Below are 144,179 nucleotides of genomic sequence, written 5' to 3'. Positions count from 1 at the left end.
CACCATCAGTGATTAGATCCAAGAAACAACCATCCTCGACAATAGCATCTGGATTACTGGTAGAATCTTTCGAACTCGGTCCACCAAGGTTGGAGTCCTCTTTCGTGAACAACTGCTTATTAAACTTTTGCAACGATTCTTGATATTGAAGTGCTCTAATGTCCTTCAGAGTATAACCTGGGTCATTTACTCGAACTTTCTTAATATTACTGTTATTTAACTGGGAAAAACGCATACGACGCTTATTGTTTCGTGAAGCATCTACGTGACACAATATTTCAAGTTCAAAACTTGCATCTGCTATAGGACGAGCAGCAACGTACACACTACGTGTAGGTTTCTTAGATCCGTTCGACATTTTTTCAAAGCTTTTAGACTACAAACAACGATGTTTACAGTAAACGACGAGACGAGAAACTGTGATCTTGGCCAGGCTTGTTCCCTAAACTAGCTAAATTTCTCTAAGAAAGAAAAAATAACAGCACAAAGAATCTTTTTTTTTTAAAAAAAAAAAAAGATTAAATTACTACGTCTGTGGGATGTTTTATTTTCCCCCCAACTTTACTTTCTCTTTCGTCTGGAAATAGTGTTTTGGCAAACTCTGGCTGTAGTTCACGGACCTTCTTACAAAATTCTGGGGCCATAAAAACAGGTTTGATCATATCAGCGTTTGTCTTGACTGTTCTACCACTGTCTTGATTCCGAATTATATAAGTATTTGCAGCTAACTGCTTTTCGATCTTCCAAGGACCGCTGTATCTCGGTAAGAGGCCTGCACTCACTTTATTAGTGGGGGAAGAAAGCCGTATTATCCTCCACCATACCATCTGACCGGGTTTGAATGGATTCGGTCGTCGACCTCTATTGTAAATTTGTTTTCTGTCAGCATGTTTTCGTCTCTGTACCTCATTCGCGCGTTTGTAAGCAGTCTCCATTCTCAGTTTGGATTTCCCGAACATATTTACAATAATCTGGCTCCTCTTGAACTTCTTCTTTCTCTTCTTGGGTTTCATATAACGGGTGTTTAAAAGACCTTCCAAAGAATAGAAATGCTGGGCTGTATCCCGTAGCCGAACAAACTCTGGAATTTATTGCAAATTCAATAAGTTTAATATCTCTCGCCCAATTTTCATGCTTGTTAGCATACATGCCGAGTATTGTCTTTACATCTTTTATCATTTTTTCGCTTTTATTTCCCTTTGGCCTATAAGCGCTAATAAAATGACGTCTTAAGCAGACTCATTGTTTCTCTCCACAATTTTCCTGAAAATATTGAGTGATTGTCACTAGATATCTGAGAATAATGTCCAAACTCGGAGAAAAAAGTTAAAAGACAGTCTACCATTGTCTTTGCAGTAAGTCTTCTGACAGGATAAATCTTTACCAATCTTGAAAATCCATTAACAAGGACTAATCCATATCTATATCCTCCTATTTTACTCGGCACTAAGGATCCAAAATTATCGACATATAATATCTGGTTAGGCCTAACAGCTAATGAAGATTCCATAAACCCATACTTAGTATTAGTATTTTCCTTGTATAAACTACAGGGAACACAAGCTTTGCAGAATTTTCGTACATCGTCACGCATACTTGGCCAGAAGTAAGCTTCCCGCAACTTTCTTAGCGTTTCTATCCACGAAGGATGACCTGATTCTTTAATTATATGAGCCATCACACAGAGAGTTGCCCTCAATGAGTTTGGGATCCAAACCACATCCCTAACTTCATCATTTACTCTCAATCTTCTTTTCAGAATTCCATTCTCGTCTATAAAACAATTTCTCTTCAGTCTCTTAAATTTTTGTCTCAGCTTACTAGAAACTGACACCTTATCTCCTTTTAAGAAAGCAATGAATTTCGAAATAAAAGAATCTCCATTTTGATTTTCTCTAAGTTTATCTAAATCTCTGATTTGCGAGAAGTCTGCATAATTATTTTCTTCCTCTTCTTCTACTAACATGCAGTAAGGTAATTCTGATAGCATTTCTCTCTTTTCTTCTAGAGAAAATTTTCTAACTGCTCACGATTAAGTTCTTTCTTCTCTTCTTTTCCTTCATTTGTTTCTTTAATAGTTTTACTTCCCTAAAACTATTATAATCAATGAGTAAAACCTCAGACGTTGGTAGCTCCTGAACGTCTACTACTTTTCCTTCGCTTGTCTCTATCTTTAGAAAACCAGAATCGTTTTCAGCTTCTAACGGTAATAATTCATTAGCCTCGTTGCTCCCCTCAAACTCTGGACCTTCAGTGTGCGAGTTTTCGAGACGAGACAGAAAATCTACGGGATTTGTCTTCCCTTGCTGAAATCTCAGCACAACTGGAAATCTCATTATTCTTGTTAACCACCTCTGAACAAGCGCTGGTACTTTCATAGATTTTATCAGTGATAAAATCGGTCTATGATCTGTATATACATAAATGACAGGAGCATGAATCAAATATAACTCGAACTTCTCAAGTGCAATAACAATGGATAAAAGCTCTAGATACGTAGAACTATATTTACTCTGAGTAGGAGATAACTTTCTAGATCCATACGCTACTACTGCTAAACGGCCCTTATCATCCTTTTGGCAGAGGGTGTACCCAGTAGCCACCGAGCTTCCGTCCACATATAAGTAGAACGGATCATCTAACTTTGGTAGAAGTAATTCAGGATCTTTGGCTAATTCCTCCTTTAGTTTCAATAACGCTTTCTCGTTTTTTTCTTCCCATTTAAATTTTGCATCTCGCTTCAACAAATCTAAGCGGTGAAGCTATCATAGCCATATTTGGTATCCGAAAGTGAAAAAACTGGAAAAATCCCAAGATCGCTTGAAGCTGTTTTACATTCTTCGGCCTAGTAATTTGCTGCGCCATCTTTAATTTCTCCGGAGTGCATGTTATTCTACCGGGAGTAATAGTATATCCCAGAAATTCTATTTTCTGCGTAAAAAGAACTGCTTTATCCGGGTTAAGGGTAAGTCCTGCATCGCTAATTCTCTTCAACGTTTCTTCAAGAGTTTCAATTAACTCATCAGGTGTTTGACCGCCCACCACTATATCATCATAGAATGAGATGACCTTAGTATAATATAGTTCCTTTAAAACCATTTGCATTAACCTGGCTAAAGCAAATGGGTAATTACATAATCCATAAACTCCTCTGATGAACTGATACGTGCCCAAATGAGTTATAAAACCTGTATACGGTTGACTTTCTTCATCTAATTCAATCTGAGCGAAAGCATATGATAAATCAAAACATAGAAATTCATCTTTCCTAAGTGAGTTAGGGCTTCCATTATACTTGGCAAACCTACTTTTTCCTTCTCTGTTAGTTTGTTAACTTTTCGACTGTCTAATATGACCTTGAAACTACCATCCTTTTTCTTATGCAAAATCGGACAGCTTACGTACGGAGTACTCGCCTTTTTTATAATTTTATCTTTTTCCATTTGATCTAACACTTTCTCCATAATCTGCCTTTTCTCTATAGACATAGGTCTAAGCCGACAGGAAAAGGGTTTGGGGTTTTTAATATTTATATGATGTTTCATTAAATGTGTAACTCCTGGTTTGTCTGAAAAAACGTTCTTATATTTTTCCAAAATATTTCTCATTTTATTTTTTCTCTGTGGGTCTAAACTAACATTGTTTAACATCTTTTCTGTAAGTTGGCTGGGAGCATTCTCAATGGCCGCACAAGGGACATTTCCCTCCCCTCTACTTTTATGAGGTTTGTCATACTCGCATACCGCCATCCCTCCGTTGTCAATACACCATCCTCGGAGCGATGTACACAAAACAATCTTTGCCCTCGCCAGGCAGTCTCTTCCTGCAATCAAGGGTTTTAGAAGAGAAGATACCACGTGGAACCGTTGCCTAATTTTATCGCCGTAAAATTCAACTTCTACGAGCACACTCTCTAAGGAAGTCGTTGACCCATTCGCGCCCCTCTCTCTCTCCACAAATTTGCTTCGTTTTCGTCAACAAAGCTCAGTAGGCTGCCAGAGTCGCAAAACAAGAATACCTCTCTATTTAATATTGTCGCTTTTATTAGTGGCTCTGTTCTCCACCCTTGAGATTCCTTTTTTGCTTTCGATGCAATAAAAAAGAATTCTTTCTTTTTCCTGACGCACCATCGTTTCCCCCTTTACAAAGAGTACCGTTATCCCTCATTGATGTTGACAAACTTTTTGGAGTTCTCTCTCGATCCTCTGGAATTACGAATCGTAAGAAACGACTCATCGCTAAAGCACCATGAATTTTTCGCAAGGTAAAGATCTATCTTTGCTTCTGATAGAAAATCAGCACCAAGCACTAATTCAATAGAAGCGTGAGAAAGAGCATAGAATTTATGCGTAAATTTCCTCCTTTTTATGAAAAAAGTTGGCATAACCACAAGACTGCAGTTAGCTTCACCTGTAGCTAACAAAATCTTTTCATTTACTTTTTCCGACTTCGCTCCATTCTCAATCCATTTTTTCGCGGTCTTAACATCAATTAATGAAATAAATGATCCACTGTCCAAGTAACAGTCTTTAATCTGTCCGTAAAATTTCCCAAAAAGATAAGGAGGTGCATTTTTCCCTCTAGCAAGTTTTCTAGGAAATCTAGTGACCGTAGCTGCAATATTTTCCCTTTTCCCGTGGTTCTCAACCTTTTTCTTGCTGGGGCAAACATAGCTTTTGTGCCCAAAACCTCTACACGCATGACATTTAATTTCAGCCTTACTTGGTCCCTCTTTTTTACTTTCTCTCTTTTCATTTGTTTGCCTGCTAAAATATGCTGGATTTAATGCTTGCGGCCTAATCGGGGGGACTGACTCAGTGCCTATCTCTCTACTACTCACTGCAGCCAATTGGATACTTTCATCCTTCCCTGCGCTATGCTGCTTAGCATAGTTATAATCTTCTAATAAATACGCTTGAATTTTCAAGGCGTATTCTTCCAACTCCCTTAAGTTAGCAAATTTCCTATCATGAAGAAATTGTTTATATTTAGGGTGTGCTTTACTTACAATCTTGGCTATCTGTTCTATCTCCTCGACTGGATTTTTCATAGGAGAGAAAAGCAATGCCATTTCTCTAATAAATCTTGAGAACGATTCGTCCGGTCTCTGAATTCGTGTCGCCAATTGTGCTTCTATTTCGCTTTCATAATTAAAGCTAAAATATTCCTGCAGTAGACTATGCCTAAATGCAGTAAAATCTGTAAATTTCGACTTGAAATTAAACCATTTACGGGCGTCAGAAACTAAGGCATTTGGAATAACTTTCTCTAGCAATTCATTCATTGTCATATTTTTGCTCTTGGCAAAATCTGTCAATTCATCGAGGAAATCGAATGGATTCTCCGATACTTGTCCTGAGAACTTCGGTAACGGTAGTTTTATTTCATCCAAATTACTACATTTACAATTTCTGTGCTCATTATTTTCTTGATTCCCCTCTCTAAGCTTACGTATTTCCTCTACTATTTGGTCCATTCCTAGATCAACATCCGAATCTATCCCTAAAGCGGATTTTAACAAGTCTAATTCAATTACGTTCTCCATTTTCCTCCTACGTCTGTTTCTCGGTTTCATTTAATTTCTATGCCGGACGAGAATTCCCCACTTTTGGAAGAAAAAAAAATCCTATCCTCTTATCTCTTAAGCTAATAATCTTCCAAGTATGAATATCAATTCCGTATAATTAGCGATAACAACTAACAACTCTCTAAATATTGATAACTTACTATCTACGTCCTTACAAATTACTTGCTCGTAATGTCTAGGGTATTTGGTTCATATCAAAGAATATTAAATGAAATTTCGAGAAATTAAATAGGAGATTATTCGTTTATTTACAAATAGAATACTCTAATTTAAAGGTAGGTTACTAACTTTAACTCAGGACGCCACTCCGCCCTATATGCACTCTATCTTCCTTCTTACCCTTCCCCAATAACTAATGGAGAAAGGAAGTATTTTAATCTAAACTCTAGAAATCCTAATTTCCTTATTAATCAAATTACTCTCTATTATAGCAGGGACCTGTGGAAATACGGTTTACAGAATTCAGTTACTCCTGGACCGTACTCCTTGCTTTTAAAGACGGGACCTTGAGTCATAGGTCACTGTCTGGCCTAAACCTGTCTCTGGGACTTCAAGTTAAGTCCACAAAAGGATTCTATCTAGCTTAAGCAAATAATTATATAGGATAGGTTGGTATTAGGGATAGGATGTCAGCCTCTACTCACGGCTCTATCTAAATTTCCTTACACTCAAGGAAATAAAGGAATTTGGTTAAATACTCATTCTAACACTCTCTTAAATGAAAGTTGCAGTGAGAAATCTCTAATCTCTTACAGCACCTAAATATGCTATAATTACATAAGCAGGGATCGAACCCAAACGCATTTGGATTTCAAAATAAATGTTCCTCCACCACTAGGACGGAACCAAAACCTCGAGTCTATACGTGCGTCACTCACCTCCGCCATAGACCCTTAGGAAGCTTATATACTCCCATTCTAAACAAGCAATAGTAATCCAATAGCCTCTGTTATAGGCGTAGGATTAAGCATCTAAAAATAACAACTTATTTCCTAAATCCCTATCATTTGAATATCCTATCTAACGGCCAAAGCTCAATTGCTTAAGCGGGCATCTGTAATGTAGTAGAATCACTATTCTGTCTACATACAGTAACTAAACTAGAGGGGACTCTCTCCAAACTGCACTATTCACTTCCAGTGCAGCGGAATGGCTGGCCAAGATCCTACATTCAGGAATCCTCAAAACGCACAGCGACGAAGATAGGGGAGGCAGCCTTTTTATACGTTTTGACCTGCTAAAAAAAATAGCAACAAAAATTCTTTAGAAAGTTTTTTAGCGCCAACTTCTAGAATAGAAAATTCTCAGTAAGGGAGACTGAAATACAATGGATTTAGAAGCTAGCCTCATCGACAGGCTTCTAAGAGAAAAAGTCAGCATGGAAAAAAAGCAACGATAGAACTAGCTAAACTGTAAATAATAATATGGTTAATTCTTAAATAATAGGGGATGATGCTCTAATATATATATATATATATATATATATATATATATATATATATATATATATATATATATACAACGTAAATTGATTAAATATTTCCTTACACTAATAATAATAAAATAAATGAATAGATATATATACCAATAAATTAATATACTCCAGGCCTGGATTTCTAACTTGTAAATAAACACAATTATTAAATAGAGCAATATTTAAATTATATCATTTATATTTGAATATAATATCAGCAAGGTCGCAAGACGTACCTTGCATATAACCCCATCACAAAAAACAAAAAAAGAAAGAAAAAAAGAATATTATTCTCACTTGTTATTTTGAGTATTCAGTTTATAGTCCGGATCAGTCTTATATTTCAAAAAATTTTCATCACAACACTATCACAATCACAAAAACAAAAACAAACAAATTTTTCATTTAATTTCGTAACGACTTAAAATTTTTAGGGAGAATTTCCCTTCAGTACTTAGTCTCGTGACCGTCTTTAAAAAACATAAAAAAATTGTTAATTTCAAATTTAATTCAATATTTATTCACTTCACTTGTTCACTCACTTCCACTGTTTTTTTTTTTTATCTGCACTACCGACTTGCAGATTTCTGTTCACTAGAAGTCCAACTTCCTTTTTGCCGTCTCGACTCCGCTCACAGTACCTGATAAATCTAAGTCCTTACCTGGTGTTAAGGGAAGGTTATCTAATCCCTCACCATCAGTGATTAGATCCAAGAAACAACCATCCTCGACAATAGCATCTGGATTACTGGTAGAATCTTTCGAACTCGGTCCACCAAGGTTGGAGTCCTCTTTCGTGAACAACTGCTTATTAAACTTTTGCAACGATTCTTGATATTGAAGTGCTCTAATGTCCTTCAGAGTATAACCTGGGTCATTTACTCGAACTTTCTTAATATTACTGTTATTTAACTGGGAAAAACGCATACGACGCTTATTGTTTCGTGAAGCATCTACGTGACACAATATTTCAAGTTCAAAACTTGCATCTGCTATAGGACGAGCAGCAACGTACACACTACGTGTAGGTTTCTTAGATCCGTTCGACATTTTTTCAAAGCTTTTAGACTACAAACAACGATGTTTACAGTAAACGACGAGACGAGAAACTGTGATCTTGGCCAGGCTTGTTCCCTAAACTAGCTAAATTTCTCTAAGAAAGAAAAAATAACAGCACAAAGAATCTTTTTTTTTTAAAAAAAAAAAAGATTAAATTACTACGTCTGTGGGATGTTTTATTTTCCCCCCAACTTTACTTTCTCTTTCGTCTGGAAATAGTGTTTTGGCAAACTCTGGCTGTAGTTCACGGACCTTCTTACAAAATTCTGGGGCCATAAAAACAGGTTTGATCATATCAGCGTTTGTCTTGACTGTTCTACCACTGTCTTGATTCCGAATTATATAAGTATTTGCAGCTAACTGCTTTTCGATCTTCCAAGGACCGCTGTATCTCGGTAAGAGGCCTGCACTCACTTTATTAGTGGGGGAAGAAAGCCGTATTATCCTCCACCATACCATCTGACCGGGTTTGAATGGATTCGGTCGTCGACCTCTATTGTAAATTTGTTTTCTGTCAGCATGTTTTCGTCTCTGTACCTCATTCGCGCGTTTGTAAGCAGTCTCCATTCTCAGTTTGGATTTCCCGAACATATTTACAATAATCTGGCTCCTCTTGAACTTCTTCTTTCTCTTCTTGGGTTTCATATAACGGGTGTTTAAAAGACCTTCCAAAGAATAGAAATGCTGGGCTGTATCCCGTAGCCGAACAAACTCTGGAATTTATTGCAAATTCAATAAGTTTAATATCTCTCGCCCAATTTTCATGCTTGTTAGCATACATGCCGAGTATTGTCTTTACATCTTTTATCATTTTTTCGCTTTTATTTCCCTTTGGCCTATAAGCGCTAATAAAATGACGTCTTAAGCAGACTCATTGTTTCTCTCCACAATTTTCCTGAAAATATTGAGTGATTGTCACTAGATATCTGAGAATAATGTCCAAACTCGGAGAAAAAAGTTAAAAGACAGTCTACCATTGTCTTTGCAGTAAGTCTTCTGACAGGATAAATCTTTACCAATCTTGAAAATCCATTAACAAGGACTAATCCATATCTATATCCTCCTATTTTACTCGGCACTAAGGATCCAAAATTATCGACATATAATATCTGGTTAGGCCTAACAGCTAATGAAGATTCCATAAACCCATACTTAGTATTAGTATTTTCCTTGTATAAACTACAGGGAACACAAGCTTTGCAGAATTTTCGTACATCGTCACGCATACTTGGCCAGAAGTAAGCTTCCCGCAACTTTCTTAGCGTTTCTATCCACGAAGGATGACCTGATTCTTTAATTATATGAGCCATCACACAGAGAGTTGCCCTCAATGAGTTTGGGATCCAAACCACATCCCTAACTTCATCATTTACTCTCAATCTTCTTTTCAGAATTCCATTCTCGTCTATAAAACAATTTCTCTTCAGTCTCTTAAATTTTTGTCTCAGCTTACTAGAAACTGACACCTTATCTCCTTTTAAGAAAGCAATGAATTTCGAAATAAAAGAATCTCCATTTTGATTTTCTCTAAGTTTATCTAAATCTCTGATTTGCGAGAAGTCTGCATAATTATTTTCTTCCTCTTCTTCTACTAACATGCAGTAAGGTAATTCTGATAGCATTTCTCTCTTTTCTAACTGCTAAGAAATGCTATCAGAATAGCTGAACAGATAGAAAATTTTCTAACTGCTCACGATTAAGTTCTTTCTTCTCTTCTTTTCCTTCATTTGTTTCTTTAATAGTTTTACTTCCCTAAAACTATTATAATCAATGAGTAAAACCTCAGACGTTGGTAGCTCCTGAACGTCTACTACTTTTCCTTCGCTTGTCTCTATCTTTAGAAAACCAGAATCGTTTTCAGCTTCTAACGGTAATAATTCATTAGCCTCGTTGCTCCCCTCAAACTCTGGACCTTCAGTGTGCGAGTTTTCGAGACGAGACAGAAAATCTACGGGATTTGTCTTCCCTTGCTGAAATCTCAGCACAACTGGAAATCTCATTATTCTTGTTAACCACCTCTGAACAAGCGCTGGTACTTTCATAGATTTTATCAGTGATAAAATCGGTCTATGATCTGTATATACATAAATGACAGGAGCATGAATCAAATATAACTCGAACTTCTCAAGTGCAATAACAATGGATAAAAGCTCTAGATACGTAGAACTATATTTACTCTGAGTGGGAGATAACTTTCTAGATCCATACGCTACTACTGCTAAACGGCCCTTATCATCCTTTTGGCAGAGGGTGTACCCAGTAGCCACCGAGCTTCCGTCCACATATAAGTAGAACGGATCATCTAACTTTGGTAGAAGTAATTCAGGATCTTTGGCTAATTCCTCCTTTAGTTTCAATAACGCTTTCTCGTTTTTTTCTTCCCATTTAAATTTTGCATCTCGCTTCAACAAATCTAAGCGGTGAAGCTATCATAGCCATATTTGGTATCCGAAAGTGAAAAAACTGGAAAAATCCCAAGATCGCTTGAAGCTGTTTTACATTCTTCGGCCTAGTAATTTGCTGCGCCATCTTTAATTTCTCCGGAGTGCATGTTATTCTACCGGGAGTAATAGTATATCCCAGAAATTCTATTTTCTGCGTAAAAAGAACTGCTTTATCCGGGTTAAGGGTAAGTCCTGCATCGCTAATTCTCTTCAACGTTTCTTCAAGAGTTTCAATTAACTCATCAGGTGTTTGACCGCCCACCACTATATCATCATAGAATGAGATGACCTTAGTATAATATAGTTCCTTTAAAACCATTTGCATTAACCTGGCTAAAGCAAATGGGTAATTACATAATCCATAAACTCCTCTGATGAACTGATACGTGCCCAAATGAGTTATAAAACCTGTATACGGTTGACTTTCTTCATCTAATTCAATCTGAGCGAAAGCATATGATAAATCAAAACATAGAAATTCATCTTTCCTAAGTGAGTTAGGGCTTCCATTATACTTGGCAAACCTACTTTTTCCTTCTCTGTTAGTTTGTTAACTTTTCGACTGTCTAATATGACCTTGAAACTACCATCCTTTTTCTTATGCAAAATCGGACAGCTTACGTACGGAGTACTCGCCTTTTTTATAATTTTATCTTTTTCCATTTGATCTAACACTTTCTCCATAATCTGCCTTTTCTCTATAGACATAGGTCTAAGCCGACAGGAAAAGGGTTTGGGGTTTTTAATATTTATATGATGTTTCATTAAATGTGTAACTCCTGGTTTGTCTGAAAAAACGTTCTTATATTTTTCCAAAATATTTCTCATTTTATTTTTTCTCTGTGGGTCTAAACTAACATTGTTTAACATCTTTTCTGTAAGTTGGCTGGCAGCATTCTCAATGGCCGCACAAGGGACATTTCCCTCCCCTCTACTTTTATGAGGTTTGTCATACTCGCATACCGCCATCCCTCCGTTGTCAATACACCATCCTCGGAGCGATGTACACAAAACAATCTTTGCCCTCGCCAGGCAGTCTCTTCCTGCAATCAAGGGTTTTAGAAGAGAAGATACCACGTGGAACCGTTGCCTAATTTTATCGCCGTAAAATTCAACTTCTACGAGCACACTCTCTAAGGAAGTCGTTGACCCATTCGCTAGACTTAAATACAATGGATCTTTCTTAAACTTCGCCCCTCTCTCTCTCCACAAATTTGCTTCGTTTTCGTCAACAAAGCTCAGTAGGCTGCCAGAGTCGCAAAACAAGAATACCTCTCTATTTAATATTGTCGCTTTTATTAGTGGCTCTGTTCTCCACCCTTGAGATTCCTTTTTTGCTTTCGATGCAATAAAAAAGAATTCTTTCTTTTTCCTGACGCACCATCGTTTCCCCCTTTACAAAGAGTACCGTTATCCCTCATTGATGTTGACAAACTTTTTGGAGTTCTCTCTCGATCCTCTGGAATTACGAATCTCGTAAGAAACGACTCATCGCTAAAGCACCATGAATTTTTCGCAAGGTAAAGATCTATCTTTGCTTCTGATAGAAAATCAGCACCAAGCACTAATTCAATAGAAGCGTGAGAAAGAGCATAGAATTTATGCGTAAATTTCCTCCTTTTTATGAAAAAAGTTGGCATAACCACAAGACTGCAGTTAGCTTCACCTGTAGCTAACAAAATCTTTTCATTTACTTTTTCCGACTTCGCTCCATTCTCAATCCATTTTTTCGCGGTCTTAACATCAATTAATGAAATAAATGATCCACTGTCCAAGTAACAGTCTTTAATCTGTCCGTAAAATTTCCCAAAAAGATAAGGAGGTGCATTTTTCCCTCTAGCAAGTTTTCTAGGAAATCTAGTGACCGTAGCTGCAATATTTTCCCTTTTCCCGTGGTTCTCAACCTTTTTCTTGCTGGGGCAAACATAGCTTTTGTGCCCAAAACCTCTACACGCATGACATTTAATTTCAGCCTTACTTGGTCCCTCTTTTTTACTTTCTCTCTTTTCATTTGTTTGCCTGCTAAAATATGCTGGATTTAATGCTTGCGGCCTAATCGGGGGGACTGACTCAGTGCCTATCTCTCTACTACTCACTGCAGCCAATTGGATACTTTCATCCTTCCCTGCGCTATGCTGCTTAGCATAGTTATAATCTTCTAATAAATACGCTTGAATTTTCAAGGCGTATTCTTCCAACTCCCTTAAGTTAGCAAATTTCTTATCATGAAGAAATTGTTTATATTTAGTGTGTGCTTTACTTACAATCTTGGCTATCTGTTCTATCTCCTCGACTGGATTTTTCATACGAGAGAAAAGCAATGCCATTTCTCTAATAAATCTTGAGAACGATTCGTCCGGTCTCTGAATTCGTGTCGCCAATTGTGCTTCTATTTCGCTTTCATAATTAAAGCTAAAATATTCCTGCAGTAGACTATGCCTAAATGCAGTAAAATCTGTAAATTTCGACTTGAAATTAAACCATTTACGGGCGTCAGAAACTAAGGCATTTGGAATAACTTTCTCTAGCAATTCATTCATTGTCATATTTTTGCTCTTGGCAAAATCTGTCAATTCATCGAGGAAATCGAATGGATTCTCCGATACTTGTCCTGAGAACTTCGGTAACGGTAGTTTTATTTCATCCAAATTACTACATTTACAATTTCTGTGCTCATTATTTTCTTGATTCCCCTCTCTAAGCTTACGTATTTCCTCTACTATTTGGTCCATTCCTAGATCAACATCCGAATCTATCCCTAAAGCGGATTTTAACAAGTCTAATTCAATTACGTTCTCCATTTTCCTCCTACGTCTGTTTCTCGGTTTCATTTAATTTCTATGCCGGACGAGAATTCCCCACTTTTGGAAGAAAAAAAAATCCTATCCTCTTATCTCTTAAGCTAATAATCTTCCAAGTATGAATATCAATTCCGTATAATTAGCGATAACAACTAACAACTCTCTAAATATTGATAACTTACTATCTACGTCCTTACAAATTACTTGCTCGTAATGTCTAGGGTATTTGGTTCATATCAAAGAATATTAAATGAAATTTCGAGAAATTAAATAGGAGATTATTCGTTTATTTACAAATAGAATACTCTAATTTAAAGGTAGGTTACTAACTTTAACTCAGGACGCCACTCCGCCCTATATGCACTCTATCTTCCTTCTTACCCTTCCCCAATAACTAATGGAGAAAGGAAGTATTTTAATCTAAACTCTAGAAATCCTAATTTCCTTATTAATCAAATTACTCTCTATTATAGCAGGGACCTGTGGAAATACGGTTTACAGAATTCAGTTACTCCTGGACCGTACTCCTTGCTTTTAAAGACGGGACCTTGAGTCATAGGTCACTGTCTGGCCTAAACCTGTCTCTGGGACTTCAAGTTAAGTCCACAAAAGGATTCTATCTAGCTTAAGCAAATAATTATATAGGATAGGTTGGTATTAGGGATAGGATGTCAGCCTCTACTCACGGCTCTATCTAAATTTCCTTACACTCAAGGAAATAAAGGAATTTGGTTAAATACTCATTCTAACACTCTCTTAAATGAAAGTTGCAGTGAGAAATCTCTAATCTCTTACAGCACCTAAATATGCTATAATTACATAAGCAGGGATCGAACCCAAACGCATTTGGATTTCAAAATAAATGTTCCTCCACCACTAGGACGGAACCAAAACCTCGAGTCTATACGTGCGTCACTCACCTAGTAGTAATCGCATGACTTGGCCTCACTTTTTGGCCCCTGGGTCCCTGCCTCAGGACCCATGGTCCCTGGCCCAGGATCAATGACCTAGGGGTACCTAGGACCACCCCTAAAATTTGGCAGGGGTACATAGGACCACCCCCAGGACCCATGGTCCCTGGCCCGTGTCAATGACCTAGGGGTACTTAGGACCACCCCTCTAGATTTTGGCAGGGGTACATAGGACCACCCCTTAAATTTTGGAAATTGCCAAATCTAAAAATTGGGTGTGGTAGCCTAGGACCACAGTATGTACCTCTATCAGTATTGGGTGTCTATGTCGTTCCCTTTCATGAGTAAAAAATTGCCAAAAATTCAAATTTCGGAGGTTTTTGACCTAATTTATCCCCTTGGATGAGGTATTATTACCCTATATGGTTATATGGGCGTATACAGGGATTCATTCCCTTTCATAAGACATGGGTATATTGCTGCACCCCTTGAAATTTTTGGGAGGGGTACTTTGGCCCACCCCTTCAATTTTGGAAATTGCCCAATTTAAACATTGGGTATTATAGTACAGGACCCTAATATGTATTATGATAAATTTGAGTGGTCCACCTCGTTCCCTTCTAGGGGTACAAAATTGCCAAAATATAAACGTAAGCAATACGTAGTACCACGTGTTTGGTTTTTGGTCGATTTTATCCCCTTTGATGAGGTGTTATTATCCTATATATATAGTTATATGGTCATGTATAGGGGTCCATTACCTTTCATAAGATATGGGTATATTTGTGCACTCCTTTAAAAATTTGGGAGGGGTACTTTTGGCCCACCCCTTAAATTTTGGAAATTGCTCATTTTATATATTTGGTATTATAGTACGGGACCCTAACATGTATTATAATAAATTTGGGTGGTCCACTTCGTTCCCTTTTAGGGGTACAAAATTGCCAAATTTTAGTACAACCACGTGTTTGGTTTTTGGTTATTTTATTCCCTTGGATGAGGTCGTATTACCTTATATGGGTGTATACAGGTGTTTATTTCCTATTGTAAGACGTAGGTACATTTGTGCACCCCGGCAGGAGTGCCTTGGCCCACCCCTTAAATTTTGGAAATTGCCCAATTTAAACATTTGGTATAATAGTATAGAACCCTAATATAGATCACTATAAATTTCGGTGGTCTATCTCGTTCCCTTTTAGGGGTACAAAATTGCCAAAATATAAACGTAAGCATTACGTTGTACCACGTGTTTGGTTTTTGACCTAATTCATTTCCTTGGATGAGATCCTATTACCTTATATGGTTATATGACCATGTATAGGAGTCCATTCCCTATTATGAAACATAAGTACATATGTGCACCCCCGGGAATGGTACCTTGGCCCGCCCCTTAAGTTTTTAGAAATTGCCAAATTTAAACATTTGGTATCATAGTACTGGACCCTAATATATATTACTACAAAATTTGGGTGGTCCACCTCGTTCCCTTTTAGGGTGCATTTTGTTCCGCTTTAGGAGTGAACCTTGCAATCGTCCCGAGTTCGATTCTTGGAAATGTTGAATTTAATGTCCCCTTGAAACGATGATGAGAAATGAGAAAACATCATAAACTTACTTGCTTGCGGATTGAAGCAGAGACCTCACACATCAGAAAAAAAACGCTGAGCCATCATGCCAACTTCAGTGCGAGCAGTTTTGCGTATGAAAAAGAACATGATCAGATTATGTTACATTACACATTTCTGCTCGTTGTTAAGCATAGAAGTTTGTTATTGTGAAATTGCAGCATGTGCTTTTACTACATCAGCATTTTTCTCAGCTGACGGACTTTTAAAGCTCAACTTTACATTTATGTCAAAGACAGTTTCGTAACATATCGATGAGTGTTACATTTTTTCAATCAAGTTTAAGGAAAATGAATCACATTTTAGATGTGGTAATTTGAATGTCGTAAGAAACTAACGAGTCAACGGTATGATGTCATTATCAAATTGCGATACTAGATGTCGTAACGATTGATGTGTAAGGAGAAAAAACGTGAATAATGTCACAACCAATCAGATTGCTTCTTACATCACGTTTCGGCTCATGATGAAAGCTGTGTTTTCATTGGTTCTCCGTGATGTCATTGATTCATTTCCTCGTTTCTGATTGGCTGATAGTGTTGTCACTTTATAGTTGAACCGTTTCAGATCTAAATAAAATTCTTAATTTTCATTTTCAAGTCCTACTTCCACGAAGATCTTGAATGAACGTAGGTGTACCTCTTGTGTCAGCGTGACTTTACTCCGTTCCTTGAATTTGAGGTAAGTATCAACCGCGTTTCTTAATATCAATGGAGTGTTTTTGCATGAGGATAACATTGTTATCACTGTTTTTTATTTAACATGAATTATTTTAGCAAATGGAAGAATAACCCTCACTTACTTGACCGGGGATCGAATTAGGAATCCCACACATTAGAAGTAAGCACGAGAAAATTGTTGATTTTGGTTTAGCGTCCCTTCAGTAGTGGGGTGCTAGGAATACAGCTTAATGTTGAATTTGAGCGCATACTGGATGTTGAACCCGGGCCAGAGTTGCGTAACGCTAACCACTTAGCTCAGTTTCTGAAAGTAAACAAAGAAACTACGCACGAATTTGTTCCCTACAACGTGAGACGTGGACCTACAGTTTAATGTGGGATCTGATCTCCCGCCGAGAAACGAATTCGAGTCTTTCTTGTCTTAGCTTGAAAAAAAAAAGCAAGCGCATGAGATTTTGTTTTCGTTTCATGTTCGTCATACGTTTTAAAGTTCAGTGTCAGAGGAAAAATGCTTACTACAATGATTCTTTCAGCACAGTTAGAAAAAACAATTTCATTCATTCTTTTTATCACTACAGAAACTTAGGTCATTTACATGTTGATGTTGGTCCGGGTTTGACGACAATAAAACGTTTCAGTAGTAGAACTATTTGAGATATGATCATTCTTTTAGGATTGATCGTGTAGTCATTTTGATAATGTAGTGATCTCTGAATTCAATTTTAATTCGTGCTTTTTTTCTCTCTCGTTTTAGATATTTGTTTTCTTTGCCTATTCCTTTTTTGCTTACCTTACCTTTTTCCCTATTTGAATATGGCTACTTCTGGCTTTACTGTCTTGCGAGAAATCAATAGACATTATCGGCGTTTTAATCTTGAAGGACGAATGCTGGAAATTCAAATTAATGCTCCGACCAGTGGCACCGATATTGTGGAGTGGGTTCAGGCCTCCTTTCAACAGATGTTGGATTACTTATTGGAAAACGTCGACGAATCATCGATGGTTGGATTGTCGATTTTATCCCACGATGAGAAGAACAAGCCATTTTATTTATCTTTCCGGCATGCAAGTAATTTGACACTGGAGACTTTATGGGCTTCCTTTGATCGCATCCTTCAAAGTAACGATAGTTTTCTCATGAACGAACCGTTCATTGTCCATTTTCATCATGTGGATGTGCCCCGTGGATTTGGATTGGTGCGTCGAGGTCTTTTATCAAACGACGAATTATTAAAACGCAAGAAAGGCATCCTACGAGTAAAAAACACCGACAAGAAATGTTTAGCGTATGCGATTGTGATTGCTATTGGCCTAAAGAAATATAAGGATACAAATAAGAAACTGTACAGACAATATCACAACCAGAGAAAGTGTGTTGTTCTCCCTGACGTACATGAACTTTTGTCCAGATCATCAGTGAATTTAGAGCATGGGGGATCCGTGGAAGAATTACGACAATTGCAACGTTACTTGACAAATTATAAACTTACCGTATACACTAGCTTTTCCGGAGAAGATATTCTGTATGAAGGGCCGGGTGGCGAAGACAAGATTCCAATCAATTTAATGTGCATCAATTCTCATTATGACATCATCACGTCATTAACGTCTGTTTTTTCTACCAACTATTACTGTGCTGCATGCCACAAAAAATATGATCATCGTAATGCACACGTCAAGAACTGTTCGGCCATGTGCGAGAAATGTTTGCAGAAACCGCCATGCAGTAAGACCAATACGGAGAAGCAGTGCCTAGAATGCAATCGTGAATTTTATGGTGAAACATGTTATACAAATCATCTGACTGTACCATACCATAAAGGCCAACCAATATGCAAGATGGTGAAACAGTGTGCCAAATGTCTACGCATTTATTCGTTTGTCCATACAGGGGAAAGAAAACATGATTGTACAGATTATTTTTGTAATGTGTGCCATAAACACGTTACGTCTACCCACCAATGCTACATGAAGCCTGATACGACTCAATTAAAGCCTGGAGTTCCATCAGTGTTACATGCCAAGAAAGCTATGATTGTCTTCTATGATATCGAAGCCACACAGGATACTTTCTTCGATGAAGACACGTTCATTCATAAGCCCAATTTACTGGTGGCCCAACAAGTATGTTACAACTGTGTTCAAGATGAAGATATACATCATCCGTGTGAAGTTTGTGGACAGCGAGAACATATTTTTCAAGATGATCCGATCAATGCCTTTCTTGCATATTTACGTCAACCACGACCCAACATCAAACTTATTGTATCTTTGGCACATAACTGTAAGGGATATGATGGTCATTTTATTCTTAAATCTTTAGTGGAAGAACATGAATTGAAACCTACTTTGATCTTGAACGGAGCAAAAATTTTAAGCATGAAAGTGAATCACTTATCGTTTATTGACTCCTTAAATTTCATGCCAATGGCTTTAAGTAAATTATCCAAGGCATTTCATTTACCAGCGACCAAAGGATATTTTCCACACTTTTTTAATACTGCTGCAAATCAAACGTATGTGGGAAAATTACCGGACATCCATTATTATGGTGCAGATGAAATGAAAGTGGATGAACGAGAAAAATTCATGACATGGTACAACGAACACCAGAACGATACGTTTATTTTCCAAGAAGAATTGGTAAACTATTGTATCCAGGACGTCAACGTACTTCGATTGGCTTGTATATCTTTCATGACCACTTTTGAACAAGAAACTCACGTCAATCCTTTCCTGGAGGCTATCACTTTGGCGAGTGCGTGCAATTTAGTATTTCGACGAAATTTCTTAAAACCCAATACTATTAGCATTCTTCCTGCACGTGGATACCGTCACAGAAACAATCAGTCACGGATTGCTTTGCAGTGGCTTGCCTACATGGAGGAAAAAGAGGGTCATTCAATTCAACATGCTGCGAGAGGAAAAGAAGTTTATGTTGCTGGTTTTCATCTGGACGGTTACTACAAAGATCCTGACACTAAAGAGAAACACGTGTATGAATTTGAAGGGTGCAGATTCCACGGCTGTCCTCTATGTGTCCCTACAGGCCGTGATCAACCCATTTATGAGAACTCCGAAGAAACGATGAACTATCGCTACGAGAGAACACAGCGTAAAATGAAATTATTACGATCCATGGGATATAAAATACATGAAATGTGGGAATGTGAATTTCGTCAAGTGTTAAAATCCAATCCAGCATTGGCCTCTTCTTTAAGCACACATCCTTATACTAATAAGACACCATTAAATCCAAGAGACAGCTTCTATGGTGGCCGTGTTAATGCCATTAAATTTTACCACGTCGCAAATGAAAATGAAGGCGAAGAAATAAAATTCTTGGATATCGTCTCCCTGTATCCTTATGTTAATAAATGTGGACGGTATCCAATAGGGCATCCACGAATATATCTACAGGGAGATCCAGAAATGCCCGACATTCAAGATGTCAACGGATTAGTCAAGTTGAAGATTTTGCCTAGCAGAAATGTGTTTCATCCAGTGCTGCCATTTCGCTCAAATAAGAAGTTGTTGTTTCCACTTTGTGCTGCCTGTGCCACAGCATTAAATCAAGATTCTGAATGTACACATTCGGACAGTGAACGAAGCCTAACGGGAACATGGGTGTCCTATGAAATTCAAAAAGCCATTGAACTTGGGTATCAAGTCATTGAAATTTACGAAATTTGGGATTACGACATCACCGTATATGATCCAGAAACCAAGACTGGCGGATTATTCAGCGAATACATTAACACATTTTTGAAATCTAAGCTGGAAGCTTCTGGTTGGCCTGCCAATTGCGTCACCGAAGAAGAAAAGCAGCAGTATATCCAAGTGGTACAACAACGGGAAGGCATAACTTTAGATGCAGCAAATATAATGACAAATTCAGCACGTCGTAGTCTTGCAAAACTCTGTTTGAATGCCTTCTGGGGACGACTCGCTATAAGAGACAATTTCAGCCAAACGACCATCATTAACGACCCCAAAGAACTGTATCAAAAATTAACTGCTCCAGACATAAAAGTCAACCAAATTTTACCTGTTAACGATTCGATGTTATACCTTTATTGGCAGTATGAAGATGATGTTCCAGTACAAAATCACAATGCTAATGTTGTCCTTGGAGCATTTACAACGTGTCAAGCTCGTCTGGAACTCTACAAATATTTAGAACTTCTGCAAGAAAGAGTACTATATTTCGATACAGATTCCGTAATATTCACGCAGCGACCATCACAGCCCACAATAGAACCAGAAGTATTTCTTGGTTCAATGTCAAATGAACTTGAATCAATTGGACCAAAAGCATACATTAAAAAATTCGTGTCTGGTGGCCCAAAACAGTACGCCTTGGAAATCTACAACCCCGACACGAAATCAACCAGTTATGTATGCAAAATTCGTGGATTCACACTCAATTATACTGCAAGTCAAAAGCTAAATTTTAACAGTCTGGAGCAAATGATCATAAATCAATCGAGTGAAAAAATCTCCATTAGCACGCCGCACAAAATTTACAGAACCCACGATCATCATCTTGTCACAAAACCTGAAGAAAAGAAGTACAGTTTCAACTATAAAAAACGCCGATTAATACCAGACACATACGAGACATTGCCCTATGGGTATAAAAAAGCCAGAATAGAATAACAGCCATATTTTCCCCTAATCCCACCAACATCACCTCCCAAAAACGGGGCAAAGAATCAACGCAACACGGGACATGCTTCAACGAGGCCACAGCGGAAACAAAACTCAGATGACATCACCTTGCAGAAACCCGTGGAGAAAAAAAAGGAATTCAGGTACGTCACATTTGCGTTTCTTTTCTCACCTCACTCTCTCTTGATCAGTTAGTTCGATGTTAATAATCTGTTTTTCTTCTTTCACAGGAAACAAAATAAATATTACCATGTATATTCATATGTTTTATTTTCTCTTTACAGAATTTGTACCCGTCACGGACACGTCTTCCTTTGAAGAAAAAAGAAATTCTGTATTCTATTTCACATGCTAAAATAAATGTACAAAAACATGATTCTGTGTTTTTATTTCACATCCTAAAATCAAATTCTTTTTCCTGTACTGCGATTTCAATTTCTTTTTTCTGAATCAGTTTACCGATAAAATAAATCAATGTTTTGCGAAAAAAAAATCAAACTAAATTTTTGTTTCAGAAAATTTTTTGTGTACGAAAAAAAACTGATTCAGAAAATTTTTGTGTACGAAAAAAAAAATGTTTTCAGAAAAATTTTTTGTGTACGAAAACAAAATTCTGTTTCAGAAATTTTTTTTGTGTGTACAAAACAAAAACTGTTTCAGAAAATTTTTATGTACAAACAAAATTCTGTTTCAGAAAAAAATTTTTATGTACAAACAAAATTCTGTTTCAGAAAAATTTTTTGTGTGCAAAACAAAATTCTGTTTTCGTCACGAAACTGCTCCGACTAAATGAATCGATTCATTCTGATAGTGTTGGCAACACTGGAAAAATTTCGGTAAGTATCGCTCAGACCCTGAGTTACAGCGAACACAACTAGATTCGAACCAGCAACCTTACATGTCTGATTCATCTCTAAATACAGCCAACTAAACAATAAGATTGTGTGTATACGTCAATGCTAGCACTGAGTCAACAAGGTTTTCTTCAAGGTCAAAGTTGCACACGAAGTAAAAAGATGACAACGCAGATCTTCTATCTTTCTATATGAAACATAAACCTAGTGTAAACTGCTCGCACTGAAATGTGTAATGTAACATAATCTGCTCGTCTTCTTTTCATACGCGAAACTGTTCGCACTGAATGGAGTACGACGGCTCAGCGCTTCAATCCACAACGAAGTAAGTTCATGTTTCCTCCTATCATTTTTCATCATCGTTTCAAGGGGACGTTAAACTCAACATTTCTTAAACTAACAAAAAATCGAACTCGGGACCATGACATAGTAATCAAAAAACTGAACTTCTCAATGGGCCATAGTGGCTCAAATATGTGAGATCTCTGCTTCAATCCGCAAGCAAGTAAGTTTATGATGTTTTCTCATTTCTCATCATCGTTTCAAGTGGGACGTTAACATTTCCTGAAACTAGCACCAAGAATCAAACTCGGGACCATTGCATAGTAATCAACACACGTGTACGATGGCTCAGTGCTTGTCTCTCTACTGTATGAGGTCACTGCTTCAATCCTCAGTCAAGTAAGTTCATGTTTCGGTCTATCACCGTTTTCGCGGGGACATTAAATTCAACATTTCCAAGAATCAAACTCGGGACGATTGCAAGGTTCACTCCTAAAGCGGTACAAAATGCCCCCTAAAAGGGAACGAGGTGGACCACCCAAATTTTGTAGTAATATATATTAGGGTCCAGTACTATGATACCAAATGTTTAAATTTGGCAATTTCTAAAAACTTAAGGGGCGGGCCAAGGTACCATTCCCGGGGGTGCACATATGTACTTATGTTTCATAATAGGGAATGGACTCCTATACATGGTCATATAACCATATAAGGTAATAGGATCTCATCCAAGGAAATGAATTAGGTCAAAAAAACCAAACACGTGGTACAACGTAATGCTTACGTTTATATTTTGGCAATTTTGTACCCCTAAAAGGGAACGAGATAGACCACCGAAATTTATAGTGATCTATATTAGGGTTCTATACTATTATACCAAATGTTTAAATTGGGCAATTTCCAAAATTTAAGGGGTGGGCCAAGGCACTCCTGCCGGGGTGCACAAATGTACCTACGTCTTACAATAGGAAATAAACACCTGTATACACCCATATAAGGTAATACGACCTCATCCAAGGGAATAAAATAACCAAAAACCAAACACGTGGTTGTACTAAAATTTGGCAATTTTGTACCCCTAAAAGGGAACGAAGTGGACCACCCAAATTTATTATAATACATGTTAGGGTCCCGTACTATAATACCAAATATATAAAATGAGCAATTTCCAAAATTTAAGGGGTGGGCCAAAAGTACCCCTCCCAAATTTTTAAAGGAGTGCACAAATATACCCATATCTTATGAAAGGTAATGGACCCCTATACATGACCATATAACTATATATATAGGATAATAACCTCATCAAAGGGGATAAAATCGACCAAAAACCAAACACGTGGTACTACGTATTGCTTACGTTTATATTTTGGCAATTTTGTACCCCTAGAAGGGAACGAGGTGGACCACCCAAATTTATCATAATACATATTAGGGTCCTGTACTATAATACCCAATGTTTAAATTGGGCAATTTCCAAAATTGAAGGGGTGGGCCAAAGTACCCCTCCCAAAAATTTCAAGGGGTGCAGCAATATACCCATGTCTTATGAAAGGGAATGAATCCCTGTATACGCCCATATAACCATATAGGGTAATAATACCTCATCCAAGGGGATAAATTAGGTCAAAAAACACCCCGAAATTTGAATTTTTGGCAATTTTTTACTCATGAAAGGGAACGACATAGACACCCAATACTGATAGAGGTACATACTGTGGTCCTAGGCTACCACACCCAATTTTTAGATTTGGCAATTTCCAAAATTTAAGGGGTGGTCCTATGTACCCCTGCCAAAATCTAGAGGGGAGGTCCTAAGTACCCCTAGGTCATTGACACGGGCCAGGGACCATGGGTCCTGGGGGTGGTCCTATGTACCCCTGCCAAATTTTAGGGGGTGGGCCATGGTACCCCTAGGTCATTGACCCTGGGCCAGGGACCATGGGTCCTGAGGCAGGGACCCAGGGGCCAAAAAGTGAGGCCAAGTCATGCGATTACTACTCACCTCCGCCATAGACCCTTAGAAAGCTTATATACTCCCATTCTAAACAAGCAATAGTAATCCAATAGCCTCTGTTATAGGCGTAGGATTAAGCATCTAAAAATAACAACTTATTTCCTAAATCCCTATCATTTGAATATCCTATCTAACGGCCAAAGCTCAATTGCTTAAGCGGGCATCTGTAATGTAGTAGAATCACTATTCTGTCTACATACAGTAACTAAACTAGAGGGGACTCTCTCCAAACTGCACTATTCACTTCCAGTGCAGCGGAATGGCTGGCCAAGATCCTACATTGAGGAATCCTCAAAACGCACAGCGACGAAGATAGGGGAGGCAGCCTTTTTATACGTTTTGACCTGCTAAAAAAAATAGCAACAAAAATTCTTTAGAAAGTTTTTTAGCGCCAACTTCTAGAATGGAAAATTCTCAGTAAGGAAGACTGAAATACAATGGATTTAGAAGCTAGCCTCATCGACAGGCTTCTAAGAGAAAAAGTTAGCATGGAAAAAAAGCAACGATAGAACTAGCTAAACTGTAAATAATAATATGGTTAATTCTTAAATAATAGGGGATGATGCTCTAATATATATATATATATATATATATATATATATATATATATATATATATATATATATATATATATATATATATATATATATATATACAACGTAAATTGATTAAATATTTCCTTACACTAATAATAATAAAATAAATGAATAGATATATATACCAATAAATTAATATACTCCAGGCCTGGATTTCTAACTTATAAATAAACACAATTATTAAATAGAGCAATATTTAAATTATATCATTTATATTTGAATATAATATCAGCAAGGTCGCAAGACGTACCTTGCAGTAGTGAAGTTCAACCGGTAACTCGCGTCTTCCGCGTATGTAATAAGAACAATTGGACCAAGTGTTAAATCGCATTATCATATCAATTATTTAAATCGAAGTGCCAAAATGTAATGTAATATGTGTTTGTGCAGTTTCAGTGTTGTTTATTAAAGTAAAAAGTTAAATTTCGCATATCCTTTATCAAAATAATTATGGTGATATAAATTTATATTTTCTAGTTTAAGATATTTTAATCTACTTTTTCTTTCCAGCATAAATAACTAATGCCTATACAACATAATAACTTTCGCATTATTAAAGTGTATCGGCATTGAGAATACGATTAGAATCAGTTTATGTCAGTTTCCAGAAGTTCTGACCCGAACTCTGAACCGTACTGTCCAGTGGTTATATGGTCGGGTTTGGTAGAAAGTCCGAACTGCTATTGAAGTCTAAAGGATACGTCCAAAACATAGGGCATCGAATCCCGGACTGTTATAAATCCCTAAGCCCTCCTAGAGAGCTGCAGGACACGAACCACATACAGTAATATATGTCTTCCCGAACAGGGACGTACAAGGATTAAACCCTGATACAGTAATAAACGCAGACTGAAATTATTTGAGAATAAAATTCTGAAACGAATATTTGGACCCAAGAGGAACGGGAATGGGGAATGGCGAGAACTTCATAAGGAGGAAATGCATAATTTATACGGTTTACCAAACATCGTTAGAGTCATCAAGTCTAGGAGGCTCAGATGGGCAGGTCGTGTAGCCAGAAAGGAAGAAAGTAGGAACGCTTTCAAAGTTTTAACTGGAAATCCAATCGGGAAACGTCCGTTAGGAAAACCTAGGCCCAGATGGGAGGACAATATTAAGATGGATCTAGGAGAAATAGAATACAGAAGTCAAGGAAGACTAGGAATTGGATAAGGACAGAAGTCAATGGAGAGCTTTTGTGGCCATAGAGAAAGAGAGAGAGAGAATACATTTAAGTTAAATGCACAAAAAACGTAAGTGAGTGGTCAGCTTTCGCGCTTCTATCGTGAAGTCCGGGATTCAACCCCGCATTCGACCATTTTGACAAGTTTTTCTTAATTCCATCTGTGAATGTAGAGATAGTGCGTGTACTGAGAGTCCTGGGCGACTTCCTTTCTAATCGTTTTTAAATCTTTGTTATTACTAATTACCAGCAGTGATGGATTTGCGAAGAGAGGGGATGTCTTTCGGATTGAAGCCTCTACCCTGAAATTACGGAATCTCTAAAACAAACTAAATATTAATTTTGCCTTTACTCATAAACTTCAAGTTTTTTTTTTTTTTTTAACTAAGCACTATAGCGGTTTTCAAAGCTAAATCAACTTGTCTTATCAGCAGTAAAATTGTCATATGGTTTTTAGCGGCCACGTGCGGTTTGTCAACCAGTTGCATGTTACCGGTATTACAAAAGCTTAGCCGCTGTTTCTGTCGCCAGGGTAAACAATGAAGTCTTGAACTATTCTTTCTGAGTGTTGCAAACCAACAAGCAGATAAATAAAACAAGAATAACCATTTAAAATAGGAATAAAGTACATACAGGTCATTCAACAAGTAATTTTCTCTTCTTTTAATAATAATAATAATATGATAGTTTTTACGTCCGAGACGTTTCGGGCTACTGTGCATTTTCGATAATGTTCGGAAAATAGAATCGATCCTTGACCGCCTGTTGGACCGATATTGTATTTTTACCCCTATGAATCAGGTTTGCCCGATTGAACCATATGAATAGGGTTGACCTGATAACCCCGTTTTTATGAAAACAAACTTTGTCATAATTGTAAATAGTATGTTGTTTCACTTATTATCGTAACACAAATTGTTCTAATTATCATATACGAACTTCTAACGAGTCTATCGGATCCAACGGTCCAAACAGGCTAAACGGGTTTATCTGGTATAAGGATCGAGTAAACCAAACGCAATGGGTATCGGGGGGATACTGTTTACCTGAAAAGTTCAAGCACTAATTATAGGTTAAAATCATACTTAAGAGCTCTAATTGTTTGCATTCACTTTTTTTTTAGTTAGCCGATCAACGAACTTGCGGATACATAAATATAAATGCTCAAATCTAAATTATTGCATTATATTATTGCAATGAGCATGAACGTGATTTAGGCCTACTATTAGGAGTTAACGTAATGTTAGTCTTTAATAATAATAATAATAATAATAATAATAATAATTATTATTATTATTATTATTATTATTATTATTATTATTATTATTATTATTATTATTATTATTATTATTATTATTATTATTATTAATACCCTTCATGCAACTTAGAATCAATCTAACATAAAGCAATATATCAGACCTGATTGAATATCATTTTGAAAATTCTCACATAAATAGATAAAATCTCTGACCTAATATATTAAATTGAACATAAATTGTTGTCTAATGTAGATGCATGAAAATGTTTTCTCCTGTGAGAGTTGTCTTTTCTGGTAGAGTGGTTCATCTTGGAGAGCGGATTTGATGCAAGGGTGTTGATTGTGTTTTGAAGACAGTTTTAGTGAAAACCGTTTTGAAATCAGTTCAGTGCAGTGAAGCCATATCTAGCATCTTGGTGCTAGATCTAGCATAATTCACATGCATTTAGCATCTAGCATCTTAACGTTAGCACCTTAGCCAAATCTAGCATAATTTCATTCTTCCCTCTGATGAACAGAAAAAGAACGAAAATTTAGATGGTTCATGGACCGTCGGGAATTACTCTTCTTAGCTGAAGCGATGGTTGGAACAATGAGACCAGACAGTATTTCCGCTGTTGTAATTTATTGTTGAATTCAGAGAAATGTTCAAAAATAGCAAAACGTGACTCTACAAAACATATTTATTTAACCATAGTTTTATTACTGTCAACTGAAACCTGAATGTTTGGTTATCTGGGATGTTTCTGTCCCTTTCAATTTACAACTTGAGAGGGGAGGGATATGAGCGTCAGGGGACAGCTAGTAATATACTAAAAGAAATGCTTCAGGCCTGTGTCGGAAGCGGCATGTTGTGTATATATTTCTTAAAATGTTATCCACTCATAAAACATAAATTCGACCATCCTCCCCTATAATGTGCCATTTACCAATTTATTTCATTATCATTCCTGACAGCGTCATATTAGCTTTGTACATAAATACAGTTGAAACACTTCATTAAAATAATGAAGATAAGTAGGGGGCGGGTCTTTAAAATTAGTTAGGAAAGATAATTTGAAAATCTGGCATACTTTATAAAAATCTAGCATAATTCAGACCCGTGTTTGGCATCATCGCGAGTCTCGAGTGTGGCAACCCTGGTTCAGTGGTAACAGTACTACAAGTAAAACTCAGAAATAACGGTTGGTGTTGTTTATAATTTCGAGATCTTCCAACAATGAGTGCTAGTTCAACGGAAACTTTCCAGTTATTTTTCAAATCCGAATAAATACAAGTTGAATGGTCACCAATTCATTGAAGAAATTTAAAATGGAACCTTGAAATCTGCCAAATTGCATAAACAGACTACGAGTTCCTTATCCCTTAACTCAATTTCGAAATATATCCATTCAGCAAAGATTTCAACAATGAATTCCATTTAAGTAAACGAATATTACTAGCCAAAATAATATGGACAAGTTTAACAAGTGACAACCCACTAATGAGGCTATGCGATGCAGCATTATATAATGAAAATCCGACCAATATTACAAATTTTGACTACCAACGCTACACAGCACAAAGCTTTCACGCTAATTCAAAGTACAAATACAGGCGATAGTTCAGATGTTCCAAATAGTATATCATGCTCTCACTGCAACAGACATTTTTTCAGCCAGAGAGGTTTAGCTATTTACAAAGGCAGATGCCATCATAAACTTTCTAATAACACACTATCATCCAGTAAAATAGTTCTTGATGGCATAGATTTCAATTCTGAAGACTATATCTCACTTTTGTGGTGTACTCGCTCATCTCAAAGCCAACATTCCAGTTCTTCGCCGAGTCCCTCGAGGAGCTAGATTGGCCGTAGCAGAATCTCTTCAAGACATAATATAAAAGGTAATTAGAACTGAGTCTTGGACAGAGCTTTTCCTATACCCATATGCAGTACTCTGTATTCCACCACATTCCGAAAAAGTCACCAATCTCATATCGTGGGTAAAGCACAGAGTCAGGACTTGGTCAGAATTGCATAGGGATGCTCTATCAGCACCCTTTATGCATACGTACAAACCTCGTCAATCGCCAACATCCAACTCATTTAATATCAAGACCATCGAACAGAAATTGGCAGAGGGAGACATACGAGGAGCAGTGAGATTATTATCTTCCGAAGATATTTTAACTACTCCGGATAAATCAGTGCTGGAGTCCCTTAGAGAAAAACATCCTGCTCACTCTCATTCATTGAACTTTCCTGAACCTCCCGAGACATCCTTTACTCTTACTAAAGTATCAGCATTAGAATTCACCAAAGCTCTTAAATCGTTCTTGGCGGGTTCAGCAGGTGGAATGGATAATCTAAGTCCAGCGATTCTAAAAGACCTTATTATGATTCAAGATTCCGAGACGAAAGAGCGCTTAATCAACTCAATCTGCGAATCATTAAATCTGGTAATTTCAGGAAAATTACCAGCCGTAATAAATCCGATTTTTTTGGACCTTCACTCATTGCGCTAAAGAAGAAAAGTGGTGGCATTCAACCAGTAGCAGTGGGAAATGTGTGGAGGCGACTCACAGCTAAAATTATATGATCCAGAATGCGAGAATCATTAATTGATATATTATCCCCACACCAGCTAGGAGTCTGCGTGCCCTACGGAGCTGAAACTGCAGTTCATGCTGCACGAATGTATTATTCCTCTCAACATCCTCAACCTAAAGCTCTACTTAAATAGATTTCAAAAACGCTTTCAACGAAATTAACCGAGATTCAATGCTGTCTTCAGTTAAAAGCCACTTCCCTTCTTTCTTTCCATATATATACCAGGGATACTCACAACCTAGCTATCTTTTTATAGGAGATAATATTATCCTTTCACAACGTGGAGTTCAACAGGGAGATCCACTAGGTCCTGCTCTATTTGCATTAACTCTTCACCCTATAATTAGAGATATTAATACTGAGCTCAACATTTGGTATTTAGATGATGGCACTATAGCCGGAAACACTGAGTCAGTATTACATACTTTAGATCATATACGCACACAAGCAACATCGATCGGATTGTCTCTCAATTACTCGAAATGCGAAATTGGCTTTCTAGGAGTAACAAATGCTGAAACTCAAAATCTATATGACAGATTCTACGAGGCGGCGCCTGGAATTAAATTATTAACATCTAACGCCGAACTGCTAGGAGCGGCTCTTACACCAGACACAAGGAGTATGATATTACTAGAAAAGATTTCATCTTTAGATCATCTACTTTCACGCCTTTCCAAACTTTCTGCACATTCAGCATTTTATCTCCTCAGAGCATCTTTCTCGATTCCAAGATTGTTTATATTTTCTACGTTGTTCCCCCTCCTGGAGGGACGATAATCTACTTGAGAAATTCGACTATGCTCTTAAAACAGGATTGGAGAATATTCTTAATTGTACCCTCTGTGATGAAGCATGGCTACAAGCATCACTACCAGTCAGAAATGGAGGTCTTGGAATACGTCGCGCCACGGATCTGGCTATCCCGTCTTTTCTGGCCTCTTTCTATAGTTCAAGACAACCGATTGGAACCCTCCTTCAGAGAGAAGATGAAGTCACTAACCCGGATGTACAGGACTGCATAGCCAGATGGTCAAATTTAGTTGAGTCAGACACCCCGGCTCCCGAAAGTCGAAATAATCAGTCGGTCTGGGACGAGCATATCGTGAATTACCGTTTGGATTCATTATTGCAGACTTCTAATAACATCGAAGATAAGGCCAGATTACTTGCTGTCATGTCCCCTGAAAACGGAGCATGGCTTCAAGCTCTACCTTCACCTTCTCTCGGCCTACACCTAGACAACGAAAGCTTCCGTGTGTCCGTCGCCCTTCGACTAGGAGCAAATATATGCAAACAACACCACTGCCCAAGATGCAACGCTCTCGTAGATAAAAGAGGTTTACACGGTCTGTCATGCAAAAGCAGTGCCGGCAGACATTCACGCCATTCGAATGTGAATGACATCATTTTGAGAGCCTTAACATCCGCAGGGGTGCTACCAGTGAGAGAACCAATTGGGTGCAGCCGTTCAGACGGAAAAAGGCCGGATGGTATGACTTTATTGCCCTGGAAGCAAGGAAAGTCGTTGATTTGGGATTTCACTTGCTCAGATACTTATGCACCCTCCAATCTGCAATTTTCATCGACCAAAGCAGGACTTATCGCAGCACGAAGAGCAAAAGAAAAAAGAAATAAATACGTTAATCTCCTAGATAAGTATTGGTTTATTGCAATAGCAACTGAATCTAGTGAATCCTGGGGTCAAGAGGGCGCAAAATTTATTAACGAAATTGGCAAGCGTATATCCATTAAATCAGGAGACACTCGAGCTAAATCTTTTCTAATTCAACGCATAAGCATTGCCATTCAACGAGGGAACGTAGCCGCTATTATGGGCACGTTACCCACTGGTAAAGAATTAGAAGAGATTTTTCTTTTATAATTTCTGACGGCGCTTAGTACACTAAGAGCATTGAAATTTGGAAATAAAGTTAGAGATATCTAGAATACATTTGAACCCCAAATCTTCTGGGAGTTAAAGCGTCAGGCAATACATTATACAGAACTATGTTAACCCGAAGAAAACTAATTCTATTTTTCCCTTTCTCAGCAGAGAGCACAGTAGGTCAAATGCATCGACCTCCGTTTGAATCAATATTATTATTTTAAATATTTGTAAACAATCATATATTCAGCCGAGGTTTTCATCTAAGAATGTCGGAAAATTAATTGTTGTAGAAACGTTATATTCAAATTTCTATTTGTTTCTGTAATTTTAAATTTTTAAATAATAATAATAATAATAAAAATTTAAAAAAAATAGATAAAATAAAAAATTGGAACTTGACACTTCAAGAGTTTAAAACATATCCTCGTTTTCGTTATACTCACTTTCTGAGGACGATTGATCTATCTCGATGACAACATGATCCTTATCTCCATCAAAAACATTTTGCAAGACACGATAACTTTGTTCAATGTTCTGGGAAAACATTATTATTATTATTATTATTATTCGACAGGCCATCTGTCTATAATGACAATTTAAAACTTTTTTCTTTAAAAAAGAAATGATTAAAAAACATTCTATTAAGTACCTAGATCATCATATTTATTAATGTGTGCAGGTTAATATCTGAGTAATAAAGCTATCATTATTAATTTCCTGTGTATAGTATCCTATTTCATAGTTTATCCAGTTTTTATCGTCCAGTAACGTGACGAATCACATTAGAAAGAAACTGATCAATTATTGGCCTGTCTAACTATATCATAAAGTTAGAAATAATGTACTTACGAGCAGAGCAGACAAATAGGCAGAATCTTATTAATCCTATTACTAATATTATTATTATTATTAGCAATAATAATAGGCCCAATGATAACTAAATTCCTGGCGCAACAGCCCTTAGAAGGCCTGGACTTATGGCACTCATTCCTGTGGGGTGATGTGTTGTCAGCAGATCGGCTACCCTCGCCATTAATGCCTGCTTCTTGGACTGCAGTTCGCTACTTTTTTCTTTCAAGTAGCTTCCAATTGTCCTCACGACACTGGGTGGACGCCGCAGCGCCAACACCGTCTGGTGAGTACGAATAGTCACACCTATCTTTTTTCTGACAAGACCCAGGACTGTTCGCTGATCTTATGGGGAGTGATATTCCAGTGTGACTAGGACTTTGGTAATAAAATAATAAATAATGCTTATTGAAATAGTAAGAAAATTAGCTAGAACATATAGATAAGTACTAAACTGACTCCCTGGAGCTACGGTCCATGAGGAGCTGTGCCTACCCAATGTCGCAATGCAACAAGCATCAGCTACGCACTGAAAATATTCAAGACAGGAAGATCTCGGTTTTTAAACTCTGTTGCTATTCTTTTATGAAGTGCTCGAAGTGGAAGATCTAAGAAAGTATACCCCGCATACTCCCCCTCTTCTATTTAGAGCGTTGCCTTTACGTCATTTATGGAAAAAAACATAATGCAAAGGCTTGGATCGGGAGTGAAGATTTGCTGTATTCAATAACATTTACATACTTCCCGACATAATAAACATCAAAGTAATTTGTGTTTTAAGCTGAACAAAGTAGAATAAAATCGCTTTCATATATTGTCACGTGATGTGGGCTGATTGCAAAGCCTAGCTACCGAAATATACGTTCTTCAATCACGCTGTAAAAGCTGCAGATGCCAGACGGAACAAACGCTGTACGATGCTACTATGATAACCCTAATGGGTTTAGTCATACTGAGAGCTTTAAACAGTTCTGAATTAGAGCGGCAACGCCGAAATCTAGTTACAATGAAGAATTTATGGTAGGGACAAGTAAACCCTTAGATCTTGACCTTCGAGGAAAAAAATGGTTATGATTTGTCGCGTACTATAATAAGAAAAGCCCCTCTCAAAATACTTTTCTAAATCCGCCACTGATTATCAGTATAAAATGGTCTTCAAGGTTGTATCTGGAAGATTATAGCTGAATATACAAACGAAATGAAATATTTGTTATGCATGTACTTATAAACTTAAGCTCCTCTTAAATAAAAGTTAGGAATTTTTAGAAAAACCAAACATTATTTAAAAAAAAAACTTCCCAAATATTTTTCTAAATCCGATACTGATTATTTTTATCAAATGGTATTCAAGCCTGTGTCCGGAAGATTATTCTTAAATCATTGCACAGCTACAGTATAACGGAAATGTGGAAGTACGCTCTGACAGATATATTGAAAAAGTACGCTCTGATGGATATATTGAAAAACATAAGTTTAATTATGTGCTACAAGCTAGAGTACTAAGCTCTAAGAAGTGAAACACGGATGGCTAAAAAGAAATGATCTAGAGAAGAAAAAAATGTCGATAATTCAGAAGTTAAAATCAAGTTAAATAGCTTCTAAAATTGCCCTCAAATACTACGTACTTTATGTTTAATTCATAAACCATGTGCTCCATCCATCATGATGGTGAATTCCAGAGCGAAATATGGCATTTAGGTCATGGAATCTTATTTAACTTTAGAGTATACTGTAAGAAAGCTATTTGAACAGAAAAATGAAAATGAAAAAAGCCAAAATTTCCAAAATTCTCGTTTTTGTTTTTTAAAAAAAGCCATCTTTTTATGTGCAATAAACCATCGATTCAAAAAAAGCCGGCTTTTTTGCATATATATGCATAGATACTATCCGCCTTATGCAGTCTTTTTGATAAATGATTATCGTCATACTAAAGGCCTGACTACTGCAGGAAGCATATGTTAGTCGAACTCTTTAGTGCGGCACTAATCACGTGTCAGAACGACTCTGCATAAGGCCCTATGTGTTTACACAGTCGTGTTATTTGGATCGAGGATATCCAAGAAGAAATGAAGGAAGCTTTATATAGTTAACAACTGGGAATAAAATGGTATAAAATAATAATAATAATTATAATAACAATGGCAGTGATCTTTAGCGTGTTATAAGATATTTAGATACGTATATTGTATTTGAGTCACTACTGTACAGTTTCTTCCCTGATAAATCACAAAAGACATACGAAGGAATACTTACGACTGTTTTGGAACGATATCAGTAAATTCAATTGTATCCAAGCCCAGAAGTTCCATACCACTTTCGAATGGTTGACAGAGTAGTTTCCTTCTGATGAATAGATTCGAATAATGGATAAAGTACCTTAGAGAGGTTGTTCGAGAGGGACTTCAAAGTCCATTGATTACAGTATTTCGATAGAACTTACATTTATAATTTACTAAGACTTAATTTAGATGCAGCCTGTATAAGTGGTTCAAGATTCGGTATATTTTATCAAGCAGGAAGGTTTATAATGCTGTATAAGGACACAACTAATCACTAAAAGCTGAAATTGACGAACACTGTTAATTGAATTAACGAGATGTAGGCTTCTAGTTTGATTTTTTCTTAATACAGTACACTGTGAGATTTTATTGATTAGTTGGAGTTAGACATCATGATATTTGCTGCTGAAACTAGATGGTGGTAAAAACTGGCACTGAGCGATAAGGAGCGAAGAGGAAATTACTTTAGAAACTTTTTGTTTCAGTGTAAATGTGAAGCTTTGATGTTAATTTCTTTTGGTAGGCTTAGAATAATATCTAAAATAGGTAACCGGCTGTAATGCAATGTATAGAAATTCTAATAATTTGATTTTCGCTTAACAAAATAACTTTTTGAATCCAGGTTTTAAAGTGCTACTTGATTCCTAGTCATTTTGTGACAGCACGTCTGACGAAGTTCTCGTTGATTTTTTCCCTGTCATCAAAGTAATTTAAATTTGATTTCTAGAATCATATCGCAGTGTATACGAAAAAAAAATCATTGTAGATTGATTACAAAACAGAAGCATGTCAGGCGAATTGCGAGTGGCGATTTCTTTTATGCAGAACACTCAGTTATATTGTCCTGAATGCGTAAAATTGCCAAAGCATTGCTGAAATGATAAAGGTACCACAAATTTTATTTAACTCTAGTTGCTCGAAATTCTAGTTCACGCATTTTACAGCACAATTAACGTATGAATTGGAGCACAATGTTCATGTATTGAATTGAAACTCAAGCGGCTTAGCTCTTCAAGCTGACTGCATCTAGGCTACCAATAGTTGCATTCAAAAATGCAAAGGCAACGGTCAACGACGAGTTCCATGGTGATCCGCAGAATTCGTAAATCTATCCTCGATCGTCGACGTGCTTTTGTCACTTTTAGTCAGCACCCAACTGCCGAAAATCTCCAACGATTTCAGTCTACGAGCTAATGATAGATATCTTATTAAATCCTGCATGCGCCAAAATTGGAAAGCTTATACCGCCTGTTAGTAGTTAATCCTATGATTACTGTGTGGAGTCGGGTTTATTGAACTCAGTTACGGCTCCAAAGTTTTATAAGAGGGAAATCACGTCGCCGTTGGCAGTGGAACAGGCTTGCCCTTCCCTCCCCGCGACTTTAGTGGTTACCACTTTCAAGACACCAGTAATTTTTCACTTTCAAGACATTCTTTATATGAGGTATAAACAGTGACGACGCCAGAGGGGGGCAAGGGGGCGAGCGATTCTTTAGTGGTTACTGCCGTCCCCGGTCTGCCCCCCAGACTCCTACGATCTTAAACTATTCTACATAAGAGTATTTTATACGTCAGTATCATAACCAATCTCATTGTGAAATTATATTATCTATACATTTACTACGTGGCAGATTAGTGTTCAAGCTTTCTTGACGCTGCCGGTGTTGAGCGTCTGGGTATGCACGCATGTTTATGTTCTCTAATTTAGCGTCTTTCCCGGTAAATTTTAGTTATAGTTCTTTCTTATGATTTTTAGTTTCCAACAGAGAGAATAGGTAACATTATAGGTCCGATTCAACCGAAAAGAGAACTTTCCATTGTGCCTAGCAAATAACAATAATAGAGTTGGTCGTCTTGTTTTCTATGCATTGGATGAACTTCTGTTAGAAACAGAAGGAAGGTCTAGTTAGTTATTGTTTTCGCAAATACCTACTAGAAAATATTAACACATATCATTATTTCATACTAATTAAAACATTCACTGTATGACTTTACGTATTATACATTCATGGAATGCTTGGCCATAGTATGCTTTAGACATTTTTAAATAATTCGACATAAAAAGAAATAAAATCATAGCTTCAACGCTGGCGTTACTTTCTTAACTAACATTACACAATTAATATTACAAAGAGTATCTGGAGTTTTTAGCAATTACATTTGGGTAGTTTCTCTCTATGAACAAATTTTAAGCTACATCTTGTAGAAGCAATTTACTAAAAGATTTCTTTAAGTCAAAAAAGTAGATTTTTAAAGATTATTCAGAATCGCTATATAGTCTCTCTGGAGCTAAGAGAAAAATACTTTTAAAACCGAAGATATTGCTTATTTATGTTCAATGTCCAAAATATAATACTAATTTTGAAGTAATGAAAGCAAAGTTAACGTCTTTCCAAATATCAGTTATTCTGGCACTAGTATTTACGCAACAACGTCTTGCATTTTTATTTAAGAATGAAAATTTGTCTTTCAACACCAGTAAGTAAAATAGATTGGTCCTACCTTTCGCAGCCGGTGCTGTTCTCACCACACACACACACACACACACACACACACACACAGAGGTCTTTGCGGTTCCTGGGTTGATGACGCTTTGACGACGCTTCCGGATGCTGGATTGCCGCTAAGGAGAATTGCTGGGCCTTCATTTCTATCTGCATGAGGCGAGGAACCCTGGACCTTTATTCTTCACTGTCGGGATCCACTGGGCACTTTCTTTCCTCGCTATGCGTGTGCGAACTATAGCACTCCTTGTCACTACACTTCACTATAGAGACCTGCACGGGCCGAATTTTTCGGCCCGAGCCCAATCCAGCCCGAACGTACCTAGGCTCGGCCCAGCCCGGGCCTGAAAAGTTTTGGAGATTTTCGGCCCGAGCCCGGCCCGGCCTGGCCCGATAAGTTTTTCAAAATTCTTGGCCCAAGCCCGGCCCGGGCCCGATAAATTTTAAAAGTTTTTGTCCCGACCCCGGCCCGATAATTTTTTAAAAAAAAATTAGCTCGAGCCCGAATCTTTCTCAAAATTTAGTACTAAATTTGACCTAACCCTCAGAAACATTTTCTAAACTTTGGTTCACAACCTGACGCTTGCCCCCCGAATGGTACCATTGCCTCCTAGAACTTTGCCTGTCATCGAGAGAACAAAAACTCCATTCCCTGTAACAAAAATCTAACTTAATTGATTTTTAGCATAAAGTGAAGATATCAATATTGTTTAGCGACAGGCAAAACATTCCCACCCCTTCTTTTTATATTTTGAGTTCAGTGAAGGTCAAGGGCAGAGCTCAATTTACCGCATAATGCCTGCAATCTATAGTGAAAGTGGAGCCGCTAAGCAACACAAACTGTAAATAGCTATTGCATTCTTTGTAATATTTTTCACGGACACACTTCTTCAACGTTTGGCTTTATTTCAATTATCGTTTAATGAAAATCAATAATTATTAAAGAATTGCAATTGATCGGCCCCAGCCTGGCCCGACCTGAAGAGAAATCAGTGTCGGCCCGGCTCTAAGAAATAACAGTGTCGGATGGAACGAGAGAGTCAAATAACTTTAGTTTTTCTTAACTCCAAATGTAATATGCAATGTACAAAAATATATAAATAAATTGATTCTTGATACAAGTTTGTGGCTCGCTAAAGAAAGTGATGAGTAAATAGCGTTTACGTCAGTCCGTGTTGTAGAATTTGGACACTGCGGCTATGTGTTAACTTAGCCTGCCATGATTGTTACGATCAACTTAAGTGTGTGTGTAATTCTATGTGGTGTTGTATTATGAATGAAGCCGAAATGTTGTGTTCTACACCATTGATGAGTTCAGACTGGCTCGAGTTTTTTTTTTTAAGTTACCAATTTTCCCGATGATTTGGATCCGCCTATAACCTATTTTCTGAATTTTTCTTCTTTGTGATTCACCCAGTAGTGTTTGCTTGCTTTTAGGATTTTTAATTAAGGTATATGCTCCTTAACGATGCTGGAGCGTCTGTTTTCCGAAAAACGATTTTTTTTTTTTTTTTACATTTCACAATATGCTTCTAAAATTTTCTTGAATTTAAAATCGGCAACGTTCTGTCCTGTGTGTGACTTTATTAAAGTCTCAGAGATTTGTAAAATGTTTATCTCATTTTGGTTTGGAGACGAACGGTCTAAAATGTGCTCTTCGCAAATTTTCAGGAATTATCTTCCATTCCGATTCCATTCAATTTGGGTAGGTTTGCCGTTTCCTTATTCTTTCACAAGATGATGCTGAAAGTTTTCCGAGTTCCTTGTCCCTTTCTTTAGTGGGTCGACGGTTCTCTGTGTGCGTATGTGTGGTCGGATGAGAAACAACGATGGACAGTATTGTTAACCCTTTCTATTGAAACTGTTGCACAGGGGAAAAAAAGAAAGAAAAGATAAGAAAAGGCACCTTGTGCTTGAACTAGGAGGAAAACTAAAGAAAATTGTGATCCTGTTTGCATTGATTTTTTTTTAAAAATACATACTCAAAATTTTAAATGATATTCACTTCTAATAAGATGTATATGAAATTAAATGAAATTAAAATTAAATAACAATGGACATAGATAGCAATTGTTACACATCCCTCCAAGTAAAAATTTGTAGTGTTTAATATTTTGTAAAGATCAGTTGAATTATTTTGTATGCATAAAAAAGGGAAAAGAATTGAATTAGTGGTATTATATTGTAGTTGGATACACTGAGTGTAAAAAGTTAGTTCAATAAGTTAGTTGGAGAGGTACGATCCTAGTGTTGAGATGTCCGTGCGACATTGTAGCATTTGTAATAGCTAACGTCAAAATATAATTATTCAATATATTAATGAACAGTAATTTAACATGCAAACTTATTAACCCGTCCATGCGAGCTTTTATTATAGTGTGCTATCGAAAGAGATTTATATAAAAGAAGTTTAGTGGAGTCAGATTACAGAAGACATTATCCTTTCGATAAAAAAGAAGAGAAAAGGAACATTGCAAATTTCTGTCCTACTTACTGCCTTCATCTTCCAGCTTCACAACAAATACACAGTGCTATTTAGATTTACGTAAAGCACTTGTGTCTGGTGACATACCCTTGTATAATGTAAACAATACCGAGCTCAGAAATTTTCTTACCAAATATACGAACTTAAGTCCTCCAGATGGGTCAACCCTTCGATAAAAGTATCCACCTATGTGCTATGAAGAAACATTAACACACATTAGGTCCGTATGTGAAAAAAATGGTGAGCATTGATGAAACTAGTGATTCTGTTAGTGTTAGAAAAGTGGGAAATGTTATAGTAGGTGTACTGAAAAATGATGAAATAATTTCTAAACATTTCTTGCTAGCCTCTAAAGAACTTTCACGTGACAATTGCCAGACTGCTCAATGAATCTTTGCACATTTTTGGCCGAATGGTGTGAATTATGACAATGTTTTACTTTTTCTGACTGATAGTACTCCTTGTATGAGGAAAGCTGGTTAAGATCTTTCTGTATGCTACCCTAATATGATTCACGAGACATGTGTCGTATACGACCTACATCGATTGTGTGAAAAAAATTTGAACCCTTTATCCCAAAGTGGACAAGTTAGTGTCAAATGGGAAAAAATCATAAAATCGCCAACTAGAATTGGACTTTTCAAAGAAACAAATCCCGGTATTTCACTTTCTCGAACACCGTAATCACGTGGTGGGCTTAATGCAGTAGGGCCTAATACATTATGCGGAGCGTTTTGAAGCATTTGTATCTGTAGTATCTTAACTAAAGCCAGACGATGCTTCATGCGTTGAAATTGTTCAAAATTTAGTAATTAACACTGGCTTGAAATGTGACTTGACTTTGATATCTGTCAATTTCGGTTTCTTGACTCACTCTATAAAGAAACTAGATACTACGGTAGACTTATTGAGTACTTCGAGTAAAGAAGTACAGTGCGTTGAAAGAAAACTGAATGTTCTTTCTGTTTCGAAAGCTAAAATCGTAAGAAAAAGAATTTAAGGATTTGTTTGAGAAAAACATTGGCTATAAGACCCTATGTATAATATCTGAAATATTGGAAGGATAAAACACAAGTGAAGTTGATGGTGTGATTCGTGACATGCCCCTTTTCAAATACGCTAGGTTGACATCGTGTCATGTAGAACGTTCCTTTTCTTAATGAGGCATTATTCCGTGACAATAACATGACAGTAGAATAGAGGCTGGATAGAAGGTCGAGGCAGCGAAATTTGATCTTGTTTTCCTAGAAATCGATATCATTTCCTGGAATTGGGAGGCAAGTTTCGACAAGCCTTTAGTTGTTATGTTCATAGCCTTTTACGGCTACCACAGGAGCGCGTGGGAAAATGTTTTTTTGTGAGAGTCTGCTGTTGCTATGCTTATAGTCTTGGATGCCTTCATAGTCTTGGATGCTCTTGGACGGATCAGAGTCCTATCAGTTATCACGATCGAAGCTTCCCAATTGATCAATTGATTTTTGTCTTTTCGTTATATATTGAATAGCTAAATGCTCTTGGACGGATCAGAGTCCTATCAGTTATCACGATCGAAGCTTCCCAATTGATTGATTGATTTTTGTCTTTTCGTTATGTATTGAATAGCTAAATGCTCTTGGACGGATCAGAGTCCTATCAGTTATCACGATCGAAGCTTCCCAATTGATTGATTGATTTTCGTCTTTTCGTTATGTATTGAATAGCTAATTTTGTATAGCATTGGTCTTTCCCCGCCCCGTTCCTTCTGGGAAGTCGAAGAGCATAAGTGATTTAGCCCCCCTTGGATGGGGCATACTCTTGGACGGCTATCGGATCTTCATCAGAGTCCTTTCAGTTATCACAATCGAAGCTTTCCAATTGATTGATTGATTTTCGTCTTTTCGTTATGTATTGAATAGCTATTTTGCATAGCATAGGTTAGACCTTTATCCCCCAATCCTTTGATATTCAGTGATCGAAGCCGAGAATCGAACCTGGATTCTATTATTATTATTATTATTATTATTATTATTATTATTATTATTATTATTATTATTATTATTATTATTATTATTATTATTATTATGGAGGTGAAAGTGAAAGAGATAACTAACCTTGATTGTAGCTTCGTTAACTTATGATATAAATGTTTTGTACACAAAAATCCACTTTGGTAGGGAATTGGGATCGAATTTTGTACTTCATGATTTTAGAGTAGAACTAGTCCTTACATAAAAAAAAAGTTTTTCACATTTATAGCACATCGTTTCACGACAGAAAGGAGCGAATTAACTTAATGTCTTAAAATATTCAATGCTCAAACATCCACTTTGGTAGGGAGCTGGGATCGAATTTGGTACTTCATGATTTTCGAGTTGAACTAGCCCTTGGACAAACACCGTATGAATGGATTTCCTTGGGACCGGTCGTTCTTATTAAAATAGGTAAGTAAAAATATATATATGTTCTTTCTTCATTTAGTTATAAAGGCAGTTGAAAGAACAAGTGTATTTATTCATAGTTCCGTTCAGTTCCGTTTCGGACATTTAAAAAAAACACAGACACATACATACATATATGTGAATGTCTGTTTTGCTAGTCTCTTTCTTTCTCTGTTTGCTAGCACATTGAACTCCATCTTAAAATGGTTTAGTTTCAAGAGCAACAGATAAGATAACATTATCAAATGTTTTGATGATTCGTATTGCAACTAGTTAACAGACTGACCTACAGCCCTGCTAAACGAATGATAAAAGATAGAGTACATTTAATTGTATGTTAAATCATATTGTGTCTTAAATGTTATATTTGTCTGTAGTATGTGTTTGGGGGAGCCCCCCTGGAACATCGAACCACTTCACCTTTAAGTAATGATAATAGAATAAAAATGTGGAACGAGAGAAAAAAAGAAATGAAATCTATGAGCTTTAGTCCTATAGTTATGATTACTAGACTAGTGGAGGGGAAAGTGATGATGAGAAATGATGAAGTGAATAAAGTGGGAGGAAACGGGAGAACTCCCAAGGAAATCCATTCATACTGTGTTTGTCCACCATAAAGTTCATTTGTGTGGAGCAGATTTTGAACACGGTGCCTCACCATCACAGGTGAACGCTCCGGGAGAACCCAGAGGAAATCCACGGACACTGTGTTTGTCATCATAAAGTTCATCTGGTGGGAACAGGGTATTGAACCTGGGACCCCCCATGCACCAGAAGTGAACGCTTTATCAGTGAGCCACCGAGGACCCTGATGAAAAAAAGTATAAAAATATGGTAAGAAACACGTCCACCGAGCTAAGATGCACTCCAGACAGTGTATTTACTCTGCGTTTCCGTGTTTCATAGAGATGAAATTCTAACGTTAAAAACACATACATATAAGCGAGTTTGTATGATGTATGATTCTTCTGTTCCTTCCAGGTTGATTTCTGTGAAAATGATAAGATGGAATTCTTGAATGTTTTCTGACTCGCATTGCAATTAGATATCAGCTGCCGCAAGAAATGTCTGTAGACTTGGTGTTTTAATTTTGATATAATACATACCTGTCTGTCTGTCTGTAAATGAAATCTTTGAACAATGAAATGAAATCTTTGAGTTTTACGTCCCACAATAAAGTCAACAAGGTTAATGGGAAATCTTTGAGTTTTACCCACTGGAATGAAAGATTAAACTATATTACTCATGCAATGATTGTTTGACACCCCATAAACATTTGTCCCTATACTTGTTAAATATAAATGTAAATATGTCTAAGTGTATATCTTTCTGTCTGTCTATCTGTATGTCTGTATGTATGTGGTCTTGCGGAATCAGAGAAGTGAACAGAAAAGATAAAAAAATAATATAAAATGTCCGAAATCAATAAATATCATCTAAGGAGTTGAAGTAAAGGCCCCCAGGGATGCTCAAGTAACGTTTTCTTTGTCAAACGGTGTGCCAACCGTTGTCTATTTGTAGACATCAATGGCAAAGCCACTATCAAAATGCCAACGGCAAAATCGATAATCCAACAATCATCGATGCCAACAAGCGAAAACAAAACAGTGGTTCAACGTAGCAACTGTTGTCTATTACTTGATTGGACCACTGTACACAATCTACTGTTGACCCCACGTTGCAATTTAAAATGTTTGATATCTTCCAATACCATACTCAACTTGATAAGGGCTCCAACATAAACGTGAAAATGGAACATAAAGGTTTTTCATTTGATACGACGCTAATAAAATAAAGAGATTGTTTATGGTCTTTCTTCGTTCTTTTCGAACTTTAAGTTTTTCTATGACTTCATTAAAATCTGAAATGCTACTCGTCAAGTTTTTCTGAATAGAAAGCATCGCTACTGCAAATATTTTACGCTTTATTTTCTTTAAGGTGCAGAAACACCTCCCTCTTCCGATGCGTGACAGGTAAAATTAGGAATTTGAAATGCCTGTAACTTTTGTGGATCCCAAAGTAAATTCCGGGTAGGAAAATTTTTGTCCATTTACGCAATTTAAAACTATCAAAAAACACTTCTAGTCACCATCCTTCGTAGAAAGGCCAATTGATTTGGAAACGTCTTGCGAAAAAAAATGTCTTCTTCACAGCCATAGAAGGAAAGATGGAAATGAAGCGAGGATTAGAAAGAAGAAGAACACAGCTGATCGTTGATTTCAAAGATAGAAGAAAATATTGGGAGTTAAAAGAGGAAGCTGAAGGTCGAAAAAAGTGGAAGAAACATTTCCAGTCCCAAATCTAAAATTAAAAAAAGCCTCATTAGTCCCAGGACCTACCTAAAGGCAGAAAACTTAATAATAATAATAATAATAATAATAATAATAATAATAATAATAATAATAATAATAATAATAATAATAATAATAAAGGCATGATGCTTACATAAATAATTTTAGAACATTGGTCAGATAAGGTTTTTAACGTGAATCTCGCTACGCACTTGTTCTTTTCATAAGTGAGAAAATTTCTTCACAATGATACGAACTACCGAACATGGAAATAATGAACGATTCATTTTTTAGTTTTAGTTACTCCTATTGTTTTTCAGTTACTCCTATTTTTTAGTTTGTAAAATTCTGGTAAATCCTCTTCATGGAATTTTTGTTTCGAGTTATATCGAGCTGAATTTATGTTAGTTTCATGTGGAAACGAGTCGCTCATTACTTAATGTCAGTTCAGAAAGAAGCAGAATACAGGGAGAACTAATCTTTGATAGGTCTGAAATCGCGGAATCTTTCTTTGAATTCCTTTTTCAAATACTGAAGCTTCTTGGTATGCACCATCAGGTTCCATTGTACTTCTCGATCTTCTTTACGGATGATGCAGGTATCCAGGAATCGAAAGAAGAAGGATATCCTTTCCAATGAACAAGATATTCTTTTCTGCTGCCTTTTCTTGTACGTATGATTTTATCTATGTAAAATGTCTTTGATAACGTCACAGGTTGTAATTCCTCTCTGTAAAATAATCCATCCAGTGGTTCCTTGTTTAAATCTTGAATTTCATAAACAGGTGGATCTCTTGGTATTATCTTCTTCACTTTAAATATTTCCCAAGTCCAATTTTGCATATATCCTTTATCAAATGTACGTTTAGTTTTACTAATTCGTACTGTATCACCAATCTTAAGATGTTTTGAGAAATTTGGATTCTTCTTCTTTATTTTATTATCATATTGATTATGCCATACTTGTAATAGGTTATTTTGAGAAACATTTGAAGGTGACATCTTTATGCTTGAATGATAACCTTCATTGTATGATTTCACAAGAAGAGGTAATACATTTAAATAATTATACGTTTGATATTTTGTAAAATACTTCCACATTTTTTCTTTTAGAGTTCTGTTAAAACGTTCTGCAATACTAGCTTTTATATCAGGATTTTTAGTTGTAATATGCTTTATTTTGTTGTCCTCTAAGTACTTCTGTATTGTTTTATTAGTAAACTCACTTCCTTTATCTGTTCGGAATATAATTGGTTTTCTGTCTTCGAACACAATTTGCAATGCTTTTAAGACATCATTTGTACTTTTAGATTTTAATATGGCACAGCCCATGCATATCGACTGAATACATCCATCACTGTAAGAATATAACGATATCCATCATTAAATTTATCAAGAGATTGAAGATCATTAATATCACTTTCCCACTCATCATCAATGTTATTCACTACATAGAAATCTCTTTTAAAACGAGGACGTACAGGTTTGTGTAACGTATATGTTGTTTTTTGCAGTAACCATCTTCTTATACAATGTATAGGAATTTTCTTTGTAGCTATCCACAATTTTTTAACAGTTGAAAACGAGGCAGGATGTGAAGGGTTGTAGTAAATCTTGCTTAACTGATTGTTTACGGTTTCCACCTTGACCATACTGGACGTTTACAGGCACGTTTCCTTTTCCTTATAGGATATACTACTTTTTCCTTTTCTTCTTCTTCTGCTTCTTCTTCGTCGTCTTCTGGAAACGATTTCAGAGGTATTTTTTCCCTTAACGATGATGCTGTTTGTGATGCTTTAGTTCGTCGTAAAATATATGACAAACGTTTTGGATTTCCAATAAGTTCTTGAGGTGTGTTATTAGAAGATAAATAATTACAAAATTTCTCCCATCCCGGTGGATTTGTGTGTTTCCGGGGTCGCGACACATCAGAAATTAAATCTACAATGTGAGATCCTTCTAGTTTATCACCTCTGATGTAAACAGTTCCTTTATTATCCCACGTGATATTATCATCATGTTTCATTCTATGTAGTAGTAATTCAGCTCTTTTACGAAACATTTTGGGTATAGATAATAATATTTCTTCTTCTACTTCAGGCTTCTCTGATTTAGTTGACGTAATTGAAATTGCCACAGGTTCTTCTTATTTTCGTATTAAATGTAAATATTTTTGAAGAATATTATTATATTGATTGCACTTTTCTTCATCACTGAGCGATGATAACTGTAAAATCTCTTGCATTTCTTGATCCAAATTAGATTCACGTTTCTCCAGGGCTGATGATGATGGTGTTTGTATACGATTAAGAACTTCAGGTGGAACTAAAATCATCTTCTTTGCGTGTTCCATTGCACTAACGGAATAGTAAGCTTGATAATGCACCAGTTAAAATAGGAGCTAATAATGCCGGTAGGAATCCACCCAGCTGTTGCACTAATAAATGCTTCTTCTTTTGGATGGAATTTCCTTTCTTCACAAGATATCGAAGAGTCCTCTTGTATCGCTTTAATCTTGCTTTCTGTGTCTTTGTAAGAGGTACATTCCCTTTTAATACATTATAACAACATTCGCAAATACTTCGAATTACTGAAGAGTCTGCATTGGCCAGTATAGCTTTACGTAATTTAGGATTTGCTTTGCTTAGCGTACGAAGAAGATCTCCGTGTTTTACTCTTGGAGACATATTGTCAGAATGAAGAAACACAGTTTAAAACAAACATTATAAACACATCTATTTCGATGGAACATAAACGTAATGATAAATATCATCAGGAAAGATATTTGTTTGAAAACGAAGTTCATCTGGTGTATCCTGTTTTAAATCAATAAATATCCACATGGTAGCTTTGTTGCGTCGTTGAAACTTTCTTGAAAATTTGGATTCTCAGGAGTTAGTTGATAACTCAAATGTTTAATTTGTGACTTATCTCTTGGATTTTTAAATAATACGAGATAAGAACAATTCAAGCTCATATCTCTGCTTCCTTTTCCCTGATGAAATATGTTTTGTGTAATAAATAGTACACTAAGATTTCTATGATGAGAACCCTTTGTAAAGAAATCAACTATATTGCGGTTCACTTCACACATTTGATCATCAATAATAATAAGATGTGGTCCAGTTTCAGGTAAAAAGTCTTTTGTTCGAGGTAATCCTTCAATAAATTGTACTTTTGTCCAAATTTCTCTGTATGCATTTTGCCATTCTGCATAGTACCAATAAATATGACGAAACGATGTATTAACCATACGTGATAAATTGGACAGGAATCGTATTACAAAGGAAGTTTTTCCACATCCACTTGGTCCGGCAAAATACATGAAAAGGGATGTTTCCACGTCGTGTCCATGTTAAAGAGTATGATCATTCTTTCTCCATACGTATATTTATAAAGGGCCTTATTACATTTCTCTTCTTCTTTTGTTGAAAGTAGTGTAGCCATATGGAAGAGTATCATATGAATTTGGTATTCTACGTCGTTTTATATAATTTATCTTATAAATTTTTGTTTCGGGCATGCTGACAATAGTATGGTCTTTCCTGCGGCAAATTTTTTTCTTATTGGTAATTTTGACTTCCGTGGGACGAGATTCTTCTTCTTCCGCATCCTCTTCATTAGCTACTATCATTTTCTTCATTACATCAAAATTTAGGTGTTTTGAAGATTCATAGTTTAATGAAAAGCCCCGTATCTTGCATACTTGAAACTCCTTCTTCGTACTGGGATCAAAAATACGTAATCCATAGTTCTTGGGTCCAGCCGAGACGTATTCTGAAATATAGGACTCTTTACTATACTCGAGTACTTCATTTGTTAAATCGCCTAAAAAGTCACCAGTTGGAATTGTAGTTTCACCAGGTTTTTGCGTATAAATGACTAAATCTGTATCAAAATACAATACTCTTTCTTGCAGTTGATCTAAATACTTGTACAATTCTAATCTTGCTTGTGCTGTTGTGTATGCGGCTATGACGACGTTTACTGTTGGTAGTGAAACAGGAATTTCATCTGTGTATTGCCAATATACATATATCATATCATTTACTGGAAATATTTGATGAACATCTATATCATGAGATCTTAATTTCTCATATAATTCCTTTGGATCATTAATAATGTTTACATGACCCATGTTCTCACGTTGTCCAAATTTTCCCCAAAATGAATTTAGCATTAATTTAGCTAAACTCCTAAGTGCTGGATTATGTTGAATTTTATTTTCATCGAGACGTATTCCTTCCTTTTCATAAAATTGCTGAATGTACTTCTGCTTTAGCTCATCTGTTTCACACCATGCTGGCCATCCACTAGCTTCCGTTTTTGCTTTCAGGAAGGTGTTTATGTACTCTGCAAATAAGCCGCCACTTTTTGTGTCTTCATCATATTGAACAACATCATATGCCCAAATTTCATGAATATCTATTATTTTGTATCCCTTTTCTAATGCTTTTCTTACTTCATCTGCTACCCATGTACCATGTAGAACTCGGTCTTCATAGCTGTGATTACAAGATGACTAGTTTAATTCATCACAACATGCACGACAAAGTAGAAACATCAATCTATCATTTGACTTGTAAGGAAGAACTGGGTGTAAGAGATTTTTTGGAGGTAGAATACTTAGTTTAACTAATCCTTCAACTTCTTCAATGGTGGGAATATTTGAATCTCCAGGCAGATAGATAGTAGGATGACGAATTGGAAACTTCTTAGTCTTACAAATATGGGGGTACAACGAAATAACATCTTTGTATTGGATGGTTTCTCCTTCAGATTCTTGTGCTTTATGATACAAACGTATGGCATTCACACGTCCTCCATAAAAAGTGTCACGAGGATTTAATGGTGTTTTCTTTGTATACGGATGATTACTAACATACTTCTTCATCTCTTCATTTCCTGCCAATTGTTTTTTAAATTCACAGCCCCATATTTCATGCACTTCACAGCCAAAATCTTTTAATTTTTGGATTTTCTTCTTTGTTGCTTCATATCGAAATTCCATGGTATCTGTAGCATTGTTATAGATGGGTTTATCTCTGTCGTTAGGGTAAAAATAGATACAGCCATGTGTGAAATCGCCTTCATACTCCCACACGTGTATTCTTCCTGTATTGGGAACTGTCCATACACCATCTACTTTCATTGATGCAATTCGTTTTTCCTCACTACGTGCAGCATTGGTAATTTGTATGTTTCTTGTTGGTAATTTCTTGTTTTTTCTTCCCAAGCTATCCATTGTACTGCTTCAATTGACTGGACATCTCTCCATCGATACCCGTTCTTTGGTATGATACCAATCGTATTTTCCTTTAAGAAATTTCTACGATACACCAAATTACATGCACTGGCGATTGTAATGCATTCAAGTAAGAGATTTACATTTGTTTCAGATTCAAATGTATTCATAAAGGAAATACATGCTTGACGTAATACTTCAACTTCCTGTACACAATATTTGATGAGTTCTTCTTTCATTTTAAAGGTATCGCTTCGATGTTCAGTATACTATTGGAGAAACTTGCGTCTTTCTTCTACTTTCATGGTATGTGCTCCATAATATCTAATGTCTGGAAGTGTACCTTCGTATGTTTGGTTCACACGTCGATTGAAAAAGTGTGGGAAATATCCTTTGCACGATTGAAGACCGAATGCATCACTTAATTTACTTAAGGGCATAGGAAGAAAGCTTAGTGAATCAATGAATGTTACGTTCCCTATTTTAAGAGATAGAATTTTCGCTCCATTCATGATTACTTCTGGAGTCCAATTCATCTCCTCAACCATGGTCTTAATGATGAAATGTGCATCATAGCCCTTAGAATTATGGGCTACACATGTTATTGATTTAATGTTTGGACGACGTGTCTGAAGATGTTTTAGAAAGTCTTCTATTACATTTTCTCCGTCAAATATATTTTCTCGTTTTCCACAAACAATACAATTATTTTTGATGTCGTTGTCTTCATAACATCTGTAACATGTATGCTGACTAACCAAGATATTAGGTATATGCTCATATATGTTTGCATCCTCCTCTTCTATTTTCGTGTCTTGTGTGCATTCAATATCATAAAACACAATCATAGCTTTCTTCTCCATGATAATTTTTTCATTGGCTTTTTTTGATTTTCTTCTTTCATTCACTTTCATGTAACATTCATGATTGGGTGGTACTATATCATAGCAAATGTTGCAATAAGTTTCTCCACATACGTGAGAACCATTTTCTTTCACTACATAAATTTTCAAACACTGGGCACAACATTTCACAATGGAACATAAAGGCTTTCCATTTTGATACGGCGCTGACTTGTGATAGTCATAGCATGACTGGCCATAAAATTCTCGATTACAATCATTGCAAGTAATATGGGTTTCTTTAAAGTCACATGGTGGTTTTTGATGACATCGGTAACATACAGCTGTACAATGTTTCAAATGTGCATGCTTGTTTTCATATTTCTTATGACAGCTTTCGCAATAATAACTACAGCTAAAACATGCTGTCAAGCTTTCAATGACGTTGTAAGGTTATCTATGAATAGTAAATTTAAAGCAGTTCTCTCAGTATCACTCGGTGGTGCTTCAAACATAACATCACTTCCTGAAAAGCCCCTATACACTGTAATTTTATAATCCTTTAAATATTCCTGAAATTTACGAATTTCAGGAATTCCACCACCATGACTAAGATGTACACCGGCAGCTTCACACAGATCTTCTGCTTCTTTTTCTATGATATATTTACTTTGAGTTTTTACATATCTATTGTATTCATTTTGATTTCTTCCCTTGTATTTTTTCAGTCCTATGGCAACGTCAATTGCATGTGCTAAACATCTTGTGCCTTTATTCTTAATTGTGATAATACCACGTTTTGCCTTTACATATTCTTCAGTATTCATAACATGTTGTTTTAATCCCCCTTGTCCTCTCGGCATACGTACATGATGAAAATTCACGATGCAATCTTTATTTATAAGAAAAGCCGCATTACTTTGCAGTACTTTCTCATAACTTGTCCATAGAACTTTTGAGAGATTTCTTGCTTCTCTGAATGATAACCAAAAAGGGCGGTGTCCTTCTCTCTCATTTGTGATTGTTATTCCTACGTAATCATGCTGGTCCACATCACGTAGCAAATAATCTATTAAAGCACGTAGACTTGTTTCAATTGCAGTAAAAGAATTTTCACCTGCACGCACAGGGGTTAGGCGAAATCTTAACATTGTACCCTCCATATTATATCTTCTGTATTGTCTTCTGCGTTCTTCTATTATATGAAATCTATTGTTTTCATCATTACGGCTGTTATTTCCAAATCCTACTTGCACATCTGAGTTTCATTCTGCTGCAAATACGGATAGCAACTCGTCCATTCTTTTTTCTATTTCGTCTAAATCGATTTCTATTTCTGTATGTTCTGTATTAGCCTCTGCTAATATTTCCATAATTGATGGATATATTACTTCTTGCTGATCTTCTTTTTTTTCAGGATTGGGAAATAAATTGGTAATCCATTTTTCTAGCTCAGTTTCGTAGAACTCATCTTCTTCTGTCTTCTTCTTCTCTTCCTCATTGTAAGTCTCTCCTATTATTTGGGATAACGTTAGATTGAGCAATTCTTCTTCTTCTTCTTTTGTTCTTTCTTCGACTTTTTCTTTTTCTTTTGCTCCTTCTTGTAACCATTTTTTAATTTGGGCAATACGTTTGGAAGCTTCCTCTTCTTCTTCTTCTGTTATCATTCTATTACCTGCACTTTCCAATATTTCTAATAGTTGTTCTTCATATTCTTCTTTTTCTTCTGCAATTTGAATTTCACTAGCTGCATCTCTTTCTTCTTCTTTTTCTTCGGTATTGATGATAATCTCTTCTTTTTTCTTCTTCTTCTTCTATGAGTTCTTCCTCGTTTTGTGTACCATTCTTCATTTCATCATCTTCTTCCTTCCTTTCATGATGATCTTCTTCCTCTCCTATTCCGATTACGGTATCTATTTCTTTTAGAAGAACTTGCGTCTCTTTATTTACTACAAACTCCTCCTCTTCTTCTTCTATGTCGTTAATAAATGCTGTAATCTCTTTTAATAACTCTTGCGTATACTTGGTTTCCATTTTTCTCCCCGGATGTATATACGTAATGCAAAACAAAAATTTTCCAATATGTATATGTAAATAGTGGATATATAAGTATTATTTCAAATAGAATATAAATAAAATCGTTTTAAAGAATATATGAATAAATAAAAGAGGGCTATATATAAGTTATTAACAATGGAATAATAATATCGGTAAGGATAAGGAAAGTCTGATACACTTATCTTTATTTGTATTCAACCTAAAATAAAAAAAAGAAATGAACCGGTTACTTATAACCATATTCCAAATAAATATAAACAGTATATATACACATAAATTTCAATTTATTATACGGAAAAAGCAGAAATTTCAAGGGAAAAAATAGCATACCTTTTAAGTAGTTAAAATGAATTGTAACTTTTTTTTGTATTCCATGGGAGTGAAACAAATGTATGTTCACAGTTTGCTTCAAGAGTATTGTCTAATGTATAAACGTTCTGTACGTGAATTTTATACTTACTCCCCTGGAGACTCCCCCAACTTTAACCCCCTTAGATGATGTGTTATTGAGTTCAGAGTATCATCATTGAACACAGCGACCCCGGAAACTATGGGGACAAACATCGTGTACGTGAATTTCCTCCCACTATCTCCTTTCCAACATTTCATCCATTTCTCATTATCACCGTCTCCATTAGCATAGCCGACATAACTGTGGGACGTAAAACTTAAAGATTTCCCATTAGCCTAATAGTCGTAAGAGTGGGACGTAAAACTTAGATTTCATTTCATTGTTTCTCTCGTTAGATCTTAGCTCGGGGGGTTTGGGGGTGACGGTGGTTCACTGGTACAGCGTTCACCTTTGGTGTATGGGGTCACAGGTTCAAAATCCTGTTCCCATCAAGTGAACTTTGTGGTGGACAAACACCGTATACATGAAAGGTCGCAGGTTCAAAATCCTGTTCCAATCAAATGAACTTTCTGGTGGACAAACACCGTGTACGTGAATTTCCTTCCATTTTCTCCGTTCCAACATTTCATTCATTCATTTCTCATCATCACCGTCTCCATTAGCATAGCCGACATAACTGTGGGACGTAAAACTTAAAGATTTCCCATTAGCCTAATCGTCGTAAGAGTGGGACGTAAAACAGATTTCATTTCATTGTTTCTCTCGTTAGATCTTAGCTCAGGGGGTTTGGGGGTGACGGTGGTTCACTGGTACAGCGTTCACCTCTGGTGTATGGGGTCACAGGTTCAAAATCCTGTTCCCATCAAGTGAACTTTGTGGTGGACAAACACCGCATACATGAAAGGTCGCAGGTTCAAAATCCTGTTCCAATCAAATGAACTTTCTGGTGGACAAACACCGTGTACGTGAATTTCCTTCCATTTTCTCCGTTCCAACATTTCATTCATTCATTTCTCATCATCACCGTGCATAGCCGACATAACTGTGGGACGTAAAACTTAAAGATTTCCCATTAGCCTAATCGTCATAAGAGTGGGACGTAAAACTCAGATTTCACTACATTGTTTCTCTCGTTAGATCTTAGCTCGGGGGGGTTGGGGGTGACGGTGGTTCACTGGTACAGCGTCCACCTCTGGTGTATGGAGCCACAGGTTCAAAATCCTGTTCCTATCAAGTGAACTTTGTGGTGGACAAACACCGTATACATGAAAGGTCGCAGGTTCAAAATCCTGTTCCAATCAAATGAACTTTCTGGTGGACAAACACCGTGTACGTGAATTTCCTTCCATTTTCTCCGTTCCAACATTTCATTCATTCATTTCTCATCATCACCGTCTCCATTAGCATAGCCGACATAACTGTGGGACGTAAAACTCAGATTTCCAACCGTGGAACGTAAAACTCAAAGATTTCCCATTAACCTTGTTGGCATAATTGTAGGACGTAAAACTCAAAGATTTCATTTCAATGTTCAAATATTTCATTTACAGACAGAAAGACAGACAGACCTTGTTGGCTTTATTGTGGGACGTAAAACTCTTCATTGTTCAAAGATTTCATTTACAGACAGAAAGACAGACAGGTATGCATCATATTATCAAAATTAAAACACCAAGTCTACAGACATTTCTTGCGGCAGCTGATATCTAATTGCAATGCGAGTCAGAAAACATTCAAGAATTCCATCTTATCATTTTCACAGAAATCAACCTGGAAGGATCAGAAGAATCATACATCATACAAACTCGCTTATATGTATGTGTTTTTAACGTTAGAATTTCATCTCTATGAAACACGGAAACACAGAGTAAATACACTGTCTGGAGTGCATCTTAGCTCGGTGGACGTGTTTCTTACCATATTTTTATACTTTTTTTCATCAGGGTCCTCGGTGGCTCACTGATAAAGCGTTCACTTCTGGTGCATGGTGGGTCCCAGGTTCAATACCCTGTTCCCACCAGATGAACTTTATGATGACAAACACAGTGTCCGTGGATTTCCTCTGGATTCTCCCGGAGCGTTCACCTGTGATGCGTGAGGCACCGTGTTCAAAATCTGCTCCACACAAATGAACGTTATGGTGGACAAACACCGTATGAATGGATTTCCTTGGGAGTTCTCCCGTTTCCTCCCACTTTCTTCACTTCATCATTTCTCATCATCACTTTCCCTCTCCACTAGTCTAGTAGTCAACTATAGGACTGAAACTCATAGATTTCATTTCTTTTTTTCTCTCGTTCCACATTTTTTATTCTATTATTATTACTTAAAGGTGAAGTGAATCGATGTTCCAGGGGGGCTCCTCCAAGCACATACTACAGACAAATATAACATTTAAGACATAATATGATTTAACATACAATTAAATGTACTGTACCTTTTATCATTTGTTTAGCAGGGCTGTAGGTCAGTCTGTTAACTAGTTGCAGTACGAATCATCAAAACATTTGATAATGTTATCTTATCTGTTGCTCTTGAAACTAAACCATTTTAAGATGGAGTTCAATGTGCTAGCAAACAGGGAAAGAAAGAGACTAGCAAAACAGACATTCACATATATGTATGTATGTGTCTGTGTTTTTTTTTAATGTTAGAACCTGAACGGAACTATGAATAAATACACTTGTTCTTTCAACTGCCTTTATAACTAAATGAAGAAAGAACATATATTTTTACTTACCTATTTTAATAAGAACGACCGCTATCACAAAACACACACTACAGTTTTAGGCTGAAAACACATTCAATTGGTAGGCTTCAATCGTGATAACTGAAAGCACAAAACACACACTACAGTTTTAGGCTGAAAACACAATCAATTGGTAGGCTTCAATCGTGATAACTGAAAGGACTCTGATGAAGATCCGGTAGCCGTCCAAGAGTCTTTGCGGGAGGGGACGGGGCTTGGGAATCCAAATTAGCTATCCAATACAAGACGAGCAACAAACATTTTCCCACGGATCCTGTGGTAGCCGTAAAAGGCTATGAACATAACAACTAAAGGCTTGTCGAAACTTGCCTCCCAATTCCAGGAAATGATATCGATTTCTAGGAAAACAAGATAATTTTTTGCTGGGCATAATCTGATCTTTAATTTCTCTATATAAGTGATTTTAATTACTTGCCATAACAGACATCATCATGTGAATATCCATATAACACATTTCACATCCTACGTTTTTAAACAATATGATATGCTATGAGAAGCTTCCGCTATTAGAATATGCTCAATCATTGGAATACATTCGCAGGAGGTCTGGGGGGAGGAGTGTATAGGTATGTGTTTCGTTATGAGACTCATATATTGTTTCTTGTTCCACGTTTTAAAAAAAATCGTGAAATACAGTATTTACCTTAGCAACTAAGTCAATTTCATGAGAAGCTTTGATCATTTGAATATCACGTCTTCGGTTCATAATCTACAGACACTTTGTGGGAATAGGACCAAGGGGCTAAGCAACACGATTTTGCATGGGTAAGTGTTTCGTTATGAGAGTCATATATTGTTTCTAATCACACGTTTTTTTTAAAAAAAAAATCATGAAATATAATATTTACCTTAGCAACTAAGACCAATTTCATACAATCTGCTGAGAAGTCTCGATCATTTGAATATCATGCTTTCAGTTCATAACCTACAGACATTTCGTGGAAATAGGATCAAGCGGTTAAATCGCTTATGCTCTTTGGCTTTCCAGGAGGAGTAGGGGGTGACGGGGGGTTCAAATAAACCAAAATTTTCCCACGGACTTCTGTGCTAGCCGTTAAAGGCTATGAACATAGCAACTAAAGGCTTGTCGAAACTTGCCTCCCAATTCCAGGAAATGATATCGATTTCTAGGAAAACAAGATCAAATTTCGCTGACTCGACCTTCTATCCAGCCTCTATTCTACTATGACTTTACGATGGACAATTTAGAAAAAGACGTTAGTTATGCACTGCAATTCCCACATAATTTCAATATCTGATGAATAGGAGCTTGTAATGAGTACCAGTATTTTTCTTATGTTCGGCGTTTTCCAATACTTTTCCTTGTTATTTTTTGTTAAATATTTTTTTTTTAATTTTTAGCAAATATTTTCCAGTTCTTTAGCATATAAAAATAAATATTTTACAGTTTTTTAGCGCATAAAAATCCGGGCCCTATTTATGACTCACAAGATGGACAGTGTTGCAAATCAGTCGCAAGTCACTAAATCTACCGGAAATTGAAAAGCAGATATCGACACAATTTTTCGAAAAGCGACTAACGACTTTTTTTTAGCGACTTATAGAATGTATTGGCGACAAAACTTGCAAATTTGTCCAGTGTTTTCTTTTCTAAAACTGTCGCTATTATTTACTGAGCGATTCTCAGAAGATTGATGGCGTCATCACCTGAACTCACCATGTAAGAAATATTTGGCACTTATCTTATGGTTTGTTACAGCTTACTTTCTAATCTTTTGGCAATGGGAATGGTGCATCATTTCAATTGACACTTGACGGTTCGTGACTGGGCTAGGCAAGAAAATTGATTGCGAGTGATTTTCGCACTTTCGTTTTCCAAACAGAAGAAGGCAGTCATGATTGAACTTTCTTTAGAGAAGGCCAAAGAAAAAAGAAAAAAGCTTAAGCCGACCTATACATTAAAAAATACGAATGGCACATTTGACAATTCTTATAATACTAAGGCCTATTACCAAGTAATGTTTTTTTTTTTTCAATCCTGTTCGTACTTTGGTGTGGCGATTCTCTGAAGTGCAGTAAAATTTTCATGTACTGGTCTATTTCTAATACAATGATTTCAAAGAAACCACAGTTTTCTCTTAATCCATAAGATTAAGGATCATATCGTGGACTGAAGAGACCTTTCGGGGGGCCACATCTCACCCACAAGCCATATTTTGCCCATCACTGAATTAGGGCATTTCGAATCAAGTTTTGATTTTGTCTATTTCCATTGTGTATTGTGTAGCGCATAGTGTTGAGTAGTTAATAAATTCAAGTCACTGAAGTGTGCCGTTGTGCTTTTTATTCCCCCAAAAGTGACATGTTTCTAAATTAACATGGGTAAACTCCAAAGACGTGAAGTGTATGGAGCAGACATTCGGGCACATTTCATAACGGTTTACGTAAAAGGAATTAAAAATTTGCGGTTTAATATGCGATAATTGACATGGAAGATATAATGATATCTTACCTTATTGTTGAGTTATTGTACGTAGCATTTTCCGAAGGCTGACCGGAATGAGCTCCTGTTTCTTTACGAATAGGCAAGGGCGCCCATGTTGTGGTTTTTAGGAGGAGGTCAGAATAAGCGACATTTCAAATATAGTATCAAATTTTGCGGCAAATATTTTTAAAAATCTATTGTGTTTTCGATATTCCGAAGGACAATTTCCTCTAGAGGGGCGAAACCCCACTTGTCCCCCTGATGGGCGCCTTGCGAATAGGTAAGTTGTTTCACATGTTCCCTGTTTTAATGAATAATATTTACATATACCAGTTAAATTTATGTTGTTTCTCAAAACTTAAAAAAAAAAAAAAAAAAAAACTTTTTTGGACTTAAATTTGGCAAATACCAGTTTTAGCGACTCTCTAAGCTGAATGTAGCGAGATTTTGTCGATAGCAATTGGCAACATTGAATATGCAATTTAATAATTTCCAGGTTGGCAGTACTGCATACAGTAAAACTCGTCTGCTTGTCGTAAGGTAAGTTGATTGTAATTTGATTTTCATTAATGACTTACATTCATATAACATCCATTAGATTCGGATTTGAAGTCTTGCCCGGAAACATTGCGTATTCATCAAAGCGTAGAAATTTCGGTAAGATCTATCCACATTCCTTGCAAATGTGGCATTATTAATTGTTTTGTGTTTGTTTTTTAGGAATTATTTGGGCCTGTTTCTATATTAACATAAACTTATACGTTTATGAGCAATTGTCTTCACCTGTTAGAACGTATTACAAGTACAGTGGCATCCAGCCATTATCTATAGTGTTAAATACGGCATTACTCAAGCAGGCGGTTCTACCAAATAATCACACATTTATTGCATCTTAATGTTTCTTTTGCAGAACATACACTAGATGAGGAGCTAGTGCATAAACCACGAACCAACTTATGCTAGGTGGCCACTAAAAAGCACGAATGCTATCTAACCGAGTCAGCGCAGCAGGGGGCCCGAGTGGAGGAAGGGGGTACATCCGTAGAGAGCAGGCGCGTCAGCGACGGGGGCATACGCATAAACTAGGATAGTGGAAAAATACATTAAAAATCCGCAATAATTTCCACCTTGAAAAACCGTAATAATTCTTTCCTTCGTAATAATCGTAATAATCGTAATAATTCTTTCCTTCAAAATGGCTTCACTTGTTTCTCGGGTACAAATTGCCCGCTGCGGGGAGAAATTCATCTGTTTTGAATTTTTACTTCTTTTCCACACACCGCACAGTTGATTATAGGTTTCAACATACCATGACGCTGTAAAAACTTTACAATATGCGCAAGATTAGTACTTTCGAACTATTAAGTGTTGTAAACTACACACTACCGCACTACTCATTAATGACTAAAACAATGCTGCCGATTAAATATCATGTCTTCCCCGAAGGGTGAGGTTAAGTTTACCGTTCAGTTCTTCTATACCGATCCATAGTTATAGTAGTAGTAGTAGTATTAGTAGGATCGTGTTACAAGCTCCGGAGGGATTGTTGGGTTCTGTTCTCGACATAAAATGGGCAAATTAAAATCAGTTTTTCCGTACATGTTACAATCTGTGGATCCGCATATTAAATCTGCAGTAAAATTAATGTTTTAAGTTGCACCACCCGAGCGTGACGTATTGTCACATGGTATTTAGTCCATTTAACACACACAACTTTATTGATGAAAATGTTTAATTACGTTACGACACAGCTGGGCGAACGAAGGGGGTTAGAAGCACCGCGTGGCTCGTTTTGTTCCACCTTCACACCCATAATAGGACAGCAGTATACATATTCTAAGTTAGTTAATACCACAGTGGGGTTGAAACACTGTCAGATGATGCTCTACTGCCACCTTACCTCATATCACATCAATCAGCGTACACATTCAATCCAAAATTTGACTTACGTTTTCTCCTTTACTAATCACCCTACAATAACCACCTCTCTAACCTTTGTTACTCTCATTATCACATTTAGTCTGATTCTGTTTACTTCTAATTAAATTTTATATTTCGGAGTCGCCATCTACAGCAGTTAACCCCTAGATACTGATAAATACTATCGAAAGTTCGCGGCATAGAAATTGTTACACAAATTCTAAGTCCAAATTAATAACACTCTTGCTCCGTTTTCTTATGCATCCAGAAATACATGTCTCAATCGATTACTTGCTTCTAGTATTCAGTCCAACTCCTCCACCTCTCCTTATCTAAAGCAAAGTGTGTGACGTAGTACACTCTTTCCATTCTGCTGAAAAAAAACAGGAATCAAGCTTACATCGTTATAGCTTTAGAACAGTCTTTTCCATTCGTTTGTTCTGAAATATTCTAAAATACGAAGAGTCTAGATTAAAAAAAAAAAAAAAGTTACACAATGTTCCCAGAGCTTCTTAAGGACCTTCAGTTTCATTCTTTCCCTTCTTTAAAGACTGCAAGCTAGTACGATGCTCCCTAAGAAATCTATGGAAATTGTCAATAACGGTAGTAGGTTTTGTGCTTCCTAAAGTCTGTAATGTACGCACAGACCTCTAAAATATCTACTGACAGAAGTAAGTGTTATTCAATGATTCATTTTATTTCTTTTCAGTAATTGCAAGCAAATGTTCAAGGAGGGTCATTTGAGCAGGACAGGAGGGTGTAATTCCCCCTCCCCTGAGCTTCATAAATACGTATTGTTTTATCAAATGTATAGTAATACACTAATGAAAAAGTGAAAATCTTATGTCGGCGGAGAGTCTCCCCCCCACTCCGAGTAAAATTTAAAAGACACTGCTTTTAGCAAAAAACCTATAGAGTTACGATAGCTCATTGCTAGAGAGCTTACATTTGGTTTCAAGTGTCGGAGGTTTGATCTCAAGCCATATAACTTCTTGGGCGACAAGAGAAGGTTTCGAATTGCGAGGATCACATTAGGCAGTAGTCGAATTAAGGTGGAGAACTCTTTTTAGAGCTTCAGATGATTACGAAGGCAGAGAAAGATCTTAAGAACTGAGGAATCAAGAATTTAAAAATCTGAAGCGTCCGAGACGGATTTCGAACCACAAACCTTGTAGTTATCAAACCATGACTTTATCCATTGTGCTACGGAGAACTCTATGTACTCGTTTACATACGTTTCCTTTAGCTACGTTGAAAGCTAACTTAATGGAATATTCCAAAAGTTGACTCGGCGGATGCGCCGTTCAGATAGGAAACTCTTGTAACTTAGTTGCAATGTATTGTGGCGGATATAAATCATTGTTCAGGTAATGGTGATTGCTTTAAAACAAATGCAGAGTATTAGAATTAAATCAGTTATATCTGCGGTTTCTTGTGGAGAACAAACAAACTTCTGAAGCAAAGGTTTAAGAACAACTCAAATTATTAATATAAACTTTGTCGAAGATTATTCTCTAACATCATTATAAACGAAATACGAAAGACGTTCCGAAACGAAGAAATATAACTTTGCAAGCGGAGGCAAAGAAACCATAAGTAACTTGACTAAAGTCGGGTCATTTACCGCGTAGTGATCGTGGTTCAGTGGTCAAGGCGCTGCATCAGTAACCTGGATGTTCGTGGTTCGAATCCGCGTCGGACATTTTTTTTTTTTTACTTTATGATTTTTTGATTTAAATTGATCGACGATGACACACATTTTATTATATTCAGATATTGGAATACTCGGATGTTTCAATACTTGAACTATCAAATCTTCATAAATAATAATAGTAGTAAACTAATAATAATTATTATTATCTCATAGGAGATTAAAAGCTACGAGCTAATTATCGCGCAGGTCTTACCATTACAAGCAGAAACGTGACATTTGGCAAGAATATTTTGGTTTTGTTTAATGTTGCCCACAAGAAGAGAAATTTTTCACCTCGTTTCTAAAACAAACAAACGAAAAAAAGAATTAATATTTTACATTCGAGACGGGACAAGGCTAATTCAAATTATCGTCTCGCTTTGGAGATGAGAATCGAGACGAGACGAAAAGTATTGTAAATATTTCTCGTCTTGTCTCCATTCTCGAAATAGTGTATGTCTATTCTTTAAGTAATAATTGCACTGTAGACTGAATTTTATAGGCTTTTTGTTACTTTGTATTTCAGAGCTCATTGAGTTATGGTCTGTGTAAGTATTTTTTGTAGCAAAGCTTTTATAATTACCTCTCAATATCCTAAAAATTAGTTTATTATATGCCATACTTTTGAGTGATATTCAGTTATTTATATTACAGTTTTTTTTCCTTAAAACATACAGTAGAATACTTTCTACATAAAACGTTAGTAGAATGCTTTTGTTTAAAATGTGGGTAGTTGTAAAGATGTGTCTTGAAGGTACGGAACCCCTTCTTCAAATCCCTACGTTTAAGTAAGTTTTGCCAAATTTTAGGGTAACTAAAAAAATTTTAATGCCATTATTTATTATTATTATTATTATTATTACTGAAGTGTTGTTAATTTAATGGTTCACCTTCTTCCACCGAGCTCCTGCCTAGTGGTCATTGTGCTGAAAAACATCCTGTGTGTAGGTTTTCTCCAGGTTCCGCTTCCTCCCACTTTCTTTATTCCAATATTTCTTTCATCATCGACGTCTTCTGTAGCTTAGCCGACATAACCATTACTTAAAAACAAGTTTTCTTATGGCTCTTGTGAGTTCAGTATCCCTACATTCTACATGAAATTCACCTCGAAACTTTCCGTTTTAACATTTAGCTAGTTGTAGGGATGTATGCAGAGGGTATGTCCTGAAGATCCTGACACTTCTCTCCAATCCCGGCTATTTTGTAACTTCTTCCTAACGCCACGGGCGATTGTACAGATTTTAATATAATGTATCCTCATACAGAATTTGTCTTCTATATTATTATTATTATTATTACTGTATATTTGAGACCTCAATATTACGTCCTATTCCAATGCAAATAAGCATACTCAACTTAAGGAAAATAAAAAGAAATGTTTTGGATCCTCTATAAGGATGTATTGCCTTATAAGATATAATTTGAAAAGAAAATAAGGGGGAAAAGGTGTCAGCTACTTGACAATACGAAAATCTAACTTTCGGATGCCTTGACAGAAACTAAGTAGGATTTGTCTTCATCACGATACCTAGTAACACCGTTTCCGTGGGTAAAAGACATTGGATTATGTATGCGTTATTTTAATATTTGAACAAAATATATATAAAAAGAATAGTTCCTATTTACCAATTTTTGTTCAACGAATATATGGAACGTATTGAAAATGACGAACGAAAATATTATTTCTAGTAAGAGTGGAAGAACTTAATAACAATTCTACAATGACGTTTCAGACAAATTTATAATTCATACTAGGCCTGAAAGATGACCCGTTTGTAATCATGAATTGTTTGCGAAACACGCAAAATTTTCAGACATTAGGAATCGAGATTGTAGACTGTGACATGTTGTTAGTTTTTCCCCTGTGGAGGAAGTCTTTTCAACTCTAACTTGTAAGAACGAGAGAAATTGACTATTTTTCATATTATTATACTTCAGAAATTTCTACATTCTAAATTATAGATTCCTTTTGAATATCCTCGGAGGGTTTCGAATTGCGAACCCCTAACTCACGAAACGAATGCTCAAGCCACTACCCTAGACCTCTCTTTTAAATAAGAGTCAAGAAACACTCGTCTATGTAGCAAATTGTAATTGTTTACGATTCTAATATTTTAGTAACGATGAAACACTGATTTCGGTCATGATAAAATACTAGTCCAGAGAATTCAAGCTTAAATTTAAAAAGAAACCGAAAGTATCTCCGTAACTTATCTCTATTATATTCGGTTATTCTCATTTTACAGTTAGTTTTTTCCAGTAACCTTAAACCTTTTTTCCAGACAGGGACACGAACACAGATACATCGAGGACGTGTAATATTTCAAAGGCTGGTTACTTTAGGTTTCTTTGCCTTCGCTTGCAAAGTTGTATTTCTTTGTTTCAGAACGTCTTTCATATTTCTTTTATGATGATATAAGTGAATAATCTTTGGCAAAGTTTATATTAATAACTTGAGTTGTTCTTAAAACTTTGCTTCACAAGTTTGTTTCAAAGCAGTCGCCATTACCTGATCAATGATTCATATTCGCCACGATACATTGTAACTAAGTTACAAGAGGTTTACGTCCTATCTGAACGGAGCATCCACCGAGTCAACTTTTGGAATATTCCATTAAGTTAGCTTTCGACGTAGCTAAAGGAACCGTATGTAACGAGTACATCGAGTTCTCCGTAGCAGAATGGATAGTCATGGTTCGATAACTACAAGATTCGTAGTTCGAAACCCGTCTCGGAAGCTTCAGATTTTTAAATTCTTAATTCCATAGTTCTCAAGATCTTTCTCTACCTTCGTAGTCATCTGAAGCTCTGAAAAGAGTTCTTCAACTTAATTCGACAACTGCCTAATGTGATCCTCGCAGTTCGAAACCTTCTCTTCTGTTTCACAAAATCACAATTTTCGTCATAATACGCATGCTGTCCGATCATTTTTTTTTCCAACTTTAAATCTGTGTATATAAATCATCCCTCCGTGTCTCCATATTTGAATCTCTCTCTCTCCGTATCTCTCAATGTCGCCCAGGAACTCATATGGCTTGAGATCAAACCTTCGACTCTTGAAACCAAATGTAAGCTCTCTAGCAATGCACTATCGTAACTCTATAGGTTTTTTTTTTTTTTTTGCTAAAAACAGTGTCTTTTAGATTTTATTCGGAGAGGGGAAGGGGGGTAGATTCTCCGCCGACATAAGATTTTCACTTTTTTTATTCGTGTATTACTATACATTTGATCAAACAATACGTATTTATGAAGTTCAAGGGAGGGGAAATTACACCCTCCTATCCTGCCCAAATGACGCCCCTGGAACATTTGCTTGCAATTACTGAAAAGAAATGAAATGAATCATTGAATAACACTCATTTCTGTCAGTAGATATTTTAGAGCTCTGTGCTTGCATTACAGACTTTAGAAAGCACAAAGCTACTACCTTTATTGGCAATTTCCATAGATTTTTAGGGAGCATCGTACTAGCTTGTAGTCTATAAAGAAGGGAAAGAATGAAACTAAATTTATTTATAAAGCTTTGGGAACATTGTGTGACTTTTTTTTTTTTTTTTTTTTTTTAAGTTTAGGCTCTTAAAAATATTTCAGAACAAGCGAATGGAAAAGACTGTTTTAAAGCTATAACGTTGTAAACTTGATTCCTGTTTCTTTTTCAGCAGAATGGAAAGAGTGTACTACGTCACACACACTGCTTTAGACAAGGAGAGGTGGAGGACGGGGAGGAGTTGGATTGAATACTAGAAGCAACTAATCAATTGAGACCTGTATTTCTGGATGCATAAGAAAAGGGGGCAAGAATTTGTTATTAATTTGGACTTAGAATTTGTGTAACAATTTCTATGCCGCGAACTGTGCACAGGACTATTACTAGAAATCTCTTCGATAAATTTTGTAGTGAGTCAGCTCACCTAAAGGCCATCACAAACCCTTTTCATTGAGACATGACTCACCTCTATCTTCGAAGCGCAACAACTCCGAAATGAAGGAACTATGTGCTACATAAAGCAAATAGAAGCAAATGGAGAGTCCAACATATTACTATTACTAGAAATCTCTTTGATACATTTTGTTGTGAGTCAGCTCACATAAAGAACATCACAAACCTTTCTGAATGAGACATGACTCACTTCTATCTTCGAAGCGCATCGATCCAAAAATGAGGCAATTATGTGCTGTGTAAAGCTAATTTAGAATCCAGCATATTACTAGAAATCTCTCCGATAAATTTTGTTGTGAATCAGTCAAGAAGACCATCACAAATCCTTTTCAACGAGATATGACTCACCTTTATCTTCGAAGCGCATCGATTCCAAAACGAGGCAGTTCTGTGCTACGTAAAGTAAATGGACAGTCCAATATATTACTATTACTAGAAATCTCTTCGAAAAATTTTGTTGTGTGTCAGCTTACATAAAGATCATCCCAAACACTTTTCAATGAGACATGACTCACCTCTATCTTCGAAGCGCATCGACTCCAAAATGAGGCAATTATGTGCTACGTAAAGCAAATGGAGAGTCCAACATATCACAATTGCTAGAAATCTCTCGGACCTTACTTTGGACCCCTTTTTTGGGTTACACAGTTTCTTCTTTTGTTTAGACCCTGAGTCACCATGTAGCATATCATTGGAAAGGGTGTATCTTGCACTTCCCAAAACTGTGACGGTGCTTACATTATCTTAATTAGTAAACTTAGTAAACTCCGTATACTTTATTTCGCGCACTTTTTTTTTCTTTTGAAAAAACAATTGGTACGCGGGAAACGGTAGGTAGTACGGACAAATGTTTCGTTCGGCAATCTTATTTTTTCCTTTTCGATTTGTACCTTTTCGATTGTACATTCGAAACATCGTTCCCATTTGAAAATCGCAAGAACGGGGCATGTGCCTCCCCCCCCTATTACACCACGAAGGGGGCTTTCGGGATTTTGTAAATAATTTCTACGGATTCTTTGGACCCACATTTGTGATGCAATTTTTTATTCCAACTTGATAGCATGTACCGTCCTCGAGTAAAAGGTAGTGTCTGAGTCGCTCTGGAACACCCTGTATGGCTACCGAAATACATTTTAGTGATGTAAACAAACTTATTTTGTCAGTAACTTTCTATTTTAATATGTATTCTGGTGCATGCAGGTAAATTTTTGGCACAACACTCGAAATAAATGTTGAAAAATTATTATTCTTTCATTGATTTCCTTCTTATTGGCTTCTAAATGATTTGCGCTGGGCATCATGAAAATATTTCAGTTGTCAGATAAAATTCAAGATGCCTTCAGAAGCGATTGTTGAAAAATTACTATACGATTTGCGTTTAAATATGACATCCGGATGTATGGCATGAAAACTACAGTGCAAAGAACACAAACCCACTTGTGCCAGATGGCCACTGAAAAGCACAATGTTACAATGTAACCAAGCTCTGTTTATTATGGAAAGATTATTAGGAAGAATGTGATGAATGAAATTGTGACTACGTTTCTAAAAGTTTCTTGCAACTGGGATGCATTGATTCTCAGGAACGAAGTTAAATGCTTATCTGTCAGTCTCTATTTCAGACATTAATTTTCATAATTCTATTTCCAAACATTAGAAATCGTGTCCCGACCGTATATAATATTTGACAGGACCACACCGTACTTTGGGCTATTGTTTGATTATCACTAGTCTAGACCTTGCACATACCTCTTCACATTTGGATCATTTACCTTCAAAATTGAAGTATCAGAAGTTCCTTGAACATCCTACTTTTATTCTTGTCATTTTAATGACTAATGCATATCACTATTATTTATTTCAAACAGTAAAGACTAGGATGTGTGCTAGTAAAATTTGTTGCTTATTTGTATCCCTGGACTAATATATACTGAGAACAACAAGACAAGGAAATATCATATATCGAAAAATTGATCTGTAATGGAACAAATAGCAAGAGACTCATAGTAGTGAAAGAATAGTAACGTTGATGTGAACACGTGTTGTAAGAGCAATCTTTCCAGTTTAACACTCCTGTAATACGCAGTTCGCGAACAGCATACTCGTCCTAGCAACTTAGACGTAGGAAAAGATGCACCCACATGCCATTCCAAGAGTATAGAATGCTTGTGGACCTAACCAAATTTACTTCAAAGTCATGAAACGGTTTGAGAGTCACTTGCAAGAGCTAGCGAGTATGGTATCTTCTACCCTATCCATCAGAATGTAACTTTTTCAATGTTCCTTACCCTCTTAACTATTTCTAGTTACATTCTGTATTCTCATAGTATTGTCAATACCCCTTAGTGGTTTTCCTTTTCATGCAGCTATTTTCATTGTTCTCAATATACAATTTTCGGAGATTTGTAGTTTTTCATTACTACTTCTTAACCTAATGCTTGTGCTTCGTACAGTGCAACGCTCAGCATTTAATGAATTTTTGTATACCTTCACTCAGCGCAAAAACAGGTATATCTGGCACGTCTTTTAACAAGTAATGCACTCACCTTTCTTGCCCCGAAAAGTACTAGTTTCTTAATTTCTTTGGAAATGTACAACTTGGTTTAGTTGTCAAATGCCTAAGAACGAAAGTAAGTATCGAAAAGTTCCTGTCAACCACATTCGTTTCCTTCATTACTCTTTACCGGAGGAGGACGTACATACGTACGTGTGCATGTGCGAGTGTGAGTGAGTGGTGTGAATTGCGTGATACCTACTTTGATGTGTAAACATTTGACAAGTGAAGGGAGTCATGGATTAATATTTTTACACAACATAATCTTAGTGAGTAATAAAACAATGTACAGTATAACTGCACCTAATACAAAACTCTTAACACGCTTAATATGTAGTAGAAGTACTTTTATAAAGTGAGGAAGAGTTAAAACTGAACGGGCAGACTTAAACACTTCGAAATTATATTGAGAAGATTAATGCTTAGACATTCTTTGCATTATCTGGAGTATGAACAAAACGTAATGCATAGGGTTTCCAACAACAATCAACACTAATTGTTGAAGACTTTCAACTAGTTACATACTACATCACTTGTTGCCTCTTTTCATTTTCGATCTATTTTATAGCATAGACTTTAGGTGCGATAGGAAACAGCGCGGATGAGACGAGAAGAGAAAGATTTCGTAACGGAATTCAAGACGAAACAGGTTTTCTAATAGAAACAGATACTTTTCGAGACGAAACATCACTTTCACAACAAATTTTCGTAACAAGATAGCTTCAGCTTTTTTTTCGTCCTCATCCCGAGACAAACAATAGGGGGCAGTTAAATCGTATATCGATAACTAGTTCGTATACGTTGATATCAATTAAATTTTACTAGTGCTGTAAATATTACATCATGTCAATCTACGTCTCCCATTTGTGTTCAGTAGGGTAATGGACAGGGTTGGCTGGTTTGAACTAAGGTCGTTTAAACCTTGGTTTAAACCAGCTGTTTTTTTTTTTTTTCAAAAAAAAAAACAACTGGTTTAAACCAAAAAACGAAAAATGTCTATAAAAGTGTAACTATTTGTAAAATCTTGATGAACACACATTTGTGGGTTATCACGTTTCACTCCCATATATTATTCGTACTATATTCAGACCTAAATTCCCCATTCTTTACTCAGAGATTATATTACTAACTTTTTTTATGTAACTTTATGGATGTTTCTTTTGTGATTTTTTATAGTTTATTATTATTGTTATGCAACCAAAGGAAAATTATAAACATTGTTTCGTTTTAATAATATTTACTATTGATAAAATACATCAAAATGCCTTACTTTTTTGGGGAGGGGGTCATACAAACCCCACGAGAGGCAATTATTGAAATAACAAGTATCTTTGGTAACTATTTATGTATAAATGAGTCAGAGCCAAAGTGGATTCAAATAATTCGTATCTTTAGTTTTCCTACTGATATGCAAAGTAAGTCGTTATATTTCTTTAACTTGGACTAATAAAAGTCGTAGTGAACTGACTTGGACTAAATTAGTTCTTCTGTACTCTGTAGTACTTTGAAATTGTCCATATATAATTCTGTATAATGGATCCACTTGTGCAGTTGTTTATCTTTTTGTCCTTCTGTACTAATGACTCTTATATTAACAAATATGTAAAGATCAGTCAACGTATTTTTACCAGGAGTCCTTCGTGAGTGAGTCGGTAGACGTATCGTATTTGTGGCCAATTAGTCTCGGTTTCGAGTTCAAATGGCGGACAAGTTCTCTTGGATGTAAGCCGAGAAGCGGTTTGGATTCCGTTCAATATATAGGTAGAATTCAGTATATAAATTGAGTAATTCATGGTTAAATCTTATAAATGAAAAATTATTTTTAAAAATATTCTGTCACTATTACAGTTGATTGATTAGTTGATTTATATTTATGTCATTTGTCACCAGCAAAGCATAGAACGAGTAATACAACTTAAAATAGGTTCTCCCGCCGGGAACTCAGGGCTTTGTTTATCAAAGGCACTTGCTCCAGCTATTAGACTACTAAAGGGACACTGCTGCACATTCAACAGCTTCCATGCCCTATGATCTTTCGTTCTCTCTTTGCTTTAATGTAGGAATTACTCACTTCGTTTGTTCTTCTTATTTCTTTTCTGTTTCTACTTTTGCTCTTCCCGAACTTTCGCTTACATGTTCGTATTGGTTTTCTGTTTCATACGGTATTTTTTCCATTCTTCATACCCACATTTCGAACGCTTTCAATTGTTGTGCATCTCTCGTACTTTCTATGTTTCGGGCACTCCCTCTGAAAAATTGGGACACTGCACTGTATATGATATTATCAAATTTCAATTTTAACGTGTTTTGTTAGATCCCCTAAACATTACTATAGTAGAGGGGTCCATACCTATCAGTTTTAACTGATCAGTCCAACTCAGCTAGAAACTGACTTAACCGACCGATCATATGATGAACTGAACTGATAGTATATGGAGTACCGTCAGTTAATCGACTTCACTCCTTCAGTTCACTTACTTCAGTTTCATCAGATGTTCTATGGAGTTCACCTCTACAAGCATTACGGACTTGTGTACGTATTCGCAGCAAGTAGAATTATTGTAAGTTCATTGTAATACCAAAGCTTTGGAGCGTACACTTCTTCACCTCCAGTCTCCGATTTCTTGGATTCGTTCATTTTCCTCAATTCCTCCCTAAATGCCGGCCGTAGGATTTTTTTTTTTTTTTTTTTTTTTAAATAACAGTATCACGTGTCGCTTCAGGTTCCAAATCTTTTAACTTTGTAAGTAACACATCATACACCTCCCTTCTTTTATACCTATTCGCATAATCCACGTGTTGCGTGTTCCAAAGTTCGGGATGAGAAGGTAGGCTTCGATAAAAGCCAACAAACAATATCTCATTTTTACTAGCTGCCATGATGACAGAACCTGAACTGAGACAACTGTGCGTTCCCTTCAGTTAATAACATAGTTATCCTTGCAAAAGACGGTTCGTTTGTTCAGTCCAAATAATCTCCTGAAGAACTGACTGAACTGAACGAATTCCTTCATTTCTGACACCACTATCAGGTTTTCTTTCAGTTAAACTTGTAGTGTATCGGCCTCATAATAATTACACATGCGTTAAAAAATTGATTATTTAAATCATAACATCTAGTAAGTTTAATAGACCGATTCCATTTCAAATCGTCCAGGCAAAACAAAACTGGTCCCCATCATAGTCTCAGATTTCATTCATTCTTTTAAATATGGGATCTACATGCAATATTATTAGACCCGTATTTTTTCTTTTTGGTGAAAAAAACTTTTCCTTCGATATACAGCCTTCCAAAATGGCTGCCCTCCTCTAGGATTGCTCGAAAAACTGGAAAACATGTCAAATTAAGTTTTATTGTAGAGAAACAAGTGTACCTAGTAACATAATTGCAATAGTAGGAAGAATCTAAAGTAGTGTGTTTCGGTGGAAGGGCAAAATTCGTCTGTAGGTCCAATAGGAATCGCGCAATTCACTCGCAATATTGCCAACTTTAAAATTCTGCTAACGTCAAACATTTTTGTTTCTGTCCTCACGAGTTGTATCAACCATCTGCTTCTAGAATCGAAATCCACTCGATAATATCTCTTGAAAATGTAAGGACTTACGTTTCTGATTATTACATCGTACGTTATAGTATGATGGAAAGCTAAAACTTCCATTAAGACGCCATGTTTGGCCGCCGTTTTCTCAAAAACTCCGCCTATTAAAAATCTGAATTTCTACAACTATTGGAGAAGTACTTAAGTATTTAATATCCGTTAATTGTTCATGCGGCTACGACCCGTAATACCGGCCATACATTGACGTATTTTTCGATCGTAGCCATAAAATTTCATGCGCTAGTCTTGTTAGCAGCTGTCAATACGTTAGTGTATGGGACCTGGCGTACGTTTACGTACCGAATTTTTATACGCTGGAAAAGTCTGGCTGCTTTTAACTTCGAGCGTAAATACGGCGCGTAAAAACGGCTCAGATGAAAGGGTTCTCGAGCAGCAGGTGGTTTCTTGCCCTTTCCACGGCCTTCTCCCTGGTCTGGTCTTATTGTTTTCAGAAGAGAAAACCTGTTCTTGTGTTGTCCTCGCGAATCGTTGCTGAGGTTTGCTGGTAGACTCACCAGAAATCGTCATTCCAATCTAGTTTCAGTCTTTCCATACAAGATACGATTTCGGATAAACTAATATTTCCTATTGCACAAAACGAGACTATTTCCTAATTAAAATTCATAATTAATTTTGAGTGCACAGAGAAAACTGTATTTAAATCCAATACTTCCTAATCTGAATTCGCAAATTATGAGAGCTCCTCCGTGGCTATATAGTCAGCGTACGCGTCCTCTGTGCGGGGCGCCCTGTTCGATTCTAGGCGGGAGCTCATGCGGTTCGGGTTCTACTTCTCATATAGGCTCGCTAAACTTATCGAACCTGATGCCTTTCGACTAGGAATTTAAGATTTAATTTAATATTTGGACATTAGTTTTTTGTAATTATGACTGTCAATAGCATTTGACAATTCTTGTCGAATTGAAAATTATCTATAAATCATATATTGCTCCCACTATTGAGTATTGTTCTCCTGTCTGGTCTATGGCCTGCCCTACTCATTTAAAAAATTAAATTCCGTAATTAATTTCTTTTTAGCCATTGTATCCTACCGAGTACCTCACCTCCGAACACTTCCAAAAAATAAAGTTTTAAAATCCCTCAATATATAACCTCTCTTAGTGAAAAACAAAATTTCTGACCTAATATTTTTGCAAAAAATTGTAAATTGCCACATATCATATGAACAGTTGTTAAGTCAGATCAATTTTCGCGTACCCGCTAGAACAACACGGTCTAGTGATCACTTTTACACTCGAGCGGTGAGAGTTAATATTGTCCAAAGGTCCCTTCTAAACAAAATTATCAGTATCTATAATCAGTTACCAGAAACTGTAGATGTTTTTTCAAGTGAGTACACTTTCAGATAATCTATAAATAAGCTATTTTTGAAATGTCGCGGTTGTCTTGTACCATCTTGACCTCAAATTGTTATCAAATTGTTGAAATGTTTCAGAGTAAAATGGCCTAGTGCTGTATCTGAAACCTGTTATAAATAAATAAATAAATAAATAAATAAATAAATGATGCCATGCTATTTACAAAAACGAAAAAAGAAAAAGAAAGAAAAGTGAAAGATAAGGTTAGCGCAACCAGCAACAATGTTTCTTCCAGGCATACTTCCAGGAACTTGGTTCCCTCCGGCCGAACACAAATAAACCTGATCCCAATAACAAAGATAAATTACATTTCACTCTTGTGCAGGACACTCCTTCACCAACTAATGCAAATATTTTTTTTTTTTTTTATCCGACGCTTCCCTGAAAAAAATATTCGAAGAAATCATCACCAGCATTAAAGCTATAGCTACCTACGAAGTATGTTTAAATAGTAGTAATCCTGACCTTGAACAAGATACTATCCGATATTTCCCTGATAACACGGAGCAAATAATTGAGTTTGAATATCGAAATTCGATGACGATTCTTGCCATTTTGACAATGTGCTGCTTATTTTAAGTACTTTCTCAACTTTACAAGAATTTATAGCGAAATAGGTTCAGAAAGTAGCTATTTTTTCACGTGATCTTGACATTACTTGTAAAAAAAGAATTAATAAACCACGAGATATAATGTTTCTTTCTTCGTATATTATTCCAAACCTCAGTTTGTGCAAATATTTAAATCTAATAATAATCCTATTTCACCATTAATGCTTACATACTAAGTCAAATATCAAATCGTTGTACAGCTTTGTTTTGTGTGTGTGTGTGTGTGTGTGTGTGTGTGTGTGTGTGTCTGTGTGTGTGTGTGTGTGTGTGCGTGCGCGCTTGCTTGCTTGCTTGCTTGCTTGCTTGCTTGCTTGCTTCCCAGCCGTAAAAGTTCTGGTTCAATTCGAGGTACCGGCCATGTTGAATATTTTTCAACATTGTATTATATCTCATCATGACGGGGATATGTTTACGAACACTTACCTGAAAAGTACAATAGATGTAAGCCCAAAAGAGATCATAACTAAGACCAGAATTGAAAATTACACCCATTTACAGGAAATACACTCATAAATTTATATTAACTTATTAAAGCATTTCTCAATCTCAGTGTTGGGAGTACTATCAAACCTTCCTAGATAAGTGTCAACTTAAGGTATATTGCCATAAAATATTATGTAACACTCAATACTTGTCATTTAAATAATTTATTTCACTAAAAACTCAATCGTTTTACTATGTTTGTAAGTAGTATATGCATCATTATTAGGAGAATTGACATAATTGACGCAATCTGCTGCTTAATAGTGTATATTTTTCATAGACATTACATATTGAACATAGTAGAAACTCATTTTCAAAACTGCTTCGTGTGGATGTTTCCATATTGCAGGCTATTAATTAAACATTTATTTATGAAATATGAACTATCACCTAAGGCGTTTTTCAGAAATTCGAAAAAATTTCTGCGTCAAGAGTAAACGACCCGTTATGGATCTTTTCAGGAAAAATTAGTTATGTCATATTGTCCGGTTATTAATAAACCATTTATTTATCAATTACGAACAAAATTAACTGACTCATGTTTGAGAAAATATCACGAAAAAACTCATAGGCAAGAGTAAACTAACCTTTTTGTATTTTTACCACAGAAATAACCTATACCAGATAATAAAAGTGGTAATGAAATATTGATGTACGAGCAGAATCGTTAGTCATTTTCGATAAAATCGCGTTTTTTTTTTTTTTTTTTATTATTTATTTTATTTTCATATATCAGTGAACTTCCTGTATTTTGGGGGATAGGAAGAATATTCGAAAACCTTCCCTTGGAAATCTGATAAAAGTATTAAGTTTAGAAACTTATCACTCGAATTTAAAGAAAATTATCCGATGTTGAGTTCGCCCTTACTACTACTCAGTTGATTTGTATGTATATGTGGAAACCCTCAAGTTCGGGTGGATTTTACCCTCATGTCACATACCCGACAGCAAGAACGAAGAAAAAAGTCATTAAGTGTTTTAAACATTTTTTTAATACAGTAAATTACTAAAGGCTACATTTAAAGAAAACATGAAAATAAACAGTGATAAACTGGCAATAAACGAAAACCAGAGTAGAACTGAATTTAACCTGACCCCGCATGCTAACACCGGGCGGCGGTAATTTTGTCACCGGAAAATTCGTCACGGTAATTTCGTCACCGGTAATTTTGTCACCAAAATATTACCACAAAGGTAATTTCGTCACCGAAAATAATGTCACGATAATTTCATCACCAATGTCTTTTAGAGCATAATACAAGTACAATGAATGAACTCGAAAAAGTTTTTGAAATTGTTTTCTTTAATCTTCAACTGAAGCAAAACTATGCAGCATAATCAAAATAGATTATTATTATTAAATAAAGAATTACATATTTTAGATATCGTATTTGAGACAAGAGATAAAAGTTTCCAGTAATTCTATCACAGAAATATTGTCATATAGGAAATTTTGTCACTGTTATTTCTTCACCTTTGTTGAATTAAATAGAGACAAAACAAACGATCAAGCAGCTTACGTTATTTTAATAAAACTTAGAAAATAATTCAGTTGGTGTTGAACTCTTCAAAATTGAAGTTTCTGGTACTCGACGCAAGAACAAGCACCAATAGAAGAAAATAATGTCTGCTTGAGCAGTCCGTGTTGTCACCTTAGAAATTATTTCTACAAAAGAAATAAAATCTTCGACGTGGAAAGCTATTCGTCAATTACTGAGTATAAAAAGGATTTATTGAAGTTATTTAGCATCTACTCTCCAGTGATGGTATGTCTTGATTACTGAGAAACCAGAGGCGGTATGGCATACCACTGCATACCATCTCACTTCGATCACTGATTTTGATAGTCTACCACTGAAATACTAGTTCACTTTAATAAGTTGCTCAAACTTATAAGGCGGGATCCACGATACAATTATGGGACGCCACCATGGACATCGAGTTTATCTGCCTGATGAAGGTTAAAAATCAAAAACATATTACCTTGATAATGAGGCTACTTAAAAACCAACTCCAAGATTCTGTCCCCAACGGTGCACATGTTTTCCTTTCGTGTTAGGTGAAAATCCGCCCTGAAGGCGACAAAATCTTGCATTTGATTAAATGCTCCCGGCCATGGAATAGCGGAATAAATATTGCACACAGAGATTGCCAGAAACGTTAATTATATAATTTTTCCGGAGCTTGTTACATACCTAACATGCTTCGAAATTAGGTTTGTTCGAATAGTAAATTTTTTTACACTGTTTATCCTCCCTGGGCAATTCGCCACTTAAATAATTTCAGTTATCACAAGCTCCTATCCCTGTTTTGGTGTGCTTCAAAAGAACTTTTCTCTTCTTAAAACAAAACTTCCTTCCAGTGTTCCAAATCAAGATACATATGTATCCACATTCTATAAATAAATATAATGTTATGAGAAAAGTTAACGGATATACCTATTTTTCATTATTAAAAATCTCATAACTATTTATAGTGACGAATAGAGCACTTTATAAAGTATACATTTCCTGATTTAAAACTATACGAAACAGAAAGCGTCACTTCCGGTAATAGAACAAAATCGGAGAACAAACGACTCAAACTCAAGAGTAATCGTGTTACAGCATAATTTTCAAGATACGAGTGTATACAGTAAGTGTTTAATAATTCGATTTACCGCTCTCAGATATTCATGACCAAATAATAATTAGTTAAAATACGTATTGGTTACGTATAATATAGACCATTTTTGTGATGATGTACGTGATTACTTTCTAATTCTTTATGCTCAAAAGCTGCCGACGAGCACATGGGAAAAGGAACGAGAACCCAATATAAACCCTAGATAACAGCAGAAATATTGGAAATGATGGAGCAAAGAAGACAGTTCAAGATAACGAAGAAAGAAGAGGAATACAGAAGGTGCAGAAATCACATCAACAGAGAAGTAAAGAATTCCAGAGAAAACTCGATAAACAATTTATGCAAAGAAATTGAGGAAAATGTAGTCAAATGCAATACAGAAACTGCATATAGAAAGTTTAGAAAACAGTTTGGTGAGAAGAAACGCACAGACATTATCATAGACAAGGACGGGACAACACTAGTAGAAGAGGAGCAGATAACAAGAAGATGGAAGTAATACATGAAGAACTCTACAAAGGGGACAGAGTGAACGAAGAAGAGATAGAGAAGTAAGAAGACGTCGATGAAAATGAATTAGGACCATAAATTATACAGTGCGAATTTGACAATGCTTTGGAGAGAATGCAACACGGTAAAGCCCCAGGAATAGATCAAATACCAACGAAAGTGATTAAGAATCTCGGAATAGCAACAAAGAAGAAACCATTTAATCTTATTAATGAAATGTACATCTCGGGGGGAAATACCAAGAGACTTCGAGAAAAGCATATTGGTACCTATCCCAAAGAGGAAAGGCGCGCGGAAATACGAAGAACACAGAACGTTAAGTATGCTTTCTCATGCATCAAAAATACTGTGCAAAATTATCGCACAACGAATAGAGAGAAGATCGAAGAACAGTTATTGAAGGACCAGTTTGGATTCAGGAGGAAAAGAGGAACAAGAGAAGCAATATTGAGTATACTGTTGATCATGGAACAGCACATCAGAACAACAATTGCGATAGCATTTGTAGATATAGAGAAAGCTTTTGACAACGTAGGTTGGAATATCATGTTCAGAGCGTTGAAGAAGCTGAGGGTAGGCTACAGAGACAGAACAATATACCAACTTTACAGGAACCAGACAGCTGTTATAGGAAGAGATCAGAAGGAAGCAAGAATAAGTAAAGGAGTGAGGCAAGGATGTGGACTTTCACCTCTCCTGTTCAACGTCTGTATAGAAGAGACTATGAAAGAATTCTTTGAGGAAAACGAAAAAGGCGTAAAAGTAAACGGTCAGGTTTTCAGCACAATAAGGTTTGCTTATGACAGCATTGATAGCGGAGAACGATGAGGACTTGCAGGAAGCACTTTCAGACTTGAACGACCAACTGGAAAAAGCATGCAAAATGAAGATAAATAAGAAGAAAACGAAAGTGATAAAGTGCATGAGAGCAGGACAGGAAGAGGCAAACGTATGGCTAGATGGAGAGAAAATCGAAGACGTTAAGACGTTCCCCTATTTAGGAAGTCTAATATCTTCAGACGGAAGAAGTAAACAAGACGTAAGTTTCAGAATAGCACAGGCTAAACAGGCATTCAAGAGGAAAAGAGGACTACTAACATCAAGAAATATGTCGCTGAACATTCGTAAACAATTTATTATTAAGACACTGGTATGTAGCGTGGTGCTGTACGGATCAGAGACGTGGACATTGAGAAAAAGTGAAATATCCAAGCTGATAGCATTTAAATGTGGTGGTGGTGCAGAATGCTGCGCATATCATGGACCGAAAGGAAAAGGAATGAAGAGATACTGAAGGAAGCTAATGAAGGACGACAGATCATGAAGATAATAGGAAAAAGAAGAAACAGCATGCTTGGCCATCTTATTCGACACTCCGATTGGGTCACTGTGCTGATAGAGGGAAAGGCAGAAGGAAAACCAGAAAGAGGAAGACCAAGGATAGAGTATCTAGATGCAGTTACAAAGAAGAGTCCTTATCAAAGTATGAAACAGCTCTTCCAAGCGAGAGAAAAGTTTTAAAATTTCCATGTTGCCCACCAACCTATGGTTGAGGTGAACAAGAACACTTTTACGTTCGTAAGAAAGCTTATATTTGATTGTTAAAACATTGTAACAGTGGCAATAGTAAATATTAAAATGATATCGGTTCAGATTAAGAAAACAGGTGTTTCTTATCCGGGTACTCATACTATTCACTCACACGAAGGAATAAATTGTACATTTTGATGCACACGCTATTAACTTTTATGAAAACAAAACATGGTGTACAGGTAAAAAAATAAGGATACCATCACGCCCTAAAAAATAATTAGTTAATTAATTCGAAAACAAACATATTAACGTACAATCACGCAATAACAAACGAACAGATATGGGCACAGATTGATTATATATGGTGCATCATACCACAATGTAATATTACCAAAAGGGTACGGTACATATTGGCGCATTCAGCTGTTTTGGAAATCAGTTCCGTTCGCACGCCACTGATACAATCACTTGATCACACACTGCAACTTTTTGTTAATTCTTTATGGGCCTTTTCACTTTTTGCAATTCAGTAATCAACTGCTGTTTACAATCTTATATTTTCGTTTTCAGATTGAAATTTAGCTCAACACTCATCTGCTTAAATTTTTAATTCGCTACGCACTTAGCTCAAATCACTTTGAAGTTTTTTTCACTACCTGCCATCAATTTTTCACTAATACCTCGATTTAATTATTCAGATAATTTCGAAGGTTTTCACTATTTACCGTCAATTTTTCACGAAGCTTTTAATTATCTGCCTTACATCGCTTTGCATAGCCAAGAGCAAAGCTCTCACATCGTTTTCATTGCTCACTATATGTATTACACACGTAAAGATATTTCCCAAGGAACACTAAACATTTTGCTAGAACAAGAGGGGAAATAGAAAAATTCATTTTTCTAAAATTAAACTAAAAAGATCGGCAGAATTTTAAAAAATAAATTCACAAATTAAAATCCGCTAAACAAGATATACCTGTAACACCTTTAAATATGGCGGACAGGATTACCGCTATAATAAGTATTCGTGCACTCCCCGTTACAATAGGAAAGATCATTGATTTGAGACATATCCCGACAGCTGTGTGTAGAGATTTTCTTAATGTTCGATTATTTTTCAAGTTTGGGAATCGAACCTGGGGCCATCCAATCCATTTGTAATAATAGACTTGTTCCGTGAGCACATGTGCATTCACATAAGCTACCATCACAAAGAGACTGTTGTAACGTTCAATATAAAGAGATGAAAGAAATACCATAATTTTCCTTTTATTTCGCCACAAAGAATACCAATAAAACACTAATCAAGATGATTATCTTGAACGAATATATCAGAGAAAGAGTATAAGAACATAGAAATGCTATGAGTTACAAAAAAAAAGAAAGAAAATTTTTTGCATGTGTCGTCTATATGGGAAAGTTGGGATATAAATCACGATCTAAATTGACTTTGAGCGATATTACATACTTAACGTTACTGCGAGATCAAAATAGTATTGAAAAGTAATAAACACAAAAAGAATTATATATAGAAAAGGTACACGTCAATTGCTATACACCTCAAAAAGGATTGCTATACACCACAATCCATTAGTAGTTAGCTGCAGCAGTCGTTTCCCGTTGTCTTGAGCGGGCAATTTTGTCTCAAATCTGGGACGATTTTCGGTAAAAATCACACTTTCAAAATCCTCAAACGTTATTTTCCACTCGTGTTGTCTGCAAGAGAGCTCCCATTTGCTAATACAGTTCTGCCACTCTCAACTCGATTGCGTGTGAAGCCCGTTATCAAGAAGTTCTCACAACTTGAAGAACAATTGTGAACAATAAGTTATTATATTCTGGGACTAAAGAAATGAATAAACTTTTCATTACACAGCAGCAAACTGGTTCAATAATTCTACTTCACAGAGATAAAAGTAATGTTCAAATTAACTTAAGATAAAGACTATTACAACTTTTGTAAATTGTTGCTAAAAAACTTGAACATTGTTATAGATGGAAATTGAAATTATTTACAATACGAATCTATGTACACAAACTTTAACATTTAAAACTTGTAATCATCTAATGAGATCACAAATCATCCCAAGTTAACACATCGGAGGCGCGTGAACAGGTGAGTGAGCGGTTAATTTTAACAAAACTGTGTCGTACATAGTCATCATTACATACTATTTGACTACTGATGATTTTGACCAGTATGTTATCTTCCTTCATAAAATTTATTTTTTTCAGAAATCCCTGTCAACATTACTTCGAGAAAATGTTATCATTAGTCAGCTATCGAGATAGTAAATTTGAAAGTAATTAAAGGGAATAACAGGAATAGCAGATCTTCCGTAATTCGCACAAAATACTTCAGTATCTTCTCTTGTTATAACCCTTCTTCAAATTACTAATATATGCATGTGTCAGGTTAACCTAAGACAAGTCAAGCGTAAAACTGTAAGAATAAAAGTGTAGTCCCTTAAGTTTACTACGTGATTAACTTGTATTATTTTATATATATTTAAAGAAAGTGTATAGTCACAAATAGTAAAATATTTTTTGAATAATTAGAACGAATGGGTATCTCCGAAACAAACAAGAAAAGGGGGAAAGGGAGCTATTTTTTTTTTTTTTTTTTTTTATTCCAGTCGAAGAAAGTTAAGGAATACTTATCGAATGTATTCAGAAATAAATTTGAAATTCATAACCAGTTAGGTCTAATAAAAGGATCCTTCTGTGTTAACTGTGTGTGGTTTAATATCAATCTACCTCTTGGCCTTTTATAACATATTATGCTTTCTCCATGATTAAATTATATTTTTGCATATAAGATTCAATGAATTAGTAACAAATTTTTGTTTCCACAGGTAAAGAAGGCAGATTCCGATTTGGACCAAATTTCCTGGAAGATAGATAGGTACGAGAAAGAAGTGTTGCAGACGGAGCCAAGTGAATTAAATGAGGTAATTATGGTATGTTAAGAACAATTCATAAACTCAAGAATATGCACAAGGGAAGGATGATCCAAAGGTATCATTGAAATTTTAGGAATGGGACCGAAATGATGAGATTTGTAAGCCAGTTAAAAATATTAGTAATTTGTATAAAAAGTGTATAATTTATACACTTTTAATCAAGGGCACATTATGAAAGGGATTGTTGAAGATCAGAAACATTGAGAAAATTTTAAAGCAAATATTTCTTTTAGGGAGACATATGTTAGAAGAATTTATGAAGGAGGTCTTCGTCATGGACCTTTAGAGATGATAGAATTCCTGAGTAGTTCATTGATCGCATACAATAATTTAAGATGTGTAGGTACACACATTCAACAAAACGTTCCCTAAGCTGGCATGGAAAACGAATTACTTACCAGAATCTAATTAAACCATAATCACACAAACCAGGACCGCTAGTGTGGTCCCGGTATCCATGGATGAAGATAATTTGATTCAATCACTTCATTAGTGGAAATAAAGTAACCAACATCGTAATTATAGAAATCTTACTAATGCACTTTTAAAAAATGTATTCAATCACCTCATAAGAATACATTTTAATTTAAAAACTTAACCACCTCCTGCGCGCGAACACACACACACACACACACACATATATATATATATATATATATATATATATATATATCAGTGTTGGGCAAAATCAATTGAAATCAATTGCAATTGATCAATCAATTGAAAGTAATTGCTCTGAAAATCAATTGCAATTGATTTCAATTTGTAATTGACAATTAATTTCAATTGCAATTGAATTCAATCATAAAATTTGCAATTAAATTTTCGTCAATTGTTAATTGTTAATTGGTCACCAGGCAATTGAAACTTTTAATTGTTAATTGTCAATTGCAAAGGGTGCAATTGAAACATTTAATTGTTAATTGCAATTGACAATTGAAACTTGTAATTGTTAATTGTAATTGTTAATTGCAATTGAAATCAGCAATTAAAACTGAAGATAAGAAGATGTGTGTGTATTGTGTTGTCCACTTGTTACTGTTTTACATATTTCAAATAAGGTACTTATAAGAAATGCTGGATACCTACCATCCCTTTCCCCCCCATGGGAAGAAAGCCGGGAAACTAAGTATTTTTTAAAATATATTATGTTTATGGTTCTATCCCCCTCGAAAGAACTCTATATGCCCGTCATGCATACAATAGGAATGGGCACCAACGAGTTCGAGCGAGTTTTCTTTAAAACTCGACTCGACTCGAAGCAGACATCTTTGAGCTCGACTTGAGATCTCGGCTCGAAAAATTTCCCCCAACTCGACTCGAATTCGGATCGAGTTTCCAGTCGAGTCGAGCCAATTCGAGCTAAATTCTTTGTGTAGTTCCAAGTACTACTATCTTCAAGTATCTTACATAGACAATATAATTATCAATGATACTACTACTACTACTATAATTAATTATCATTATAACACCGTGTACCTGTATAAACATGGAATATAGGTGGTTTGTATCGGAATACTAAAAATTAGTTGACTGTCGATCTCGGTCGTCAAGAAATCTTCAGGAAGCAAGGACATCGGTCACGAAGTTCGTGGTTTGAGTTCAGGAGGAGCAAGTATTCGGGCTCGAGCCAAAAATTATTAAAAGTTATGGGACTCCAGCCAAACATGTTCAAAACTGCTCGACCCGGGTTTAGGGTTGTCAACAGCTCAAGCGGCTCGCTCACAGCTTATTCACTTATCGAGCCGAACCGAGAAGTGAGCCGAGCCAACAGCTCATCCAACCGAGCCAGCTCGAGCCGATGGTTCACACGAGCCGAGCCGAACCGAGCTGATTGCTTACCCCAACCGAGCCGGTTCGAGCCATCGGCTCAGTTAAGCTGACTCGAACCCAGCCTATGGACTCGTTTCAACGGAGCCGGTTCAAGCCATTGGCTCAATTGAGCCCAGTCGATGGGTAATCCCAACCAAGCCAGTTCAAGCTGTACGCTCAGTTGAACCGATCCGAGTCGGTTGACATCACTATTCCGGTTGGGCTTCTACTTTGGCTAAAAAATTGGACCGTGCAGTTCTCAGCCTTGATGGTAAGAATTACAAAAAATGATATGAAATCTTTAGTTTTACGTCCCACGATTATGCCGGTTAGGCTAAAGGAGACGGTGATGATAGGAAATGAATGAAATGAAGAAAGTGGGAGGAAACGGGAGAACCCCGAGAAAATCCACGAGCACGGTGTTTGTCCACCAGAAAGTACAAACTGCGCGAGCTGGGATCGAACCAGGGACCTCAAGCACCGGAGGTGAACGCTCTACCACTGACCCACCGCGCCAACTGGTAAGAACTACAGTATATAATTATATTGGTGCTCACGGCGTCATTAACTTGTTCCGCCACCAACGAATTTCAAGGTACTTTGTTTTGCATCTTTTGTGCGTGTTTTGTGTCGCTTTATGCGCCTATTCCCACATTTTGTGCATCACCAGAAGTGGGTCAAAATGGGCCTACAAATATGGCGGAACACATTATTGCTCTTCCGCCACCAATGAATTTCGAGATCGTTTCCTTCACATCGTTTTGTGCCGTTTTGTGCGTCTACTTCCGTTTTGTACGTCGTGGGATGTGGGTTAAAATGAGTACCCAAAGTGGGACGAAAACGATCAAGAGTTCCGCCACTATTAAATCTCGAGGTCGTTAATTTCACATCGCGTACCCTTTTGTACGTCTATTTCGACGTTTCGTGCGTCACTGGAAGATGGTCAAAATGGGCCTCGAAGGTGGGACGAAAATGACCCACTGCTCCGCCACTACCGAATTTCGAGGTCCTTCCTTTCGTATCGACTACTGAATTTTCGTGTTGTTTCGTGCCCCCATTTCCACGTTTCGTGCGTCACCAGAAGTGGGTCAAAATGGGCTTCCAAGATAGGACGAAAATGGCTCACTGTTCCGCCACTATCGAATTTCGAGGTCGTTAATTTCACATCGCGTACCCTTTTGTGCGCCTATTTCGACGTTTTGTGCGTCACTGGAAGACGGTCAAAATGGGCCTCGAAAGTGGGATGAAAATGACCAAGAGTTCCGCCACTACTGAATTTCGATATCCTTCCTTTTGCATCGACTAGTGGATTTTCGTGCCGTTTCGTGCCCTTATTTCCAAGTTTTATGCGTCACCTAAAGTGGGTCAAAATGGGCTTCCAAGATGGGACGAAAATGACCAAGAGTTCCGCTACTATCGAATTTCGAGGTCGTTAATTTCACATTGCATACCCTTTTGTGCGCGTATTTCGACGTTTTGTGCGTCACTGGAAGACGGTCAAAATGGGCCTCGAAGGTGGGACGAAAATGACCCACTGCTCCGCCACTATACCTACCGAATTTCGTGGTCCTTCCTTTCGCGTCGACTAGTGAATGTTTCGTGCCCTTATTTTCACGTTTTGCGCGTCACCAGAAGTGTGTGAAAATGGACCTCCAAAGTGTGACCAAAATGACCCATTGTTCCGACACTGTCGAATTTCTAGGTCGTTTCTTTCGCATCTTTAGTGATTATTTTTTTAAAAGTTTTCTGTGCCTACTTCCTCGTCTTGTGCGTCACCGGAAGTGAGTTAAACGGGCCTTTAAAGTGGGAGTTAAATGGCTCACTATTCCGCCACCACTATTCGGGGTTGGTTCTTTCGCATCATTTAGTGTGTATTTTGTACCGTTCTGTTCGTCTACTTCCACGTTTTGAGCATCACCAGAAATGCTTCAAAATGGTCCATCAATGTGTGAGCAAATAGAGCCATTGTTCCGCCACTATCGAATTTGGGGGGTCATTTCTTTCGCATCGTACAGTGCCTGCTTTGTACCGTTTTGTGCTCCTATTTCCACTTTAGTGCTTCTATTTCCACTTTAGTGCGACAACAAAAATGGGTCAAAATGGCCTACAAGTATAGCGGAATAACTTAATGCTGTTCCGTCACCATCAAATGAGGTCGTTTCCTTCACATTTTTTATACATGATTTGTGTCGCTTTGTGCATCAGTGGGAGAGGGTCAAAATGGACCTTGAAAGTGGAATGAATATGTCTTTCTCTGCCATATTTGTAGGTGGCCTTTGACCCACTTTCGTTGGCCTACAAAACGTGAAAGTATGCGCAGAAACGGTATAAATATGCACTAAACAATGCGAAAAAAGCGACCTTGAAATTCGATACTGGTGGGAGAGTGGATCAGTTTTCTTCCCACATTGAATGCCCATTTTGACCCACTACCATTGAATCACAAAACGTGGAAATAGGCTTACAAAACGGTAGAAAACACGCAGAAGACGATGTGAAGGGAACGACCTCGAAATCGTTCCTGACGGAACAGCATTAACTTGTTTCGCCATATTTGTAGGATAACATTGACCCATTTCCGGTGACGCAGAAAACGAGGAAATAGGCGCACAAAACGACACAAAAATGGAAATTTAGCTTAATTACATGGAAATTTTAAGTTTGTAAGCTTAATTATATGGAAAATTTTATACATTTTTCCTTTACGTTGGTCTACTTTACGTTGATTTGGGACTTTTAAATTTTATTCATTTTTCCACTGAAAAGTATGTATAATTCAACAAGTTGATTTGATTTTGATTTTGGGGTTTAATGTCCCGGTCAGCAGCGAGGCTATATGAGACATGGACCTACTGATTAACGTGGAATCCGAACCACATGAGCTCCCGCCGGGAACCGAACCCGGGTCTTCCACGCCAAAGGCGCGTACGCTAACCGCTTAGCCACGGAGGAGCTCTATAATTCAACAACGAAATAATTATTAGTTATAATTATAATAATTATCTATATAATTGAATTCATTGTAATTTGGTCCATAACAAACACTTTACCATTTCGTACTAGCTGTTATGCCCGTTCTTCGAACGGATCAGATAAAATATCAATGTAAACAAACTGAACAACGGGAGAACAATTAAGAAACATTTCTAACATTGGATATATTTTGTGTGAATATATATCCAACAACGTATATGTGTTTTCATTGGGAAGGCCGATGGGGGCTGAATTTGAACGTAAACACTATCGGGGGTTTCACTATAGGTCTGAGCAACCCCGATAAATATAGATTCGACACAAATTCTAGTACTTTTACATGTCCCGGTGAACGCCCCCTCAGACCCCCTTGGTTCGTATTGTGAAAAAATCTCCTCTGGCCCCCACCAACCCCCAACTAATACCGCGAAAACTATGAATGTGACACTAACATCTGCCATTTTCTACTACTTTTTACATATGCCGGTAAAAGTTCCTATAATCCTCTGGTTCCAATTTTGAAAAAAAAAAAAAAAAAAAAAACAATGCCTCTGGCCCGCAGCCGATGGGGGTTGTATTTGGAAGTCAACGCCTTTGGAAGTATCACCATTCATCTCAGCGACAGCGAAAACTATGGATTTGACACTAATATCGGTAACTTTCCATTATTTTTACATGTCTCGCAATTCCCCAGTGACTCCCGGCCCGCATACAATGGTGGCTAAATTTGAAAATCATCGCTAATGAAACTATCACCATTGATCTCAACCTCCACGAAAACTACGGATTTGACATTGGTCATTGTGGATTATTTTTACATGTCTCGTGATCCCCGTTATAATGACCCCGTTTCTTATCTGATGGGGGCTAAATGTGAAAGTAAACGCGGTCTTGAGTTTCACCAATGAGCTCGGAATTCCCCCCACCAATGAGCTCCATGTCTCGGAATTCCCCCCTCTGGTGACCCAAGGCCCGCATACAACGGTGGATGAATTTGAAAGTCATCGCTAATGGTAGTGTCGCCATTGATATCAGCAACCGCGAAAACTATGGATTTGACACTAATATCGGCCATTTTGGATTACTTGTACGTTTCGGCATTCCCCATTCCCCCGTTGACCCACGGCCCGTAGCCGAATACGGTGAATTTGGAAGTTAATGCGATCGGAGTTTCACCATTGATCTCAGCGACCGCGAAAACTATGAAATCGACACTGATATCGGTCATTTTCTACTACTTTTACATGTCCCGGTAAACGCCCGCCTGAGACCCCCTGGTTCGAATTTTTTCGAAAAAGCTTTGCCTTGGTGTGGGACCTGGACCAAGGTATCTTTGACCAAAATTTGGTAACTCTCGGTCGACTTGTCTGGTCCCCAGGCCGGTCCCGGTAAACGTCCCCTGGAGACCCCCTAGTAAGGAATTAAAAAAAAAAAAAACTCTTCGTCTTGGTCTGGGGCCTGGACCAAGCTACCCGTGATCAAATTTTGAAAAGTTTCGGTCCACTCGTCTCGTCCACAGGTCGCACAAAGATAGACAGATAGACACACGAACAAACTCTATTTTATTTATATTAGAAAGGTCAGATCCGCCGTTATTGTATTAGTGCGGTGCTTGAGCTATTGATCGTAAAAATTCAAACTCCGATGAGTGATAATTTTATAGGCTTGTTTTATTACAAGTTTAAACTCTTTAGACAGTAGAGAAGAGGGCGTGAATCATGGGTCAGAGTTGATGACAATGGGTTTTGGTGGGTCTGTGGGTCACAGAGGGTAAGAGTGGTTTATGGTGGGTGGTGGGTCAGAGTGGGTCACGGTGGGTCGTGGGTCACGACGGGTGGTGAGTCAATTGGTCGTGGCTAAAGTTTTCATTGCCCCACGCCCTCTCTGAACTACAGTGTTGAAAATTAATCAGTAAAAATCAATTGAAAGTAATTGCTGTAGAAATCAATTGCAATTGAATCAATTGCCAATTAATTTCAATTGCAATTGAATTACAGAATTCAATTGCAATTACTTTCCACTGCAATTACTTTCAATCAATTGATCAATTGCAATTGATTCTCCTTTTTTAATGGCCAACTGCAATTAACAATTAACCATTACTTATTTCAATTGTTAATTGCAATTAACAATTAAATTTACAGATTAATTGTTAATTGTTAATTCAATTGAAATTTGCCCAACACTGATATATATATATATCATTATTGGAAGGTGATTCCTGACACCAAGATAGGACAAAAAGTATAGACCATCCTGGGTGTACGAATGCTTCCTTTCGGGGTTATAAGCTCCCTAAAACATGAAGAAATGAACTTTAAAAGTCCGTAGCTCCAAAACTATGGGACCTACCGTAGTCGGTTCAAGACTTCACTTAGAAACTAGTATATGCCCTATCTAAATATCCATGTTTCACAAACCAGTGGTACTTTTACAACAGTTTTTAAAGAGGGGGGGGGGTTGCTATGGGCATATAATTTGAAGTACTCTCCAACTACCTCTATAAAAATTGTTGCGGAAGTACCACAGGGTTGTGAAACATGGATATTTGGATAGGGCGCATACTAGTTCCTAAGTGAAGACTTGAACCAACTACGGTAGGTTCCATAGTTTTGGAGCTATGGACTTTTAAAGTTCACTTTTTCATGTTTTTGGGAGCCTATAATTCCGAATGGAAGTATTTGTGCACCCAGGATAGTTTATACGTTTTGTCTTATTTTGGTATCAGGAATCATCTCCCAAACGTTGTTGGTGTTGTTTTGGAACACCATACATATATATATATATATATAATATGAAAATCACTGTTTGTGACTCTAAATCTCCTGAACGCCCCACCGATCTCGATCAAATTTGTAACATGGATGAGGTTCGAGGCTGGGCTGGTTTTAGGCTATTCACTTTGATGGTAGAACTGAGGATAGGGGGAGGGGGTATATAAAAATAAATAAAACTTAATAACTCCTGAACCACTCGACCGATCTTGATCAAATTTTCAACATAGATGAGATTCAGGCCTGGGATCGCTTTTATGATTTAAACCGTTTATGATCGTTTTTATGACGGAGAAACGTAGGGGAGAAGAAGGGGATATATATATATATATATATATATATATATATATATATATATATATATATATATATATATATATATATATACAGGGTGCGGCACTTAAAACCGGCCCGTAAAGTGAACACATATAATGAAATGTAATGTATTGAATATGACTACTCACCTTCACAGCAGGTGCTGAAAGTGTCCTCCGCCCACTTCAACACACATGTGAGCACGATTGAGGAGATTCATGTATACCCTTGTCAGTTCTTGTGTTGTAATGCTATTGGTGACATCCTGGATCCTGATCTTGAGTTCTTCAATTGTGTGTGGATTGGTCCAATAGGAATCGCGCAATTCACTCGCAATGTTGCCAACTTTGATAAAATTTTTGCTAACTTCAAACCTTTTTTTTTTCTGTCCTCACGAGCAATATCAACCATCTGCTTCTAGCATCGAAATCTACTCCATAAGGTCTCTTGAAAATGTAAAGGACTTACGTTTCTGATTATTACATCCCACGTTATAGCATGATGAAAAGCTGAAAATTGCATTAAGACGCCATGTTTGGACGCCATTTTCTCAAAAACCCCACCTTTTAAAAATCTGAAATTTTTACATGTATTGGAGAAGTACCTAAGTATTTAAAATCCGTTAACCGTTCATGCGGCTGCAGCCCCTAACATTCGCAATTAATTATTGAAATTTCGATTTTTGTACTTGCAATGTAAATATTTCCTATGGACATTTAGGTCCTATACACAAAGCGATTTGAAAGGGAGTGTGAAAATTTTGAGAGTAGAATCCTAACATCAAATCCAGTAGAAAAGTTCCTATAAACATGAGTCGAATTTCGCTTCGTTTTCGAGTTACAGGGTTTCCAACTCGGGATCCAAAATCGGTTCGGGACAGTAGAAAATGAAATATATATTTCGCGTTAAATCAGAAACTGTGTGTTAAAGCTTTGATAAAGTTCAGAAAGTTGATTTGTATCAATATGATAATTTTTACGTGCGTTGCAATTCAGTTGGCAGTGTTGCCAACTTGCTAGAACTATTTGTTTCCAAATGATACTACGTGGATTTTATTTGATATTTGGTATTCATTAATGATTGCCAGCATCACACGAAGCACAATTTTCCCTCACATCACCACAGTTTTCGAAAACTTACATGTATTTCATTAAAAGGTTTTATCTCGTGCGTTATTGATAGTTTGTGTGATTCGGTGTCGTGAACATCGTCCTAGTGTTCTCTGAAACCATGAAAAACTGTTTACACTGGAAGCATGATATTGTAGTGCACTAGTTAAGTGTTTGTGTGAATAACAATGGGGAAGTCCTATTACAGTAAGGATCGTATTAAATGTGTTGATTATGCTAAAGGCCGTAAGGTGATTGTGCACAGAAAGAATTCTAGACAAAAAATTTATCTTGCGGTAAAATATATGGATTGCGTACAGCGTGTCAGCCCAAACGTACTATTAGGGGAGGATGATTATTTGTGTCTTGTACACAAGGCGATTTGAAAGGCAGTATGAAAAATTTTGAGATGTGAATCCTTCACCGTAGTCTAGGTTTCACCGATAACGGCCGTTTTAATGGGGACACATTCATGTTTAGCATGTTAACTATCTGGTTAATGGTTTCCAAATCTACATTCAGAGGAACAAATTCTTTATCTTGCTGGTGCATAATTTCATATTTACATCTTCTTTCGTGATCACCAATATATCACACACATTCACGTTGTTCACGGTAAATATTCAAAGCACCCTTTACACGAATAATCATCCTCTCCTAATACTACGTTTTGGCAGACGCGCTATACGCAATACATATATTTTACCGCAAGATAAAATGTTTGTCAAGAATTCTTTCTGTACACAATTATCTTATGCCTTTTAGAATCATCAACACATTTAATACGGTCCTTACTGTAATACACTGAGAAAAAAATTGTAGGTGGTAACTTAAAAAGATAGGTTACATGCGTAATTCCTGTATTTTTTGGACAACGTACAGCAGACGTATAACTGAAAATGCATGTTTTATAATACTTTCTGTATAAGTGTTCCATCTATACGTACTTTCTGTATAAAACAATGTAGGCGGTCAGGATCTCAGATACAAATGGACGTATATAACATATAGCTGGCGAAGGTAACATAAGTATATACATGTGATATACGGAAAACTGTTAGATGTCAGACAACCTGCAACAGCATGATGTAACATCTAAGTGCAGTGCCTATGTAGCATACGGATAACGTATACTCCGTACTGATTTCTATAGTAACCAAGAGGATACCGTATATTTGTACAATATACCGCTGTACGGAGAACGGATTTTTCTCTGTCTAGGACTTCCCCATTGTTATTCACACAATCACTGTAACTAGTGCACTACAATGTCATGTTACCAGTGAAAACAATTTTCATGATTCCAGAGAACACTAGGACGATGTTCACGACACCGAATCTCGTAATAAACTGTTTCGTGGTTGCAGCAGAACTTCTTGATTAAGTTCGAACTTGATGCGTGAAGTTACGAGAGGTTTTGCGATAATAAAAAATATTTTTCTTCTTCATCTTTATTATTATTATTATTATTATTATTATTATTATTATTATTATTATTATTATTATTATTATTATTATTATTTATTATTATTATTACAACTTACACAGACGTAGTTTTTATTCGACATTTTGGTTTTACTAATGATGGCATACATCAAGTGAAATTCACACGTAATGTTGCAAACTGTCAATAACGCATGAGATAAACCTTTTAATGAAATACATGTAAGTTTTCGAAAACTGTGGTAATGTGGGGAAAATTATCCTTCATGTGATGCTGGCAATCAGTAATGAATACCAAAAATCAAATAAAATCCACGTAGTGTCTTTTGGAAACAAATAAAAGTTCTAGCAAGTTGGCAACACTGCCAACTGAATTGCAACGCACGTAAAAATCATCATATTGATACAAATCAACTTTCTGAACTTTATCAAAGCTTTAACACACAGTTTCTGATTTAACGCGAAATATATATTTCATTTTCTATTGTCCCGAACCGATTTTGGATCCCGAGTTGGAAACCCTGTAACTCGAAAACGAAGCGGAATTCGACTCATGTTTATAGGAACTTTTCTACTGGATTTGATGTCAGGATTCTACTCTCAAAATTTTCACACTCCCTTTCAAATCGCCTTCTGTATAGGACCTAAATGCCCATAGGAAATATTTACATTGCAAGTACAAAAATCGAAATTTCAATAATTAATTGCGAATGTTAGGGGCTGCAGCCGCATGAACGGTTAACGGATTTTAAATACTTAGGTACTTCTCCAATACATGTAAAAATTTCAGATTTTTAAAAGGTGGGGTTTTTGAGAAAATGGCGTCCAAACATGGCGTCTTAATGCAATTTTCAGCTTTTCATCATGCTATAACGTGGGATGTAATAATCAGAAACGTAAGTCCTTTACATTTTCAAGAGACCTTATGGAGTAGATTTCGAAGCTAGAAGCAGATGGTTGATATTGCTCGTGAGGACAGAAAAAAAAAAAGGTTTAAAGTTAGCAAAAATTTCATCAAAGTTGGCAACATTGCGAGTGAATTGCGCGATTCCTATTGGACCAATAGATGAATTTTGGCCCTCCAACGAAACATACAACTTTATACTCTTCCTGCTATTGCGGTTACGTTACTAAGTACACTCGTTTCTCTACAACAAAACTTTTAATTTGACATGTTTTTCAGTTTTTCGAGCAATCTGAGAGGAGGGCGGCCATTTTGGAAGGCTGTATATCGAAGGAAAAATTTTTTCCAGCTAAAAGAAAAAATATGGGTCTAATAATATTGCATGTAGATCCCATATTAAAAAAATAAATGAAATCTGAGACTATGATGGGGACCAATTGTGGTTTGCCTGGACGATTTGAAATGGAATTGGTCTATATTATATATAAATCAATTTATATAGGACAAAGTGACTATTTTTGTAACGTAATAACTCTTGAACTATCCAACCGATCTCAATCAAATTTTCAAGATACATGAGGTTCGGATCTGGAAACATTTTTGTAATTTCACTTTAACGGTGGATCCTAGGGGGGGGGGGAGGGATGGGGACGTATAAATAAAAACTAATAAAACCTAATAACTTTTGAACCACCCAACCAATCTCGATCAAATTTTCAACATATATGAGGGTCGGGCCTTGGATGTTTTTATCGTTTCACTTTCACGAGCCAACCTAGGGGAGGGGGAGATATATGTAAAAAGAAAGAAAAAGAAAAGAAATTAAAATGTCTGCATTTGTGACTTTATCACTCTTGAACCACCCGACCGATCTCAATCAAATTTTCAACATACATGAGCTTAGAGGCAGGGATTACTTTAGGCTATTCACTTTGACGATGGAACGTAGAGGAGGAGGAGGAGGGGGGAGGGGGAGAGAAATTTAAAAATGATCAAAAATGACCAATATTAGTGTTGAATCCATAGTTTTCGAGGTCGATGAGAGAAACAGTGACACTTCTGATGTTTCAATCCAAGTTCAGCCCTGATAGTCGGGGAGGGGGAGGGGATAAGCATTTAAAAATGATCGAAAATTACTAATATTAGTGTTGAATCCATAGTTTTAGGAGTAGCTCATATTAACAGTGACAATTCTGATGCCGTGGGCCACAGCACGGAGGAGGAGGAGGGGAAGCTATATACTGTATAACAGTGTTGGCTGGTTTAAACCATGGTTTAAACCAGCTGTTTTTTTTTAAAAAAAAACAACTGGTTTAAACCAAAAAAAAAAAAAAAAGATAAATGCTTAACTCGTGTAAAATCGTGTAAACTCATGTAAAATCGTGTGAACTTCATGGTGACGTTCCCACATATCAAACCATCTGCACAAGTTTTATCTCCTTTTAATCAAGGCGTCCCATGTTCTATTCTCGGTCAAACCTTTTTTCAAGTGTAAACCAAGTAGCGGTTCCGATGTCACTTTAAGCGGAAGCCTTCTCCTTGATAACCGCGGTATTACATAAGGATGTTAAACCTAAACACACGAAACGAAATCAAATTGTAGGCGTGAATGCCTGTTTTATAAAGAAGCCAAGGGTGCTTAAATATATTGATAGAAATTGACAAAATTTATCGACTGCCTACGTAGCTACCAACGTTAGCTTGGAATGGACTTTCAGTTTTAATTTTATTGAATGATATGTACATACTAAATTTGTAATTTAATACCTCAGTCTTAGCGTACTGATTATGATACGTTGGCCGTAAAATTTTACATGCAAAGTAATAACGGGATTTTCCCGTTATTGCTTTGCATTTGAAGTAATAACAGGATTTTCTCGATGGTTAAGGCGGGGGTTTCCCGATTTACTAAATTTACTGACCGGACCACCCCACTTTATAATGAAACAGTTCCGATTTCCGAATAAGCGAATACACTATTGGTGCTGGAGTGACGTGGGTGGAACTTACATTCTGCTGTTACGTAGTAGGAAATAAGATAATGATTACTCTAGTAGTGAGTACACCGACCTAAGAACTTTTCTCGTAAAACTTGGTTTTAATAGCGTTATTTATCCTGTTGCACCAGGAAGTTGAACATTTTATTTCTTTCGATGGCTACTTTCGGAATAGGGCGAAAGCCCGATACAGTGGGGTCTTTTTTCGATGTAATGAAAAAAGATAGCAGAAAAGGAAAACGAGCAAGGTGCAAAAAATGCGGACTTGAATTAGAAGGGCAAGTTGCAAGGATAAAGAAACATTTGCAGAAATGCTCCAGTGACAGCCATGAAAGGGAATCTGAAGAGGAATCAGGTAAGATAATTCTAGTTATTTAATGTTTAACCTTTAGGACACGAAGTAACTATATTTAGTTACCTAAAAATAAGGCTTGGGACACGAAGTAACTATTTATAGATACCTTGCAGTTTGCCCACTAAACCTAATTGCTTTTTAACTTTCTGCGTATCAAATATATGCACTTGCATGTGTTTTATTCAGGGGACACACTAGGCAACTGCTGAATACAGAAATTATGTTGTTATTGTTTTTTAAAGTGAAAGAACATGACTGTTTGTATTTGTCATACAGGCTCTTTAAAACGCATTTAAATTTTTAAAGTGCGCAGTTTTGTTCTCAGAGGTGTTGTTGTGAAAGAAAATATAAATAATCAGTCAGGAGACGTTTCCCTTCCAATCTTGGTGCCAGGGACGTAATTGGGAATAGAGGGTGTGGGAGGAGAGGTCTTGACCTGGCTGAGAAGAAAGATTTATTTCTGCACGTGGTAACAACATACAGTGATAAGAGTTTGTTTGAGTTTCTGGGCTCCTACAGCCCTTGTAAGACGTAGATATCGTTGTTTCTCTTTTCATATGTGTGTTGTCGGTGTGTTGTTAGTCTGAACTGAGTGTTGTGAGCGCGTTCTTTCCTGCATACGAATTTTAATTTAACATACAGTAGAATCTACCTTTACGGACCCTAAAATTTGAAAATTTGTTACCGTTGGTTTTACTTCTGAGACTTTGGTGTTTCGTGTATTAGTAGAAATGTTCTCGGTTCAGAAGACATTCGAGACGAGTTGGAAGCAATGGACACAGATTCGGAGTGGGATGAAGAACAAATTGAATTTCCTTCCTCAGACACTGACGAATTTAATTTTGATGACTTTGATGATAATTCTCCCACCCCCTAATCCTTGATTACAGTGGTTGGGCGAAAACCATATTAATTATGAAACTTTCATGCATTCTCCGTAAATTGCTTCAACTTTTGTGAGTCTACTGCTATTAGAGCCTGAGCTACGATCATTTGAAAATAACCCTGCATTTTATCATTTTTGTCCTAATCAGTGGCGTAGTTACAATATAATTTTGAAGAATTTCCTAATTATGCTGTATGTATGTTATGTTAACACTGCTGTTATATGTTATTGAGAATATATCAAAGAACATTTTGGTGTACATTTTATACGCATCGTCAATTTCTAGAGCGGCAGAGGGGGGACGGAATTCAACATTTTTGTTAGAAAAGTTGTAAAACTTATGTTTTCCCCCACCCCGTAATCCTAGATTAGAGTGGTCGGGGGTAAACTATACTAATTATGAAACTTTCATGTATTTTCTGTAAAATTATTCAACTTTCGTGAGGTTACGACTATTAGGGCCTGATCCACAGCCATTTGAAAATAACCCTACATTTTGTTCAAAATTGGCGCCGTATCCCAGGCTTTATTTTTTAAAAAAGGCTCTGTAATTAAAAGGTTAATTAATTTATCTATTTAATAATATATATCAAATAATAGGCTGCAAGGACTTTACATTGGGATCATTCTCAATGTGAAAGAAATACAAGTGTAAGGAACCACCACGGCAGTCGCTTGGTAAAACTGAGGGGAAACCTTGAAAATCTGTCGGAATGACTGACCTGGAGATTTGATAAGCCCGGCTTATACCCATCGGCTCTGAATGAGAACTAGAACGCTAAGAAGTCTTATGAATGAAAGCCTAGGTTTAACGTCCCATGGGTGTCAGTGACGTAGCTTGAAATTTAAAAATGAGTAGATTGAAAATTAGGTCCGGACAAAATGAATACCTATCGAAAAACAAACATTTCCATGTTTCGATTTTATGAAAAGAAGCATAGTGCTTAAGAGGCTTATGGACTAAAATCCCCACTTTTATTATTATTATTTTTTTAAATACGGAGAAACTAAATAAAATATATTTGTGGAAAGTGGAGAGGTCATGGGGTTGAGCTAGAAATGTTTTAAATAACTTATTTCTAGCTGAGATACCTGATGACCCACAAAAAATGGCGTCATAGTCTGGACCAATGATGATTTCAGGGAGTGGTCCGGAGAAGATTCACCGTTTCCGGAGCTACGAAATTCCTTCTCCGGGTGCTTGAGATCTCGGAAGAAATTTCGTTACAATATCTATTTTTCACATTTTTTTTTTTTTTTTTTTTTACTTTTGTGCATTGAAATCCTTCCCCCCCGGGGGAAGGGGGTATACTCTGAAATCATCATTGCTCTGGGCTATCAAATATTTCAGTTAGAAATAAGTTATTTAAAACATTCCTTAGTTCATACCAAAGAGTTACATGACCCTATGCAGCCCGATTTCCAAAAATTGTAATATTTTATTGTTTCCCCACAATTTAAAAAATTAAAATCAAGTGGTGATTTAAGTCCATGGGCCTGTTAATGAGATACAAAATCGGCATCATTTCTCAATTGTTTGTGTGCCAGCAAAGTTTTTCAGGCTTATTTCCTTCGTTCAAAAAAGGAAACACTAAAATCAAATTAGTTTATTCTCTCACCGCTCAATTAAATATCCTTTTGAATCGCACAGTTTTGCCTGGAAATATCCCCCACTTTTTTTTTTTTTTTTTTTTTTTTTTTTTTTTTTTTTTTTTTTTTTTTTGTAAGCAGAAGACATGAAGTTGTTTCTTACATATTTGGTATTAATTTTTTCCTCCAATGTAAGATTTGAAAACTTCTTAGCTCACTAGAATGGCCTGCTACCTGCTATTAATGGCAGAACACATTGCTGATGTAAGATTCGTAAAGCATATTTCGTTCTCGATGAAATTGTCCACCAGATTTCGCGAAGACGTTATCACTTCAATAGAAACAAAGATTTTTAGCAAAGTACATTGTGTCACTGGTTCAAAGACACCACGAAAGGATTTGCATGACGATGGGGTTTCGCACGGGAAATACGCATCCGAGGCAAAAATGGATGAATTGTCTCAAGTATGGTATTTAATACCGTTGAAAAAAGTGGCCCTAAGGCGGTATGGATAGGTGGAGAAAACGTGTATCTCTTGTGATAATGAATGAGAATGAAAGTTTGATAGTTACAAACATACAATTAAAAAAAATGTTCATAAGGCCTAGTAAGAATATCCCTCGAATCAATTTGCAAATTTCAAAATATAACGCACAAGAAATAATGTTCTCAGATTATAGAGAAGGAAATAAGTTACGGAGTCTGTGGGCGAAGTCTCCACCAGACCGCAAGTCCTTGGAGCGAACCCCTAGCGATTAAAGCAAGTTTCTTTATTATAAAGTGGTACTGCTTTCGCTCTAGTTCAATTCGAAAGGCAACTCTGAAAGACTTTTTCCTACTAAATAAATTCATGATGAAAGACTTTCTCCTACTAAATAAATTCTTGATAGACTTTTTCCTACTAAATCAATTCTTGAACCTTTTTTCAGACTTCTTGCATCAAAATTACTGTGCATTTTTTTTTTTTTTTTTTTTTTTTTTTCAGATAGTACAACAAGCATTTCATCAACTTCAGCACTAAGTGGAACATCGGCACAATCGTCTTTTCAAGCAGAATCTAGTATTCCTTCCACTTCGAAATACATTAGCGATGTGCGTACTTCTACAACTTCACAACTTCAGAGAAAGCGTCCCAGCTCGTTGGATTCTTACATTACTAAGACCACTTCAATTCAAAAACAGAAACTGGACCATCAAGTTGCTCGCTACATATTTGCCACAAACTCTGCTTTTAGAAGTGTAGAACACCCTCAATTTATCAAACTGATGAATGACCTACGTCCTGGATACTGCCCGCCAAACAGGAAAGAAATCGGTGGACCTCTCTTAGATTTCATTCATGAAGAGGAAAAGGACAAAATTACTCACATTCTTAAAGGTGAAACAGTGTGCGTCGGTTTTGATGGTTGGTCAAACGTTCATAATGAACCTATTATTTGCGTAACAATAACTACAGCAAATGGGGATGTTTACCTGGCAGACACAATTGATACTTCTGGTAAACCCCACACCGCGGAGTATCTCGCCGATGTTACAAAGGACAGTATTCGAAAATGTGAAAAGGAATTTTCAGTCAAAGTAAGATCAGTTGTTACTGATAATGCTGCAAATGTAACAAAAATGAGAAAAATTATACAAAACGACGGAAGTTTGGATGTCATCACATATGGATGTTCTGCCCATATCCTGAACCTCCTAAGTAATGACCTGCTAGTGTCTGACATAAAAAAACACGTACTTAGTATTATCAAATATTTCAGAAACAACCACTATGCCAATGCATGTTTCCGTCAATCTGGGTGTGCAAAACTCGTCGTACCAAGTGAAGTTCGATGGAACACACTAGTAGACTGCTTTCAGTCTTACATCAAAGCTTGGCCGACTCTAATAAAAATATGTGAAGAAAATCGCGATGCTATCGACAAAAATGTTCAACAAAAGGTTTCGAATCTTTTTCTGAAAAGGAATGTTGAAGATCTTGTGGAGCTTCTAACACCAATTTCAGATGCACTAAACAAGGTGCAGAAAAATGATTGTACTCTCTCAAAGTCAGTCAGAGCATGGAAGGAGCTACTGAACTTAATCACGGAAGATGTTTCTAAGAAGAAAGTGAAAGAGAGGTACGACATGGCCATTACTCCAGCTCATCTTCTGGCGTACCTGCTAGATCCTAAAGAAAAAACTCCCGACCTGGACCTTACCACAGAAGAAAAGCAATGTGCTCTGAATTTCGCTAATGAAAGATACCCCGACTCACAATTACTACCATTAATAATAAAGTTTCAAGCAAAATCATCACCATTCCAAAAAACACTTTTCCAACCACAAGTGACTGACGAGGTGACAGCGTATGACTGGTGGAAGAGTCAGAGAAATGACTTGGATAAATTTAATGTCAAAGTGTTTCCAATAATTGAACAGCTGTTCACAGCCCGACCTTCTTCTGCAAGTGTGGAGAGAATTTTTTCTTCGTTTGGCCTAGTACATTCTAAAATTAGAAATAGATTGGGCATTCAAAAAGCGTCCAAGCTTGTGTTTCTTTTTAAAGTGTTCAACAAAGAAGTGCCTATCGATGTTGAAGACTCTGAGGAGTTCTAAGTGTTTTCCTCCTTGAGGTTTATAAGAATAATGTGTACTATTATCAGACCGTGTATTTAGATTTCTTACGAATCTCTAGTGATGATTTGTGATTTGCTAAAGCAGAATTTAATTTTTTAATTTTAGACTTTAATCCTTAAAGTATAGAATGTGAGGAGTTCGGAAGTAAAACATGAAAATTCACAATATGGCAAAAACTATTTTTGTTACATGCAGTGACAACTTTTTAAGGTCAGAGAAACAGGGACTCCCTTGTAAGTCAAATCTCTTAAAATTGTCACTATAGGTCTTCAATAAGTGTTCGTTGAAGCTTGGAACACGCATTTGTGGTTATCACGTTTCACTCCCGTATATTATTCATATTATATTTAGACTTAAATTTCCCATTCATTATTTAGAGAGATTATACTACGAAAGCAACTTTTTATAAGGTTATGAATGTTCCTTTTGTGATCTTTTTATAGTTATTATTGTTATGCAATTGCAATCTAAGTAAAAATTCTAAATATTGATTCGTTTTAATAATGTTTACTATTGATAAGATATCATCGAAATTTCGAACTTTTTTGTCATATAAACCCCAGGAAAGGCATTTATTGAAATCAGAAGTATCTTTGGTATCTTTTTATATATAAGTGGGTCAGAGCCAAAGTGGACTCGAATAATTCATATCTTTATTCATTTTTCTTAGTGATATGCAAATTAAGTCGCATTTCTTAAACTAGCTTGGACTAATTAAAGTCGTAGTGAACTAACTAGGACTAAATTAGTTCTGCAGTCTGCAGTATTTTGAAACTATTCATACTTATTTTAATAATGTATATAATTCTGAATAATGATTTCACTTGTGTAACTGTTTATCTTTTTGTCCTTCTGAAATTGACTCTTGACAATTATATTAACAAGTATGTAAAGATCAGTTCAACGTATTTTTCTCAGGAGTCCTTCGTGAGTGAGTCGGCAGACTCATCGCATTTGCGGCCAATTAGACCCAGTTTCGAATCCGAATAGTGGACAATTTCTCTCGGTTTTAAGCTTATGTGATCCCTTCTAACATAACACCAAGTCAAAACAAACTTATTTTTGCCCATTTGTAATATAAATACATAGAACAAACTATTTAAACCAAAAAGCTTGGTTTAAAACAGGTTTTTTTGGATTTCAAATACTCAGAACAAATACTAATATAAATACTCAGAACAAATCATTTAAACCAAAAAAACCTGGTTTAAACCAAAAAAACCTGGTTTAAACAAAAAAAAACGTTTTTTTTTTTTTTTTTTTAAAAAAAAACATGGTTTTTGCCAACCCTGCTGTATAATAATAATCGAAAATGACCAATATTAGTGTCTATAGTTTTCGGAATCATTCAAATGAATAGTGACATTTTCGATCCGATTTAAATCCAAAATTAGCCCCGCCACTTGGAGGAAGGGGGAAAGAGATATATAAAAGTTATCGAAAATGGCCGCTATCAGTGTCGAATTTATAGTTTTCTGGGTCGCTTATATGAGCAGTGATACTTTCGATCCCGTTTAAATTCAAATTCAACCCCACAATTTGGGGAAAGGGATATATATATCATATGGTCGAAAATGACCAATGTTAGTGTCGAATCCATGGTTTTCGGTTTCGCCGAGATGATCAATGATCCTTCCGATACTGTTTAAAGCGATGCCATTAAAAACTAGTACAGCATATTTCACGGGTACTAAACACATGAGATACGGAATTGTGCATTTAAAGTTTCATTTCAACCCAGCGAAGAGGGTTTTATATATATATATATATATAAAGAGTGGACCATTTATCTTGACACGCCCTACTTGTTGTGCATGTTGCAAACTAGGGACGCTATAGTACTACAAACTTCAAAAGCAACCAAGTTTTGGAGGATTCTCCAACAGTAATAACACAAGTAAGACGGATGAGGTAATGCACATACAAAGTACCTTAGCATGGTTCTCAATTGATATAAAGATCATAATTCTATTTACAGCAATTTGATATCTCAAATCACTCCGTAAACATGAAAAAATGGTAAAATTTAATATATTGCTTAAAGATGGAGTGTTTATAGGAACCTATTAAAACAAATTTTGATTTACTTTGCTTCTATAACATTATAACAATATGGTTGATATAATTACAAGTTCTCAGAATTACATAATTTTAGGTCGGTGTTGCAAATATTGCCAGTGTTCACTATATCTCCAGAACGGTTTTAGATATCAAATTGCTATAAACGACATTATGATTTTAAACACAAACAAACTATTTGCTGAGCAAAACAATATATTCACATAAAAAACTACATGCGTGTTTTTTTTATGTGAATATATTGTTTTGCTCAGCAAATAGTTTGTTTGTGTTTAAGTATATACAAAGCAAAGCTTCTACTTATGGATAATATGACATTATGATCTTCACATCTATTGAGAACCATGTATGCAGTTGGATGAGGTACTTACCTAAGCATTTTCCGAAATAAAGGCATTTGAAAAAACAAAAAGTCAAATTTTCAATCCCTTGTAACTTTGTTCCTATTCACTCGAAATCCGTCAGATCATGATCATAATATTAAAGTACTTTGGATGCAATGTCCTGTAAGTCTCACATGCGTTATTAGTACTATAGAGTCAAACAAAATTTGGATGTTTGTGATACTGTAGCGTCCTTAGTTTGCAACGCTGAATAACCAATGTGATATTGTAAGTTTCTGTTTAAAATGTAATAACCTAATGTAGACTTTGAAAAAAATATAATTTATGTTGGGTTGGCAACACAGTTAATCTGGTTTATTGCAGTGTATGTCAATGTCTCCCTGTTGATATTTGCATGGTATAATATTTCAGTATTTTTTGTGCATTTGTTTAAAAGTTACAAAGCTGTATCAAGATAAATGATTCACTCTGTATATACTACTACTACTACTACCACTACTACTACTACTATCACTACCACCACCACCACCAGCACCAAAGAACAAAGTTGCGAGGAAAATATTTCGCGAGAAACGAAACGAATCAAAGGACAAGTCTAGGATAGCTTAAGACCGATTACAATTATTCTAAAATCATTATCTTTATTGTCAATAAAATTCGTCGATGATCCTTCGAGATCCTGACATGTATATGATTAATTCCAAATGATTACAATCAATTTGAAAAAAAGCTAGCATGTCATACAAGATGCTGCCATTGATACGGAAAGACATTATTTATTATTTTGAAACTGTTGTGGGTTGTATAAAAATACGTTACACTTTCAGTCAGAGTTTTAGAATTACTGTAATATTGTACAACAGTGAAGTAACTTTAAAAAAAAAAAAAAAAAAAGGAGAGAGAGAGAGAAGTGTAATTATAGGTCAAGGCTTCTTTAGGTCGTCTTGTATATTTCAACTTCTGGCAGAGACTAACAGATGTTGTTTCGTAAAACCATACTTTTCACGTGAAGCAAATTTTTCCTTGTGTATGACGACACTGCATTACTATATTTCAGTGTTGTTCTTCTCAGACCTGTCCAAAGCTTTTGACCTTTCCTTTTTTGGTCTTGTTAACTTCGTGTTCTCGCTACCTTATCGCTCGATTATTTTTTTTCACTTCATTAATGTCTTGGTTAATTCGCGGTTTATATAAGAAGACAATCACAAGTATAATATATAAATAATAAATACTAAGTGGCAAGGTATTCGACGATGTGGTTAAGAATTATCGGTAAAAGTTAGAATCGGTTGTGCTTAAAGAATCAGCAAGCCTCAGTAGCTGGCATTAGTGAACGGTGGCTGTTCAGCACAAAAAGTCAATCTATCAGAAAATAGAGTTGCAAAACTAATATGTAAGAGAGAATAAGTAATTATTTACATTAAAGAAAAATACATACATACACTCACACTGGATTATAAACACTAAAAAAAGCCACATAATACGGAGCACCACCGAGCCACTGTGTGATCAATTCAGAATTGCCGTATGATAAGATTTTATAATACAATGTTTTTGTATGTTTCCTACGTAGGTCTGAATCAGCGATAGCTTTGATCTTCGGAATGAAGTTCCAAAGTTCACTGCTGAGTAGTGCCTTTTTTCCCCCTCTACGAAAGTCCCTTGTAACACTGTTGACAGTGAAAGAAAGTTAGTCCATATTTAAACCTTTTGCTTTTAATTTAGTTATTTGACGATTTAGATAAAAAAAATATTGAAAATAAATGTCTTAGTTTGCTATTGAAACCTTTAAACATTCCGAATATGTAAAGAAAACGGAGGTATTTTTTTTATATAAAACGTTATTTACAGGATACGCGACTTTTTTTTCACATAGATACGTTAAAAACTTAGGATACGTTAAAAACATTTAAAGTAATTCTTTATAAAATTTGACTATCATATTGAGTTCTGGAATTTCTACATTGTAACAGTATTCAAACTCAACCATAGGTCTGCCATTGTTTGGGTTCGGATCGGTATGTTCTTAGTAGAAAAATAATCCCGGACCTTCTTTAATGTAACAAATAATCAGCATTGCGTGCATCATTAGGATTTTTGAAATCTTTTTGGGTTTTGTACACAAATTACACATTCGATTTAGGTTGTTTTTCGAAAATGGTGTTAAAGAAATTTCTAATTTCCTTTTTTGTAGCAAACTGTTGGATAGAATATGTTAATTTAGAATTAGATTGTCAAAATAAAATGAAATTGACTTTTCTTGAGAATAGTAACTTAATTCATATGGTGTAATTGCTTACGTATTATAAACTAAATGGTTTCTTCGAACTTGTTTGCTCTGTTTGTATATGTACTTTTTTTTAAAAGAAATGGTCCTTTTTAATCTCACTTACTCTCTCTTCTTTTTGGTACAGTATAACCCTTTATATATATATATATATATATATATATATATATATACACAAAGGGTTATATAATATAAAAGTATTAAGTCATTTCATTTGTTGACACACATTTTTTCCCTATCGATATACTTTGATTGAAAACCTCTATTTATTCTAGTTTGGTTTTCCTTACTGGCATTACGATTCATACTGCCATATAATTAAGGTCTGTTGTTTATTTCCAATTCACGAAAACATTTAAAAACACTTAAATTTTTCTTTTAAAGTATGGAGTTTAGCTATGTTGACGCTTATAGGCTTTCCTGTATTCCTTGCGATTTTCTTCACTTCCTATTTTTCTTTCATCTATATATTCCATCACATTGCACCTATCGATTACACACGATACGATCACCATATCCAGTACTTGCCACGCATGAAAGCTAGCGGAATGACTTACGTGTCTTCTTCGCTCTTCTTGGACAGCGTACTGCTAGCTGTCTCTAGTGATATTTCACTTGATAAAATAATATTTTAAAGGTTATACAACATAAATATTCTATATACAAAAAGTGAAACTTGGAGGAACTATACAGAAAAACGTACGTTTCTTTTGCTAACGTATAGTTTGCATTGATCTCCTCAAAAAGGCAGTAAATGTCCCTACACTAGAGAGCTCCTAAATTATGAATAATTTGAATGATGAGTTTAATATTAGACTAAAACGGAAAAATTAACACAATAATCCTCTAAACTGTCTTTCTAATCATTAGTTACGAAGTAAGGTAAGGTGAAAAGATAGGAATCGGATACAATATAACCACGTTTCTCTTGTTCGTTAGATTAGACATATGCGCCATTTTCTTAACATTATTGATCATTTTTCTTCTTCCATACGTTCTGGGTTCATTCTTTAGAAATTCCAATATAAAAGTATGCGCGGCTAAGAACAGTATAAAAGATGTGTTCGGTTTGCAAGATGTTTCTTTAGTTACCTAGTTCTAAATATATATGAGCTTCTTAGTAATGTAGCAATTGATATATCTATTTTTATCTATATATATTTTTTAGATGTCTGTATTAAGCCTCTTAACAAACGTGACGCAGGTGAGAGAAGACTATGAGAATTTACGTAAGGAGATTTTAGAGGTGCAAGAGTTGCAACAGCAACTGACGCAGGCTCTGAAGCTCCAGATGCAACAGGTATACGAAGGATATGAAGCTCTGAAAGAAAAGGTGGGAAGCAGTCGTATTGGATAGATAGTTTTCTTCCCGTCCGCTTCGCTCTTATATCTCAAATAACACAATTGTTTGTGACACAGTGTGTGAACCACTTAGTGTAAAGCGTAAGTTGGTGTCTAGCGCTGTTACATGTGCTCAATTTTTTCATACTAGTATTTTACTATGCTCATTGTTTATTTCCAGTGATGCATTTCAAAGCTGTGAATTTTAAGTATTTTTATTCTATATGTTGGGATAATGTTTTTTGAAGGTGTCATCGAAATAATCACATGCCTCACTTGTTTCTGGTCGAATTACAGTTTTATTAACAAGTGGATGAGGCCAGTTATTCATGAAATTGTTAGTTCCTTCTGAGCACACAATACTAGGACTTGGATCAGTTTTGCCATTGTTTCTTCCTTGTGCTCTTGGTTCCAGAATGATTCATCTCTTCCGAATTTTGATCTGAATGGAGCTGAAGATCACACAAAACTTGAAGTTAGAGACGCTTTCAATGGACGAAACGGAATTTTTGATGGGCTGCATGGAACAGCCTTCAATGGTGTCTCACGGTTCTTATTCTTTGCACTTTGTCTTAGAAGTAGCAGTGATTGGTCCATTATGCTGAACAGTAACAACGGATTGTACAACAGTTCCTCAACCAAAACTTAATCTAATCCAGTCACAGCCGCAAATTTCAGGAGTAGATCAAGCCAGCAATCTAGGTGTAAGTCTAGAAACCAAAGATCACTTACGACAAAAATCCACAAATCATCATCAGTCATCAGTAAATGTTGCAAGTGGTCAGATGAAAGAAGCGGAGATGATGATGAAGAAAGCATGGGAAGATAAGAACAGCGAAAAAGTTAAAGCTGAGATTGTTAGGAGGAAAATTAGATTAAACAAGTCAATTCGGGATTACAACTCTAACTGGAAAAGCGTTCAGAAGGAGGAGGAGGATAAAAGCATAGTTTCTAGCAGGTTTGCCAGTGAAGGCATAATTTCCAGCGTTGCCAGTGGTAAACCAATGAAGACCAGGATCTTACTAAAGCCTAGGTTTGTGAAGCATTTGGGAAAGTTGGCATTCCGAAGATACAGCTAAGTGAAAAGATTGAAATGTCCAAGAGTTCCTTTAAAGAGTAGGAATTGAAGGAGGTGGAAGGAAAGGAACATAACTCTGATTTCGAAGCGTATCAGCGAACGATCAGAAAATAGAAATCGTCAATTGCATTCAAGAAAAATATGTACTGCGGCCAAAAGGTTTATGCAAATTCACATGATTCGGGAATTGTAAGAAACACCGAGGTTCAGAAGCAGTTAACTTTTTTTGATGACACTTTCCGTCTAATATATTATCCCAGCACTATACGAATGTAAAAAACATGTTTCGAAAAGTTTTTTAAACGCATGGTTTAAGAAAGAATTTATAATGGTATATTTAAATCTTTGTTAGGTACACATAAAATAAATAAATAAAAGGAAAAACGAAAACGTAACAAGAATATTCACTGAATGAATTTTGGTATAAAATATACACTTTGAATTAAACGCCATGTTTGTTAACAGCACTTTTTCTACTGTTATAAAACTTGAAAAGGAAATAAAAAAAAAAAAAACATACCTCAATTGTCCACATACACGAAACACATTCAAGGAATTTTGTATGTTTTCGAGTTACACTTTAATGAAGTTACGCATTTTTCCACTACTACTAGTATTGTATATATGAGTATTCTGTTATCTTTGAATAATATATCTCATATACAGCAATAATTACGCTCGTACAGTTTTCTAGGCACTAAATGCACTACAGATAATGTTTGTGTGGCGTTTGCCTTCTGTGTAGATTGTTAATACGCTCTCAGGCATTAGCTTTTACTGTTTTACTAGTGCTTTGTTGTACGCAGAAGCATGAGTTAAGTATGCATGACAATTAGTATAGATAGCTTCTACCTGAAATAATTCAAACTCTCAGAAAGGAATATCTGTCTTGATACACTGTTCAATAGGTAAGGCTTCCTTTCGTGTATGCTGATATTCAAAATTTCACTAAATATTTTATACATAATCATTAGAAAACAAGAACACACACAAATACAATGGAAATATACCGATTCGAACTCAGGTGAGTAAAAAAAAAAAACAGTTTGTTAGATGCATAGTATGCTTTCTTCGTGTGTGTGTATATACAAGATGATCATAGAAAATTTAGAACTCATTTTAATACATGTAGACATAAAGGGTATGTTATTGCTCAAATATTCATTTTTATACGTTTTATACCTTCTTAGTGACGCAAGGAATTACACACATATACCTAAGCATACATGTATATAATTTTGTATTCGTAACGATTGTTCCATACCTTGTAACCACAGTTACTTTTTATGAGTTTTCGATTTCTTTTTATGCCTTTTTTTCCACCCAGAATGCTTGTAGAATGATATTTCAAAATAAATTTGTGAATATTGAAGGTTACTACTGACAAGACTGATGTGAGTAATCAAATATACAATTTCCACTCTTCACCAAAGAAAGAAAGAAAGAAAAAATTTTTTTAAAGAATAATTTGGATAGAAATCTCTATGATCGGCTATTTGATACTACAGAACACCATCTTTACTTGCGTCCTGTCTTCAATTTACACTTTCTTAGAATTTTTCTCCAATTGATAACAATATCTAGATTCATTGCATTTATATTACTGGGTTGAAATTATTCATTGTTATGGTTGAAATTACCGGGAAGTGTGAGAAGAAATTCTTCCTCATAAATATACATACACTCATGAGCAATTCATTAGAGATTCTTAGCTAGTAATGTGTAGCACCCCTTTTGACACAATGATGGCGGCGATGCTGCGTGACATGAACTTCACCGGAAGCGTTGTGGAGCCATACTAATCCATGATCACTACCAGCATCCCATAATCTACGTAGTAGATTGGTCGGAATAGGGTATATGGCACGCACATTCTTCTCGACAGCATCTCATATGTGCTCAATGGAATTGAGATTGAATCTCTTCGGAGATCAGGCAATCATCTTCACATCCGTGGAATACTCATAGAACCAGTTAGCTATATTCAGAGCATTGTTTTGCTGTAGGTACAGGTCGTCTGCAGTACTGGAGGCGAACATTGGGGTGAACATGATCTGCTAGAAGGTTCCTGTAACTTTCGCCGGTGAGGGACCTTACCAGATGTACTAGGGCTTTCATTTCATTCCACGTGCTCAATCCACATAAGAGGATACCACCACCACCGACCTGAACTGTGTCCTACTGAGAAGAGAAATCTATTTTCTCATGGGTTGACGACGCACTCATACCCGGCCATCGGAGTGTACCAACTAGTTATTTGACTCATCTATCCATGCGACCTTTTCCCACGCTTCGAGCGTCCAATGGCTGTATTCTTTGCCCATGTCGGTTGTTGCGCTTTGTGACAGGTGTTGAACAGAAGCACCCTCGTGGGATGCTTGCTGCTGTATCATGGCGAGAGATAGTTCTGGATGATATGACTGCTTACACGTCATTGTTGTCCAGCATTGAACTAACAAGTTGTCTGCTGCATTGTGGCCCGTCTGTCTACTCTTACCATCCGAGCTAGCCGGCGGCGATACCTTGCCAGCTGTGGTTTTGGCCGCATCCACGTACTCACGGTGCGTTCTTGATGCGGTGGCCCTTGGAAAAAGTCTGGTGTTTGCACGACTTCAGGGATAGAGTGACCTATACGTTTGGTCCGATGAAGTGCCCTGTAGTTTCATATTTTATCCATCCTATAGTTAAGTATTACGCGGACAAAATCTGGCGTCCTCGCTGTTACATACCACGCCCTCGTATTACATTCATTATGCCGAGCACAGCGTAGTTTCCCCAGAACGGCAGCTATCTCTAATTCAGTTGTTCATGAGTGCATATATCTGGTCTCACAGAAAAGGCTCCCCTGAACTGATTTCCTCGCCTCGTTAGGAATATTTCCAGCTTGTTACATATCACAAAAGTTTTAACGGTTTGAATTTTAGTGAATAACCATTGTAAGAGTAAAATATAATGAATTTATCGTGGTAATGTGATGGTGTACAATAAAGAATGAACGTGTAACATTCAACCCCTTAAACGTTTCATATCTAGAAATTAATTCGAATATTGCTTAGTGTAGTGATCCATGATCCCAGATTTTTTTCTTTCTTTCTCAATGCAGTGATATTTCATTTGTTTAATCCTAATTGATTAGCAGTTAGAACTTAATGATAAAGTGCAGATATCATCTGTTCTAATCGTAATTTGAGAAAGCACCGAAAGTGATGATAAATGAATTGGAAGGCCTAAATGAAACCGTTCTAATCACAATGTAGAAGCCACCAGTACATGGCGTGCACAATGAAATACTAAAAATAATGTCATATGTTCATTGACATTAAATCAGTAGATTCCGTTAGTTTGAAGATGTAGAAGTGAGCAGTTTATCCTTTCATACCACTTTCTATAAAATGCATTAGTTAGAAAATAATCAAATTGTTAAGAAGGAAAGAATGAAATATACCTACATGATGAAATTAGCGTTTTAAAATAAAACACTCTGAAATTGAACAATTAGGTTAGTTTCTTCATTAGAAAGATGTATGATGAAACCAGGGAAATTACTGTTTCTAAAAACAAGTTGTGGGAAGTAAACAGATATCGTGAATCAGCATTGCTTATTTCATCATGGAATAAACTTGTTAATACCCATATTGGGTTTAATTTGTTCTTACTACATCGCATCTCAATTGCGCATTACAGGCATTGATGATACGGGATCTAGTATTGAGGTCAATTCGGTTGTTTTCTTATATATTTCGAGTAATTAATCTATTCTGATAAGTAATTATTTTATTTTGGACTGTTGACTGGTTAATAACCATGATATGCACAAAATAATGAGAAATTGTTAAAAAATAAAAAAAAAGGCAAATTGTCTTGCAATATGCAGCAAAAATGCTGAGTTAAAACAGAAGTTGTAAAACCAATCCTTGAGGTTACCACTCGATTATGTTATTTTAATACCATTTTACCCATACCAGAAATATCTAGTAACTGAAAGTGAGAATTTAAATTGGCTTTTATGTAATTTTTTTATATAACCAAAGCTGTACGAAGTATATATGAAATCTATACCAAGTAAGGTACAACGAATTATATTTCCTGTAATCCTTCGCGAAAATAGTGTTGAGTGTATGAGTTTTCTGACAGCATCTATATGAATAGCAGTACCACCATCTTTTGTTTTTATTTGTAAGGAACATATAGCACACAAGATTGTAACACTGTGAAACAGATTTTCTGGCTTGTAGGATGATTCTAGGTAAGAATGTATTAAAAAATAAAAAAATAAAAATAAATAAAAAAAAAAAAAGCTCTCGAATCCGGGATCTTAGCCAGAGGATCCCAGTTCGGAAATGTTTCAAAAAGATAATGTGTATATACCTCAAGGCGTTAAGGCTATCAGAAATCATACTCGTATAACATTCAAAAGTATGACTAATATCTTTATTGCAGAAAAAAAAATGACAATCCCGTTTATATTCGGCACTGTTTTACATCTACCTGCAGTTGATAACATTCAATAGGACAAAATGCTACTACAATGTGCTGAATGTTTGAATATTCTGCTAGGTATCTTTTCTTAATAATACTAGACATTTCTTTCTATAAATAGTTACGAGATAATAATTTGAAGAATATTATCTTGAGCAACTTTGTTCTAGTTTGTAACTCGAAATTTTGCAGCCCATGCTGATTCGCTGGATCTTACTGACTTATTGTATCTTGTCTAGGGGATAGAAAAATTAAGTCTCGTAGCAACGGTGATGAAAAAAAAAAAAAAAAAAAAAGTCAAATTTAGCTCATGCAGCGAAGTCTGGTCTCAAAAAGATGCAAGTAACTCTTCTTCTCAATCTTTTATAGTAAGAAAACAAGGCGTTGGCCTGTGGTTGCATCCGAACAATGCCAGAATTGACTTAATAATAACAAAGTGAGTCGAACTGTACAGAAAAAGGCGGAGTATAGTGATTTTTTGTTTGTTTAATCGTGATTGGTGATGGACAAGAATTTTTGATCGTAAGTGGGGTAGCTTAGAGAAGCTAATTCTCAATATAGAACGTATATCCGTTTTCCGGGTCCCGTTGTTGTTTTCATTCTTTCGTTTCCTTTTTTTGCTTATTCTCAATTTTTGGTTTTATCGATGAAGAGACAAAACCGTCGTGGTTTTCCGCAGTGCAAGATAGACTTCCTTTAAGGAAATTTTAAATCGTCCAAGGCAAAACGCACTTCTATGACAATATTTGCCATCCTGTCATTGTAAGAGCACTGTGTCCAGAAAAATGATTTCATGCCCAAGACCAACCAAGAAAAGTACAAGACTCGATATATCCATTATTGCTATATGAATCTACAATTTCATTAAATTTATTATTACTCTTATCATTACTGCATAATTTAAATGGAGCAAAGATGCAACCTGTTGCAACTGCTACAGATGTAAATGTCAAAAAATTCATACGCTTAAACTATTTTCGTGAAGAGGTAAGGAAGTATAATGTACGTTCCTTGGTATAAATGCCAAGTATACCGCGCAAAGCTTTGCTCGTAGCAAAAAATGAAAACTAATACAAATTCTCACCGTTAGTTACTGGATATTTCTGATATAGGTACAAGAGTATTACAATAAAACAGTGCTTTAACACTACAATTTTCTATTATTATTGTTTACTGTTGCTTTAGATTGCATCACTTGGTTTCAGATTTGTAAATGCCTTGCCCTACATCGCTTTTCAGATGAGAAGCTGTATGCGCAGTAGCCCGTGCTAACGCGAGTTTTAATGCAGTGTTGCCGGTCTGTAGACTTCCCTTTCCCTTCTGACTCGCCTTTCAGTGCTACGATAAATGCGTAGACATTATCCATAATTTCAGACATGCTCTTCCAATAGTAACTTACAATTTTTACAGAGCATTCTAGGCCTCTCTCATAGTGCTATCACCATCGTCTATATAAATTTGTATTTTGTTGCTGTCTGAGCCTGAATTTATTAGTGAGTTACAAATTTTGTTACACCGTATTTCATAAAATCTTCCTCGGATAAATGTTTGTGACGTTGTTATAGTTTCCTCTCTAATTAGTTCCAGAGAGGCAGGCTGACAGCTTAGTTCAGAGCATATACCGACTCTAACAGAATGAATTTCACAAATCTCTGCGCAGAGGCTTTGATATAATCGGAGATTAGTTCTTTAATTTATTTCTCTGCTTATTTGTTTTTTTCTTTTTTCAAGTTGTAAACGTACATAGAAATAATTCTTGAAACAGTTTGCTATTTAAAAAAAAAAAAAAAAAAAATATTACAGATTACTAGAAATACAATTATTTCCAACTGTATTCACTAAGAAATGAAGCGAAGAACTGTTGGATATTACCTATAATGCTAAGAGGCTAGGTTCCTACCCAACCGTATCAGATTTCATGATAGAAAACAATGGTCTGTACTTAAAAAGTTCTCTCGTGGCTCCTATTTGTTTGAAAACAGTTGAATTTGTTTTGAGTGCGAAATATAAGGTATCATTTAGGTGTCTGGACAGAGTAGAAGAGAGAGAACTGTGAAGATAAGTGAGTGAACTAATTAGACGAGAAACGCGAAGGAAAAAATATTACATTGGCTACACTGGATAAAGATGTTTGTTTTACAATCTTTTTTACAGCATAATCAAATTACTTGTTTTAAGCTTTCACTTCAAGTTCAACAGTTCTACGAAAAGCCCAACATATGTCTATAGTTTCCAGGTAATACGTCGTGTATTTTTAATTCTGACGGTCGTTTCGCAGGCCTAATTACCTGACGTCAGGATCTGACCCTGGCAGTAAGACTAGCAAAACGATTATCGATTACACGACATATTACCTGAAATCGATACTGAGAAATAATCAAATGATGTTCTTCCTTAAACTACGCGTATATATAAAAAGATAATGCAGTTTTATATATACTGTCTCTAAGACACGCAGTTGTGTGTGTATATATATACACTTCTAACTATAAACAGCGTCTGCAATTGGTGAGTTATTATTTTACAACTGTAGTAAGGTTATGGGTTAGGTTTTCTATAAGAAAATATTCCACTCGAAGTTACACGCGAGACTCAGCTTAGGCCAAAGTTTTTATGTCGAGACATTTAAAAATCTGTATCATGAAAACCAGTTGACTTACAACCACGAGGTTTGCATGTGTGTGTTCAGTTATTTTCCTACTTGCCAAAGTAAGCAATTAATATACGAATACAATATTCGTAAGTATCGCGTCTAATATTGATAGGATCCACAGAACCTGTGTGAACGCGGTTGAGTGAAACGTTTCTGTTTCGCTGAAGGATAAATAACTTATCATTTGAAAAGCGTTGTAGGAAATTTAAGATAATATGTATCTTACCGCACGATTTATATGTTAAAAATTATAATTTTCAATTGATAATAGTAACAACACTATTTCTATTTTACTGTGAGTATGTTCACTGTAAGGTAAATATAATAGTGTCTGGTACATCTAGTGAGTAAATACAGTTATTACCGGATCATCGGTAAGTACTGTATTTATAACTACAATAGTTAAAAAAAATGTTCTTCATTACAGCACAGCAAAGGTTATTAGAAGCAGTATTAAGAAATGTGGAATTTTGTAAAACTTGGAGGTAATTTTTATCATATTAAAGTTTGTCAGATAAGTTTTCTTCTACAATCGTATTTATGCAATTTTAGAATATAACTTTTTAGGACTTATATTGTATGACGATCAATTCTTGGAGTGACTGAGATCTTACTGTAATGGTTAATGAAGTATCAAAACTCAGGGCACTTTTGATGTTACATTACAATATGTTTCACGAATAAAATGCCGTGGCCACGCATATAGAGAACTGAGTATACTGGATATGGAGTTATTAGAATTTGTTCAGTAAGAAATACTTCAGCAGCATTCACTGAAATATCACTATGGAATAGATGGACGCTGAAACCTAAGGTAGTTGCTCCACTGTCGAGAGTAGTTAGTTTCTTCAGTTTTCGTAAGCAGTGTCACAAATAACCGGAACAAGCCACAGTTCAAGAACAGATAATCCTCTATTTCACAGTTTTATGAATTTATGATGGAAGGGAAACTAAAAGTGTAGAAGCTATTGTATAACTGTTTACTTGTATAATTGATTAGAACAATTGAAGATGATATAGTTCGTCCTTATAGAACTTAGACAGCTTATCTTTTCTACTGAACAGTGTAACACTTCACTTGCTGTGTAAATTGAGTAAGGAGCCACTATTAACCTTCACATGGAAATCCTAATTTTCGCACAATTCATTGCTTCAGCTTTCATTGAGGAGATATTTCCAAACTGGTATAGGATAAATATAGAGGAGTCACCATTATGTCTTACACGAGTTTACAAATGCTAAACTATGTTTTATTTATCACATCGATTAAATCTATATAATCCACAATATTGGCAATAGACGGGATATAATAGCTGCATTATAAATCAATATATGTAAGCTTGGCAAAGCCTTCGTTAACCTCACCTATCTTTAAATTTGTAAATTTTTAAATACGAGTCGTCAGAAATAGGAATGTTGTACATACTGATGTTTAGTCGGCAAATGACAATTCTAAATGATGCTGAAGAATTAAATTTAAATATATGTAGTCGGATTTAATTTCATATTAAATCGTATAGTAACACGATTGTAACTCATTGTAGAATCATTCCACCAAATCTTCCATCATTCACTTGCTTTAATCAGTCTTCCTTAGCGTAAAGGGCATAATTGTGAGATATTAAACAGAAAGATTGCACTTAATTTCATTTTCAAACTATAAAACTACCTAATGATTTACCTTCAAGTTTTTGTAATACCAGACAATAATATGGCTTATTATTGAATGGATGCATTTGAACAGTTTGGAGGAGCATAATTGGAAAATTTACGTTATTTAACAAAGAAAGGCTAATATCAAAGGAATTTGTTTATGCAGGCAACATACCTCTAAAGAATAAGCTAAAGGGAACAGAAATAATTAAAACCCACGTAACACCGTAACAATTTGTAAAACAAAAGGTGTTAGTCTCTCTGCGACCGTGCGAATCGTAACTTTTGTGCGTAGTGTCACATAAAAGGGTGTTATATATATATATATATATATATATATATATATATATATATATATATGTGTGTGTGTGTGTGTGTGTGTGTGTGTGTGTGTGTGTGTGTGATTGGTTTGTTAGAAAAAATGGAACACAGAAATAACATACGTACTATATATATAATAAAGAGAGAGTGTGTGTACGTATGTTTGTTATTCCTGTGTTCCATTTTTTCCAAACATACCAGTGAACTACCGAAGAGCTGAAAGCAGATCATCCGATAGGCTTTAACGTATGCAAAAATTGTGAGATAAGGTAATACAATAAGGAAACGTGGGTCATGTTAAAGTATGGCAGTACTTTCGATGTTTTATGATCCCAAGGACGAACAACGTAAAAGGGAAAAGGTGATGTCAAATTTAAAACCTGACAATTTAAATTTGACTCGGGTCTTATTCGATGAGTGCTTAGTTTTGTAACGGAAACATAAATAAAAAGAAGCATGTTTAAAAAGTAGAAGGTAATTCTTTCACAATGTTATATGAGTATGAATCCTGTTACGATGTAAAGATTAAATTTAATTAGCACAGGACCTGGAAACTTGAAGTGTATTTTCACGAAGTTCGAACTTCAGACCTCCAAGTCTGTTGCTTGAATAAAAATTCTGGGGGGAAAAAATCTGCCGAAAGCATGATACTAATGGAGATTATAGAATAATATTCTTCCAATACGGTATATCCAGAGCGCTAGAAGAATAGTTGTACAATACATTAGGATTTACATGAGTAAATCATATCTGGTCCAAAATAAAATGAATATAAACTCTACATTCGCCAAATCTGAAAGAAATGTGAGTTTCCGGTTTTCAGGAACTTGCTGTCCTGGCGATCATTTTAAAGACAAATTTTATCAGAAAATAAAATTTACTCTAAACTGTGTTCAGAATCACAACATAATTAATATAATGGAAAAATAAATAAAATAATTTATTTTAGGATTCTAATGGTCATTTCAGCTGTATCCTGATTCAGTGAACGCAGTGCTGAATTGAATATATTGTGTTAACCTAAATGATATTATTATATAAATGTCAGTTGTTTTAATGAAAATAATAGCACAGATACTTGGTTAACAGCAATAAACGTTTAATAAGTTTAACGATGTGAAATAGCTTCACAAAGAGATTACAAAACCAGGAAGCAAAGAACCAAAAAGTCCTTTTGTGAAATTTTGCTTGGGTTTTAAATAATCAAAGTTTTAAATGAGATGTAATGTTAAAAATTTGATAGCAAATCTGAAGAATTCTGACTTAGTTTACTGTATTGTAGATATATTGCTGTTCAGAAATGCCAAAGTTTCGGACTTGAAGAGTGTTCTACTATTTCATAAGTTGTCAAATTGAGTGAACTAAAAATGATGCATAATATCACTGTATTGTACAAGCATTCTGTTGTAACTAATTCAACGATCAGCCTTTCTTTCTATACAATGGAATTAATTTTTAAAACATCTTTGAATTGATTTCATGAATGCAAGCCCTGAATTGTAATATTTTCTTATCACACAACTATAAGGTTAATTAACATAAATTAATTAAAACTTACGGGAATCGACGTGGCAAAATCGATAGTAAGAGGATAGATTAAAAGAATGTAATTGAATGTTTCTGATTACAGCGCTTGAGAAAAATGACAATGAGATCAAGAATCAATAGAAAATAGGACCACAATAGTTCACTGATAGAATTCTAGTAAAGGTAGTTATAAAAATTCTTTATAAAGGTACTTACATATACTCAATATGTATAATTTCAAAAATCATATCACCCAAACGGTCAATAAAAAAATAAACGCACATATCGTTAAAGTACACCTTCGTAATAGACAACAGATTGATAGCTAAACAAATTGCTACTGATATTCATGAATAAAAAAAATCTTAAATAAACATATAAAATGAAATAGATCAACCTTATCCAATAATTTCTTTTCTCATATTTTATTTCGACAAATTTCTATATATAAGAAAGAAATTCTGACTGATCAACGCCCAGGCCAACCGCTTAAGCTAAAAACTTGAAATTTCGACAAGGCATAGGATTTGTGATGTAAGGTTCCACTGAGTAAGGATTTTTGGAAACTGGACGGGGAAGAGGGATGGCAGTTATTATCTTGAAATGTCCATATCTCGGAGTTTCTGAATGTTAGAAACATGAAGTTTGGTATATGGATTTCTCATTTAAAATAGTTAGACACTTCTTTGAGAGGTTTATATATATATATATATATATATATATATATATATATATATATTTGACCTAAAAGGTAAGAAATGGGGTGATGTTACAATTGTTAGAGACCTTTATATATATATATATATAATAAAATTTTGTATACTGTTTAAATATATTTGCCATGCACAATTTAATTTGGTGGGCATAGCAACTATAACAACAATATCTTAATACAAAATGGAACAAGTAGTGTACAAGGACTTACAGTGCGCCCGCTTAGCGATATTAAGGCTCTTTTCCCAATGAGCCACGAAACAAGTCACCTCATACTATCATATCTAGTAAAATTAGAAATTTTCTTAAATCTTCAGGAGTCACTTTTATGCAAAAAGGGCGTTATATTTATTCTCATCATGTAGTGGCTCTAGATTTTTCAACTTTATGATTGAATGTGAAAACTCCATTAGAATTTGGACATAAATAATTTTATTATTTATTTCATTATTAACATTATGAAATACTGTGAAATTAATAAGATGCGCTTTGATTTCCTGACTGGTTCGTTTTTGCACTGGTGAATACACACTATATCTTTTTAAGTGAAAATCCGAACCTGATGAGAACAAAAATATTATATGTTAATAACGTGTTACTGTTTCACCAATATATCTGATGAAGGCAATTATACGTTACCGAAAGTGAGGCATAAGTTAATGGAAGGTTTTTGCTTTGATCAGGTTTTGAATTTTTACTTATAGATCAGATCTAAAGCTAGAATGAACGGCATACTATTATGTTAGTGCCATAAATGAAGAATACATTAGTATAGTTGTGTATATGTGTAAAGGACATTGTTGTATATTTCAATTTCGAGGTTGCCCAATCAAATTATTATGTCCTAAAATGAAACATAGTTGTTTGAGTTTCATAACTGAATCTCATAGAAGTACTCAGATGGTTAGACGGTAGCTCCAGTATTTTAATAGCAATATCAAGAGTCTGCTGATTAAATTTAGTTGTTAGACTTTGTAACGTCTATAATCATGTGCGTCATGTTCAAAAATATTCACAGAAGCAATACTGTCTTCGACTTTTCATATCTTCGCCATCTTGTCTCTGCTCTTGCAAAATGTTTCTTAACAACACAAAAAGATATTTATTATGTAAGAAAATACAAATGTATGTCTGTAATATCGATAAGTGAAGAAAGCTGTTATCTTGCAATTGATACTGATTGGCACTGACTGTCACGTGAATTTTATTTACTATGCAGCAAGTGCCATCGGGATTTATTCGTGAAACGTATGACTACTTCTGTGTAATTGTCATTTATACCTCTACAAACTCTGTGGCAGATAAATTTGATTCCATTGTAATTTATAAATAACTGCTCAGTATTAGTTCAATAGAAATGGAATAATGTTTACTTTAAGATTCACATGGAACATTAGCAAATAGTTTGAATGTGTTAAATTAATATATACCCGAAATTTATGCTTTTTACAGCCCAATTTCGATAATTTTCAGGTTCAGTGATGTAGTAAGTTCGCTTTATCTGTTGGCTATCAGAACATTTTTTAAAGGAAATTTGATAATACTAATTTAAAAATCGCAGTATTCATTATTTTTGTGTTGTAAAGGGGAACAAAAATTAAAGTTGTAGATCTTTTGTTTGTCTACTGTATGGGATCGAAATAGTTAACTTTGAAAAAAATTCGAATCAAATGAAAAATAAATTATACATTTGTATTCAGTTCATTGCATTGCTAGTGTTTGTAATGTACAAACATGATGAACTTGCGTGGTTACCATATATACAGTACTTCTCAAGAAGTCACCGAACAGTCCATACCAGGCAGAGCGAAAAAGAAGACGATTAGCCTAATGTGGCGGGCCTGGATTTGCTTGGATGACAGTGTGTACCCTCGTTGAAAGGCTTTCCACCACTTTCTGATGATCAGGCATGATAGCCCTCATGCCTCCCTCAAACGTGCTGCCAGCGGATTAAGATAGTCCGGACTGGACTTCATATTGTTCCAATTCACCTCATAATGTTCGATAAAGTTGAGATTTGGACTTTGAGCAGGCTAGTGCAGTTGTTGCACAGAATTATCTCCATAGCACCTCACTGCAATGGGAGATCAATTTGCTGGGAGCAATGCTGCCTTGATAGGAACATTGGCCCATTGTGTAGAAGTGCCACTGTAGGGAGTAATATTTTTTTAGAATATTCGGGTACTGTAGAAATAATAAACACTTCTGACCAGAGTATATACACTTGTTTATTAAAAACTAAATTCCAGTGTAACAGTTTCAACAACGTAACGTTGTCTTCATCAGACACTAACTCAACGGAGCTAGTGTTTGATGAAGACAACGTTACATTGTTGAAACTGTTACACTGGAATTTAGTTTTTAATAAACAAGTGTATATACTCTGGTCAGAAGTGTTTATTATTTCTTTAGTGAGTTCCAGAGTCGTGATGGATAGTCAAGTACTGTGTATTGTTCATGCTGCCAGGGAGAAATAGTAAACCCAGCCAATACCAGAAGAAAGCCTCTCATACCATAACATCACTACCACCAAATTTCACTGTTGGCACAACAGTCACCTGATAAGTGTTCACCGGATTGGCGCCACATTCGTACTCTCCCGTCCGACTGAAAACATGTGTACCTTGAATCATCACCGATATTGCAGTCTTCCCTTGGTCCATTGTCCATGTATTTGAGCATTACATCATGCTAGTCGAGCCGCGTGGATGATTCAAATGATGTGCGGCTTGTGTGTAGCTGCTTTCCCATGGAATTTGAAGGTGGAGTAAGAGAGACTACTTGTCGCTGTTTTGAACTGATGGTGACATGTGTATCAACCTTTTCAGCACCTTCCTGTCCCAGCTGTCATTGTTCTGGGACATTCGGACCACTTCGGCAGATTGGTGGTAGCTGCACGTCTCTACTACTTACGTCGCCAGTCACGGACGTTGGGTGACCAAATTTGGCTGTGATAGCCCGTACTAACAAAAGAGACGTGTGACATCTAATTATAATGAAGTCACTCAGCCCATATGTCTGCTCCATGCTAAAGCAAACTAAATTCTTACGGACTCTCACTGTCACTGCACAGCCTGCTCTAATTAGGCGACATCTTTCTCGGCATGTATGTACCGGGAGGGACTAATCTCATTAATCAGCATTGGTATCTGGTGACTTCTTGAAAAGTGGTCTATATCTAGTAATTTAATCATAATATTAACTCGAATGTTCCTCGTTCTGCGCGTTCTCATGAATTAGATATAAAGTGGGAGCAGTCGTCATTATCATAAAAAGCACAGCGCTAAATTATATAAATGTCAACGGTTTTAAATGAATGGCTAATACCATCAGACGTTAGTGACTCATTTTAAATAGAATACAATGATCTATTAGTTTTCAAATATCATCGGTGAAACTGAATGTTATATCATAGAAAGGATAGGTTTTCTTCCCTAATTGGGAATGCAGAACATGAAGGGGGAGGGGGGTCAGTACGCTGAGTTGTCTTCCCCCTCTCCCTTGTAATTCGAACACTCCTAAACAATCTTCTGTTTGTACCTTTTTATTTATTTATGTATTTGCCTTTTTTGTTTTGTTTTGTTTGATTGGTCCACCCTTATTTCCTGATACAAAGATATCAATTCGGAGGACCCGAAACAAATAAATAAATGAAGTATGTTTTCTTGTATTATTTCTACAAGTATTACAAGTAACCGAAAAATTTTTAAAACACAAGAAATCACAATTTTATATGAGATGTGAAGGTCTCTTGTTTTTGGTATCTTGAAAAAAAGAAAAAAAGAGTTCTGTAGCAAATCTTCACGGATATTGTGGAGCAATTAAGTAAAAGTATTGCGAATACTCTGTAGAAATTAAGTAACATCTGTGGTATTAGCTGATGAATAATTACAGTTGCTGTAGTTCAAAATTTGTACTCTTTGCTGTATTGATAAACTTGAAGTTATTTGTTAATTACAAGTTTACAACGTAAGATTGAGAATTATTGTATCTGAAGTTTATTTTGTCAACTGATGTAATTTAGTGCATCACAGTCTTGATGTCCGTTTTAATGACAGTTGTAATGTTGACTGAAGTTTGAAGCTAAGGCGCATCGGAAGTATGAAACTAAATAATGCAGTATACCATAATGTACAAACTGATACATTTCCACTTAATGTACAAGTGAGATAGAATTGAAGATAATATTTTGTGATTGCTACGAAATAATAATAATAATAAAAAATTGGAATAGGCTATAGTTCCTTTTTTCTCCTCTACAGAATTGGATTATTTTCAAGAGTAGAAAATTATAGTCGTAAAACGTTTACAGGCGAAATAATAAAAAATAACATAGTTGTTGCTGTTTCTATTCTAAATATTGATAATAATCAAAGTATTTGTTTTCAATATTTTAATAAATGAACACGCACAGTATAACTTCCAACATTCTAAATAGTCAGATTTATATCTCTGACATTTCTAAAGTTGTCCGTTTATATCTAAATACGGTACTCGATATAAATACAAAATAGCATTCAGAACCATCTATTTCAGTTCAAGATGTTGTTTGACAGTATAAGTGTAGTGCATTGCTTTTGCGTCTCAAGAGTATGATGCAAGAATATATTTAGCTATTTGTTTAGCGTAATGTGTAATATATACGAGCATATATTTTTGTGTGTATCATTATATTTTGTCTACCACTATCCAAGTATTGGTGTAATTTGTGATGTGTTTGTGGTGCTCAGATTTTGTAAGATCATGAAAGTCTGTTTTTCTTTCCCTCTCTTTGTTTAAGTTCTTTCATTTAGCAGACTTGTTATCTTTATTATGTGTGCTTTTCAAGTTTAGTAAAATTATTTTGTCATTTAGTGTTCTAAAAGTATAAGTTTTGACTGATAATATTTAGAAAATTGAGAATGAATATACTGCTACTTTTGAAATAACTTCGTTTGAAAACAGAAAAAAAAAAACTATTCAGTTTTAACAGCGATAAAAATTGATTTCTAATTTCGCTGATTACTTTAAGGAGATAATGCAAGAAAAAGAAAATTAAAACCTTAAACTGCTGTTGATGTTAACACAACATTTAAATTGGAGTATATATTAGTTTCCTAAAAATAATGAACAATGTTTTTTAAATTTTTATGCTTCAGTTGTTAAACCGTAATCGCTCCTGAAATGATCATTAATTTTTGAGTGCAATATACGCTTTAAAGCTACTTATTTAAGTTTCTGTATCAAAAATACGAATTCCTAACATATTGTAGTAATATTTATGGTCATAGTTTCCAATCACACAGAAATCTCGGGCACTTGAAAAATGATAAATAGAATATATGTAGTGAATTTGAATATGATGCAGCATAAGAAAATAGAAGCTTTCATATGAGGTTGTTATATCAAATCCGTAAGTATTCATAACATCTTAGTGGAGCTCCTCCGTGGCTAAGCGGTTAGCGTACGCGCCTTTGGCGTGGGAGGCCCGGGTTCGATTCCCGGCGGGAGCTCATGTGGTTCGGATTCCACGTTAATCAGTAGGTCCACGTCTCATATAGCCTCGCTGCTGAACGGGACGTAAAACTCAAAATCAACTCAACTCATAACATCTTACATTGTTTTGTTTACTAGTCGTATGTGTCACAATTAGAAGGCAAAGAAGAATAAACAATTTCCTACATTAATTGTATGTTTTACATACACAATACATAATAAATAATCTCTTGCAGTTGAGTAAAAACTAATAGTTATTATTTGGAATAAACGACATATATATATTAGCAGCTTAAAAGTTTCCCTTGATTGTCAATACCTATTTGTAATAATGAATATTTCAAAAGTAAACAACTTATCACAGTTTTATTTCCATTGAATACATTATATTAGGGTGTACCATGTGGATATTAAGTTACATTTCAACGTATGCACCCGCATTTTCCTTACACTTCCGAGCCAAGGATTAGAATCCATGGCTGTTCTTAGCATTTCAGCTGGAACTTTTGCAAACACTTCACGGATAGTTAGTTCAAGACTGTTAATGTCCCTTGGTTTTAAGTTGTACACTTGTTCCTTAGCCCAACTCCAAAGCAAGAAGTTGCATGGGGTTAGATCAGGGCTGCGTGTAGGCCATTCTGTCGGTCCCCGGTAGCCAAGCAATCTGCCATGGAAATTGTCATCAAGTCATGCTCCCACTGGTATTGCGTAGTGGGCGAAGCTCCATTTTGCATGAAAATGGTCCCTTCCATTTTCTCATTCTTGAATCACAGGCCATATATACACTCTTGTTCAAAGTGATTGTCGTATATCTATAACTGTCTTCTTGTAAGAATTTAATTTGATAATGATTTTGCAGCGTACTTTTAATACTGATATTATGTGTATAATCGAGAAATGTATATTTGTGGTAAATTTCATAGGAAAAGAATTACTGTATAAACACGAAAATTAGAATGAGTAAAACAAAATGTTGCTAAATGGACAAGAAAGTTTTATTTTCGTTATATTATTCTTATTTACTGCTCTTTTGACATGAAATTTGCCACATACATGTCTTTGCCGATTATACATATACTAACATTATAAGAAATACCGGACGAATTCATTATCAAATTATATTCCTACACCAATATATATATATATATATATATATATATATATATATATATATATATATATATATATATATATATATATATATATATATATATATATATATATATATATATATATATATATATATATAGACATGCGACAATAATTTTGGACATGAGTGTACATTCGAAGCATCTCCAAGTATCGTTTACCATTCATGGTGTTGCGTAGCACGTATGAACCAGTGAATCTGGTACACGTCATTCCACACCAGACTGCTATCTTTGGTCGTGATTTCATTTTTTCTACCGTTACATTTAAATTGAAATGACCAATAATGGCAGTTCTTTATTGTCTTAAGGTTCAGCATTGCATTTCTACCTCGCTCTTGGCTTCACCATCTCTGTACTTGCACGACCGACCTCCAAACGTCATACCTGGCGGCAATCGTAGCTCTGCCTTCTACGCTGTATATACCAGCCATTTTGTGGTTTACACTGGATCAACTTCTGAAATTATAAATGGTAAATTTCACATTAGTAAACAGTATTACACGCCAGCTAGAGCTGATGCTAGAATCTAGGATAATCTAAATTAAAAATAGGTATTGAATTTACAACCACTCTGTAATATAGTTAAACAAGAATGAACGTTTAGGAGGTAACCGTAATTTTGAGCTATATCTCATTAATCTGTGTGCTGTCATCTTGCCAGTGTCATAATGAAAAACTTCATGAGGATATACCTGTACTTCTGTATTAGTATTATGTTAGTGGATGCCGCGATTAACAGACAGCATCAGTTTTTAGGTTTACAAAAATACTTATTCTCGAAAGCTACGCATGAGGTTTTACACTCACCCGTATAATTTTGTTCAGCTTAATGAGATGTAGAGATTGATGAATGTCTAATTATTGGACTAATTATAAATGCTAATAATATTGTAGAATTTGAAAATCGAGTAGATAAGAGTTGATTTTTCGAAGGTAGCAGTATATCAGAAGTGTTCAGGAGAGAAACAACTATCAAAAGAAAAGCCCAGTATTCCATTAATATCTTCCACTTTTTATCACAAGACTGAATGCAGACACAATCAATGTTTGTACCTAAAATAGGAGTCTTCAGTAGGTACATCGCGAGCTCCTGATTGTAAGCGAATAAGACTGATGTTTTTATTGTGAAGGCGTTGCAATAATAATTCCAAACAAATGACAGAAATTCTTCTCTAAAATCTTCCAGACTATGGTCTACTTAAGCACATTTTACAAACATATTTACATACTGTTGTTGTTCTTTTTGTAATATATATGTACTATTGCAATGCATATCTAAGTACCTCTAATATTGTACTGTACTGATGTTTAGTTGTCTATGGTTACGAGTATGTATATTGTAATGTTGATATTCTGTTGTAATAAAGGATGTTGTAAAAATACTTGGGAATTTGATTTTATAAACCAAAAGTGTGTAGTGTATTTATTTCTTTTAAAAAATCCTGTATAGCTTCGATGCAACTTTACATTGCAACGTGATGTGTAAACCACCACCAAAACGAAAGGAAACAGTATACATATGTAGAAAACATGGAGTATCATAGCAAAAATAAACAATATAATTAGACTAACAAGTATGCAAAATGTTGCACAAAACAGGTATAACTAGAGACCGGATGTTTAGGCATTAAAAACCTGCAAAATAGGCACTTAATATGTAAAAAATAGGCAGTAAAATAGGCACTAAACAGTAACTCGCAATAATTAAGATAAATACTCAAAATGTTTCAAGAACATAGGAAAAACTTGTTTGTTAATAAACATCTTCTTTCACTATATACATAGTGTTTCAAGACAACACCGACAACCTTTGCAAGGTAATTCCTGATACGAAAATAAGACGAAAAGTATAGACCAACCTGGGTGCACAAATGCTTTCTTTCGGAGTTATAGGCTGCCGAATACATGAAAAAATGAACTTTAAAGGTCCATAGCTCCAAAACTATGGGACCTACCGTAGTCGGGTCAAGACTTTAGTAAGGAACTAATATGTGCTCTATCCAAAAATACATGTTTCAGAATCCTAAGGTACTCACGCAACAATTTTTGTACAGGCAGTTTGGTTACGGGCATATAATCTAAAGTATTCATTAACTACCTCTATGAAGATTGTTGCAGAAGTACTGCAGGATTCTGAAGCATGTATTTTTGGATAGACCACATATTAGTTCCTTACTAAAGTCTTGACCCGACTACGATTACCCCATAGTTCTCGAGCTATGGACCTTTAAAGTTAATTTTTTTTTCACGTTTTCGGCAGTCCATAACTCCGAAAGGAAGCATTTGTGCACCCAGGTTGGTCTATACTTTTTGTCTTATCTTGGTGTAAGGAATCTCCTCCCAAGTTGTTGGTGTTGTCGGTGTTGTTTTGAAACACCCTGTATATCTATAAACGAAACTTGACATACTTTCCATATATATAATATACAGGGCTTGAAAAATTCATTCGCCATGGGCGAGTAGTTTTTTACATTTGGAGAGAAAAGTCGGATAAGTCAAATACGTGAATTGAAGAAACAATATATTGATATGTTTTTATTGAGTTTTTTGTTTACTTGTATAAACACCGTGACCATGACATTGTGACCGTGGTTTGACTGGTAGATTTTTCTGTTGGCGATTACTTGCAAGAAGCCCTATATATATGTTATTTACGGTTTATATGTTATTTATATTATATATTGTCCCAACGTAATCTTATTTTGAAGAAAATGCATAGAATAGGCAACATTAGGCACTAAAACAATTATTTAGGCAGTAAGGGGCGAAATAGGCAAAATAAAATTGGCTTAAATTGAAACTACATCTCCCCATATAAGCTTTAAAACGTAGTTTTTGCTCATATCTTTAATATTAAACAATAGGCATTTTGCCTAACATACGGTCTCTAGGTATAACACATTTTAGTGTGTGATTTATAGGTTTATAGTGTTCAACTACAATGTAATGAATATGTGTATACCTCATGAAGTATTTTACAGCTTAGGAAGACTGAAACCATGGTATGGTATGGAAACTTTGTATAGTAGGTAATAAAAAGTATTTATTTATCAAATGTTACCTAAGGGTATAAATAACATGACTATGTAGTTTATTTTGATTGGTAGGTAGGTAAAAATGTAGGGGGCAGTAGAAGTTAGGGGGGACAATCCAACCATATTATAGTTCATTTGCAAGCCTACCATGGAAATTTGAGGGGGCCGGCCCTCCCTATACCCCATGGATACGGGCCTGGGTACCCCTTAAACTTGGTTCAGATGTTGCAAATTGTATTGAAACAGACCAAGATAATTCACACACATTGTAATCTGCGGTTCGAGAAGCATCGAAAGGAACCTGTTCAAAAATTCTTGTCGAATCACGTTGCAGAACGTCGCACCAACTATCGTTGGATAGATGGAAATATATATTGTCACACTGGATGAGATGAATAGAACACCTATCCAACGAGTTACCATATTAATACGGGGTTGGGCTATTTTTGCCCTCTGAACAGCTCTGATGCGGCGTGGAAAGGGATAATGCAGATCGCGAATGGTAGACAGTGAAATATTACACCATTCCGCGTGCAGTGCATAAGATCCGTTAGAGAGGAAGCTGGAAATTACGCTGGATTGTTATCTCCAAAGGGACCACAATGGTTAATTACGTTCACATCCGAGGATTGGGCGGAACAGGGGAGTTGTGAATAAGTGCATTCATACCAAGGATGTTATAAATAGAGGATCTGCCCTTACAACAAAATATTGAAGCCATACGTCACAGTTTCGCCACCCCTACTCTGCCCACTCCACCCACTGGCGCAAATCCCGGGGGATAGGGGGACATGTCCCCTCCAATCTTGGAACGGGGGGGACTGTTCCTCCAATAATCCGATTTGAAATGTGTTTTTTGAAAAAAAAAAAAAGTGATGATCTGTGTCCGATTGCCACAAAGGAAAGTGAGATGAAATTGATGTCCCCTCAGAATAAGCCTCAAATCTGCCCGCCTCAGAATGTTGAAGACAACTCTGCTCTCTGATCCTGAACAGGATTGTATTTCAACTTCACAACTATTTTGAGCATCGCTTAACAAAAAGAAAACTTTCTTACTTGTCCCCCCACATGCTGAAAACAGATTTGCGCCGCCGACTCCACCTAATAAGATCGCAATGTTTTGAGCCAACAATCATGGCAGAAACGAAAGCAGCCAATCAGACGATGGCGGAAACGAGAGTAGCCAATCACGTGTGCCAATGCTCGGCTTTTTTTTTTTTTTTTTTTGGCTTTATTGATTTAATAGGATGAAGATACATACGGGCAGATCCTCTATTTTATAACATCCTTGATTCATACCATCTAGGTACATGGAGCACTGGCCAGAAACGTCTGGATCATAGGATGCACATAACCATGGACAGTGGCGCGACCGTTAAACATCAGCACAAGACCCACTGAATACCAGGATATTTTGACCCACAGCATCAGAGACCTACTGCTATATTTCACAGTTGAGCGAAGACAGCGTATCATACATATCTTTGGGCGTCCGGCACGAACAGACAAATGTTGATTTTTTTTTTTTTTTTTTTTTTAACTTTCGAGCGACGAAAGGAAAATAAAGTATGGTGATCGAGGAAAAGAAAAATCGAATTTGAGATTTCTGTGGATATAGACGTTTCATAGCACTTACATACCGAAAAAGTAATTTTTCGATATCTATTAGTCCGTTCGGCCCTGATCCTAGAGGCCATACTGTTAAATGTACCGATTTTAAACTTAAGGTTTTTATGTGATTTTCCAGGGAAGGGGTCAGATTTTCTTCCTAACCCTATTATTGACAATTAATAATTTACGGTGAAATAGTATGGAGAAATATTGTTTTTCCATACCGATCGAAAAATACTATAGTATCTCTTCCTTATACCGATCGAAAAATATGATACTTTTTTGTGACAGCAGATTACACAATTTACTGCGATTTATATTTGATAGTTTGAAGACAAACGTTTTAACAAGGTACTACAAATACAACCATAAAACAAAGGTACTAAACTGATTTGTAAGTACAGTATATTTTTATATGCTTTAACAAGTATTTTAAAAGACATAGAGGATGGAAAATTTGGTGAGAAACAATGCTTTTATTCAATTTGGATTTCATTCGCTCTCTCTTTTATTTCTACTCAATGTAATAATTTTTTTTTTTTTTTTTTTTTTTTTAGTCACGAATAATAAATAAATATTTTTATCAAGAAACCGTAAAGAAATTAAGTGAAATTTCAAAGAAAATCAATCTTGTGTAGATAGGTTCTGAATACAAGGTCTTAAATTTAAATATAAAGGTAACCAAGAAAAGTTTTGTTGCTTTTTCACCCACCACCTTGGAACATCGATATGTCACCTAACCTGGAAGATCAAAAATAGTCCGCATCAGCATCGACGACCTTCTAAAAACGTTCTGGAAGGCCATTGAATCCATCGCGGTAGAATTTGATGGGCCGTGAAACGAAAAAGGTATCAGGTGCATTTTGGATTTTACTAGGGATTTGAACTGGCGTCCTCTAAGGTGGTTGTCCAAAGAATGGAATAGATGATAATCGGACGGTGCAATACCCGGAAAATATAGTGGTTGCAATATTGTTCCCCATCCAAGGCGGAGAATGGTGTCCTGAGTCATCCTAGCCACGTGGGACTTAGCGTTGTCCCGTAAACGAGGACCCATTTGCAATTCAGAAGTGATGGCTCCAGAGTTCTGAGTTTTTCTTGAGCACAACTGAACTGCTGACACTACACAGTTGCAGTGATACTCTGACCAGCTGGTACAGTGCTGGTTTTGGCTGTTTTGAAATCGGTTCATGGGATGCTAACCAATGATGATGGCGACGTGGAGCTTCGTATAGGACCCACTTTTTATCACATGTCAACGCCCTGTCCAGAAATGGCTCCGAAACAGTAAATAAACACAGGCGACTGCCGCGTTGCCTTCTGGCCCGGAGTGAAAACATGTGAGACCCATCGACCCAACTTGTAGTGCTTCCCAAAAGTTGATGGATGTGCTGCCGAATGGTTTCTCCACACAGTGAATTGTAGTCCCAGTTCCTCTTTGTACATGCGTTGGTCTTCTGGCATGTGGTGTTTTCGGGTATTTCGTCATCGTCCTTAAACTTGTTAAACCATCGCTGCACTGTCCGCGTTGTCACGACACACTCAACAAAGGCCTGGCATATCTTCTGTCCCGCTACAGCGGCGTTTGACCTTCATTTGAACGCGTTCAGCATATATGCAATTATGACGCTGTCCCATGTTCCCTCTGTCTTTACGCAAGTTCACTGTGTACTTGAATTGCCACCAGGTAGTATGTTGGATATACCCACACCAACAACTGACGTTTGCCTTATCTCCACTCGCATTCAACTCACGGTGTGAGGTCCAATTGAACACAGACCTCCATGAAAAGGGACAGAACTTTCTTGGTTACCTTTATAGTTATGCAGAAAAGTATAGCGTTTGGTCCCGGGCAGTAGTTCTTGATTAAGCATAATAAAAACTATTTTGAATATAATTTATGGGTAATAATAATAATAATAATAATAATAATAATAAGCTAAAATAGTGTTTTTAGTTTTCCAGAAGGAAACAAAAATTTTCCTTTCTTTCAGTCCTTAAAAACACCAGCAACACATATTTTTGGCTTTGTATATACATTGTAGCTGTCCCCCCCTCAAAAACGACGGGCCCCTCCTACACAAACCTGCTGGCTACACCCCTGAGTGGATGTGGCATATGCTTTTCAATATCAATAAAACAAATGCGTACGTAACATTGAAATATAATTACTATAAAGTGTGTATATCCAAATTGGAAACAATAAATGGAATACTTACAAGAAAATTATCTCTCACACAAAGATTAATATTTCTTATGACATCCCTTATTCTTTATTAAGTCTTTTATCCTTTGTGGCATCCTATGTACGAGTTTAGCACATTTTGCCTTCAATTCAGCATCGAGATACCACAAATTGTCGATCTCCTTGATCAATTGAAGTTTGGTTTTAATGTGCTTCTTCTCTAGCTTTTCTTTCATGAAGCTCCAAAAGTTTTCAATCGGGTTCACGTTGTCCTCGAAGAATTTTGTCACAGCTCTGGCCCGGTGGCATGGGGCTCCATCATGCATAAAAATGAATTGTACGCAGGGTGCGAATTACCGGGGAGATGAGGGGGATTTCCCCCTCAATCTCATTTTGTTACCCCCAAAGAAGTCAGCTGAAGTATCCCCACCGGTGATGCTCGCTTTCCCCCCAAGCTATGCTCAGTATAACTCCAAATTTCACTGATTTTTGTCATTTCTTGTCAGTTTAATCTTCTAGCTGTATTTCGAAATGATCTATGTAAACTATTGAGTTTTGGTCATTTCTACTTACCACCTAATTACCCACAATTTTCAACGTTGTTTAGTTGAACTATATTATTATGACTACGGTTGTTACTTGCAACTCTACCTTCGTACTCTTCAGTTCGTCATCGTTCGTGAATTTGAATGGACTAATTGCTTATAACAAAGCCACATATGGATTTATAAATGTTGTTGGCGGTTGGCCAAGAAGTAAGCAAATAGCTTCTTCCACCACACTTGGCGAAGTTCGGACATGTCATATTCATCCTCTACATTTGTATCGATTATCATCTTATTTTAAGTTTTGTTATAACATGTTATTCATTTTCCAGTGTATTCTTTGTTAGCACATGGTCTTCATTCCCTAGTAGTTTGTGTGTATGAAACTCAAAAGTTGCATTTAATTTGTGGTAATTAGCATAGTAATCACTGCCTTTTACAGTTTACGGAAATGAACTTTTGAAACTGTAAAACTTACTCAAAATCTGAGATACAGGTATTCTCTCGTAACTATATGTTAACGTACACGCTGGAGATACGCTCCTAGTGAGCAGACATATTAGTGAAGGTGATTTTTAGGTGAATAAGCGCATAATTGAAGATTTCTTTAAGCATTTGTTAATATGACTGGCAGTGGCGTGCCGTGACTTTTCTCACAGGGGACTAGGTTCGAAGAGAATGTGTGCTGTACAGTGGAGGTCCTGACTAGTATTGTTGACACCAAATAACACAATTTATATGTTTCTGTAAACGCTTCTTCTACCAAGCCTCTTTCTTTCAAGAAATGGATAATTTCAGCCACAGTTTTATTTGAAAAATCTAAGAGTCTGTAAACCTATATTAATTCACTCCGCAAATTGTTAAAATTAAAAAAAAAAACTCCTGTAACGATTTAAGGGTCAAAAACAATCAGGAAATCGTGATTTGAAGCACTGAAAATTCTTTAAATCTAACAGCTCAAGAAATTGTAACTCAATGAGATCTTGAAATCTCACCTCCATTTGTCCAATCGCAGTATCAATAATGTCATTGAAGAGACGCATATATTTAATTTTTGGATCTGTTGAGTCATCTACTTTAGTCTACGTCTTTTATTAGAAGGTTCCCGTTGTCATCCAATTCTACTTTTCTATAAGTCTCTTCAAAATCGTTTCTTGCATTTCTAAGCTGAGATACCATCTTTTGTACTTTTTGGATGCAATATTTCACATCCAAGGTTTTACTTTAAAGAATGTTGAATAGTATATCCGTGCGCGAAAAAAAATGACTGAAAAATTTTAGTAGAAATGCAAAATCGAAATCCTTCAATGATAACTCACACATTTTTTTGTAGTCATGAAAGCTTCGATGTCGCAATTATCTGAATCCTCTACAATCTTCTCAGAACACCGTAAGAGTTGTATTTGATTTTCATTTACTGCATTCACAATTCTGGAATTGTAATTCCATCTTATATTGGCAACTGTTGGAAATCGCTTAATTACTTCTGATTCAGCAAGCGCGTTACAGCGTTTCAATGAATATGAAAAGAAATTTGGAATGCCACTTATTCTAAAAAATATTTTACATTCCTTGATGTGATTAACAGACTGTGGATCAACGACATCGAGTCTGTGAGCATAGCAGTGCATGGTGAATGCACTCAAACACCTTTTCACAAAACATTGTAAACCGTTCAAATGTCCAGAAAATGTGGCAGCTCCATTAATAACCTAGTGCTACAAGCTTTTGCTTACAATTAAAGTGAGAGTGAACTTGGAAAGCATGCTCACTTAGACAGGGGCGGATCCAGGACCGACTTCTGGGAGGGGACGATGGGTTGCCATACTGCTACTTTTAAGAGCTCCAAATTTTGGGATGGGTTTTATTTATATATATAAAATCAGAAAGTTTCCTCTTCTGCGGGGGCAATCGCCCCGATCAGCCCCCTGGATACGCCCCTGCACTTAGAGCAGTCGCAGTGCAATCACTAGTAGCATCCGCAAAACAAATAAATCTTTCATGAATATTGCCGTCTTTCACGTACCTAATGAATGTTGAGAGATCTTTGCAATGTCCGTAGTTTTGTCCAACATTATTACTGTAGAAAGTGTATTGTTTAATTCGGACTTAATTTTATCCAGAATTACGTCACCAACACATTTAATAATATCATTCTGAATCCTGTTTGATGTTCCTTTAAAGACTTCTGTGCTGTGAAGATGACAAGTCAACATGGGCGCCCGAGGGAGAGGGCAGGGTGTGGCCCGGGCCTTCCTCTGGCTCACGAAAATGTATACGTAATATAGCAAACCACGTATATTAAATACCAGAAATACCAGACGCAACATAGCATCTATGGAGATGGGCTCCTCCCTAGAACATTTTCTTCGGGCGCCCCTGCAAGTCCATTTAGTATCTTACTTAAAAAGTAACTGAATTATTTCAATATAGTTTCCCTAATTGACAGAATATTCCTGTTCGTTATGACCTCTTAATGATAGCTCTTGTTTAGCCATAAAACAAGAGGCATAAATCAATCGGTTCATTAGTTCTCGGTTTGAATCAACTTCTGCATTGCTCGCTCAATTGAAAATCAATTCTGGTTTCCCGAAAGTTTTCAATTTAGTTATTGTGGACAGGTGTGAATAACACTTTTCGTGGCGCAACTTGGGTTTGTGAAAATTGTTCATGTCACAAAAGCCATCATTATTCCACACGTCCTTTTCTATATGGAACAGAATACAAGACCAGCAATACAGTTTGTTTCTTGTCTTACATGCAGTTAACTATTTTGAAGAAGCAAAATAATTCGTTTTGATATGTATATAATCTTTCATTTTTGTCTGAATGGAAATGCTTGGAGTTGTTCTACCACTGGTTATTACTTGTTGCTTTTCTTGAAAATTAAGGAATCCAAATAATACGATGAATAATTAGTCCAGAATACAACACTGAAACGGCCGATCCCCACCCCTACTGTCTCCCGTACCAATTGAAGTAATATCGCTGCTTGCGCCATCGCTTTGCTGCAAGGGACTCGGTTTTTCAAACGAGTCCCCTTCCATACTTTATTCTTCGAGTCATTTTCAAAATATATTGATAATCTAAAAAGTTCACACTTCACTAGATCTCTTAAAGTGTCAAGATTAATACTGTAAATTTGATTGCATTAAAACTATTAACTGTAAAAAGCAAACGAGCATTAAATTCGCTTACGACAGAACGCCCGTGCTTAGAGCTTAGACAACATAATATGAGGACTAGCTCTCTGGACCCTGTTCCCTTTCCCGAGAAAAGCCGATTAAAACCCGAGCGTTTCCGATCTCCACTTTGTTGTCGCACCCAGCACACGGGCGCTGACTAAAGTTGTGTCAGAACAATTGAAATAGTGTTATTTTACGGAAATAGAGAAATACAAACAATGTTTTCGTTTTCTTTGGTATATATTTATCACAAAATGCTTTAATTAAAATGCCAGGGGACTAGCCTAGTCCCCTAGTCCCCTTGACGGCACGCCGCTGATGACTGGTTCTCCGTGTCTGTATAAGCATTTCAACTGGAGCGGGTTTTTTTAAAGTTAACCCTTCATTTTTTCATCTTTCCGCTGCACAGTCTGCTGTCCACGCTAATAATGTCTGAAAAACGTCAATGTAATGTTTTACTTTATTTGAATAACGTAGCCCATAGTGAATCAACTCATCTGTAACCTAACAGTAAAGTAATTGTAAGTGTTGACTTCCTGCTGAGCCCCATCACGGAATCGATATTTCGAGAAAAAAGTCGTGAAGAGTGCAGCTTTAGCGGGGAGTAGAAGCACAAGCTCAGAATTTGAATTGAGAGATTTTAAATATTTGGCCTTCGATTTGACCTTGATGTCAGAAATTGGGACCAGCAACAATCCATTTCTTGTTTGATAGGCTAATATCTAGATTTTTTTTTAAGTATGTCCAGTTTAACTAATAATTTTAGTAGTTTTTATAAGACTGAAGTAGATTTTATTTTTTTGCAACCTGTATGTAATAACGCAAAGTGGAAGATTTCAATATGAGTGGGAAAATTAACATATGCTTGTGATCATGGCTATCGCTCGGGCCGAATTATTAACTAAATAAACCTTAGAGAGATACGGGGACAAGAGTGAGTACAACATTTAAACACGTTCAAAATGGTTTGGTGGGGCGTGTATGTATGTCAGACAATATATATGTGCATAGTTATTGTCGGTAGATTTATTAAATTAATAAATCTTTTATATATATATATATATATATATATATATATATATATATATATATATATATATATATATATATATATATATATATATATATATATATATATATATATATATATATATGGATAGATAGATAGATAGATAGATATGGGGGTAAGGCATTATTGTTTCATTTTGAAATTTGCACCTTCAGATTTTATGTCATATTGGCCTAATTTTACCCCCCCCCCCGTATAGATTATCTAATTCGCATACTGATTGTGCGAAACTAGAATGCAGTCTGGGAAAGCAGCTCTTCTTAAAGAACTGGTAGGTATTAGTCGTGCTTCATTGTCCTCTCTATACAATCTTCCAGGCCCGAAGATAGAGATCACACCCCAGACCATGACTGAAGTAGGATGCTTCACGGTTTATTAAAGACATTCCAACTTGAATTCCTCCCAGGTCAACGTCGCACATATTGTAAGCATTCATCAGATACAAAGATACATGATTCACCACTGAAACATACTATTCTTCAATCGTCAGCAGTCCAATATTCTAGGCCTCGTGTCCATTCGAGGCGCTTCTTTGCCATGATTGGAGTAGACTTTAATTTTTGTTTTCTTTCTTGACCGTGTGGTTTTATTCCCTCGGCACAAATACCAGGGAAGCAAGAAAGTTCGTGCACTTTTATACTATGAAAGAAAACTGTCAATTACAGGGTTTTAACGGTTTATTTATTCAGCAAAATAGCCTCCACTTGCTTCTACAACCTTCTCCCAGGGCTCAACAAGCTTGTAAATGCCAGTTTTGCAGAATATTTGTTCCCGAGACTTGAAAAACTCAGCAACTGCATTTTTGACGTCTTGTTCAATCTTGAACTGCCTACCACGCATAAAGTTGTCCATGGCCAAGAATAAGTGGTAATCCGAAGGGGAGACATCTGGGGAGTAGGGAGGATGAGGTAGAAGCTCCCAACCAAGTTCTGAGATTACCTCCAGCGTCTGTTTTGCGGTGTGAGGGCGCGCGTTGTCCTGGTGATAGAGCATACCTCTCCTGTTCACTAGTGCAGGTTGTTTCTGGGTCAGTTTGGTGGCTACAGTTCTCAGTTGTGATGAGTACACATCTTTGGTAATTGTCTTACCACGTTCCAAGAATTCGTAGTGCACGATACCGTTTGTAGTCCACCAAACACAGAGCAAATCCTTGCGTTGATGGATCTTCGGTTTTGCAGTCAAAGGCTTCGGATCATTCGGTGATAGCGAATATGACCGTTTTTTATTGTCACACATGACCCACTTCTCGTCACAAGTTAATATACGGTCCAAAATTGGTCAGATTTTGTGTCTCGTCAACAAAAATGAACAGATATTCAGTCTTAGAACTTGGCTCATAGCGGTCAGCTGGTGAGGGACCCACTGACCCAGTTTCCAGGTCTTCCCCAACTGGTGCAGGCTTACCCAAATGGTTTCCCTGCTTACCTCAAATCGGTGAGAAAGTTCCTCATATGTTTGACTGGAATCATCTTCAATAGCGGCCATCAGGTAGTCCATATCCACTGATTTAGGCCTCCCAGAGCGAGGCTTATCTTGCAAGGTCTCGTCACCAGTCGAAAAGGTCTGGAAACATTTTTGTGCTGTACGTTTACTTATTACACCCTCTCCGAACGCAACACATAGTTTTCTAGCTGCTTCTACACCATTTTTCCCCAATTTAAACTCGTAAAGCAAACAAGCTCTAAGAACTTCATTTAACACTGACATGATCACGAGCGATTTTTACACACCACACTAACAAATGCGTTGTTGTATTCACCGTGGCCGATGCGTCAATGAACAAGCTTTTCCAAACAGTCAAAACTTTCATGCTACGGCGACAGATGTCGCCGCAGCAGGCAAATGGACGTCAGGGTGGTTAAAAAGCGCACAAACTTCCTTGCTTCCCTGGTAATCCTTCGAACACTTTCAGGCCAAATGTCTGCGCCATACTCAGCCATTTTTATGCTTAAGTCTATTAGAAGTTACACCTCTGTTTCACAGAGCCAATTTTTTTAGTTTGCTGATACCTCTTAGCGATAGCTTTGGTTTTCACCCACACTTCCCAACCCTATTTTAGCTCTTGTTCATTTCAACAGAGATTCTACTCTCAGATTTTTGTTCTATCCCAACTCTACTAACAATGTATTGCCGTGTATATCTTATTTTCACCAAAAGTATTTTGTTAACTTCCATGTTACGCGGAGAAAGGTCTGCTTTTCCCATTACGCTGCAATTACAGAACTGCACAGAATAAAAGATTGATACACGAAGCACATCTTTTTAAACTGGCCCATTCGAACTGTTGAACGCGTTGAATGTCGTCAACTTCTTACGACAGCAACCACAACACTTCAGACTGACTTGTTGATAGGAACCACAATAGCTATCTACAACTGAAACATCACTTTCAGAATTTCCCCCCTCACTAATACCAACTGTTGCTCAACGGTGATATCACCACTTCAACTGTACAGTAAACAAATGAAGGATCCTATTTGGTCTAGGAATTAATTCGTGCGGTTGGTACGCACACATTGAAGCTGTAGTACAAACACAAAATACATAAATACCTTATTGTCCATCGCTAGCCACCACTTTCGCTCATCTGTCAGGCAATGTACGGATTCCGTGGCGAAAGAAGTCCTCATCCTTGGAAGCGATCCAGTCAGAGACCCATGTTTCGATATCTTCTGAAGAAGTAAACCGCTGTCCAATCAAATCGTTGTTCATGCAATCGAACAAGTAGTAGTCCGAAGGAGCAACGTCTGGTGAATACGGCGGGTGGGGTAAAACTTCCCATCCGACATTTTCTAAATAGGTTTTGACCGGTTTTGCGACATGTGGGCGAGCGTTATCATGTTGAACAATAAGTTTATCATGTCTGTTCTCCCATTCTGGTCGTGTTCTGGCCAGAGCTTGCTTCAAACGCATTAATTGTCGTCGATAACGTTCTCCATTTATAGTTTCACCCGGTTGCAGCAGCTCATAGTACACCACACCTTTCATATCCCACCATATGCACAGCATAACCTTTGCACAGTGAATATCTCGTTTTGGTTGTGATGGACCTGGTTCACCTGGTTTCACCCAGGCCTTTTTTCGTTTAGGGTTCTCGTAATGGATCCACTTCTCATCACCCGTGATAATTCGATGCAGAAACCCCTTTCTGCTCTGTCGTTGAAGCAGCAATTCGCAAATGGGTTTTCGTCTTTCAACGTCTCTGTCTTTCAATTCATGTGGAACCCAATGTGACATCTTTTGAATCATTCCCATGGCTTTCAAGCGTTTGGAGACTGTTGTTTGATCAACACCTAATGCTGCTGCAAGTTGTTCCTGCGTTTGACACGAATCCTGCTCGAGCAATGCTGTCAATTCTTCGTCTTGAAATTTTTTTTGGCTGTCCAGCTCGCTCTTGGTCTGCCAAGCCGAAATCACCACTTCTAAACCGTGCAAACCACTTCTGACACGTTCGCTCAGCTAGAGCATGGTCACCATACACTTTCACCAAAATACGATGACTTTCAGTCGCACTTTTCTGCATGTTAAAGTAATGCAGCAGGACACCCCGCAAAAACACTTTATCAGGCACAAATTGCGCCATGTTCACTTAACTACAAACTGGTGTTGTTGACGCTTTAATCCACTGCCCTATACTACGAACGATACGCGATGACAGGGGTTTGCAACACATGTGTGAATACACGGAACTGTGGGACGCTCCGTTCGTTGCGCCATCTCTTGTCCACCCGCACGAATTAATTCCTAGACCAAATATATTGGTGGTTTAACCATTAAATTAAGTGTTCTAGAACTCTGAAATTAGGGCTCCTACATCAATTTTGCATTTTTCGAGCGCGAGTCTAATAATTTGAACACGTCTGTAAATAAATAATATAGAATAAATAAATAATACTAACATTTACAAAAATAAACCTGTACAATTAACATAAAGACTCCTTAATAATTTATTCCATTGTTCATCAATTTTAAGTCCTGAATTCCAGTTCATGATCCAATCACCTTCTATTTCAATGAATCTTGCTTCTTTCCAGTTTCTGACTAACCTTCTCTTCTCTTGGCCCAGCACTTTCACTCCACTCCAATTAATCGAATTTCCCTTTGTCTCTTATGTGCTTAAAGACTGCACTTCTCTCTCTCTCTCTCCAACCTAACGTCGTCCTTATGTTTATTTCACTCTTTTAACCTCGTACCTGTTTATATTGGGGAAGCGAAACTTAGTCTAAGATTATTGGTGTAAACATTTAGGAATTGGAACCTGATAGTAATTTATTAAAACGGATTGATATAAGACAATAGCAATTTCACTTTGAACTTTAGTTGCAACTCATTGTCTAAGGTCATTGGTAGAAAGTTATTTTTAGTACAATCAGGTTGGTTGATTCTTACTTTAAAATCCAAATTTTGGACTTAAAACTGATAGGTAATTATTGTAACCTGTTGATATACATAATCTCACACTTTGAACTCTAGGATTGTAACTACGACTCATAGTCTAAGGTCTCTGGCTTGAAAAATTTCATACTTGATACCTAATATGTAATTATTAAAATTGATTGGAATACAATAATAACGATTTCGTACTTTGAATCTTAGTAACAATTCATAGTCTAAGATCATTAGTGGAAATTTATTCTTGGTGCGATTTGATTGGATGAACACTGGAGAGTTATTGGTAAAATTTGATCGACTGATCACTTTCAAATCTTTAAAATTTTTAAAAATTTCAAAATTGTGCTTAAAATTTGTCGGTCCTCTTTTAAATATTTTGAACTTTAGGATTGTAGTTACAACTCATACTTTAAAATCATTATTCTTGGGTGGAATCTGATTGGCTGATCAGTGGAAAGTTATTCTTGATTCGATTTGATTAGCTGATCAGTTTCAAATCTTGGCTTAATATTTTTAAAGGTTTCAAACTTCTTGACCAAAATTTTCTATAATTGATTTTTAAATGTGTTGTTTTAAAATTTGTTTCGAAAGGTTTAATTTCAAAATTTTGTTTCAAATTTTTAGTTGAAAATTTTGATTCGATTTTTCCAGTTAGAAAATTCTGGTTTAAATTAATTGAACACTTTTTTGTTTGAATGTCTGTTTAAATTTTTCAAGTTTGAAAATTTTTAATACATATTTTAGCTTGAAAATTGTTTGCATTGTTGAAAAATGTTCTTAAATTTACTTTAAAAATTTGTTTAAGAATCTTTCACTACCTGAAAATTTGTAGATCACTGAAAAAACATTTACAAACGTAAGAAAAGAATAGGGACAGTTTAGAATAAAGATACATGGCAACATTTTCCACAAGAATTTCATCATCATCATGAGGCACTCATACATGTCAGAACAATTTTATGCAACAGTAAGAGTTGTATCATATCCTTTTTATAATTGATTTTGGACGTATTTTGGTTGTACATGAAATGAAAAACAAAATTATATTTTTTACTTTTTTATAAACACATACAAACTGATTGGTTAACCATATACGCAGGGGCGTAAATAAGGGACCCCGGGGGGTCCAAGCCATCAAGGGGCCCCCAAATCATGAAGTGGGACGTAGAGAAGGGCCCCACTCCATGCTGTCTGCGGAGAGGCCGCCAAGCCTTTAGTTACGCCACTGCATATACGTTCGTAATAGGTAAAGGAATTAAATATTGTTTATGCAGTTTATTTCGCACTTCTTAGGCTAGTTTTAGACGGAAGCATTTATCGTAGGATTTCTCGTAGCAAATGTGCTGCCAAAAATTTTGTATAATATTCTATGGCATGAAAAGTATTTGGTGCTTTTACACAGTAGCATTTTGATAAGCATCTTGTCGTGACGTAGCAAACAAATCATTGGAGAAGAGCGCAGTTATGGCTCCGTAACCAAAAACAGAGATTTCAGTCGCTATGTCTTCTAAAGTCATTTGTCGCGTATGCTTATTATGATACAAAGGATTTTTAACGGTGCGGTTTTACTATAAGGATCCATAGATTTATAAAATTTACAGAAGATATTTCTAATAATATTTTAATAAAGTAGTGTATAAGTAAGGGAAATATGGTGTGCACTTACTTATGAGATGCGTATTTACGTGGAAATATAGAAATTAAAGTCGAACCTCTCCATAAAATGTTAGCAAATCTGTTATTTCTCAATTTTATGTCGAGAACAGAACCCAACCCACTTCTGTGGGATTTCTAACCCGTTCCTACTACTGCTGCTGCTGCTACTACCACTACTCCTATTCCAACTACTACTGCCTGTTCCTACTCCTCCTACTACTACCACTATTCCTACTTCTACTCTTACTAAAACTATTCCTACTTTTACTGTTACTACTACTACTAGTAGTAGTACTTACTCCTACTACTACTACTTTCCTCTACTACTACTACTATTACTCCTACTACAACTAC

General features: G+C 36.1%; 1 protein-coding gene across 1 annotated transcript; it reads left to right on the top strand.

Annotated features, from left to right (window-relative positions):
* The first annotated feature begins 70,996 nt into the window (after positions 1 to 70,996).
* LOC145692250 (uncharacterized) lies at positions 70,997 to 126,119 on the top strand. Its single transcript, XM_081767545.1, has 3 exons — positions 70,997 to 71,125; positions 82,160 to 82,255; positions 106,924 to 126,119. Exons 1-3 carry the CDS (start codon positions 70,997 to 70,999, stop codon positions 107,110 to 107,112), a joined length of 414 nt encoding a protein of 137 aa, XP_081623671.1. The 3' UTR covers positions 107,113 to 126,119.
* Positions 126,120 to 144,179: the final 18,060 nt, after the last annotated feature.

Source organism: Thermobia domestica, chromosome 8 (genome assembly GCF_964235325.1).
Source record: "Thermobia domestica chromosome 8, izTheDome1.hap1.1, whole genome shotgun sequence".
NCBI lineage: Eukaryota > Metazoa > Arthropoda > Insecta > Zygentoma > Lepismatidae > Thermobia > Thermobia domestica.
Note: the sequence above shows the minus strand (reverse complement) of the source record. Positions and strands in the feature narration are given on the sequence as shown.

What these genes read in the sequence shown, in the direction of transcription:
- LOC145692250 (XM_081767545.1), top strand. Translation starts at nt 70,997, where the DNA reads ATGGAGTACCGTCAGTTAATCGACTTCACTCCTTCAGTTCACTTACTT. An exon ending in TCGCAGCAAGTAGAATTATT is followed by an intron (nt 71,126 to 82,159) that starts GTAAGTTCATTG and finishes TTGTTTCCACAG; the next exon opens with GTAAAGAAGGCAGATTCCGA. An exon ending in AGCCAAGTGAATTAAATGAG is followed by an intron (nt 82,256 to 106,923) that starts GTAATTATGGTA and finishes TATATTTTTTAG; the next exon opens with ATGTCTGTATTAAGCCTCTT.